At 48.1% G+C, this 118,015-nt stretch overlaps 1 protein-coding gene across 1 annotated transcript; it reads right to left on the bottom strand.

The window, feature by feature from the left end:
• Window positions 1-12,415: 12,415 nt before the first annotated feature.
• HEG1 (heart development protein with EGF like domains 1) lies at window positions 12,416-101,351 on the bottom strand (the record flags this gene model as incomplete). The annotated part of the gene is made up of 18 exons (XM_081085407.1): window positions 12,416-17,449; window positions 19,437-19,611; window positions 25,763-25,850; window positions 36,543-36,580; window positions 36,706-36,748; window positions 41,280-41,414; window positions 45,424-45,584; window positions 45,825-45,883; window positions 48,915-49,018; window positions 54,651-54,770; window positions 55,456-55,572; window positions 57,562-58,908; window positions 59,593-59,835; window positions 63,770-64,117; window positions 65,139-65,492; window positions 71,857-72,153; window positions 73,355-73,642; window positions 101,060-101,351. 18 exons carry the CDS (start codon window positions 101,349-101,351, stop codon window positions 17,300-17,302), a joined length of 4,359 nt encoding a protein of 1,452 aa, XP_080941533.1. The 3' UTR covers window positions 12,416-17,299.
• Window positions 101,352-118,015: the final 16,664 nt, after the last annotated feature.

Below are 118,015 nucleotides of genomic sequence, written 5' to 3'. Positions count from 1 at the left end.
TCATTATTTGTAATACCTAATATCCATAAACCAATGAATGGGTAAGCAAAATGGGGTATATCCATACAATGAAATATTATTCCACCATAAAAAGGAATGAAGTACTGATACATGGTACAACATGGATGAATCTTGAAAACATTATATTAAGTGAAATAAGCCAGTCACAAAAGACTACCAATTGTATGATTCCATTTATATTAAATCTCCAGAATAGGCAAATCTATAGAGACAGAAAGTGAATTGGTTGTTGCCTAGGGCTAATGAGAGGTGAGAGGATTAGGGGATGACAGCTAAGAAGTAAGGATTTCTTTCTGGGGTGATGGAAATCTTCTAAAATTGGTTGTGATTATATTAAATTTAAATGAGTAGACTGTATGGTATGTGAATTATATCTCAATAAAGCTACTACCCAAAAAAATAAAAGAACATTAAAAAAGTGAGCTGGTTCCAGCCAGTGTTGCTCAATGGTTGAGTGTCTTCCCATGAACCAGGAGGTCACGATTCTGATTCCTGGTCAGGACACATGCTGGGTTGTGGGCTCAATCCCCAGTGCGGGTGTGCAGGAGTCAGCTGATTGATGATTCTCTCTCATTATTGATGTTTCTATCTTTATCTCTCTCCCTCTCTCTTTCTCTCTCTGAAAATCAATAAAAACATTTCTTTTTTTAAAGTGAGCTGGGATGGATTAGGTAGATACAACACCAGCGCAATTTTAGCGAAGACCATCTTAAAGAAAATTTGTATCACCAGAGACCTCCCTCTGCCTACACATAACTTTTGCAATGACCATAACTCTGTGTAGTTGAGAAGAGCTCTAGAAATGTAGCTATTAATAACAACTTACACTTAAAAAGCACCTACCATGTGTCACCATTCCCCATGCTTTAAATTTATTAACTCAAAACCATGAAGTAGATTTACTATTATTATACCCATATTATAGCTTGGAACCTGAAGCACAGGTAGGACTGTGACTTAGATCAGGGTCAGCAAACCTTTCCTATGAAGAGTCAGATAATAAACATATTAGGCTCTGTGGGCTAAGAGGTGAAATTGAGGATACTATGCAGACATTTATAAAACAAGAGAAAAAACACACTTCCCAAAAATATTAAAATATAATAGTAATTGAGCACAATTTTTGGAAATACTGTTCTACTAATAGAAGAATAGAATTATTCTTGGTTGGGGGAAATATTTTGCTTAATTGAGGTTCAGAGTTAAGTTTCCTATTATCAGAATTGATGACAAATATTCCACTGTTAATGCTGATTAATAATAAAATTTTATGTATTTCATCTTTAAAAATGTCTTTCACACAGATATGTACTGCCAAATGCTGAGATCAATCCATGAGCATATAATTTTAAGGATATTTATTGCTTGGAAGGCAGTTATAGAATTCTATGAGATTCTTTTATTGGTAGTGCCTTTTAGCATGCCATTATATTGCAAATTAATCACTTCCAATTGAAAGTTAGGTAGCTGCTCCTCAATTGCTTCATAAAATGGACTTTGAAATATAAAGTTTGTTTTCATACTTGCATTAAAGCCCAAAAAGTACTGCAGGAACTATAGTTTAAGTTCAGATTATATGTCTGCTGCAAATTTGTGTGGGAAAGATCTTCTCATTTTAACCTTTTGACCACACAGGAAGTATAGAAAGCAGCTTGATGTGACTTGTGACTTACACAACATCAATAGTTAAAATGACTTCACCACAGTATAAAATTTGCATATAAACCATTCTTGTCTGATAAGAGTGGTTCTTCTCACTAATATTTTAATCTCAGCCCTGTACTCAAAAATTTGCAATAAAACTTTACTAATGCTAAGCCATCAAACTGCTTTATAGTAGGGTAAGTCAGGATATTAGCTTCTACATGTGACAAAAAACCACAGAACAGTGTTGGTTAAGTTCACTGACAGTGAATGAAGTTCACCATTGACACCACTGGTTACATAACACATGATATATTCAAATATTTTCAGCCAAATACTTACTCATAGGTAATACAAGGAATAGCCATCCATAAGCTTCAAATGCCTAGCATTTTCACAAGCTTTGCAAATGAATCACACTATCGTTTTTTTCTGCTCCACACATATTTCTACCACCTCCAGTTGTAACACATCTTAGCAGATTCTACTTCAGTTTATACTGAAATAATGTTTTCTCAACTTCTTTGAAAATCACTTTTTTAAAAACAACTTTATTGAGGTTTAATTCACCTATCATACAACACACTCATTTAGAGTGTGTGATTTCATTTAAAAATATCCTTTCTTACAGTTGTTTCACAGAGGCTATTCGGAGAGGCTAATTCTTCAGTCACTTCAAATTTGTCACTGACTCCTTGAATGAACCGCTGAGTAGTATGGGTAACATCTGTCAACTCCTCAAGAACCAAGGAAAATCACTCAAAATTATTTGCCTTGTTTATTAGTTGACTATTAGATACTGTCCCCAATGTTCTCAACTCTCTGAGCAACTGTTCTTGCTGCAACTGTCTTAAATAAGCTTCTCTCCTCCGGACACATTGCTTGGGCTGCTTCACTCAAACACAACTTAATTAACTCACTCTTAAATGGCTTTCCTTGCTTGGCTCACAAATGAGCCACTTGGAAACTTGCTCTGATTGCAGCCTCATTTTTGTTATTTAATTTTAGGAAGAAATTCTTCTGTGATGAGACATTCCATGTAAAATTTTTTACCCCCACCCCTTCTGATGGCTGCTTTCCTTTGAGTTGGAAATATTGTGATATGTCTTTAGTCTGGTAATATTAACATAATCTATTATTTCAGCCCACCTATAGTGTCATGGTCTAAAGAGTAATGCTTTGCCATCTAATTTGATAACAAAATAATCCATACTCCAAAACAATCCACACTGTGACTTAAAAATGACACGTGAAGTCCATTTTGCTCTTCTTGTTTTGACATGATGGTTATATGCTGGTAATTTAAAAAGTAAACAAAATGTCACAGCATGACTATATACATGGTGTTTGAAACACTGTTGAGCTTTAACTGCATCGCTGTGACACGTAATGTGTGGAGCAGCCGTCACGTATTAATCTCTGCTCTACTCTGCTATTGTAGCACACCATGCAGGCAAACGGGTGTGGCTGCGTTCCAATAAGACTTCATTTGAGGACACTGAAAGTTGGGTTCCACATCATTTTCACATCAAGCAGAATATGATTCTTATTTTGATATTTCTCGGTGATTTAAACGTGTGAAAATGACTCTTAGCTTGTGGTTTCTACAACAACAGACAGCTGGCTGACTTTGGTCCATGGGATGGAGTGAGCCAGCACCAGCTCTAGAGTGCGGTCAGCCCAGTGGGGACGGATCCTCACCAAGGTCAAAGCTCATCCCTGTCCATAGCATCCTGAAGACCGACAGTCTTAAACAAGTTCCTTTCCTCCGGACACATTGCTTGGGCTGCTTCAATCCAACACAACTTAATGAACTCATCTCTAAATGGCTTTGCTTGCTTGGCAAACAAATGAGCCACTTGGAAACTTGCTCCGATTGCAGCCTCATTTTCGTTATTTAATTTTAGGAAGCAATTCTGCTGTGTGGGTGTTCACTTTTAACCTCCTAGAGCAGTGATGGCAAACCTTCTGAGCTCGGCATGTCAGCATTTTGAAAAACCCTAACTTAACTCTGGTGCCGTGTCACATATAGAATTTTTTTGATATTTGCAACCATAGTAAAACAAAGACTTATATTTTTGATATTTATTTTATATATTTAAATGCCATTTAACAAAGAAAAACCAACCAAAAAAACGAGTTCGCATGTCACCTCTGACACGCGTGTCATGGGTTCACCATCACTGTCCTAGATTGAAGGACCACAAGACTTGACCCCCATGAAGATGTCACAAACCACATCTTCCAGAACTCTTTCCCAGGGCTGAGTTGAGTAACACTACCCATCCACTGTCTCCTTTAACTCCATTATGAGAAGTCAGTTCTATGGGCAAATTTTTATAGACTAAAACTTGGATCTTGGAGATGTTAAGTAACCAGGGGATATGTGGCAGCCCTGGGATTGAATTCCAGGTTTCAAAGGTCATGCTCTACTCACCATCCCACACTGTTTCTATTTCATCCAGACACTCGTCTATGCCTGCCCCACACCCTGCCCATGTTCTCCAACCAGGCTGCTTCCGGAATGACTTCTGTCTCCATTGTGGAGCTCGTCAGTAAACACGGCTGGGTGTGCTGGCCTTGCCCTCTTCCATACACCACTGTAGCTCACATGTTCTTACGGCTCATACTTTTGATGACATTGTGTCCTGGAAATCATAATAAGCTGGATGCCTAAACTTTGGGCTTTTACCCCAACCCTTCCATGAACCAGAATTCAACTCTGGGAAAATTTCCCTTCTCTGATCATCAGTTTCCTTATCTGTAGAATCAGAGTGGAGGTTGAGTGATGTCATCATTTCCTGAGCTTCTTCCTAGTTTTAACTTTCTATAAGTCGACTGACTCCTCACCATGTTTTATTACCCACATATCACCATGTCCTTTTATTAGTAAGAGTCATGCTGATAGGTTCAGAGAGGCATGGACTCTGAACCTTGCTTTAAGACACATGACAAGAATCTATTAATAGACATAACATCCCAGAAATGCCAACTGGTTCATACACAAGAACATTTAAGAATAATTAACTATCCCTGCCGGTGCGGCTCAGTGGTTGAGCATCAACCCATGAACCAGGAGTCACAGTTGGATTCCTGGTCAGGGCACATGCCCTGGTTGCAGACTCCATCTCCAGGAGGGGGTGTGCAGGAGGCAGCCGATTGATGATTCTCTCTCATCATGTGTCATCTATTTCTCTCTCTCCCTTTCACTTCTTCTCTCTGAAATCAATAAAAACATATTGTTTTTAAAAAGAAAAAGAATAATTAACTGAACAAAGAGACCAACTTGATCTTTAGCCAATGTACAAACTAAAGCGGATAAAGAATGGGGCATTATGGAGCGGGGAGCAGCTGGAATAACAGCCAATTCTACAAATATTGATTAGGCATCTACCATGAGAGTGCTAGCAAAAGGGAGTGGAGGTGAATACAAAACAAATAGATAAAAAAAATGTAAAACTGAGGAGTTCACAGTCTAGTGGGTGATAACCAAGGAGCTAATAGAAATGTAGGAATCAATAGGGGGCTTTTGACTTACCTGCCTCTGTAGAGAGGTAGACTGAGAGAGCTTGCTTTATTGTAATGCCCATCAATCAGGGGATAGAGCGCCTCAGGGGACAGAAGCCTCAGGCCTCAAAGTTCCATTATTCCTGAAGGTTAACCTATGCTTAGCTCTTCCGATACAAGTGTAGTGCTTGCTGCCGGGCAAGGGAGTGGGAAGGGTGTGCCTTTCTCATTTTTTGTTTTTGTTTTGCATTATTTCTTTAGCATAAATTCTAGGGAGTAAAATTACTAATTCAAGGGTTAAAGATTTTTAAAGCTTCTAGAAATTGTTGCCTAATTACCTTCTTAAAGATTTATATTAATTTATACCCCTACAGTTGTCCTCTCATCGATCAGCATGAAGTATGTTCATTTATAAAGTAGGCTTTTTTTCCTACCTTGGTAGGTAAAAAATGGATACCTCAGTGTTTAAATTATCGTTTATTGGACCACTAATGAGATTAAACATTCCCCATATATTTGTTAGGTTATTTGTAATTCCTATTCCTGATTTTTTGTCTATTGTTTTAAGGGAAGAGTTATTCATAATGTTCTAGTTAAGGTACATGAGATGTTTAGGTAAATGTTTGGATGAAAGATATTAACCTTTGTTGACTCTTCATTTTCACCTAACCCTCCCCTCTTCTAAGTCCAGACCCATAGGCTCATGGTCAAGTCCTCGAGGCCCAGAGGCTTGCAGTGAAGTCCATCAGAACCCTCTCGTGCTGGTGCCACCTTCCAAACAAAACCTCAATTTTGGGTCAATCCATTGACCCCTTCTCTGCTCTAATACCCACTGCTGAGCCCTGCTAGAGTAAAATGATTTAATGTGGGGATTGCTGCTACCACAACCCCACTGTTCTCAGCCTGTGTCCAATATACTCCGTGTCCTGACCAGCTTCCTCCCATGTTCCTAACCAGCCATTTCAGACATTCTCTCCTCCCCTCCTTACAACCCTTACCACCTGCTTTCTTCCTTTTGTATTCCCTCCCCCAAATATTATATAATCTATCTACACTAATAAAAGAGAAACATGTAAATTGCTGTCACTCTGCTACGCCCACCAGCCAATCAGAATGACTATGCAAATTAGCCAAACAAAGATGGCGGTTAATTTGCATACGTAGGCATGGAGTGAAGACTGAAGACTGAAGACTGAAGACTGAAGACTGAAGACTGAAGACTGCAGCGGAGAAGTCAAGCCTCGCTGCGGCCAGAGGGGAGAGGCCTAGTCTCAAGACTTGGCTTCTCTGCTGAAGCCAGACCAAAGGCCTGGCTCCCAGGTGCTGGAGGAAAACCGGTGCTCGCAGCCAGGGGAAGGAAGGCCTATTGCGCGAATCTTCATGCAATGGGCTTCTAGTATATATAAAAGGCTAAGTGACCGCTTGACTTTCTGACCAGCTGGTAGGTATGACGCATACTGACCACCAGGAGGCAGACGCTCAATGCAGGAGCTGATGAGCTGCGGTGAGTTGGTAGTGGAGATAATCGGGTGATGCACCCCAGAGCCAGAGAGGAGGGAATCCGATTCCGGGGTGCATCACCCAAGAACCACCCTCTCACAATCCAGGACCCCTTGGGGGATAATGTAGAGCCGGTTTCAACCTGACCCCCACAGGCCAGGCCGAGGGACCCCCACCTGCCAGAGAGACCCCACTCACTCCACAGACGCCCTCGGAGCCGTGGTGCCAGCCCAGGTGCGGCCGGCCGGGGAGGGACCTCGGAAGGTTGGCTCCAGGGCGTGTCTGGCCCCATCTTGCTCAGTCCCACCCTGCCTGCCACCTTCTAATTAATTTCCTTTCGATGTGCACGAATCCGTGCACTGGGGCACTAGTTGACATATAACATCATATTAGTTTTAGGTATACAACATAATGGTTTGATAGGTGTTTATATAGTGAAATAATTACTACAATAAGTTTAGTTAACATCCATCACCTCACATACATTTTTTTTTTTTTTTTTTTTTTGTGGTGAGAACTTTCAAGATTTACCCTTTTAGTGACTTTCATTATAATGCCTCTTTCATTATAATGTGCTTCTCAACTTGTTTCATCGTTTAGGAGGTTGTCAGGAATATAATTAAAATAGAAACACAACAGTACATGAAATCGTCTACAGAAACGTGGCTACAGAAATGGTTCCTTTAGTTTGAACTCTAAAATGTTTTCCCTTTAACAAACATACAGCTCTTATTACATGTCAAGTGCTGGTGTAAGTGTTGTATAGACATTGACTCATTCTCATGACAACTCTAAGAGGGAGATTCTGTATTATTACACATGAGAAATTAAAAAGAGAGAGAAAAAATTGCCCAGGGTCACACAGAGCTAGTAAGTGGGGATGTGAATTCAGAAAGCCTGCGTGAATGGCCAGGGTCATCTGTCCCGTTCCATTGCACCTTGTCAGCCTTGGCTGTCCCCCACCATGCTCGCAGGATGGCTGGGGAGAAGGTCGAAGAGGTGGGCAAGGACTTCTTTCCCCTCACACCTTTATCAAGTGCCCCTGGGAAGCTGCTTGCGGCTCGCCCAGAGCAGAAGAACGTGTGCCCCTTATCGCAGTGACTGTCTGCACCTGGGCACACTGCCCTAATACAAACCTTCTGTCCCAGCCTCACCTCTCTCCTCTCCTGTTAGCTTCGCTCAAATCTGTCCCCATATAGCCCTAACCTAAATCTAGTACTTCCATCCTCTTCAAGCGCTTTGACCCTCCCAGGAGGACTCTTATCCAAGAAGCGGGAAATAACCGGGTTGGAAGTACGAAAGAACTTTCTAGTAGCTGGAGTTATTGAGTTAAGCAGGAAGCTTCCTCAAAGCAAATGAGCTCCCTGTTGCTGGGACAGCTACTCAGATGAGAGGGAATTTAAGTGCTTCTTTAAAAAAAAAAAATATATATATATATATATATATATATATATATATATATATATATATTTTATTGATTTTTTACAGAGAGGGAGATAGTTAGAAACATCAATGAGAGAGAAACATCGATCAGCCGCCTCCTGCACACCCCCTACTGGGGATGTGCCCACAACCCAGGCACATGCCCTTGACCAGAATCGAACCCGGGACCCTTCAGTCCGCAGGCCGACGCTCTATCCACTGAGCCAAACCGGTTTCGGCTTAAGTGCTTCTTAAGGGTGGTTGGAATAAATGATGGCGAAGATCTCTTCCCAGGATTCCATATTTTATGTTTCCTGATGTTGTTTTAATTTGTACTTCATATTGTTTAAAGCAAAAGGTCTCCTCTCTAATGTCCTTTAACATGTCTCATCTCCACTTGTATCACTAGTAGTTCTACCTTTAGTGCTGATGCTTACCACAGAGAAAGATGGTGCTGGGACAGGTCGCTTCATTTGCACAGGGTCTTCTTCCTCTAGGGCAGTGGTTCTCAACCTGTGGGTCGCGACCACTTTGGTGGTCGAACGACCCTTTCACAGGGATCGCCTAAGACCATCCTGCATATCAGATATTTACATTACGAGTCATAACAGTAGCAACATTACAGTTATGAAGTAGCAACGAAAATAATTTTATGGTTGGGTCACAACATGAAGAACTGTATTTAAAGGGCCAGCAGGTTGAGAACCACTGCTCTAGAGAAAGCATGTCAAACTCGTGGCCCACAACGAATGTTTTTATGGGCCAGCCAATATAACGGTATATAAGAAACATTTTAATAAAAATTTCATAACTTAATTTTTACAATATCCTGGTATACATAATTATTATTATTATTATTATTATTATTATTTTTATTTTTTTTTATTTTTATTTTTTTATTGCTTAAAGTATTACAAAGGGTATTACATATGTGTCCATTTTATCCCCCCGCCCTAGACAGTCCCCTAGCCTCGCCTATCCCCCAGTGTCTTATGTCCATTGGTTATGCTTATATGCATGCATACAAGTCCTTTAGTTGATCTCTTACCCCCCTACCTCCTGACCCCCAACCCTCCCCGGCCTTCCCGCTGCAGTTTGACAATCTGTTTGAGGCAACTCTGCCTCTGTATCTATTATTGTTCAAAAGTTTATAATGGTTTCTATTATCCATGAATGAGTGAGATCATGTGGTATTTTTCCTTCATTGACTGGCTTATTTCACTTAGCATAATGCTCTCCAGTTCCATCCATGACGTTGCAAATGGTAAGAGTTCCTTCTTTTTTACAGCAGCATAGTATTCCATCGTGTAGATGTACCACAGTTTTCTAATCCATTCATCTACTGATGGGCACTTAGGCTGTTTCCAGATCTTAGCTATGGTGAATTGTGCTGCTATGAACATAGGGGTGCATATATCCTTTCTGATTGGTGTTTCTGGTTTCTTGGGATATATTCCTAGAAGTGGGATCACAGGGTCAAATGGGAGTTCCATTTTCAGTTTTTTAAGGAAACTCCATACAGTCTTCCATAGTGGCTGCACCAGTCTGCATTCCCACCAGCAGTGCAGGAGTGTTCCTTTTTCTCCACATCCTCTCCAGCACTTGTTCGTTTGTTGATTTGTTGATGATAGCCAGTCTGACAGGTGTGAGATGGTACCTCATTGTTGTTTTGATTTGCATCTCTCAGATGATTAGTGACTTTGAGCATGTTTTCATATGTCTCTTGGCTTTCTGAATGTTCTCTTTTGAAAGGTGTCTATTTAGGTCCTTTGCCCATTTTTTGATTGGATTATCTTCCTTTTGTTAAGTTGTATGAGTTCCCTATAAATTTTGGAGATTAGGCCCTTATCAAATATGACATTGGCAAATATGTTTTCCCACACAGTGGGTTTTCTCGTTGTTTTGTTGATGGTTTCTTTTGCTGTGCAGAAGCTTTTTATTTTGATGTAGTCCCATTTGTTCATTTTCTCTTTAGTTTCAAGTGCCCTAGGAGCTGTATCAGTGAAGAAATTGCTTCGGCATATGTCTGAGATTTTGTTGCCTTTGGATTCTTCTAGGATTTTTATGGTTTCCTATCGTACATTTAAGTCCTTTATCCATTTTGAGTTTATTTTTGTGTATGGTGTAAGTTGGTGGTCTAGTTTCATTTTCTTGCATATATCTGTCCAATTTTCCCAACACCATTTATTGAAGAGACTATCTTGGCTCCATTGTATGTTCTTGCCTCCTTTGTCAAATATTAATTGAGCATATTGGTTCGGGCCGTACATAATTATTATTAATAATGAACTACAATGTTTGCTAATGACTGATTACTATAATCATGTTGCATTCATTTCCCTTACGCACAGGTGCACCATTACTCTCCACTAATACTAGCAGTGAATATTTTAGCAGCTGATTGCCACGTCATTAGTCTTGGACTGACTTGTTTGGTGTGAGCAACAGGAAATATTTTGCTTTCGGAGAACAAGAAAAATAGGTTAATTTGCATTACGCTTATTAATTTGTGCAGTTATTCAGTGTCTGGTAAGTTAATGTTCAAGAAAAAATACTAATTTTTATTAAAATGTTCCATTATTTTATGTCAACGATTACTCATTTATTTCAGCCCTTTGTATTCAGCATGTCTCTATCTAAATAAACCTACGTTTCTATGAAAATTGAAGCTTTTGTTCTTTTGCGACCCACATAAACTTAAACCTTATTTATTTGGCCTGTGTTAGCCTTTGAATTTGACATGGTTTCTCTAGAGGCATCCTCTTCAAAATCCTGAATAGCCTACTTCCTCTTAGTCTAAGGGTCACTTTTTAAAAAATATATTTTTATCAATTTCAGAGAGGAAGGGAAAGGGAGAGGTAGAAACATCCATGATGAGAATCATTGATGGGCTGCTTCCTGCATGCCCCTTATTGGAGATCGAGCCCACAACCCAGGCATGTGCCCATAGGTCAACATTCAACCACTGAGCCACACCGGCCGGCCTAAGGGTCACTTTTGACATATCATTTTTCTTATCATGCTCAGGTCAGTACCCACTGCTGGCAATTCTGCCTTCCAACACCAAATGCCTGTGATTTCCAAGAAGTTGAATCACATCCAAGGTCTTCAGGACCAGTTCCTGGTGAATCAGCATTGACGTGAACATCCTCATCCTACTTTCGTCTGTTTTCTTGTGTGACAGGAGGGCCCCAGTGAAGAGAACCAATATGTGTTCTTAGTAGTTTGCAGTGTTTTCAAATGAATTCTCCCCTCTAATCCTCACAACAACTCTGGGAGGAAGTAATTGTTATCCCCACTTCACTGACTAGGATACTCAGAGAGCTGAGCAGACTCTTAGGCCTGACATCACAACCTGGGAAAACAGCCAGGTTGTTAGAAATTGTTAGAAAAGGGTCTTGTACCAGCTGTCAGAGCCCAGACCTTCTGACTGTGCAATCTTTTATGAGGTCCATAAAAAGCAACATAGATAACGTATTCCTGGCACCTGTGATGTTTATAGTATCTGGCGGAGCTGGGCAGGACAATAAAGGGGTCAGTACTGCGTTCCTGTGAAGATCTCCCTTGGGGATTACCATGTGGGCAGGAAAGCGGAGTGGGAGGGGCTGGTCAGGAGAGGAGTGCAGGTCATCCCCATTCGAGGATGTCTGATGGGCCGCAGTCTGAACCTAATCTGCCCAAAGGTCACCGCTATGCCCAGGCTGCCCTAACGGCCTCTCCTGGGGCCAGGTTTCTGTCGCAGAGCTGACGGAATCTGAGGGGCTCATCCATCCCCTGCCACGAAAGGCACCCGAGAAAGCAACTGATTAACATACATCTAGCCAGGCCGCCACATTCATAGGCCACCATAGTGTCAGGGCCATGGCCCCCCATCTTATCGTTCCCCAGAGTCTCCACCACAGAGCACAGATGTGCTTTCTTCCCCTTCTCCTCCAGGACATACAGAATTGGCCTGGAGTGGCAGTGGGAGAAGCTCAAGTGGAAGTTTTCAGGGTCTGAATTGGTTACTTACACTCTCAACCCATAGAAAGAAAAGTAAACAACAGCAGGTTATATACCTGAACCAGGCGTTTTATCATTAGGCCAATCTGTCCGTCCGTCCATCCATCCATCATCAGAAGTGTGTCTCCTCACGGAGAGGGGCATGGAGGATACAGAAATACCGAGTCCCTACATCTGCCATGTGAGAGTTCACGTGTAAGGTTCCCTGTGCAGGGGCTCACCACAAGAGCGCCATGGTTTACCTGATGCCCTCGGGAAAAACTATCTGCTGTGCTCTGCCTCGTTTGCTTGCTTTTACAAGAAAAACACACAATGAAAATGATATTTATTTTATTGCATCATTTTACTGACTAGAACGCCAGACTTATAGTGGGTATAAGTATAAAAATAACCGAATTCTTACAAATAATACTTTGCTGCTACAGTACTGAATAATTAGTGGAGGTTGCAGTTATAATACAATTTTAAATAACATCCTCATAATGGATTTAACACAATCCATTGGGGACTAAGGTGTCAAGGTTTGCAAAGAGAGATCCAGGATGTGACTCAAACAGTTCAGATTCCAGCTACATGCTTCATTTCACCACAAATCCAGCAACACAAACATTAAAAAAACCTCACAACAACCCAGGTTGAAAAACCTTTTTTGTAACCCAGGCAATAGAGGAAGATAAGTGGGTTAGTTTCACAGGTAAACTGCATCCATCCCTTCCCTGGGTGGTCCCATCCTTCCTACCCAATAATTCTGCATCTAATGCCTTAGATGTGCCCAAAAAACAACGATAAAACCAGATCTAATGCATCCTCTTCACAGATACCCAGGAGACAGAGCCAGTCTAAGATCTGTCTCTTTTCAGACCCATACTGTCCCTTTGGCTTCACAGGTTTTTCTGTGAGCAGTTTACACCAAAGAAACACTACTGAAAAGATATTTTAGCACAATGGATTAACTGCCATTTAATACTTTAATGCTCCTAGTATTTTAACCAGAGTTTCCTTCTCTGGGGATTGGAGGAAAGAACACACACTGTAAAAGCCAACTCTACAAAACCGAGTATCCTTTTTCAAACCCAAACACAAGAACCCCAGAGTGAAATAAAATGTCCCTTCTAACCCCCGCAAAAGTTTTCACATACACACACACACACCAAAAAAAAAAATCTCTGACAGTAGGGTAGTGTTAAATAAGATGCAAAAGACTGCAATTCTTCCTCTTTCCAAAGACTTGCTTTAGTTTTAAGATCAGTGTAAGAATCTCAGAACTATGGGTCAAACCCAAGTTGTGGGTGTGTTAGGCTAAACTAAGCCAGAAGCAAAGTTCATAGAGCTTCAGGGGACCTGGGCCCTTCACCAGTGGGCAAGATGGCTTAATAGAGGCCCCCAAAGGCCACATGCAAGACCCTACTGTGTCTGCCTGGGCACGTTCCCATCTGAATAAATACCCTTCAAAGACATTTTCTTGGGCAACCATCCAGCCTTGTAATGAAAAGAGGCTGCCTCCCTCTGGGCCAACTTTCACAGTCACCTCCTCAAGAACTCAATAATCCCATCGTCATTTCTGACCCCAATGCTGCCAGCCAGCTTTGATGAAGCTATCCACTCAGCAATTTTGCTCTAAAGGACTTAGCTGCTTCTGAAAATACACTTTTGTCAAAGCCGGAAGATTTGTCAGCATTTCAGACATTCAACTGAATATGTTCCCGACTCGGATAATATTTACAAAAGTGTGCCTCCAAAATGTGGGAGCCACAGCCTTAGCGAGGGAACAAGACAGAGTGGCCCTCAGGTGGACGGCTAAGTCTGGCTGTGTGTCCCAAACCCCGCTCATCGCTTTACACCTCCTACCCCCAAAGCCACGTACCTACATGCTCCGTGCTCAGCATGAACCAGCACTATTTTCTTAATGATGACTACACGTGTCCAAGAAATACATGTAATGACAAACCGGAAAGGACTTTTTCAAAAGGGGAGTCAACATAGGTTTTTTGTTTGTTTTTTTTGCACTTCCTGTCATTAGTTTAGCTATTGCTTAATAACATTAAGGTTCTTTTACAAAAAGATAACACACTTTAAACTCACTCTCCCATGCCCTATTACATTTAAAGTACACTGATGGTGAGGCAGGGAGGTACAGTGAGAAGAGCAAGCCCGGCAAAGGGTCTGAAGCACAGCTGCGCAAGGCAATTGTCCTCTCTGACGTTTCCCACACCCGAGAAGTGGGCGCTCTCGTGCCCACCTCCCAAGGGTGTCGTGAGTCAAACACCTTGCACGGAGCCTGCGTGGAGGAGACACCAGAGATGCCATGTGACCCTTAGACTTCTTCCCATGTTGTCTCTAGAGCCCGGGCTGGCTCACGGGGCGGAGAGGAAAAGACATGAGAAATAAGAGCCTTTGTTTAAGAGCTTACACAAAACCCACAGATGCCACCTGCCCAGGTATGTTACAGGACAGGTGGGTTCCATTCGGCCCCACTCTTCCCTATAGAAGTTTAAGAGTCTCCTGGGCAGTTAGGCATCCCTTTCCCCTTCCTCCCACTCCCCCAGCGTGGGCCCCACCCAGGGAGACAGGGCTGGGGCATTTCTATGAATTCCAGGTGTGGGGCTGACACTGCACACCTGGGCCATGGCTGAGAGTGTGTTGGCCAGGGGTGAGTCCCATCCTGTCCCTTCAGTTGAGGTGGCTGCTGCCCTAGCAGGTGCTGCTCTTGGCAGACAGACTCTTCTGGAGGTACCAGCCCCACCCAGGAGCGAAGCCAGCCTTTCCAGTCCTCACCCCGGTGGGCAGTCAGCACCGGCTGGCTAATGGTCATGCTGTCTTCAAGCCTTCTTAGAGCCTCAGGCCCTGGAGAGGCATTCCCCACCCCCACTCACTTCCTAGCAATCGCAGCGCCCTAGGTGAACCCAACCTTGTGGGGGACCTGCTTTTTTCACAGTAAAAGAAAAACACATTCTTAATCCACTTCATCTGCACAAAACCCATTCACAGGAAAGTGTTCTTGGAGCTCACAGGACATTCCTTTCTGGATTCTTCTCAAGCATGCGTTTGGGGTGGAACACTTCATTGTGTGGAGCTCATGGCTCCGGCCCAGATACAGGAGGTGACTTGTCAGCTGTGGTGGCAGCTAACGGTGGCAGGGGGCACGCCTGAGAATCGCCCCCACGTGGCTCTGGGCCCTGGGAGGAGCAAGAGCTGACTGAGAGCCGGGCGCCAGGCCACTCAGTCTGTTGGCTCAGGCGAGCAGAGTGCAGGAGCTCGGAGCGCTCCAGTTAGATGTGAGGCCACGGGCACAGGGCTGGTTCCACGGACAGATGCAAGGGCCAAGATTTCAAAAAGGCGACTTTCAGTTGGCACCTGCTGACTAAAACAGCATTCTCTCTGCATCTCTCTCATGAGATGAGTGCAATTTAACTACCTGGAGGCGGCACACCGGCTGGCGCTCCTGGCTCCTGCTGCTGCGGGGGGGGGGGGGGGGGGGGGGAGGGGGGGTGAGGACGCGTGGAGACCACGGGGCACAGGAGTTCGCACTTAAAACTGTTAGGCTGAGGACTGCAGAAGAGTGAGGGTTAGATACATCTGAAGGGGTTAGAGAACCTTAAAGAAACAGCCCCAGCACAGAACTGTGCCCACTATGGGTTCCACTGAGCTCTGGGCTTCCGGGTGGGACCAGTTCTTTACCTCTGTGCTCTCTACTTCATGCAAACCTAGGATGTGTCAAAGCAGAGTCATCACAGCCCCACAAGGAGCAGTCAGAGACAGCACTGGACGCGCCCCTCGCAGGCCCCACGCCACAGGCACGATAAAGGAGACGCGCGACGTTCCCTCCCCGAGGCCGACTCTCACCCCCGTCTTCCCAGAGTCTTTCGTTCTCCAATGCTGACCTGAATTAGGGCCGTGTTTCTGGAGGAAACTATATAGTAGTACAAAGAGTGCAAATCACTGGGTGAGCGAAAATAAGTTACTTCTTCGGTGAATAAATAGTTCTGAGCAGTTGGCTGAAAGTTTATACCGACTTTGTGGGTGAGATCGGGGAAACAGTTAAAAAGGTGCAGCATCGGAGGTGAGCAGACTTACATGTGGCTCCATCCCAGCTCGCTCTCCTTCCGCAGGAATCTGCCCGGCTTCCCACAGCACTGGGGTTTCAGGCGATGGACTGGCCCGTTCAGCCCATTGCTCTAACCACAGTCAGCTGTCGAGACTACACACGCTGCTTTTCCTTTAGTGGTGAAGTGCCAGCTCACACCCAACCCGCATTCAGCTTAGCATTTCCACTCCACATGGAGCAGCCTCGGGCTCAAGGATGAAGGTCAGACACCCAGGCACCATGCCATGTGCGCAGGGATGAAGAGCACCCCACCGCCTGCACCTCTCGCTCTTCCTCGGGCCTCCGCTCAGCCCCTGCCCGGCTGGGGCTCGCTGGGCCTCTCTGCAGGGCAGCTGTGTGCCTCTAACTAAAACCAAATGGAAGTCATTTTGCCCCGGCCCAGCTTGTTTGAAAAAGTGAGCTTTCACTGCAAAGGGAAGACGTAACCTTCACTCTAGGTGTCACCTTGACTGAAAAACCAAACTGGCGTGGTGGGCTGTGCCGCACACGTTTCCATTTCTCATTCTGGGGGTTGGCTTGGAGACTGCAGCACAAGAAGGCCTGGAAACATATTAAAATATTGTACAATAGCCTACAGCATCTCCAGACCTTAGTGGTATGTGCATCACCATCACCTGTTGTTTAGCACACGGTGCTGGGCAGGAAAACAACGAACGAGCCAGTATTTTGCTATAAATTAATCACCAAATCGAGGCCCATGGAAGCATCTGGGGAAACGAGGCCTTCTTTCTGGGAGTCTTGGAAAAAAACCCCAAAGGAGACCCCCTACCCAATTTACTAAAGTGCAAACTAAGGAGACCCCGGTGCTTGCTGTGGTGCCCAACGAGCTGCCCTAGCCGGCGTCATCCCTGCAGCCAGTGGCCGAGCCGCGGTCATGCCGAGACCTCCTGGTACTGGCCATGTGCACATTCACAGTAACAACAAGTGAGCGGCCTTCCACGGTGGCCACGCCCCGCACACCCGTCCCACTTCCTGCCTGCCACTCCAGTGCGGCTCCCAGTCCTGGGAGCAGCACCTGCAGGCCCCGTGCAGTCAGCCCTCTGAGCAACAGCCGACCCAGCCACTTGCTCGGAGCAATGGGCTCCTCTCTCTTCTCACTTAAAAGTAGTCTCTTCTCCTGCTCTCATCACTGATGAAAGACGGGTTGTACTGTCCCGGGAAAATGCAAGAATGCCGGGAGCCCGGCAATCCAGTGTAGGCCGGGTAGAGTCCATTTCGTTCAAGTTCAGGATTCCTTACGCTTGTGGGCTGGAGGCCAGAGAGAAAAGGAAAAAAGGGCCATTTATTATTCATGGTTTAAATTTAATAGTAAAAAAAAAAGAGAATGCTGCATTATAATAAACTTCAGATGGAGGCAGCTAATACTCAGCAAAGTCTAACCTAGAAGCCAGGGCCCTCCCCAGGCCGGTTTTTTATGGAAAAAACTTCGACCAAGGGCAGTCCAGTGATTTTAGACCAACATAGGAAAATACCTAGATTAACTGTTATCTTTACTATTATCCAGATTAATTATTATCTGATTATTCACTTGACCTTTTAAAAGAGTGTCTTTCTCTGTGGAGCACAGCAGCTGTAATCCTCTCTGGCATTTAGCTGGACTCACTGGGTGAAGGGTCGTCTGACCCCGCCCCCCCCCTCACCCCACTTGTCAGAGCTGGTGTTAGGACCCCTAGGCAGGAGGCCAACAGCGATTCTTAGGTGTCTCTGACCAGGTCCCAGCCTAGCAGGTTGCGACTGCCTGTCTGATGTGCAAAAGGGGCTCCTGGGAATGACAAGACTGCTCTGGGGAAGCCCTCACGGGGGACCCCTGGGGGAGAAGGCTTGCCTGGCAGAAATGAAACACAGGCACTGCACAGAACAAACGCAAGTCCTGGGGACGCCCGCGGCACACGCGAGACCGTGGTGAGCGACAGCACTCACACGGGGGACAGCTTCACGCCGTGGCCGTGGCCGTGGCCAGGTTCTGCTGCCACAGAGTGCTCAGCCTATCTTTGAAATGCAGGTGGTGTTCATTTAAGCTCTCGATCGTCTCTATTGAAGGCGATTCTTTAGCTGAGGCCATGGAGGCACAGTTGGGTCCTATGACTCTGCAGGCCTGTTCGTTGCTAGGTTGTCACACCACACTGGGGTGGAGGAGACCCTAGCAAGTCTGTGAGTGTGTGGTCACCGGTCGCTCCTGGGGAAGACACCTGCTTGGCTATGGCTTCAGTTATTAGAGCAAAAGAACTTTCCTGACAAACGGAAAACAAAGCAAACCCTTTACGAAGAAATACCAACAAAACCATTTGGGCCAGAGCTAAGTTTGTGTCTCCGTTAATCTTTCCTCTGGGTCTTCTCGTTCGTCCCCCAGGTTTCAGTTTTTCAAAGAGCCCATGGAAGCAATCGCTTTCTTACCATAAACAAACTTGCCCTTCCCATCCAAAGTCTGAGCCCCCATGGTTAGTCCCCTTAGCAGCCAGAGGGGCTGTGGTTTCTGTCACAGGATTGCCTGGTGTTATTAAGTCCCCATGGAGCCAGAGTGCATGTTTATTGCTACCGCTCCAACATGGTGTGAGAAGTCACCTGACATCTATTTATTTTTCGGCTTTATGTGTTTGCTGTATGGCTGACGCAGTGTGATGTGAAATGAACTGAGCAGCGCCTGGAAATATGACATGGATTCCTCGCTGTGGGACAGAAGCAGCCAGGGTTGCAGGGTGTGTCCCATCTGTCTGAGTGACACAGTCCAGGGCTGGGCAGAGCAAATTATTAAACACCTACTAAATATATCTTTTAAACCTCTGAGAAGTGCTGGTGGTGGATGAGGTTATATTGCTCTCTTTATACCTTTCTCTAACCCCTCAGTTTCGATTACCCAACGACATGAGGTAAGGTGGGGCAGACAAGAGATAAAAAGGAAAGGGCCAAAGGCTAAGTATCATTTCTCTATCTTCCAGTATCCAATCCTATAACTTAAAAGCAAGGTTCATAACAAGACGGCTCCTGCTACCATCCCATAAAGGCAATGGAAACAGCCTCTGTGGAAACAGCCTTCATATCTCACCGTCAGTTCCAATAACTAACATGCAAATAGGTCATAAGTGAACTGAACATTAAATTCTGTCCCTACGGGGCTTAGGCCATCATTCCCTGTAACCTGTAACTAGCTGTAGTGCTTTGACTACAGCCAAACAGAATCCCTTTAATTCTCAGAGGGAACCGGAGCCTGCGGGCCCCCTGGCCCCGGAATACACACCGAGTAATACACGTCTGTCATCTGGAGGAGGTTTTTGGTGCTTCCGTTCTCATGCATCTCAATAGCTTCTCGGCCCCATTCCTGCGAGCGAGGGTTCTTGGGGTACTCAGCGTATGGGGACATTTGGAAATCTCCACTTTTGAAGATGAGTTTGCTTATGTCATTTTTATTCTTTCTGTGGGGTAAAACAATATTTGAAAATTTAAATGAATACATTTTGTTAAAAAAAAAAAAGGCATTTGTGAAAGCACCATCTAGCATTTTACAAGGTAAATTAGACCTAAAGCTACCACTATATTTCTTTGTAGCTGCCTAACCAGGAATGTCATTACTGTTATTATCTTTAGTATTTGCCCAAACAAGTAAAAATGCAATTAGGTATAAGAAAATATGCAAAAACCCCTCCAAACTAAGAGGCCCAGGGGACCATGGCAGGCCTCTCAGAGAGCTGACTCAGACCCTCCTGGGGACAGACGGGCGCATTATGGGGCCAGTGGGAGCCAAGAGTCAGAGGAAAGGCCTTCGGCCGCTGGTTCCGGCCAGCGGGAGCACCACAGTGCACATGGAGCTTCTAGGTCTCATGCAGATTTATTAGAACAGGAGCTCTGGGGACAGGGCGCCTCTGGCTGGGCAGAGAGATGCGACTTGCTCCCCGGGCCACATCTCGCTACTAACAAAGCTGGGACTAGAACCAAGGCCGTCCAACGCCCTGGCTAGTGCTCTTCTACCACATGAAGCTACTTCACAAACCATAAAACCAGGATGTCTTGTTTGCAAAAAAACGCCACCTATTTATACACCTACACATCTCGTGTCAGTGGGTCAGGGAAACCCTGGGGCAAGTCCCCTACATGTGAGAGGTGGTCACTGGAAATTGTTGGAATATGTTAGTCACCTACGTACTAGACATGTTTACCCATATGTACGCTGGACTTTTCTTCCTTCTACCTCATTTCCCTATAAGCAAATGTTCGTGGGAAAGCACAAAGCAACTCGCGGTCATAAAAGCAAATGTCCAGTGTGTGGCTTAGGTGTTGTTCCTCCTGCAAATTCTGAAGAGGCCTGCCACTGCGCTGCCCGGAGGGTGGGGCACCTGGTCTCACACAGTGGCTTCCTTATTCACAGCTAGCCTTCCTTTCCAGCGACCAACAGTCACAAGGTCCTTCCCCATGGTTACGCTCCCTGGTACAGGGCATTTAGCACACAGGGGGCTGATGTCCCCTTGAGCACCCAGGGTTTCTCTCTCCAGCTCCTAGTCTCAGCCCCAGGATTTTATTTCGCTCATACTTTTGGATGAAAGGGCCCACATGCTAACTTGACAAGCTCAGGGGAGGCCTGCATGGCGGTCTTACAAACTCAGAGACCTAAAGTAACCACAAAGGATGGTCTGAAATTAAACTTTAACTAAAAGCAGTTATGGTGGGTGGTTACGTCCTAGGCCGGTATCTTCACTGACAAGGTCAACCTCTACCTTAACTGAGCCTGTCTGTCTTTTTGCATTTATGATAACATACCCTTGAAATGTCTGGGTAACTTGTAACTTCCCTTTTTCTGGAGCCCTTGGGGCACAACCCAATGTGCCTGGGCTCCAAGACAGATACCACATATTCCTTCATTATCATGTTCATTGTTCCTGCACCCACCTAAGTATGTGTCTATCATTTTACTTTTTATCCAATCCAAGGGGTTTCCCTGCTTTGCCTTCTCCTACCTCTCTAGTCTATCACCAGTGGGTTTCATGTAACCCACCTACGTCCCTTTCCTTTGATTGCAATGTATAAATACAGATATAACCCGCCATTCTCCAGAGCAGTGGTTCTCAACCTTCCTAATGCCGCGATCCTTTGATACAGTTCCTCATGTTGTGGTGACCCCCAACCATAAAATTATTTTCGTTGCTACTTCATAACTGTAATTTTGCTACTGTTATGAATTGTAATGTAAATATCTCATATGCAGGATGTATTTTCATTGTCACAAATTGAACAAAATTAAAGCATGTGACTAATCACAAAAACAATATGTAATTATATATGTGTTTTCCGATGGTCTTAGGCGACCCCTGTAAAAGGGTTGTTCAACCCCCAAAGGGGTCGCGACCCACAGGTTGAGAACCACTTCTCTAGAGCATTATCTCAATTCATCGAGGTTCTGCTTCCTGGCATATGTCGACAGTTTGGCTCAAATAAACTCACAAAAATTCTTTACAGGTTTCAACGGTTTTTTACGTTAACATACTTTATCTTTGATCATTGGGTGGCAACTTTGCAAGTGACCGGCAAAGGCTGTACCATGAAGTCTACATCCCGAATGGGCTGTTAGGGCAACCTGGTCCCTCAGCCTTACTGGAGACAAAGGATATCTTAAAACGTCCTGCATGTCAGTGGTCGAAAAGAAAACTTGCTATTTTGGTAGGTTTCCTCCGTCTGCTATGTCAGGAGAATGCCTGCCATTTATTATCATCTAAATCAAAGGTGATTATGTTTCCTTATCTGAATAGATAATCACAGAGAAGGGGAACCAACTCTGTCTTTTCTCTTCCCTTCCCAGTAGAAACCCACTCTCGCTGGCTCCCAGGAAGCCCAGCGCCCAGCACACACTGCTGGGTCTGCTCATCCCCAGGCCTGCTACAACTTCTCTGTGCTCAGGTATCTCAGGTACCCATTTCATCTTTGTTTGATTTTTAGTTTGTCCATTTAGAGTATACAATCAGTGGTTTTTAGTATATTCAGTGTTGTGTAACCATCATCACAATTTTAGAACGGTTTCATCACCCCAAAGAGAAACCTCATACTCCTTAGCCATTACTTCTCAATTCTACCCTCTGCCCACCCAGCCCTAGGCAATCACTCATATACTTTCTGTCTCTATTAGATTTGCCAACTTGGAACATTTCATACAAATGCAATAGTTGGTCTTTTAAGGCTGGCTTATTTCACTTAGCATAATATTTTCAAAGCTCATGCACATTACAGCATGTATCAGTATTTCATTCCTTTGTATGGTTGAACTAGAGGCCTAGTGCATGAATTTGTTCACATTGAAAGGAAATTAATTAGAAGAAATACTTTAATATCACTATTCACCCTTTCTCTATAATAGAAACGTCAACCAAATTCACGATCGACAATGACAGATGGAAACACACACGTGTGATTGGCACCAGCGAGAGCTTTATCTTATATAATTAAGTGGTAATATGCAAACTGACCCTCACTCCACCACACTGCCACAAGATGGCTGTGCCCACAGCAGAGTCAGGGTTCCCCTAACACAAGCCGTAACGAGCGATCAGCAGGGACCTGAGGCTGCGCTCCCTGTCTGGTGGGGCTTGACAGGGGACCTCAGGCCGCGCCCCCCACCCCAGCACTGGGCTGGGGGACCTGAGGCTGTGCCCTCCATCTGGTGGGGCTTGACAGGGGTGGGGCCAGCCGGGTCAGGGTCTCGTGCAATTTCGAGGTGCACATGGGTGGGCAGGAACTTGACTCTGGGTCCCGCAGCGTGCCCCAGACTCTGACAGGAGGAAGATTTTCATATACATTTTACTAATTTTCTCTCATCCCTGATACTTCTATTATAGAGAAAGGGCAAATAGCAATATTAAAATACTTCCTCTAATTAATCCCCTTTTAATGTGCACAAATTTCATGCACTGGGCCACTAGTATGTGTGTGTGTGTGTGTGTGTGTGTGTGTGTGTGTGTGTGTATATATATATATATATATATATATATATATATATATATATATTTGCTTAATTAGACCTGCTTTCTGATTTAGCTAAACTTTTTCCAGCCCAGCAAAGCACCCCAACGTCTCTTTCAGGAAACTGTCAGCAACACAGCAGTAAATATCAACATGAAGCAGATTATTATATATCATGCAGGGAGAACAAAGGGTGAAATATTTAATTACAGCAGTCTTTGACTATATTCTGCAGTGAGAAAACCTGAAGTCATTTTGAAAGTCCACCATTTCTTATTTCTTTACAGTTGGTTTCTAAACTTTCTAAGTTCACTTTCTAAACTTCCTAAATCTCCATTTTCTGGCTAATAAAAAGAAAATAGGATTCTACTGAGTCTCCTATCTACCTACTCCAGGACTTCTGTGAGGATCAAATGAGATGAGGCATGTGAAAATGTTTCACAGACATTTGGTTAAACTGTAAAATGTTTGCACCTGGCTATAAAGCAAGTCATGTTCCTGAGCTGAAGAAACTCCAAGGAGGCTAGTTGCTAGGGAGAGGAAGCCAGGTGTTGCTACGTTACGTCATTACCTGGCACCCACAGTCACTGTTTCTGGGCTGGGCTGTGGGCCACATTTTGCACCATGAGGTCTTGGCAGCATTGGTTACAATTTGGTGGGATGTTGCTCTGGGGTGGTGGCAGGGCCTGTGTCCCACTTTGGGGCAAGCCGAGTGTTGCTTTGTGAGTGCCAGGTCCGCAGTGCTGTTTCTCTGTAAATGGCCAGTGAGCACCACGGCAGCTTCTGTGTTGAGTGTCTGGCCCCTGCTGGTCAGTGGGCATCATAGTGACTGGTCTGACGGTCAGACACTTAGCATATTAGCCTATATATATATATGTATATATATATATATATATATATATATATATAGTATTTAATTGTATGGATATGTCACATTTTGCTTATCCATTCAGTTGATGGATACTGGGGTTATTTTCAGCTCTTGGCTATTATGAGTAATGCCACTATGAACATTCATGTACACGTTTCTGTGTGGACATAACTTTTCATTTCTCTCGGTATATAACTAAGAGGAGAAGTACTAGGTCAAATGGCAACACTGTGTTTAACTTTCTGAGGAATGGCCAGGCACTTCCAAAGTGGCTGCATCATTTTACATTTCTACAGCAGTGTATTTATTTGGGTTCTAGTTTTTCCACATCCTCATACCAACACTTGTACTTCCCTGGGTTTAAAAACTATTTTACTGATTGACTGACTTCAGAGAGAAGTGCTGGCTGAGGATGGCCTTGCATTGTTTTCCTTGTACCTTTCTCCAGCCCCTCAGTTTTGATCACATGAGGTAAAGGTGTTCCGCTTAGTTATGCATTCACTGGTTAGTGCTTGTATGTGCCCTGACTAGGGGTCGAGCTTGCAACCTTGACGTATCAAAATAATACTCTGACCAACTGAACTACCCAGCCTGGGCTTTTTTTAAAAGAAAAAATTACCCATCACAGTGGGTATAAGATGGTTTTGATTGCATTTCCCCGGTGGCTAATGATGCTGAACATCCTTTCATGTGCCTTCTGGACACTTGTATATCTTCTCTGGAGAAATGTCTTTTCAAGTTCTTTTCCATTTTAAAATAGGGCATTTTAAAATGGTCCATTATGATTTAATGTCTTTTTATTATTGAGTTGTAAGACATCTTTATATATTCTAGATGCAAGTCCCTTATTACACATATGATTTATTTGCAAATACTCTCTCCCATTCTGTGGTTTGTCCTTTCACTTCTTGATAGTGATCTTTTAAGCTGAAGGGGTTCAGAACAAGTCTCCCCAGAACATGCCACTGTGGCCTGCAGACAGATTTGAGCTGAAGACAGTCAAGGCCCAAAAGACCCAGGAAGAGCTTTTATACCCCCCTTTAACTGCCTAAAAGGATTTTGATGGAGGGCTTGGTCCAGAAAGAGAGCTATCACCAGAGATCACTCCAAAGAGTGTGGGCTGGGCGTGGGAAGCTGCTGGGGAGCTCAGCAGGGCCTGTTTGTTCCAAGTCCCCTCTGCGTCCCACTGTCTCTACATCCCATCGTCTCTGCATGGCATGGCGAACGTTGGTTTATCCATCTTCCTGTGAATCACCCTCCTCCCCTTTGAAGTCCCTTCTCTTAGCTCAGGATGGAATATAAGCCTCAATTGTCTGACTGCCTGTGGGTCTCATCTTTATATGTGCCACCACCCACCACCTATATACATAATTAAATGTGTTTTTATCCCATAAACTGTCTTATGTTAACTTGATTATCAGACCAAAGAACCTAAAAGGGTAGAGAAAAAATTTTGTTCCATACATTAGCAGAGAAGTTTTTAACTTTGACGCAGTCCAATCTATCTTTGTTGTTGCTTGTGCTTTTGGATATTCCTTTTCATTAAAGAAAATAAAGTCCCATTGGCCGTCTTTTCTTTCCTCCAATGGCACTACCTATCATGAATTTCCCTTTCTGCTTTTTTTTAGTGGTTCAGTCATATATTACGATTTAATGTTGTAAACCGCCCGGAACATTCCCGAAGAGTAAAAATTGGCCCTTGCATAGCACATGCAAAGAAACAGAATTAGAGTGTGAACTCCATCACTCACCGGCAGCAGGTGACAATCAGTGCAATGCCGAGGATCAGCAGAAGCCCGCCTCCTGCTGCTGCAATCACCACGGTGATAAGCTGATAGGCTAAACAGGTTTAAAAGAAAAAGATTGGTAAGAGGTGATGAATGAATAAACGGATACACAAGTATGATTCTCCTCCTCACCCCACCGTGACCTCACCTTTCACTTCCTGGGCCCCCAGCAAGGGCTCCTCAGGGTTAGCACTACATTTTCTAGGTCAGAGGGCGGCAGAATTTGCCACCCCAAAACATGCCTCTTTGGCATGTTTGTTATGTCTGAGAAATTGCAGACATAGGAGAAGCTCTGAAAACAGAGCATTACTAACCCGTTGGTAAGGGAGCGTTACATTAGAAAGCCCGCCTGCACCAGCAATAGAGCTATTCGCAGAGAGAACTTTTTCAGCGGAGAGATTGTCCTACTTGGCAGGGAAGCCATTGTTTGCCAAACATTTCCTCTCCTCACCTCCCATGACTTGCCTTCCCTACCCTGCAGCCCCAGGCCCCTGGTCCTACCCTTAGCTCAGGAGGGTATGTTAGCCTCAATCATTGGCTGCCTTTGGATTCTCATCTTGTGGGACTCCCCTGTGCACATATGTAATTAAATTTGTTCACCTGTTAATATGTTTTATTATGGTGATGTTTGGGGGTGTCAGCCAAGGACGTAGAAGGGTAGAGGAAAAGTTATTTCTCTACCCTACACTGTTTTCAGTCAAGTTCCTCTTTCTCAGCCACTCCTAGAATGGCTCCCCAAATGTACCTGCGGACCAGCCCTGAGGACATTTTCACCAATCCGTGGTAAAAAGAGAAAAATGAAGGAGATAGATGAATTTTTCAAAAACTAAATCTATCTGGTTTCAATCATTGTTCTGTCTTCTAAGACTTGGTCCTTCCTGTTTTACCCTCACTTACTATGTGTGCATTTTATTATGTGTAAATTATGCCTCCAGTAAAATTGGTTTCTAAAAACTAATGGAGAAAATAAGGAATCTTTTCTTGGCTACTTCCCACCCTTTGGTGTTGTTTCTGAGATTTTTTTTAAATGTATAGTGACAGTAAATATAAAAATTCTTAATTTGGTTTTAGGTTTTTAATTAATAAAATAAAAAGGAGGTGATCCTAGATTAGACTCTCCAGTTTTATAAGAAATATTACTGGCCGGTTAAGACCAGAGCTGGGAATCACTGCATATACATACCATGCTAGGCACTGAGTGGTTTCCTCAACACATACAAATGGAATTTAACTACCAAAAATTAGCAGTCACATGTGCAGGTACATATCATACATAATAATATTAATTTTTAATCCATAAATTTTATACCTGTGCATTTCTGGGAAAATCATAGTTTAGTGAAGCTTATTAAATAATGATTTTTTAAAAAAATTAATCCTCACCCAAGGATATTTTTTTCATTTCTTCTTTTTTTTAGATAGAGTGGAAGGAAGGGAGGGATGAGGGGGAGAGAGAGAGAGAGAAACACCAATGTGAGAGAGACACATTGATTAGTTGCCTCCTACACACGCTCTGACTGGTTGGGGACCAAACCTGCAACCCAGGTATGTGCCCTAAACCAGAAATTGAACCCACAACCCTTCAGTGCATGGGTGGCACTCTAACCACTGAACACACCAGCAGTGCCAGATAGATTTTTCCTATGCTGTGGAAATATAATTAAAATTTTGCTCTGAGGGTCTGCAGTTCAGGATGTAAAAGTGGCCAATAGCCAGGTTTTTTATATTAAAATAAGATGGAACCATGTTCTCCATGTCTCAGGCAACACCGAAGGAAAATGCATGGAGCTGAGAGTGAGCTGACTGTGAGACAAAAGCAAATGCAAGCGAGGCAACCATTTGCTTATCCTTTATTTGAATAAACAGCACAGAAACTTGGTTATCTTGAAGACCATGAGTACTAAGATATACAGAAAACAAAGCTAAACCTTTGAAGGAAGTCATTCTCGCCCTCACCTCCAAATACATGTATTCAAACTTCACTTTTAACAAAAGTGAAGACAAAAGACAAATCTTGATTTTCACCTCTTTCTCACCTCCACCACTACCACCCCCTAAGCTACAGTCAACTCTTGATTAGACAACTGAACTGCCTCCCAACATACCTTCCTGCACCCAGTCTTGCCCACTCATTTCAAAACACAAATCTGATCGTGCCATTTCCCAGCTTTAATAAACCTACAGTGAAACAAATGAGCAAACCAACCTACAGTGGCCCTCTCTGTTTCTAAAGACCAAAGTCTGGCTCCTACTCATCCCTCCACACCAAACTCAAAACCTCTCACTCCAGCAAAATAAGCAGGTGCTCCGTTTAGAAGTGGCCTCACAAGTGGCTGCAGTTGTGGCAGGTTCCCCTTGAAAACAGGCAGTTTTGTCTCAGAAGAGACAGACTCAGACACACTGTGCCCAGTGCTTCTCAAACCATCTGTGGTCTAGAACCTACTTTTCTTTGCTTGTGAATTTTTATATTATTTTTAAGTAAAGAAAATAAAGTCTCATTTTATCATTCCCTATAGGCACCAACTTTCATGAATTTCCTTTCTCCTTTTTTTTTTGTTTTTGTTTTTTTTAGTGGGCCTGCAGATTCTTATTTTTTATTTATTTTTTATTGATCTTAGAGAGAGGAAGGTGGAGAAGGAGAAACATAAATGTGTGAGAGAGAAACATCAATCGGTTGTACCCCCCTCCCCCCCACTCCCACCACCACCCATGCACCCAGATCAGGAATCCAACCCACAGCCTGCGTATGTGCCCTGACCAGGAATCAAACCTGGCCACCTTTTGGTTCATGGGCTGACGCTCACCCAACTAAGCCACACTGGTGAGGGCACTTTTTCTTTTTTATAAGGAGTCGACTGTGGAGTGACCTTGTAAAATACAATAATACTATTTTTTTAAAAGGATCCCATGGTTGGATGTCACAGCATGTGAAATTAACATCAATATTTCTAAGTTTAACATAAATGTTTCCTCTCAATTTTTGTGTTTCTTGTTGCAGCCTGATAACAGCTGGCAGATCACATTTTGAGGAGCACTGGTACACCCTCGTGCTCCTGAAACTTTCCTGTGGGTCTGAACCACCCAGAGGCTGTGCAAACTCAGATGGCTGGTCCCCACCTGAACACACTTGATTCAGCAGGTCTCGGCCTGGGCCAAGAAGAGAAGTTGTACCTCCAGCAAGCTCCGGGGGCACAGTGATGCCGCCGGCCTGCAGAACAGACCTTGGGCAGCATTGGCTTAGATTACACAGGAGAGCAATCTTAGACTGCACATGGGCGCTGAGAAAGAGCTGGGAGGGAATTCACCAAAACGCTCATGGAAGTTAGTGCTGCCTCAAGTACTTCACTTTCTTCTTTGGGGTTTTCTATATGTCCCAGATTTTTTTTTTTTTAAAAAAATATTTTTACTGATTTCAGAGAGGAGGGGAGAGGGAGGGAGAGGTAGAAACAATGAGGAGAGAGAATCATTGATCGGATGCTTCTTGCACATCCCCTACTGGGAATTGAGCCAGCAACCCAGGTATATGCCCTTGATTGGAATTGAACCCGGGACCCTTCAGTCTGTAAGCTGACGCTCTATCCACTGAGCCAAGCCAGCTAGGGCTGTCCCAGATTTTATTCATATGTGTACACACACTCACTCATAACCTCCTCTAAATGTAGAAATTGTGTGTGTATACATAATTTATCTTATACACATATATAATTTTTTGAAGAGTATGTTTGATGTTCTTTGGCAGCCATATCACTGGAAACTTGTAATAAGTTTATGGACAACATAACCCACAGGTCTTTTTTCTCATACCAGCTGTGAAGTCAGTTGATGAACTATGTGATTCTTTGGACTCAAGTACTGACTTTAGATTTATTATGAGGCCACGTGATGATGTACAGGTGCATGGGATTCAAATCAACATCAACTGTAATGTTCATCAGTTCCGCAGGCGCTCTGAAAGGTGACTTACTAACGTGAGAGAAGGCAGTGGTGTCGGCTTAAGTTTGTCTGTCTTATCCTTTCCACTTTGAGGAGATCTCCAGAATGATGGACTTGGAATTCTCAGTCTTACTTTCTTTCTTTTTTAATTGATATTTTTTAGGGAGAGAGGAAGGGAGAGGGATAGAGAGATAGGAACATCAATGAGAGAGAAACATCATTGATCGGCTGCCTCCTGCACAGCCCCTACTGGGGATCAAGCCCGAACCCTGGGCTTGTGCCCTGACCGGGAATCGAACTGGTGACCCCTTGGTTCTTGGGTTGACGCTCAACCACTGAGCCACGCTGGCCAGGCTTACTTTCTTCTTGACATCTGCTGACATTTCAGTCTTTCTCCAGCAGTGGCTCTATCTTTTCTTTATTCGTATAGTTTGATCCTCGGTTGATGTCCCTGTCATCACTGTTGGCTTTTTCATTAAGACAGCCATTCTGAGCCTTGGCCTTTTCTACAGTCTATTTTGTCCTTGTTCATATGCTCAATTGGGGGGATTCTACTGGACTGTCTGCTAAGCCAGCCCTCCTTTGGGAGCTGTTCACCCCCAGTGCAGGTTATGGTGGGGTGGTCAGGCTGGCATGATACCATCCCTTGGCCACAGCAGATTGGTCTGGGAGGAAACACATGGATCAATTAGTTCCTTCACAGGAATTTCAATTTGGGGAAAATAGAGAGCCTCCTCCTTCAAAATGGCTGAACGGGTAACACACACTCAGTGACGTTTGGCGAGCCTGTTTCCAGCACGTGGTCTGGGAAGGAGAGCGCGCCTGTGCACAGCGGAGAGCAGAGATGAAGGTGGGGTCCGGTGAAAGAAGGCCCCGGGCCGCCAGCAGCTGTGGTCCCCACATCCCCCTGAGGCTGGAATCCCATGACACACCCGGGAGCCTTCCAATAAGCTGTCTTTGTTGCTTAAGCTGGGTAGGCTTCTTTACTCCAGAAGAGAACCTTAGCCAACGGTGACACTGTGATTTATAATAAGAAATATATGCGCAGTCTTCATCCCAGTTCCAGGCAGCGCTCCTAAAACCCTTGGCAGAGGTTCTCAACCTGTGGGTCGCGACCCCTTTGGCGGTCAAACGACCCTTTCACAGGGGTCACCTAAGACCATCCTGCATATCAGATATTTACATTGTGATTCATAACAGGAGCAACATTACAGTTATGAAGTAGCAACGAAAATAATTTTATGGTTAGGTCACAACATGAGGAACTGTATTTAAAGGGCCAGAAGGCTGACAGCCACTGCTTAGAGTTTCCTAAGTGATGAGAGCCCATAAAGGTGTCTTCTGTGATGTTCACGAGGTGACTTTTGGAAAGTACCTAAGGATGGGGAGTGGTTGCCAGGGGAACCAACCTTGTGATTAGAGAGTTAGAACTTTCAGTCCTACCTCCTGACCTCCGGGGAGAGGAGAGGGCCTGGAGGTTGAGTTGATTGCCAATAACCAATGATTTAATCAATTGTGCCTTTGTAAGAAACCTCCAGAAAAACCCAAAAGGATGGGGTTTGGAGAGTTTGGGGAGAGTCACACACTCAGAGGGCATGGAAGCTGTGCACCCCTCCCCCCACCTTGCCCTGTGCACCCCTAACTCCCCGCTGGCGGAGTGGGACAGCTGCGCAGGAATCTCTGGGGGAGGGAACCTTTGCATGGAAAGGATGGGCTATGAAGGGGCAGGTTGTGAATATGAAAAGAGGATGATCGGAACATCTGCGCCAGACAAGGGTAATCTAGGAAATTATGTGAGTTCCAGAATCACAAACGGACAATAACCACAAAGTGGCAAAATGGCTTAGGCCAGTGGTTCTCACCTTGGCTGCACATTAGAATCACCTGGGAATCTTTTTAAAATCCTGATTTCTGGGCCTCATCCTCCGGAAATCCTGTTTCTTTGTTACTAATGTTGTGGCCTCACCCCATAACAAAGAAACAGAATTTCCGTAGGATGAGGCCCAGAAATCAGGATTTTAAAAAGATTCCCAGGTGATTCTAATGTGCAGCCGAGGTTGCGAACCACTGGCTTAGAGGATGGGACTATAAGACAAACTTAAAAAGGGTAATAAGCAAACGGCGAGTTTATGATGGTCAACCACAGAGTAGGATTACACAGAGTATGGAAAATGACATTATAATAGAGTTAGGTAAATGACAATATTGCACAGTTTACTCAAGTTACTAGCAGGTTGCAAACAGTACATTCGGTGAGATCCAATTCCATACATGACGCTGGGCAGATACAGAACACCAGTGCTTCTCAAACTTGAAAATGCACCTGAATCTGCACATTAACCGAATTCACTTAAAGTCCAGGTTCTGGTGCAGCAGGGCTGGAGTGAGGAGGTGGAATTCTGCATTTCCAACAGCTTCCGGGAGCTGCTGCGGGTCCTGCGGACCACACTCAGCAGCAAGGATGCAGACCAGTGACGTTTCACGGATGATGACACTGTTTAGTTTAGCTTTCTTCGTCCCTGAATTTATATTTATTTTCTAGTTAACTTGGGACAAATATTAAAATCAATGGACAGGTGTTGTTTCATGTTATGAAAAAATGTATTTTAAAAAGAGAAAAAGGGTGAGCTAAACCAGGATGCCATGGGAAACAGAAGACTGTGAGGAGGAGACAATATGAAACTCAAGCACAGGAGGGAGCGTGCACACCGAGGAAGAGGAGGGGCAGCAAGGGAAGGGCGAGGGGGGCATCCTGACAAGCCTGTAAGAGGATCTGGGTCCAGTGGACCCGGGGCACGAGGATTGCTGGAATCTGGGGTATAAATAGAGACGTTCCACATGGGAACATAACCAAAAGGAGGGCAGTGATGAGACAGGTGCAGACCTGAGCTGCCCAGGTGTAGGTGGCCCTGCCAGGTGCACACGGGAGTCCCGCTGGGCCCTCACCACCTCAGGAACCAAAGGACTTGAAAGAAGGGCCGGAGCTGCCCTCGCAGCTGAAGCACATTCTCTATGAGGAACAAGGCGTGCAATCCGGACACAATAGAGAGCTAATGGGGAAATCTGGACGGACAGGCCACAGGTTATGCCGGAACCCAGAACACAGTAGAGTTGGACGACTCCCAGGAATGTAGGAGTGAGGGAGTCTCAAGGCCATGGCTTGGCTGGACAAATCTGGGTGCCCATCTCATTGAGCTTGGGCAGAATGTGTGCCCCGGGAATGCATGGAGAACAAGCACTTGTTGTCTACAAAGAATCCAGCCCAACCACAGCCCCCAGAAGGCACTTACCACCTCTGAATGACCGCAGAAGTGGCCGCAGAGAGTGATCAGAGCCCTGTTGTTTGGCACAGAACACTGAGTGACCAGCCAGACTTCACAAGGCGCCATTGATGGGGATGAAGCTCAGGTGTTCCTGATTCCTTAACCAACGCCCAGGGCTGGTCTCTGACCTCAGGGAACGGAGCAGGTGGCAGATACTATTTGTTATCAGCCCCTCTTCGTTGCTTGGCAACACTAAAGCTAATTCAGATATCAAAATCATAAAGTGGTGTTTACACGCCATCACTGAGTTAACACAGGCGTCACCAACAAAACGTGGCCAGGAGCTAGGCTCCATCCAGATAGCAGTGTGCCCCCTGCTGGACATGAGAGCAATTGGGATAAACAGAAAAAAGTCCCAGATCAGAGAGAAATCCTGGCTACTTCCAAGACCACCCGCCCCTCCCCCCAACACACACACACACAAAATGAGGAGACACAGAAACTTACAGAACAGCCCACGGTTATAGGGTTTATCATCTCCAGGCACCCATAGTATTTAACAATCCCTGGGGCGGGGGGTGGGGGGGGGTGGGGGAGGATGGCACTAGCTGCCGCTTAGGACACCCCTTTCCCTCCACCACTAGAGGGCTTTCCCCATGTCCACTTCCCTCTCTGGGTCACTCTTCCCTTCACTGAGAGGTAGGGAGCATTCTCTGGTAAAAATCGATTTGGAAAGCTGTTTGACCAAAGCAGGTCCGAGTCACCTGCTCATTCTATGAGAGCCTGTCAGGGCCGAGAGGCCCCAGGGGGACGGGGCAGGTGGCCACTCTCCCCTCCTGCTCCCTGGCTCCCCCCAGAGCTGCTGCAGCTCCACACTCCTCGCCCTCTTGCTCATTCCCTCTTTGCCATCTGATGGGACGATATTCCAATACGTTGCTTGCAAATGTGATGCAACTCTGTTGTGATCTCCTCCCTTGCGTAAATTATTCTTTATGTTATCTACGCCTCTCTGTTTTTAATACTTCTAATGTCTTAGGACAGGGCCCGCAGGCTTGTGGTGTAGTCACTACTGTGAGCCCCACAACCATCTCTTCTAAAGACTATGCCCGTTAGTGCTAGGGTTGCAGCGTTCGGCGAAACAAGTCTCAGGTATCCTACATGTCTTACCTGATGGCTCAGCCTCCGTTTTCCACACTGAACATCCTAGGTCTTTGGTGTATTCTTGGGTGCAAACCACTCCTCTCTCTGATCAGTTTAAGGACGCTCTAAGTTCTAGCAAAGTACTGACTCTGACCAGGGGGCCAGGGAACCCCTGATTTACAGCGTGCTGGTCATGAGTCCCGGAGGCCTGGATGCGGGATTGGGTCTGAGTGGGGGCAGTTTTGTGAGACTGAGCCCTTCACCTGCGAGGTCTGAGTGGTGTCAGAACTGCTCGATGGGAGGAAAACCCACGTATCTGATGTTAGAAGTGTCGTGAGTAGAAATCCGTTCATAGTAACACGGAACACCATTTGGTGTGTGACGACTTGGTCCATCGTAGCGAATGTCGGCACTTAAGGTTGTTTCATGATGCCCTTAGGAACTGCTGAAGACCACGGGGTCATTTACTCCACCACACAGTGGCCGCAGGTTGCTACTTTTTAAAAGAAGATAATCATTAATTCTGTGGGCTCCTCCCTCTCTGTTCAGTATGGCGCTAAATATAGTTGCTTTGGAAGTACTTCTCGTCTTTCTCTTAGGCTGTCTACTGTACCTCTGCTAGTTGGCAGTCGGGGTAAATCGGATGACCATAGTCACCGGTAATCCTAGATGGATATTTAACCCCAAATCTCTAGAGTCTGGCCTTCAAGTGGCTCCACGCTGAGTACACCAAGAGAGTGTGTACTCAGGACTGAATTTGTTTTATTTTACTTAATGTATTATTCATGTTCAAAAAAAGGTACATAATGAAACTTACTAAAAGAAAGTTTACAGCCGAAACCGGTTTGGCTCAGTGGATAGAGCATCGGCCTGTGGACTGAAAGGTCTCAGGTTCGATTCCGGTCAAGGGCATGTACCTGGGTTGCGGGCACATCCCCAGTAGGAGATGTGCAGGAGGCGGCTGGTCGATGTTTCTCTCTCATCGATGTTTCTGACTCTCTATCTCTCTCCCTTCCTCTCTGTAAAAAATCAATAAAATATATTTAAAAAAAAAAAAAAAGAAAGAAAGTTTACGAGCAAAGAAAATATCATTGAGGACATAAAATGCAAGGGGCACCGTTGGGGAACAGATATGGGACTGTTACACATGTTAGATAAAACCGTGTCTACTTTTGGTCTAAGTAAACTTAGAATATGGACTGTTGGCATGTTTACCTATGGAATGAAGGACAAAGCGACCCTAAAATGAAGCACTGAGTGTTGTTATTCCTATTTCATCCTACACCCCAGAGTATCTTTCATAATTTTGAGGATGATTCAATTTGTCAGGTTTCCATATAAGAAAATGTCAGTGAAAGTGATTCTAAATTCATCACAACTGCTTTTTTTGTTTTCAAAGAACTAAATTAGGTGTGACACGCGCCACGCATGCACACAGCCAGCTGCCACCGTCCTACCCTCTGTGCTTCGGGGAGCGGGAACATCAACAAGCAGACGCCCTGAGCCCGTCTCTAGGCTGAGCCCCGGCCATGCCTGTCCTGGAGTCTCTACCCCGCTGTGTTCTTCCCCCTGCTGTCTGTCCTCCTCACTGCAGCCCGGCTTCATTTTCTTGTCCAAACTGCCTTCCTGCTCTAAGACCTGCTAGTTCCACAACAGAAATGGATCAGTCTATACTCTCCGGCTGGCCTTCCAAACCCCCAACAGCTTGGTCCCCTGTACTCTGCCAACCTCGTCCTCCAATCGCCACCTTCCTCTTTCTCTATCCCAGTGGTTCTCAACCTTGGCTGCACATTAGAATCACCTGGGAATCTTTTTAAAATCCTGGTTTCTGGGCCGCGTCCTCCGGAAATTCTGTTTCTTTGTTATGGGGTGGGGCCACAACATTAGTAACAAAGAAACAGAATTTCCGGAGGACGCGGCCCAGAAATCAGGATTTTAAAAAGATTCCCAGGTGATTCTAATGTGCAGCCAAGGTTGAGAACCACTGCTCTATCCTCAGCCACATCCACTTACACGCTGCCCAGCGAATACCATGGCCCAGGCTGCCCCGAGACCTTTACGTTGTTCCTCCTTCTTCCTCCATACCTACCAAAGTCTCCCAACACCTCCAAACCACCCCCTCCCACACGCAGAGATGCTATTCTCCTTGGGTGTGGCCCCTCCCTGCCTGCCTCACGTCTCACACTTAATTCGCTGTAGTCACACTCCCAGCCAGGCTACTGAGGGAGGTGTTTATCTCCCCACCAGCCCTCAGTCCCTGCAGAGCACGTTGCTTTCCACACACCTCCCAGCACAGGGGCTGAGGGAACAGCGGATCCGGACTGAGGAGTGGGGAAGGGACAGCCACCCTGCTCGCTGACAACCCCGCCAGGCCCGCCCAGGCGGAACGGGCCCCTTCGCATACTCACGGTTTCCACAGTTGAGACCACCAAGGCCAAATGGGCAACTGCAAGTCAACAAAGAACAAGAATGAGTCTCCAATCTCAAAAGAAATCATTGCAGCAATTCACTAAGTAATTTCTAAGTAAGGTTTGCAACGAACGCATCAGAGTAAGTGAACGGGGAGCCTACCTCATGCAGGTTTCGTTTTCAAGCCTGTACCCGTCTTCACACGCTGAAAGAGAAAAGGACAGTCCGTGAAGGTGGCCACTTCCGTTGGCCTAGACTGGCAGTTCATTAAACACCAACCAACCTAAAGTCCACAAGAATATTCTAGAACCAGAAGGCTACCAATGGCTTTAGGATTATCTGTTATCTGGGCTAAATAATGTTGTCAGCTCAACTCATAATTTTACCAAGAAAAAAAAATTAACCTCTTTGTGATTCTCAGTTTCCCATCTATAAATAATAAATAATAATAATAATAATAATATCTACCTTACAGTTTCTTGGAGGGGATTAAGTAAAATAAAGTTTAGCACAGTGCTTGACACATAGCAACCACTAAATAAACGTTTTACATTATTTTGCAACAAATGCCATGCTCTCTGGAAGTTCTCTGTGGCCCCCGGGCAGCATCACATATACAGACAAGTGCTTCACCTTCTCTAGGTCAGACCTTTAACCCGCTGCTGGCCCCACAGCCCCCACAAGGTGGTGGTGTCATCCTCTTGCCTGTGGTCCTAGGGGGCACCTGTTTTCGTAAAAGACGCTTATCTTATCATCTGTGCAGGGGCTATAGAGATGAGCCCTAACCGGCACGGGGCCCAAGAACATAACCTTGAGCCCTCTGGTGGTGCGGCTCAGGGCCCACTGCTTCCCTGAAGGGCTGTGTGTGGCCCAGCCATCCCCCTGAGTCAGCAGTTGCTGAATTTATTGGATCACAGAACACCTACAATACTCCAGTCAGCTAAGCGAACGCCCTGAGCTACAACACAGGTTTGGGTGAAAGCGGACAATAAAAAAATGGCCCCCTCGACACATCTGTTGCTGCAAGGAATGATAAACATTTGATTCATGAATAAGGTCTGGTATACACTGCATACAACAATCGTGGGTGAGCACAGGAACACGGTATAGAGCGGTGATCCCCGGACAGACAGCACACACGCTAACAGTGGGACGTGATACCCACAGCCTGCGTGGCTGGGAAAGGGAGGGGCCCGCCCTGCAGGCTGCGGCCAGAGATCTAGACTCCCCACACCCTCCCTTACGGATTAATGCACAATAATGTTAACTACATAGATGTGCTCAATAGTGTTCTTCCCTCTATTTTTTCATGTTAGATGTTAAAGGTCCCTAGCATCTACTTGTTGTCATAGACCACAGACATGACTGGAGTTTTGAGGGGCGGACTGGCAAACACTGAACCACCTCTAATTCTCTCACAGCGGATCCTGAGAGCTGTGGACCTGGACTGCACGGCGTTGACTCCATGGAATCGCTTTTCCTGATCCACATCCTCTTGCACTCAGAGCTCCCTGGTGTGAGCAGCAGCCAGCAGGCCTGACGGGAGTTACTGTGGGGTGTCATGGACCGCACTGCCACGATACCGCTCAGACACCTCCCGAGGAGGACGCCCAGCACTTCTCTAGCCTTCGGAGTCTGGAAAGGTGGGGTGCTCCTCAAGCTGTGCTGTATTTTACGGTCCGCTCCTGCTTTCAGAATCAGGCTTCTCTGCCGCAGTGTCCAGGATGCTCGGAATGCGGACGAGTGGCCTGCCTCTAGCCAACAGGCAGGACCGGATGGTCTGTCTTTCTGCACAGTCACTTTCCTTCCAGTCTCAGCAGAGCAGTCGTTTTATTTCTCCTTCAACCCGATTTACCTTTTAAGTGAAATCTCATTTTGCTACATGAATTTTCATTTCGGTGCTTCAGTTCCTTTTGGCAACAAGGTCTAGCATAATCACATCCCATGAAGGAAGGGGGACGGGGCCTCTCCCCTAACCCTGGGACACCTTCGAGCTCTCCACGCCCCGCCTCACGTGGGGCCTTCCCTAAGGAACAAGCCGAGCATGCTTGCCTCTGGGCCGTGGAAAGCAGCACGCGTGGCAATCCTCCTGCTACGGCTGGTCACGGACGGGAAGCTGCCCCTGGAGGCCACGGCTCTGCCCCCAGTGACATCCCCACCCAGCGCGGCACCAAGGCCCGCTGACGTCACACCAGTCAGTTCTATGTAAACACCTCTTCCTGGAAGTGTTTTCACATCAGATCTACCCCCCAACCCTCATCTGCGGGGTGGGAGCTTCCAGGTCATGACTGTCATCTGGGCACACGTAACGCCCATCTGTTGCCCGGCCTGCGTGCGGGCTGCTGGGCTGGGAAGTATCCAGACCCCAGACATGATGGTGTTTCTTTATTCGAATGGGCTCATTTGGTCATTCATCGAAGACTGAGGCGGCCGTGGGCACGGGCTGTTCCAGGCACTGCAGCGCACCTCATCGCCACCCCCCTAATCACTGACCCACGGCGCATGAAATGAACGTGGGGCTAACTAGCATATATGTCCAATTGGGCTTCCCCGCTGATATGGAACACAATAAGATTCAAGCCTCTGTCCTTTTAAGAAAAATAAGTGGTGGAGTCCTACACACTCTTGTTCTCTTGCAGGAAACTAACTCAAGCCCTGCCAGTCTTGCCCTGCCATTGCTGCCCTGTGATCCACTGTTCACTCGGCGGACATTGCTAAACCCCGCCACATGCTGAGCGTGTCCTGGACCCAGGCACCGCCCTCAAGGGACGTGCCGTCTGGGGAGAGAAAGAGACCTGCGAACAGGGAGCTGGAATTCATCACGAAGCCTGTATGGCGGAAGGAGGCTGCGATAGCTGTCCGAAGGTCACCTAGTTTAATCTTACAGACAGTTAAAGTCTGGTAAAGGCACTGTAAAGGCGTGTGAGACACTAAGTGTGTGTGTGTGTGTGTGTGTGTGTGTGTGTGGGCACTGCTGTGAGAGAATTAGAGATGGTTTAAACAGATGACAGAGAACAACGCAGCTGTGCTTCTGTACAAATATGAACTGCAGAGATTTAGAAAACACACCCGCACCTCTATCTCCCATTTATACAGGGGGCTGACCCCTGATTTGTGGTGTCCAAAGGGGACTCACTCTAAATACCTCTGTGCTGCAGCACCAGTGGCCAGAAGATGTCACTGCTGACCCATCAGAACCCAGCAGACAGGGCTGTGGCCAAGGAGATCCCTCATGTACTCATCAAAGGCCTGACGGCTACAGACGGAAATCTAACTGCAGAAACGAGGCTGCAGAGGCCCTCGCAGCACGCCCACAAGCTAACCACGGGTTCTTTAGGCTGCTTCTTGGGTCATCTCTGGATAAACCCAGATCGCCGGGGCCTGTGTCGTTGCATTTGAAAACCTCTGACAGCTATGCCATCACTAATGCTCGTCTGCAGGCGACACAAATAGGAAACTGCTGACTCGGAAGCAGAGGGGAAGTGGCCCGGGCCAGCCAGGGGCAGAAGTGGCCACCAGACGCTCCAGAGACGCGGCGTACGGGGCCGGCACACTAGATGCCTGCACCTCTGCCCACTCCCCTCTCCCTCCCGACAGCCACGCTGCCCCAGCGGAAGGATTTTAGCAGAGGTCACCTTCCCGCAAGGCTCAGTGTCGACGAAGGGCGAGGAACACTCGGCATTAACCCAGATAAGACGGAATTAGGAAGTGACATCTCTTTGTATGCGGGCGGCAGCCTGAGTGCGGAGGAACACGGTGAAGCTGCCCATCACGGAGCACCGGCCCCCTTCTCAGCGCCACCGCAGGGCCTGCGTGCGGAGCGGGGACGCCCATGAACCCCAGCCACCGGATCTGACGCTCAGGACGACCGCGCTGCCCTCAAATGTATTTTTATCCTCTCCTGACAGAATGAGTCCTCCAGCGGGCGGCCCTGACAGCTGGAAGTGGCCTGCCACTTTTCGCAAATATGCGATTTGACTCTGATTCCAGGACACCTCTCACCAGCCAGTGCTGGCTGCTGCAGTCCTTCCGAGTCAGGGTCCTCCGCACTCTGGGCCCGGGCTCCACCCTACACTCACTGAGCAGCCTCTGATCTCAAACTACACGAACTTAGGCCTCACCTAAAAGGTTTGCGGAATTAGCTTTCTGTCCTTAACTACTTTATGAAACCTTTAACAACTAAGGCTCATTGTTCAACAACAGCCACCTGGGTAAAATACAGGAGCAATGTGGATGGCTTCCACAGGACCACCGTAGGCACATGTTGCCCTCTTTAATTCTTAGACGATCAATGAAGCATCCCTACACCCACGTCACAGAAGAGGAAACAGGTCCAGCAAAGTGGAGGCCAAGGTGGGCTCTGACCCACTTGGGCCACAGCTGCTGCTAAAAGGTACAGCCTGACTCCACCCTTGTATCACCATTTTAAAAGATTAGCAGACAATAGAGCAAAGCTTTGGGATTAAAACAATCATTTTTCTAACTTCCTTAAAGTGGAAAGAAAAAAGAAAAGGCGTTGCCGGCCACAGGCATTCCACTCTCTTTACTTTCCCTTTGAATCCAGGGGCCAGGCCAGCGCAGGGTCAGAGATAATGCTCTATTCCAAGGAGGCAATGTATTCCAGCCGGCTGCGCGCCAAACAAGGGCTGGTTCCCCCAGCCTAGAGCAGGCCAGCGGGAGGAGCCCCGGCAGAGAAAGGCAAGGCGCACAGAGCCTGAGAAGAGAGGCGCAGGCACCTCGGCAGGAGTGGTCCATCTTGTTGAACTGGAAGTAGCCCGACTTGCACTGGCACAGCGCCACCCCGTCCAGGTCCGTGCAGACGGAGGTCTCCTTGTCACATTCCGGGGTCTTCCGCTTGCACAAGCTGCCCGCTGGAATGGAAAACAAGACAGTGAAACCACACAAAGCCTCCTCCACCTCAGACCTTAAGACGCAGGAATTTCCTATGTCCAGAGGCTCCGAGGACAGGTTCCCAAAAAGCCTGCCGGTGCACGCTCCTGGCCCAGGTCCCTTCTGCCTTCTGCCCCTCCTCCCCCGTGTCGGCCCCAGGCCTCTTTACTGAGCGTTCACACAGCATGCGGAGATGGAGAAGCCCAGAGGAAACGGAGCTGGCCCCAGCTCCGGGCCACTGCACGGATGGCCCTCGAAGGTGTGGGATCTTCTCGAGTAAGGACTGCGGGGGGAGATCACAGACACCCAGGAGCCGAGACCATGCTCCACGGAGAAGGCTGAGGGGCAGACCTGCCTCGAGCTGAAGGCGCCTCAGCCTGTGTCTGTGCAGCCTGGGAGGCTCACCTGACAACAGACGGTCCGAGGGGCAGTGGAAGATGACCTGGGCTCTGCGGGCCGTAGTTTCATCGTGTCCCCTGCCTGCTTCCCCACTACATCGACTATGTCTCCCGGTTTATTCATCTCTGGGTCTCCAGCACCTCAGAGACTGGCCCCCACACAGTGCCCGATACACATGCAGAAGGTGCCGGCGGACCTCCAGTCACCGCGTCACCATGAGAGACAGGCAGGCCGCGAAGGCATGCATCTTTCAGGCTTCCTATCTCCTTCGCTTGAAGGCCCTGTTTCTTCCAGGTGTACCCACCTGGCTGTGTCCAACCCTGGTGTGTGGGCCATGTTCATTTCATGGATGACAAAGCACCATTTTCATTATCAAAAAGCTCTCAGGTTGGGCATGTGGCTTCTCTGGGATTGTACACATTGGACCCTCTCTGGGATTGTACACATTGGACCCTCTGGGACTGTACACATTGGACCCTCTGGGATTGTACATATTGGACCCTCTGGGATTGTACACATTGGACCCTCTCTGGGATTGCACACATTGGGCCCTCTCTGGGATTGTACACAGCAGAAACAATGAGGGTACATTCTACCACTTAACATAAGTCCCTCCCAAAAACGACACATGTAATTGGGGTACACAGACAATAGAACAAAACTATGAAACCAACAGGAGAGTAAGCAGTTAACTTAGACCCGTGTACAGGGAAAAGCAAGCCTGTCATGTGCTGCTGCTGTTGGCAGACAAGAGCAAGTCCAGATGGGGGGAGAGCCACGGAAGGGCAATGTGTACATTGTGCTGTGAGGATGGTCTCCCCTCTCCCACCTTAAGGAAGACACCAACCTATTCAGAAACCAGTTCTTAACACAGCACGGCAAAACTGTCCCTGCCTAGGCCAGTCTGATGACAGGAGCTGATGTCCACACAGTGTGGGGGTGGGGGAGTCGGATGGCGGTCCCAGCATTAGCCTCCTTTTCTGAGTCCTGAGAGCTTGGGGCCTGGTGGATGGCCTGGTCACAGGGAGGTAAGTTTAGGACACAACTTCGGTTCTCAACACCAAGTTTCCTGTCTTTATCAGTGGAGGCTGACGTGCTAAATCAGAACCCTGTTTGTGTGTGTGATAGAATTTCCTTTGTTTATTGTGAAAAGCCTGTATTTAAGGGAGAAAAATAAAAAATGAAAAATCTCACCAAGCCAACACTGCAAAGCTGGCAGCAGAGAGGTCCTAAACCCCCGGCAATCACTCATCTCTACTTTCTGAAGGTGCTGCCAGCCCTCAAGCCTTAATCTGAAGGAATACCTCCAGGGCCAGGCAGCCTGGCCAGCTCCAGCCTTGTCCAGCGGCCAGCCTGAGTGCCTGGCCTGATTAGATATCCTCTGGAAGCCCGTCATGTTTTCCTTTCATCCTGCCCCTCAATCCAGTGTCCTGGCTAACTACTCGCCCGGCACGGAGGCAGATTCCTGGGAACGCAAGGGAAGCTGGCCCTGCCCATGCAATGGAGGAGCTGCTATCCTACAAATTCTCAAAGAACAGAATTTTTCTACCGTAAATCCATCAAACGGAACCACGCAGAATCCCATTTTCATTGGAAGCCTGGCGATGTGATTGTTCTACATCCCCAGTTCCCATGGTCCTTCCTGGGCATGACATCCGCCGGACAGACAATGGGAACTTATGTAGGTCTAAGGCTGAGACCCTGCCAGGGGGATTTCCAAGGATTCTAAACCTCTGGAGACACGAGAGCTGCAGGGTTCCGAAAGGAGAGGAAGTAGGTATTTTGTGAACTGAAGGGTCAAAGCCCGCCTTTCCCATGGCTGCGTCCATAGTCGGTGCTGCCCAGATGTTGGAAACACCCAGATGGCAGAGCCTGAGAGCTCCCTCCCGTCACGCCCGCCTCCCTAGCACTCAGAAAGGAGGGCGACAGACCACGCTGGGTGTGTTGGCAAAACCTGGAGAAGCCCTGGGATTAAGAACAGAGATGTGAGCCCGCATTGAGCCAAGATGCCTGGCTGTCTGTTTTCACAAGCTCTGGAAGGAGAGGCGAAGTATGGGGACCAGCACATGTGGGGATGTGGGAGTATGTGGGATATTTCTGTATCTTATTCTCAATTTTGCAGTGAACCTAACACTGCTCTAAAAAAATTAAAGTCCTAAAAAAATAAAAAAGAAGAATGGGACCCCAATAAGGAAACAGGTGCTTTCCCATGATCCACACACATCCACGCTGGAAGAATGGGAGTCAGAGAGGGGGCAGGACTGCTCTGAACAGGACCTTACGAAGCCAAGGATTTGTCCACTTGATTTGCAAGGCATGCAATGCATTTACTGGGGACAAAACATAACCTCACACCACGCTGACCACCGAGGATGCACTCGGTAAGTGCTGACGGAATTGAAAGGTCCCCTTCCTGCTCGCCACGGAGGCCAAATGGGGACCCTGAATCACAAAAACAAACAGAGCAAAACCAAGGAGCTCTCGACTCAGAGTTTAGAGCAGTCAGTCCACTGGGACATGAAGTTTTAAGCTAACTCCCCAGTGATGCTGAATGACAGCAACTGCCACCTACACCTTAGGTCCAGCATCGGGGCCCAGGTGGGAGGCCCACCCAGACGCCACCTCCTAGCCGTGCAGGGAATGAGCTTGGCCGAGCCGCTTTGATCACTCAGGAGACGGCAGCAGGGACAAGCCTCTTTGCGAGGCAGCCCTTTGATTCCAGCCGTTTTCCCATCCCAGAGGCAACACCTCCCTCTAAGACCCAAATGTGAACTTGTCTCTAATCCCTCATTTCATCTGCTTTCCCCTAGATGCACCGCAGCAGCTTTTGACAAAACAGATAAAGCCCGAACAAGAATGGGGAGATTATCCTGACTGACACTGGGCAGCTGGCGACCGTCGTCTGGTCTTGTGTCTGTGCACTGGTAGTCTGCAAACCAACACACATGGCAGGTCACACTGCCCGGGCTACTGTTACTTAATGGTATATCACCATGACGGTTTGGGGTATTGACAAGCAGGTACATTCTGTGTGAACGTCTGCCTCCCCAGAGAGAGTAGGAGTTTTTCAAGAGAAAGAAGAGTGGTTTTTGCTTCATTACATCAGCTCCCGTGTAGGAGTAGAAGGGGCAGCAGGCCAAGGACCAGGTGACTTCAAGACTGTGCATGTGTGCCCTAGCTGGTTTGGCTCAATGGATAGAGCGTTGGCCTTCGGACTGAAGGGTCCCAGGTTCGATTCCAGTCAAGGGCACATGCCTGGGTTGTGGGCTTGATCTCCAGTAGGGGGCATGCAGGAGACAACCAATCAATGATACTCTCTCATCATTGATGTTTCTATCTCTCTCTCCCTCTCCCTTCCTCTCTGATATCAATAAAAATAATTTTTTTTTTAAAAAAAGACTGTGCATGTGCACACCTGCATGTACAAAGCTCCACAGACATGAAGGTCCTCCACTTAACACGTGCTTCAAAGATAGCTTGGCTCTGTGACGAGCTCTCTTGAACTTGAGCCCCAATTGCCTTCCATTTCTATCCCAGATGTGTGCCTAACCATATGGGGCAGGGGGTCATCCCAGAGGGCCGTTCTCTCACCTCTAAAGATGCGCCTCTGAGATCCCAAGAGCTGGCAGACCTCAGCAGAAGACCTGCAGGAGTTGGCACACCTCTGCATCCCGTCGGCCAGGTCAAACAGCGTCACGTTGGAGGCCAGGGAGAAGGTGGTCTGCAGCGACAGGACCACGGCGCTGGACTCTCTACGGGCAAAGCGTGTAGGTTTTTAATTGCTCTAAAATGACACGTGGGCCCCACGGCTTTTGGAAAATGAGCCGTTATCTCCATTGTCCGGTGAGGGAATGGGGCGGCATGAAGGTCCAGTGACTTTGGCCCTGGGTCACCCTGTGGCTTGGTCAAAACAGGGCCCGGGTTTATTGCTGCCACCCATGGGCGAATATCCTCCCCTTTCTATAGACTGGTTCACAGGCGAATGCACTTACCCTGAAGCACGAACTGTGGATCGGGTATAACCAGGTAACATTGAAAAACACATATTCAGCTGAAAGGAAGAACAGGTTTGTCGTTAACCGTGAGCTAGACAAAAGCCTTAGGGCTGGAACCGATTTCCTATTCACGGTGTTAAACGGGCATTTTCCAGCCATCAAGTTATCAGCAGGGGGCTTTACAGAGGAGGGTGTCCTCTTTGTGTTCCCTTCTTAAACGCCTTCCTGCTCCTATTCTGTGGCCCCGTGAGTACAAAGGGAGAGAGGCAGATAGTGAATCAGTGGGGCAAGTCTTGGCAGGGACGGATGTTCTGAACAGCGCCCTTGGATGCAAAACATCTTCAAAGCGGCAGATCTCTTCTAAGACCCAGGGTTTCAAAAAACTCCAAGGCAACTGTTTATTTGGACTTCGCACAGTGAGCGAGCCTCACGAAAGGGCTGGTTCCTTTCCGCGGCCCCAGGTCTGGCAGGCCCCAAGCAGGCCCCTCCTGATGTACAGCGGGTTGACCCAACTCAAAGACAGGTCCCTCGGCAAACATGGGCAATTACATTACGTGGGTCAAGGACCCTTTTGTTGAGAGCAAATTAAGAGTTACTCTGCCTGTTTGCCTTGTGCCCTCAGAGAGAGCAGGAACCCCCTCAGGGTGTAAAGAAAGCACCAGGCCTGCTTCCCTGTCCCCCCCGCCCCCCGACCCCCACCCCATCCCCACTTTGGGGCCAGGGATTCCTTCTAGGCAGCAGAAGGTCTCAATACCTTGGGCAGTGCAGACGCACCTGGCCTTACGGCCCATGTGTCAGGTACATCTCGCTCTTCGGAAGAAGGATTCAAACAAGGATGTTACCAGACCTTTATGGCTTCGTATGACACGGCTTTGTATTTTGATAGGCAGTGATTCATTACTAGCATCAGTTCTTAAGCTTTCCCCCTCCCAGGTAAAGACAGAAGTGGCGCGTTTCAGAACAGAATGGCATCTTGGGAAGGGCCATTTGAGTGGCTTCTCCAGTCACTGCCTAAATCTCCACTATTTCCTGGGGTTGAGGGGGGGGGGGTGTGTCACTTCACTAATAAGTGATGGGCTGATACTGGGTCCAACTTAACAAGCCAGAGCAGCCTCGGAGCGCTGTGTAATGGAAGGTCTGCCCCGTGCACGGCGCTCTCAGCCCTGTGCTATGTTACAAGGAAAGACTGACCAAGAGGCAGGTGTGGTGGGGTGACAAGAATGCCAGGTATAGTGTGAGAAGACGTAAAAGTAGACAAAAACCTGCCATCTAGTAAAAAATTAAACCCTGCCCCAAGAGAGGTCTGCCTTAGGCTCCTGGGAGGCAACCTCTAAGCCTTTGGAATGGCCTGCCTTTGTTTACCCGGGGGCCTGGGCCACTCCAGATCGTCTAACAGCATGATTGATGGTGAGGGCTTTGAGTTATAGGGAAACCCCTGGACCTCCAGCGGGGCTGGGGCCCGAGGTCAGCCCTACGGGCAGTTGGCCATGTCTAGGTATTGGCTCTAAGTTAGTGCCTGTGCTGCTGAAGTGAGCACAACATATTGGCTCTAGACACCAAGATTCAGGTGCGCTTCCCTGGCTGGCACACTCCATGAATATTGCGCACATCACAGCCCAGAGGCGTTAACCCTGTTCATGGCCCCGTGGGGAGAGGACGGCCAAAGCACCGCATCGAACCCTCCGGGGCCCTGTCCCACGCCTCTCTTCCTTGGCTGGCTGTGACCTGGACCCGTTCACTGTAATGAACCATAACCGCGGTGTAACAGCTTCAGGCGCCATCTGTGAGTCCTAGTGAATTGTCAAATCTGAGGGTGGCCTGGGGATCCCTGAATTTGCAACTGGTGTCAGGCCTGAGGATGGTCTGGCGGCCTGTTCCCTAACCTGGCACCTGCTCAGTGTGAGCTCAGGCAGCATCGTCAGCTTCCAGGACCTCCGTTCTCCATCGGTCATGGTGTCAGAACCTCAGTGAGGCACCTGTCACACCCTGTCAGAGCAGAAGCGCAGGAGATCCGGAAACAGAACTGCCATCTAAAGTTTGCAAATAAATTCCACAGTCCTGTAAAGTCCTCGAGGTTTTGGCTAGTACTCTAACTCTCACCCATTCAGAACAAGTAAAACTGAAATCAGAAATAGACTGATCTCTAAAACTTATTTTAATGGCAAACTTTGGTTTTCTAGACACTAAATCTTAGACTCACATAGCAGCCGAGAGGCAAAATATACTGTTTCATTTCATCTCTTCTTTCTTCCTCTCCATTTTCCTTCCTTCCTTTCTTCCTTCCTCCCTCCCTCCCTCCCTCCCTTCCTTCCTTCTTGTTTCCCTGACAAAAAGTAAGCCGAGAGGGAAAGAAGAATAAAAGGCCCCTCGATAATCTATGTCAGTGGTTCTCAACCTTCCTAATGCTGCGACCCTTTAATACAGTTCCTCATGTTGTGGTGACCCCCAATTTCATTGTTACAAATTGAACATAATTAAAGCATAGTGATTAATCACAAAAACAGGATGTAATTATATATGTGTTTTCCGATGGTCTTAGGCGACCCCTGTGAAAGGGTCGTTCGACCCCCAAAGGGGTCGTGACCCACAGGTTGAGAACCGCTGCTCTATGCAATGAATACTCCCCCTGGGTAACCAGGACTGACTGTTCCGCTTTGGCACTCCCTTAAAGGAAAAGGGCGCTATCCTCTCCATGTTCCTAACCCCGAGAACGTCACACAGCAGGTCGGCCGCGGGAGGGCCAGCAGGATGCTCTGGGTCTTTCCTCTTCACCGACAGCTTTCACAGGTTCACGTCACCTACACGTCTGTGCCTGTCAGTGTGCACATGGAAAAGAACCGGCAACCCACCGACAAAGGCTGCTGGCGAGGACACGTTCGAAGACACCCTCCTCCTGGGGACCACTGCCTCCCCACACCGCCCTCTGGCTCGGAGAGGCCTTTATTCTACCCCGAAGTTTACCTTTCAAACGTAACAGACACAAACAGCCCAGGAGACACAGCCGACCCCCAGGAGGCTCCCAATCCCCAATGAAATCTATTCTAGAAATCAAAGGCCTAGAAGTAAGATGCCTTTCAGAAAACTTACCGTTTTGGTGACCTCACTTTCAACTTCATGTAGGTCCGAATGTTTCTCCACGGTGGAATTAGGAAACGTTTTCTTCAATTTAAACTCTGTCACAAAGGTTCTCACTGAAAATGAAACCATAACCCGTTAGGCTACACGAGAGGTTGACCTACACACGGCTGGGTGCCTGTAGATTTCGAGGTGGCTTTATCCCACCTCGAAGACCATCTCTGTGCAGTTCTTTCTCCTTGAGGGTGGAGACCACCTCCCCTCTCTGGGCGCCTCTCCATGACGGTGAGCACCTACTGAGCTGAGCTGATGGCTCAGACTGAGTAACTCTGTGGGCGAGAGACTCCAAGGAGCCCTTTGTGTGGAAGGGAGGGCTGCTGAGAGGAGCCTTCCTGACATCTCTCTAACGGCCTTCCCATAATAGATGCCCAGTAAAGCTGTGACAAAGAAGAAAGATGAGCTGGCCGAAACTACATAATCCCCGGAGGGAGACATGGGGCTAGACACAAAAAGTGCTCCTCAGGCCCCATAATGCTTTATTTACTGGAGGCTCAGTACATAAAATTTGTGCACAGGTAGTGTCCCTAGCAGCTGCCGGCTGTCAGCCAGGGCCTTCATTCATTCCACGCCACCCCCTGGTGGTCAGCACACGTCATAGCGAGCAATCGAACTCCCAGTCGGTCAAACACCCAAGGGGACACTTTGTATATTAGGTTTTATATAGAGAGAGATTTCAGAGAGGGAGAGAGAGATAGAAACATCAATGATGAGAGAGAATAATTGATCAGCTGCCGCCTGCATGCCCCACACTGGGGATTGAGACTGCAACCCGGGCATGTGCCCTAACTGGGAATCGAACTGTGACCTCCTGGTTCATAGGCCTACACTCAACCACTAAGCCACACTGGCCAGGCATAGCACTTTAGAGCAAGCATGGCATGTCAAACTTATGGCACACGAGCCACATGTAGCCCATAATGAATATTTTTGCAGCCCAGCCAATATAATGGTATGTAAGAAACCGGTATGTTTTAATAAAAATTTCGTAACTTAATTTTTACAGTATCCCGGTATACATAATTATTAATAATGAACTACAACATTCGCTAATGACTGATTACTATCATTGTGTTGCATTCATTTCCCTTACATGCCTTACTCACAGGTGCACCATTTCTCTCCACTAATACAGTGGGGCCTTGCCTTATGAGTGTCCCGACGAACGAGTTTTTTGAGATACCAGCTGTCTCTCGGCCGATTTTTTGCACTGAGTTGATAGAGTAATTTGAGTTAACGAGCTCCTTAACAAGCTCAGTCTCGGAACGAATTAAACTCATAAGTCAAGGCCCCACTGTACTAGCAGCAAATATTTTAGCAGCCGATTGCCACGTCATTAGTCTTGTACTGACTTGTTTGGTGTGAGCAACAAGAAATATTTCGCTTTCAGAGAATAAGAAAAATAGGTTTATCTGCATCATGCTTATTAATTTGTGCAGTTATTCAGTGTCTGGTAAGTTAATGTTTAAGAAAAAATATTAATTTTTATTAAAATGTTCTATTATTTTATGTTAACAATTACTCATTTATTTCAGCCCTTTGTATTCAGCATGTCTCTATTGAAATAAAACTACGTTTCTATGAAAATTGAAGCTTTTGTTCTTTTGCGGCCCACATAAACTTAAACCTTGTTTATTTGGCCCGTTAGCCCTTGAGTTTGACATGCTTGCTTCAGAGAGAGGAGAGCTCTTGCACCCTAGGTCTTTCACCAAATCAACACATCCTCACGTTCAAGGGCATGCTTAGGTTTCCTCTACTCCTTAGAGCGCCCCATCAACACCTATTCCTTCTGTTCAGAGGAAATGCCCACTTTATCACTGTAACTTCCCAAGGATGCGCAGCTCCCAAGGGCCAACATGAATATTGAACCTCATGTTTGCCCATCTTCCAAGTCTATCTACACCTCAGCCCCCCGAGGAATTGCCAGGTCATTAGTCTTGTACTGACTTGTTTGGTGTGCGCAACAGGAAATATTTGCTGTTCTGAGGACAACCACGGGGCTACAGAGAAAGGCTCCAAACCTCTGTAAGGGGGCCCCACTCCAGGGGGCCGCCAGACTCCACGATGACAACCATGTAATGGAACGACCCATGTTCAGGATAATGTTGGATTCATACATGAAAGCGAGCAGCCCCACTTTCAAGGCCCATGTCACTCATAATATAAAATTCCAGTTAACATCAATTTGTGCTGATTGGGCCTGAGGGGAATGGAACTTACAAATGGGCAGACAACCAAACATTAGTACAGACTGCTTTATATCTGGCTCTTATCTTCTTTTATATTAAATTCCTATCTTCCCCTCTGGACAGGAAAAAAATAATAACCCGAAACACAGAAACCCCTGAAGCTGCTTTTTCACAGGAAGCTTGCTTGCTGAATTAAGAAAAAGGCCCACAAATGAGCCAGGGAAAACATTTAACATCTTATACTTACTGTCTGAAGCCCTTAATCCTTATTTAACATCTTTTTGCTTGTTCTACAGTTCAGTGGAGCCAGCTGCTTAGGACTCTTTCTGAGCAGCAGGGAGCTCTTTGAAAACATTCTTGGCCAAATGAAAGCATTTCAGCATGCTCTAATTTGCATGTTCCTCTGATGTTTATGAACAATGAAGTTAAATGACTTGAAAAGGGAAAGATGATTGTTAACACAATCGACGCACTCTCCTCCCAATACTGGTGCCCCGGGACACTCCACACACAGGCTTCCAGAACCCTCATCTGCTCCTTCATCTGTACATCTCACAGGTCCAGGCTTATATCCAGACACTCAGTATAGAAATATACAGGTTGCAAATGCTAAGTACACAAATCTCTTCTAAATCATGACAGCAAACGTGACCTCCACTTTCAGTGTGAATGTGCACGTGAAGATGGCGTCACATGGCATCCTCCCAGCCCCTGCACTCTCCCTGGCACACAGACATCCTCATGCCTGCAGTTATATCACTTGGCTTTCAGGCAACTTTAAAAAAATATATTTTTATTGCTGTCAGAGAGGAAGAGAGACGGAGAGAGAGATAGAAACATCAATGATGAGAAAGAATCATTGATCAGCTACTTCCTGCACATCCTCTACTGAGGATCAAGCCCACAACCTGGGCATGTCCCCTGACCATGAATTGAACCGTTACCTCCAGGTTCATAGGTCAACATTCCACCACTGAGCCACACCAGCCGGGTTAAGGCAATTCTTTACTTCAAATTTAACTATTGATTTACACAGGTTATTGAAATGATTTTTTTTAACACCCATACTTATTCCTTTGTATTCAGAGTAGTTTATTATTTTCATTGCTTTCAATTCTAGACCAAGTGGCCCAAGAGGCTAAAGACTAATGTTAAATGATACCTCCTGTCTGGAGGACTCTACCATTTTCTTTTCTTTTCTTGGAGTGCTCCTGAACACTACCATTTTCAAAACTTGCTCAAATACATTATTTTATTTGATGTTCACAATAAGCCTGAGTGGGACGCAGACCAGGGGGCAACCTGGTTTTACAGATGAGGAAATTGAGGCTCAGGGGTCATGGGCTGCAGGTGGTGGCCCTGGGGCTGGCAGCCAGGCATCTGCATTCTCGGACAGGTGTACTTTACACACCGCTTCCGAACAAAATCATGTCCACCTTCTCCATTCTTAATCCAAAACTCCTGGCTTATAGGGTGTAGCTAAATGGAATAGGTTCCCCAAAAGCAAATAAACTATTAGAACAAGAGGAATTCTGGATTTCGACTGGTATCTAATATTCCTAGATTTTTCTTTCTTTAAATAATGCTTTGATTTAACCCCTGTATTTTAACCAATTTTCAAAATCCTACCATTAGTTCAGTAGGGTAGCAACTGTTGAAATAAATTTCTAGGCCCAAGATGGAGCTGCTCCTGCCAGGGACAGCTTTCATGCAGGCTCTGCTGGGCCAGAAACACCGTGTTTCCAGCCAGCCACTCCCCAACACCAAGCCAGCCCTGAGCTCTATACTTATTTCCTCGTTCCTTAATTTTTCTAAATAAGGTCAGATATGCAACCCCCGCCAATTACACCCTGTTTCCCCCTCGGTCGCACTTCTAACCTTCTGTAACACTCGCTCTTGCCCACAGTCCCTCAGGCGGAGTGCTCCGCGCCTGGGAGGCCCTGCGCTCCCCTCCATGGGTGGCTTCCCTTGAATAAAGAACCTCACACTCGTTACTAGTTGTTTTAGTTTTGTTGTTTGACACAACCTTCTAAAAAGTCTGATGATTCCCCTTAGCCTATAGGCCAGTGATGGTGAACCTATGACACGTGTGTCAGAGGTGACACGCGAACTCATTTTTTTGGTTGATTTTTCTTTGTTAAATGGCATTTAACTATATAAAATAAATATCAAAAATATGTCTTTGTTTTACTATAGTTGCAAATATCAAAAAAATTTCTATATGTGACACGGCACCAGAGTTAAGTTAGGATTTTTCAAAATGCTGACACGCCGAGCTCAAAAGGTTCGCCATCACTGCTATGGGCAATAGGAGTTCATGCAAATGATATTTTCAAAAGACAAAGAAATCCGTTCTGGCAAAAAAATTTTACTGAGCACTTTCTGTGTGTTAAGTATCACACTGGGTGATTTAAGATGATTCAAAGATGAGTCACTTTACCAGCCAGTTTCCTTACTGAGCTTAGATAATAACTCGATGTTCTTCGCTTTTAATTTCTTCCAGTTATGTACTGGGCTTGGGCATTCCAATACAGGGTTATACACTGTGTGCAAGAAAGCCCTTACAGCTAACACAGTATTTTGGGACAGGAGGAATAGTAGGCTGGAAACCTGGCTTCCAATCAAGCAATTGTACACCTGGCCACTTAGCACTTTGTCAGGCCTTGGTCTCCATGTGGGTTGTTTGTTTCTTAATCTTAAAGCAGTGAGTACAGCGAAAATCAACCAGCTTCATGAGTCTTATCAAATTAGGAAACAAAATGTGATAAATTGCATGGTACAAGTATGGCAACAGCTTTGTAAAAATATATCTGCCTGTGGATAATAACATGAAGATTGTTTTTAAAAATGAAAAGAATGTGTGAATTTGGTAGGATAGTCAGGGCTTTTTTCTCTCTCTAAAATGTATTTTTTAAACAACAGAGTTAGAATATTCTTTGATGTAGACATATTTTTTTTCTAACTGCAGGGTGAAATGGTGAAGCAAACAGTTTATGCACAAATGATGGCATACTTATGCAGTCATTAAGAAGTTTGTATAAAATCTATAATAATAAAAGCATAATATGCTAATTAGAGCCGACATCCTTCCGGACAATCTTCTGGACGAAGCCGAGGTTGCGAGGGAAGCCCGGGTCCCGGTGCCAGAGGGAAGCCGGTGTCAGCAGCCAGGGAAGGGAAGGCCTTCTCTTGCACGAATTTTGTGCATCTGGCCTCTAGTTTTTTAATAACATGGGAAAGTATTTAAGATGTAAAATTTGTACAAATATCACATGATTTCAACTATGTAAAGATATAATGCACACTAAAAAGGTTTCATAGAAGGTGCTATCTCTCTAAGTGGTGGGACACGAGGCAGCCTCCACTTCTTTCTCTCTTCCTTAAACTATAGCTCCGACGAATGTTGGTTTTCATTAGGGAGAAAAGCAACGTTACTTTTTATGTCACTTTGCAAAATATAGAGTGGTGTAGAAAGAATCCCAAGATAGACTAACTCTCTTACCCAAATTGCATATTCCTTTTTCCAGCTGGTACCCAATGGGGCATCTGCAGGTGAAGGATCCCTGAGTATTGTTGCACACGGCCAGGGGCGGGCAGGGGCTGGAGAGGCACTCATTCACATCTGCAGAGGACAGAACACAGGCCACACTGAATCCGTATCAGACAGCAAAACCATAACCCAGCACAGTAAGCGCGGACTAAGGGCCCAATGGCACCAGGTGTAGTGGGGCCCCAGAGACCAGTAGGACACTCCCCTCATTCCCAAGGGGCTACCAGCCTATTAAGGGTGGAGGCTGCCATGCAGACAGCTAACTGTAAACACAAGGCAGGATTTGCAAGTACAGAAAAATAGCAGATTTTAATGGAGGGGAGGATTAAGACTGTTTCTAGCTGAAATAGCATCAGCAATAAAAAAGAAAAAAAGACCGTTTCAAATGATATCTGGACTAAGACTAGAAGAACTTTAATAAGCAGCTGGAGATGGGTGGTGGTGAGGGGGGGGGGGGTTCTAGGCTGAGGCACCAGCACAGTGGAGGCCAGAAGAGCAAAGCAGAGGGGTGCTTGGGGAGCTGTGCAGGGCCCAGTGTGGCAGGAGTGTATGGAGCCCACAGAATGAGGCCAGATCGTGGAGACCTGCCAGCCTCGCTGTCCGACACTATTCTGCAGACGACAACGAGCGTGTTAACCTCAAGTCAGCAGGGCATCAATTTAAAAATCTTACTCCCCTGCATTTGGAGAAAAAACGAGCCTGCTGCCTCCCGATGTGCTACCGCACTGTAGACCCGGGAGATGGCTTTTCCTCTTACCCACACCGCAGTCCTCCCCTTGCCAGGAAGGTGAGCACACGCATCGATGGCCACGGCGGGCGGGGTCCACAACGCATTTCCCATCGTGGAGGCAAGGGTTAGGGGTGCAGCTGTTCACTAAAACACATTCCAGGAACAGAGCAGTTAACCGCACGGCAAATGTAAAGGCAGCCCTCGGTAAATATTTAATCCTCCTGGCTAATATTTGATCCTCACTTATTTCTGTTTACTTGCCCTGAAAGGCCACAGTAGGAACACAGAGTGGGTTCCCGAGAGGGGCGACTGAGACGCAGTGGGCCTGGGTTCCGGCGCCCGCTGGTGGGCAGACACGGCGCCGGACAACTGGACCCTGAGCGCAAGAACCGGTTCACATGCTGCTCACGGGTCACTCCGCTCAGGACGGACGATTACTCTGCCTCTGTGATACTTGGAAAATTCTACTGGAACTAATGCCCATTTAAAACACATATTAAGGGGAAAAGGATCCCTGATCAGCCATCCTCCTGCAGCAAGGTTTCCCTGTATCCGAAAACCTCACAATGCAATAACATGCGGGCCTCCACATGCTGTGCCCTCACTTAGAAAACCGACTGCAGGTGAGCATGACCGTGCCAGCTCAACGAGCCCTGTAGGGTTCATCTGGACCCAGGGATGCTCTGGCTTCAAGGTCACCTTGGACTCCCAGCTCCCAAGGGCAGTGGCCACAGCTCTGTGCGTCGGTCTGTGTAACCTGCATTGTCACACTCCCTAGTCAAGGTTTCTGACATATACATAGAAAAGCCAGATCCCACAAAATAACTGCATCGTCTCCAAGGAGAGAATCAGTGGTAGGATGAGAAAAAGAAGGTGGAAGTCAAGGTCTCTAACTCCAAAAGAGTGACCCCGAAAACCGATGGGCTCACCCTAAAGATGGTGCTCCTGCCTGCGCCTCGCTGCTGCTCTAATAGACCTGAAATCAGCCATCTCAGCTCAGCAGCGACCAGCAAGCACTGAGCCCCTGGGTCCTGCTGCCGAATGCACATCACCAGCCAGCAATGACGCTAACTCCCCCCCACAGCTGCCACTGCAATGGCCACAACCAGCGAAGGGAGACGGTGCGTAGCTGGCTGCTGGAAACAAAGCCCTGTGAACTCTGAAGCAGGGGAAGGATCCAGCTTTCGTTTCCCAGAGCCGCTGGGATCAGAGGGGGCACCGAGCCTCATGGTACCATGGGGCTGGCAGGCGGGGCATGACCCTCCAGCCACCAGACTGCTGATGGCTGACTGGGGGAACCCTGCCACTGACAGTCCCTGCTATAGTCACCACAGAGCACTTTCCTTAGGGCATCATCTCCATTTCACCCCATCAACACCGGCAGCTGGCCTTCCTGGGTCTGGATGAGCCACGTGTACAATTTTAAACAGGGCATCAAAAGACAGATCGTCTTACTTCTACCTTTCCTTACATGACAAAGAGTCATGTGTGTACCAGGAACTTCAAGATAACCTCAGGCACAATGCAGTCACTATGGGACAGATTAGTCCGTCACCATCTTATTGAACATGCCCACCTACCCCCCCCCCCCCCCCCCCCCGCCCAACACACACACATCTACCAGCCAGCAACATAATCTGAGGGACAGGGGCCAGATTATGGACCAAGGGAAGCCTCCCTGGTGACTGTGGAGCCACCTGCCTGGCTCAGAAGCGCGGGCTCTGACCGGGGAGCAGCCACCGACGCACTCCATGCCTCGGCCAGGCCACCTAAAGCTTCTTGACTGTGTTCCCTCTACCCTCCCGCCCAGCATCGCGGCCGCCCCGCTCCAGGAGAGTTAAGGGCGTGCTCAGAAAGCTCTTTCAGTTACGGGACATTACAAGCGGCTGCTACACCGTCTACTGATGTCGCCCAGCCAGTGGCATCCTCTCCTCCTTGTTCGGGAGGAATTACGTAACTCAGGGGTGAGAAGATTAGGTCCACGGTGACATTACTTTATGCTTTAGGTGCTTCTACAGGAAGCACTGGAGATCATCCAACGCTGTAACACTGTGCTGTTGCCAACAGCAGCCGCTGCCGCACACCCCACGCACCCCCGCCCGCACTCAGTGTGCCCGCGTGACTGTGTGCTACCTGAGGCTGGAGACGACCGCGCCGGGGGTGACTGCGTGCCCCTCTGAGCACGGGAGGTGGCTGCCGGGGGAGACGACACTTCGGCCGGAGAAGCGTCTGTGCTCCTGGGAGAGGGAGTCGTCCTGAGGAAAGGGGGAGCCGGGCTGTCCCCTTCGGAAACGCCCGGCTCTGTGGTCAGTACTGTTGCTGATGTGGGTGCACTGGTCAGGGAGCTCCATCGCGTGGTGTCACCGACAGGCGCTTGGCTCCTTTTAGTGGTAACGACGACTTCTGTGGAGATCCGTGGCGCTGGCATTTCCGGGCTGGTCGGCAAGAACCGTTTCCCAGCCGTGGTCTGCACTGCGGCGGGGCCGGCCATCGGAGTGGCTGTGCTTGAGGAGGGGCCGGGCGTGGGCACGGGGGGAGGGGGCGTCTTGGGAGTGGTGGCTGTCCACGCTGGCGGCGTCCGGGCCAAGCGGGTGCTTGTGGCTGGAAGGGTTGGCTCTGTGGAGGACTCTGTTAAAGCGGGGGCCACGGGGATCCCCGAAGCAGAGCTCACGGTTTCAGCTCCGGTGGCCTCTGTGGGCAGAGACTCCCAGCTCGGGGGCTTTGATTCGGTGGCCACGTGTTCGTGGTGTGGGCTGCTCTGATTCTTAGGATCTGCTGTTTGACTGCGGGAGAGCATTGGCACCGACGATGCCACTGTTGCCGTCCGAACTGGCGTCACGGGAGTGTCCCTGGCCCTGGGCAGGGCCAAGGTAAGAGATGAAGGCGAAAGGGTTGCCTGGGACACAGACACTGAGACAGGGGCAGGGACTGTCAGGGATCCGGGCAAAGGGGGTGGCGAGGAAGGCAGAGGTGTGGGCGCGTCGGGGGTGGACTCCCGTGGGTGAGCGGAGGCCCTGGTGGATGATAAGGTGGAGGAGAGGGGCTGGTGGGGCTGTGACCCTGAGGGTGGGGGCAGCGGGGGCCCCGACGAAGGGGACGAGTCACTGACGGATCCAGTTCGTGTGCCCAGGAGGTCCAAGGTGCCCGACGTGTTCACGGCCGGGGTGTAGAATGGGAGGTGGGCTGGACGCAGGCCCAGTGACTCCGTGGCAGGAGGAGCCCCTGCGTAGGAGGAGCCGTTACTTCTTTCCGTCTGAGCCTGAGAAGAGGGAGGATCGTCCGAACGTGAAGAGTTTGAGATCTTCCCAGAAGAGGTCGAGCTCTCCCTCGCGTCCGGGGCTGAGCTGTTGTCTGTGATGGACAGCAGCGCTCGCTCCCCTTTGGTGAAAGTGGAGGAGACGTAGGTGTGGTCTGTGTGGTGGCTGGGAGGCCTCCGTTCGGTGTCTGTGCCGCCCGCCGGATGGTAGATCATTCCAGTGACTGCAGAGGGAAAAACCAAAGTTAGGTCAACGGAACAAACAGGCAAACCCCTGGACACCCACTGAGGACAGACGGCCCGTGTCCGATCGGTGAGCGCCGGCGGGCGAATCACTTCCTTTGGAGACGCGGTCTCCGAGGCGAGCTCTCCGAGAGGCCGCGCAGAAGGCAGGCAGGCCTGCGTCTGAGGGCAGGCTCACCTCCGGTGAGGAACGCGGTGGCAGCAAAGGAAATGGTAAGAAAAGAGAAGTGGAGCCAGGGCCCAAAGAACAGGGAACAGGCCCAGATTCCTTCCACAGGCCTTTCTTGATAAAAGCAAATGGGTATCTTAAAAGCTCTTAAGACCCCAAATAGAACAATTGTTATGTCTAAATGGAAAAAGGAAAACCCTCCCAACTTTCCATTCTCTGAAGAATGAGAGATTTCTTTCCCAGGAGGCTGGCCTGAGCTGCAAAGTGGCTGTTCTCTTTTATCTAAGCATCCTGGCAGACACCACTGGCACATGCCTTAGGTAAGTTGGGGGGGGGGGGGAGGGCTGGGGAGCGGTTGGGCGGGGGAGAACCCAGAAAATTCTCGTCCTAAAGAGCTTGTAAGGTGCTTGGGGTGGATGCGAACTTAATCACTCTGGGGCCGTGAGCAAGCTGAGAGATGAGCTGAAGGAGTGCGGGGAGGGATCCAGCTCATCACCTCTGAGAGCCTTACCGGCCGCGGTCACGTTCCCATGTGGAGTGGCGCTCTCTGCTTCTCGGGGTGCCGTCCGGGAGCGCCCCTCATCCCCGGAAGTCCGGTTGGTGACAGATCGCAGTGTGCGCTCCCCGTTTCCAGTGAAGGTGGCTGAAGTGTGGGGGCTGTGAGCGCGGGCTCCAGGTGTTCCCTCGGACCCCTGCTGTGTGTCGGCACTGACTCCCAGCTCAGGACTATCTTCAGTGGCTACAAGAAGATTAAAAAGGGGAAGACAAACACCACAGGATTTCACTCATATGTGGAATCGAATAAACAAATGAACTAACTGCAAAATAGAGACAGACACAGATAGAAAGTGGGCTGGCAGCTGTGGGGGAAACGAAGGGATGTTGAGCAAAACAGAAGAACTCATGGACCGGACAGCACTGTGGGGATTGCCGACTGCCGGGAGGAAGGGGGGTGGGAGGAAGTGAAGAAGGGCATAGGGGAGATAAATGGCGATAGACAGAGCCTTTCACTTGGGGTGGGGAACACTCAATACAGTGAGTGTACAGATGATGTGTTGTAAAATTGTGCACCTGAAACCTGTATACTTTTGTTAACCAGTGTCACCCCAATAAATTCAATAAAAAGGGAATTTTTTTTTTTTTTAAAAAAAAGAAGATTGAAAAGAGGATGACGGGTCAGTGCAGGGGGCGGGGGCCAATGCAGGGGAGACAACAAGGGCATGGACTTGAGTCTCAGGAATAAGCCTCGTTTCCTGGGCTACGTTAACCCGAATGCTCCCTGGGTTTCCTCGGGGTTTTTATCTGAGGAAGCCGGGCGTGGGGTGCTCCTGCAGACGCCTGTCAGTGACGGACACGCGGGAGGCGCCGCGGGTCAGCATGTGCAGGGGACCTGGACTCATGGGAAGGTTTGGTACTTAAGTGACCAGGATCAATATTGTGTATTGCTGGGCGATACATAATAAACAAAGTTTGTGTCAGGAACATGGGTGGTGGCTGCGGGGGAGGTGAACAGTGGGCAAAAGACTAACAATCCTACTGGGGCTTTACACCTTCTGATGAGACCGAGCAGGGAGCCCACATGACCCCGAAGGCTCTCACCTCCTGGTAGGACCAGCGAGGCGTGACCTGACACATCCATGAGAAATGGTATGTGATCAGAGGTTAACGGTAGGCTTGGTGTGCGTGTGTGTGTGTGTGTGTGTGTGTGTGTGTGTGTGTGTGTTCTGGATGCATTTGTTTTATTTTCTTGGTGGGGATGGAATAGGGACAGGTGATGCGTGAATAAATATCCCTTTCTTCCTTTTTTGGGCATGGAAGCGAGGATCAGTTTTTCTTGGCCTAACTACTCCATAATCTGGCTCTATGAGAGAAAACAGGCTCTTCTCCTGGTTCTTATTTTTGTTCCCAGACCAGACTAGCTCCTGCTGCCCCATGGACACACCCCAAAGGAAAACGAAGGTAAAGCTGAGGGTTAGGTAGGTTCACCTCGCGAGAGGTCGCCTTCACTGAGAGACAGGAGTGAGTGGGGGACAAAGGTGCACAGGGCCTGGAGCAGCACCCAGGAGCCAGGAACCAGGGGAGGAAGTTGCTTGACTCGGACTGAAGGGCTTAGGGGACCCATGGAAGACCCGCCGGGGAGGCTGGAGAGCTGAGCGGATTGGAGCACAAGTTCCCGAGGTAAAGCAGACAGGGCCTGGGGTGGGGAGACGGAAAAGACCTGTTAGACAAACATCAGGCAAACAGCCCCATCAGGCTGACGGACACCCCCGTGGAGTCATGACCTGGAACAGGGGCTCCATCTGAACCCAGAAAGGAAGCTGGAGAGCTCCGAAAGGCTGGCTGGCAGAGTCAGCTCGGGCGATCAGAGGAAACTAGATAAGGCACCGTGTCAACCGCAGGGGAGCGGTTTCAGGAATGAGGCTATTCCGTGTCCAGCACTTTATAACCAACCCCAAGACCTGCCCAACTGTCTACGAGGACCAGCTGAGCAAGCGCTGCAGAGCAAAGGGTCCTGAAGGGAAGGGGAAGGGAAGGCTGCAGGTTTGAAGAGGGACAAGTTCCTGGTTTGAAAGGGGACAAGTCTGAGCCCCACAGTAGTGAGGGTGGAAAATGATCCCTTGGTTCAGGAGACAGAGAATGCATTTTCCATGCACCGAAATAAAAGGGCACACGGGGATCCTCCACCCATATGTGTTTTCTCACATCACATCACATGAGCAGTTACCACATGCTAATTTTCCTCATCAATTAGGATGGGGCAAATGGAGACGTTATTTATTATTGGTGGTGAGGAGGTAAGACTTTAAACCTATTATACATTTAAATGATAAGTTAATGCATTTTTGCTTTAGTCAGCATACAATTCACATGGATAAGGCTGCTAATAGTTTTTAAAAATTACCCAAAAACATTATTAGGAAGGAAAATGAAAAGAAAAGTTTTCTCACATTGATAAGTTGGACTTCATCAAAATTAAGAACTGTTGTGCTGCAAATAATGCCATAGGAAGTGAAATGATGACCCAAAGAACGGGAGAAAATGCCTGCAAATCATCCTATATAATGAAAGGCTAATATGCAAATTGACCGAATGGCCAAACAACCAGTCGCTATGACACGCACTGACTACCAGGGAGCAGACAATCAATGCAGGAGCTGCTCCCTGGTGGTCAGTGTGCTCCCACAGGGGGAGCGCTGCTCAGCCAGAAGCCGGGCTCACAGGCTGGCAAATGCTGCAGTGGTGGCAGAAGCCTCTCCCGTGTCAGCTGCAGCGCTAAGGATGTCTGACTGCCGGCTTAGGGGGGCCTAAGCCTTCAGTCAGACATCCCCCGAGGGCTCCCAGACTGCAAGAGGGCACAGGCCAGGCTGAGGGAGCCCCCCCCACCCTGAGTGCACGAATTTCATGCACTAGGCCTCTAGTATATCTGATAAGGGACTGGCAGCCAGAATACACAAAGGACTCCTATACCTCAAAAAAGGACGAATAACCCCATTTAAAAATAGCCAAACGATCTGAGTGCACATTTCCAAAGAAGATATACAAATGGCCAATGAGCACATGAAAGGATGCTCAGCTGGAAAATGCAAGTCAAACCCACAATGAGATACCACAGCACACCCATCAGGATGGCGATAGTCAAAAAAAGATGGGCTATAACAAGTGCTGGTAAAGATGCTGAGAAACTGAACCCTTGCACACTGCTGGCGGGAAGATAAAGTGGGGCAGCCACTTTGGAAAAGAGATGGACAGTTCTTCTAAAGGTTAAATAGAGTTACTATTTACCCCACAATCCAAGAGAACTGAAAACACAAGACCACACAAAAAATTAGCACTAGGATGTTCGCAACAGTATTATTCATAATAGCCCAAGGATTTTTTAAAAACCTACACATCGATCAACTGATAAAAAGATAAACAAAACGTGGTACCTCCATACAGAGGACCATCATTTAGCCATAAAAAGGAATGGAGAACTGACACAGGCTACAACACAGACGGACCTTGAAAACATTATGCTGAGTGAAGAACACAAAAGGCTACATAGCATATGATTCCATGATTCCATTTGTCGAAAATGTCTAGAATAGGAAAATCCATGGAGACAGAAAACAAATATGTGGTTGCCAGAGGCTAAAAGGAGGGGAGAATGGGGAGTGACCTCTGGCACCGGGTTCCTTTCTGAGGTGATGGAAAGTCTTCTGGAAGTAGATAGTAGTGATGGTTCCATGACTTTGTGCATATACTAAAAACTACTGAACTGTACGCTTTAAATGGGAGAATTGTGTAGAATGTGAATTATATCTCCCTAAATCGATTACAAAAGAGAGTTTCCCTTGATGAGTGCCTGGATAGGGGGTGAACTGTGGGACTGAGGCAGGTATGAGGGTGTGAGGTGGGCTATAGGGAGTGGAAGGATGTGGCCAGGGAGGTCCCTGGGCTCCCTGTGGGAGGGGCGGGTGGCAATAGCAACTCTGTGGCGATGTACCAGGAAAAACTGGGGGCCATGCAGGTGTATGTGTATTCACCAGCTGGAGGAGGGGCCTGGGACCACTGACACTAGAGGAGACTGTGGCGCTGTTTCCCTGGCGCCTGGCCCTGTGGTGCTGCAGAAGACCTCAGGCCTGGCAAGCCCTGTCCCCTCCACGGGGCCCAGTGTGCGCAGGGGAACTCACTCGAGCGTTCACCGCGCGGTGCTGAGGACTCCAGGCTTTCTGAGGAGGAGGAAGATGAAGGCTCGGTGGCCAGCTCGGCGCCGCTCCCTCCCCCCCGCACGGTGTCACTTCCTCTCGGCTGTGGGGCAGAGGCTGAGAACTGGGTCAGGACGGAAGAGTTCACAACTCCAGGGTAGGAAGTAGAGCTTCCTGTCACATCTTCAAATGTCTTGCTGTTGGTCAAGATCCAGTGTGCGGTGCTCTCTCCAGCTCCACCCCACGGGACTGACCCAGCCACAGACTCGGTCCGAGACACGGGGCCCCCATTCTTCTTATCAGAGCCGCTGGCCTGCTGGGGTCCTCCAGGGACTGCAAGGTGTGGGGGGAAATGCCGTTACATGGATGTGAAAGAGACCCTCCACTACTGAGATGTGAGTCCCCTCTAAGGAACGTTCCCTTGAGGAGGATCTTGCATAGAATTTATTATATGTGTAACCTGACATGCATTTTCATTTTCTAAATAATTAATTCAAAGCTCTTCCATGTCCGTAAGATAGCAACACTGAAAATAAACGTGATGAAGAGGGGAGCTCTTAACCTGCATGTGCAAAGCGGCAGAAGGGCCTATATATAGGCTTGAGTATTATATTCTCTTTCCCCAAAGGGGGTCAAGGGAGAGAGGGCATTATGCCCAATAAATACAACACACCTCAACACAGGGCTCGGGCAGAACCCTTTTCCTAAAACAGTGCTATTATTCATACAGACTTTTCCAATTTTGCTGTAGGAATTTGGGGAATATATTTATATCTGCACCGTGTGTCCTGACAATCCATAAAGTAAGGCAAACTAGTTTTAGAGAGGCCACCTCTCCTTTGGAGACAATGCTGCAGTGACAAGACCCACTCAGCAGTGAAGGGTCCGAGGCTGAGGTTGCAGCTCTGCCTAAACCCCTGGCCCTTGGTTTCGCCATCTACAGAAATGCAGGAGGAATGCCTGCTGGACACACTTCACACTGTTTCATAAGGTGCAAATCACAGTGTGATGGCATGATAAACTAGAGTAAATATGATATACTATGTGCCATAGAAGGCCTGGAAGCCATCCCATAAGAAAATCCAACAATGTATTTTTTTTTAATCCTCACCCAAGGATATCTTTCCATCAATTTCACAGAGAGAAGAAAGGGGTGGGGGCAGGAGGAGGGGAGGAGAGAGAGAGAGAGAGAGAGAGAGAGAGAGAGAGAGAGAAACATTGATTGGTTGCCTGCCGTACACTTCCCTAGATATGTGCCCTGACCGGAAATTGAACTCAAAACCTTTTGATGATGGGGTGATGCGCCAACAATTTCTAAATGTCTATAATAGATCAAGCAAAATTGAATACTTACCTGGGGAATCATTTTGCCAAAATCCCACTGCGACCTCAGAAGATGTAAGGCCAAATCCATTTTCTGTGGATGACTCACTGAATTTCCCATCCCCTAGACTCCTGGTTACTCCAGTGTTTCTCCTCAATTCTGCCTCAGATGGTGAAGAATGAACTGAAGCTGACGTTGTGGCAACTTCAGCATCCTCAGAGAAACCTTCTGTCTCGTTCAGCTGTCCCACACTGACAGCTACAGACTGGGTCACCCTTGGGACACCACTGGGGAACGTTGTGGCAACCTGCACACTCTTTGCCCAGCTGACCGAGGGGCTTTGAGGAGCAGTGGAGTTGTTTAGCTCTTCCATACTTCCAGAAGCTAAAATGGAAAAAGAAAAAAAAAAACAAATTTAAAAAAAAACACGTTTCAAGACTCCTGGGGGGTTGGGGGGGGGGGGGCTGTATCTAGATACAAATCATGTCTATTACATTTTGGTAAATAGATCTAGATCATGTGGACCTGACAGAGATAAACACATTTTTTGTTGTTGTTAATCCTCACTGGAGGATATTTTCCCCCCATTGATTTTAAAGAGAGTGGAAGGCAGGGGGCGGGGGGAGAGAAGAGAGAGAGAGAGGGGAGAGAGAGAGAGAGAGAGAGAGAGAGAGAGAGAGAGAGAGAGAGAGAGACATCAATTGGTTGCCTCCCTCATGAGCTCCAACCGGGGCGAGGAACCCGCAACCCAGGTATGTGCCCTTGATCGAAATCGAACCTGGGAACCTTGGTGAATGGGCCGGTGCTCTAACCACTGAGCCTTGGCCAGGGCTGCCTTGGCTCCTACAGAGGAAGAAACTAGTACTCTTGAATTCAGCTTATAGCTTACATAGGACAAGCCATTGTGGTAAAGTACAGGCTTTTGCTTGCTTTATTTTAGCAGCCGTAACCTTATGTTCAAATGCTATTACGGAAGAAAACCCATACATACAAAACGAATGCAATGAGCCGTTCCCCGGCACCCAGCTCCAGGTCTCCACTGAGGAGGCCTCGGCTCTGCCCAGCAGGAGCACCGCCCAGAACAGCAATTCGCAGCCTGCCACCACCAAGGGTTCGCTATTATTTCCCACCGCCGGGCAACCAGGAATCTTATGGTTTGAAAGACCAGGGACTGAAATGCATTTATTAAGTAAGAGAGTTTCTAACCAGCAGGAGACCGTCCTTGTTACCCCACTGATTTAGTTCCAGCCCAAAGCAAACAGGCTCCATTCTTGTGCTTCACCTCGTCAGGCACTGGAAGCAGCTCCCAAGTTTACATTCTACAAGGTTCCCTAGGAGATTGAGGACTCCAGGCTGGGAACACTTTTTCTGATGAGCCGATGGCAGGGACTGGGTTAATCATCAGGAACCTCTACGAACTGTATTATACACCGTTGTTCAAAACGCACGGTCTGCCCGGGTCGCTTGCTCACAAAGATCGTTCCGCAGGGCACCCTGGGCACAGGCCCCAGAGGGCACGCCAAAACCCTCCCTCCAAACAGGAATCGCCTGCAGGAAAGCTTGGGAAGTGGGACGAAACATGCAGGCGAGATCCAAAGGCCAAAAAAAAAAAAAGAGTGTCATTTTTCTTTCTCAGCCAAAAATAATGAAAAGGACTCTATACCTTATAATGCAAGGGTTCAAGCTGTTAAGTATGACCCAGGAAAGAAAAAAGAAAGTTCTCATTATAAATGTTTCCATGAAGGCCAGTCCTATGTGCAGTTCTGACCAAAAAGCGCAAATAAATATTAAGTATAATTAGAAAGAGCGTAGGAAACACAAAGCTTCCTCGTACTCGCGTACAAACCATAGCACCAGCTATGCCCACAGCACAGCCCACGGCCGGCAGCTCCAGTCACCGGACCTTTGTGAAGGCAAAATGAAGACGCAGGCGACCCATACAACCAGTCATTAAAACAAGGGAAAAGAAAGAGCCAGGCACAGAAACAGAGTCCCAGCTTACCCAAACCCACCTCTGCTCAAAACAAAACCTCCTTAGGATAACACAAGGAAAGCATGCTGTAGATCAGGGGTCCTCAAACGTTTTAAACAGGGGGCCAGTTCACTGTCCCTCAGACCATTGGAGGGCCGGACTATAATTTAAAAAAAAAAACTATGAACAAATTCCTATGCACACTGCACATCTTATTTTGAAGTAAAAAAACAAAACGGGAACAAATACAATATTTGTATTTGCATGTGGCCCGCAGGCCGTAGTTTGAGGACCCCTGCTGTATACAGATACACCCCAAATCCTCACTCAACCGCTGAGCTCCTTGGGCCTCACTGCATTAGTTATCGTCTAAATCCACCAAGTTACAGCCTCTTCGGGTTGCCGGGTGCTCTTCCAAAGCACTGTGTTCCCAGTAAACTTTATTATTTCATCGATTCAATGTGCGGCGGTGGTTGTACTGGGCTCAGCCTGGCTACCTGTCCAGCGAAGCCATGGACAGAAACACAATGACAACAGGCCCCGATGCTGACAGTCACAAAAGGAAAGGGGCTGTGTTTTCCCTGACCCCGAGGGCGCTGTGGAACATTTGCTTCGTCAACTCACTGTCATCACTATTAAAAGCTGCCCCTGCTGACCAATTGCGACATGCCAGTGCTTTATATGCACCTTCATAGACTGTGCAAGGAAGTACTTCGTACGCGTAATCTCACGGAACCCTCTCGGGAGGTGAAGAGAAGGACTCCTCGGCTGGTCAAGTGTGTGGGTCAGTCTCCTATCCCAGCACAAACACGGGAGCCTCGGGCATGCACCAGAATGCTCAACCTTGGCTTGACTATTACCCAGGACCTGCCAAAAATCTAGCTGAAGCAGCTCATATTTGAGAAAGACATGCTAACTCGCCCTGACTTACGCTCTCTTTCTTTACAAAGTGAAATCACCACAAAGCAATTTACCTGGACCACATTAGCTCAGCGCCCACAGAAATACTTTCATGAGTCGAGATCCATTATTACACCCTCAGCTCCAACTGAGAATCTATAGAAAATACCACCTTCTAAAGAACATGAGCGCTATTTCCACAAACCTGCAACTGATGGCATTTTCTATTATGATTCTCAGCATTGCGTATATAAATATTCCTCTTAGAATTTACTGCCCCCAAAACACTTATGCCCATGGATGGAATTGTATGCTTACCTTATCAGACAACAATCTCATGCCCCACCCAGTTTCCCTTTGTGCCCTGGTTTCCAGGAAGCTTGGCACTAAATTTAGTGCTCCATTGTAGCTGCTCTCACACAATTCAACACACACATATCTCTTTCCACCTTCAAAAGAGAAACTGTTTTCCCCTGTCAGTTGCTTTACTTAGTTTTTTCCCTTTATGGTTAAACTAGAGGCCCGGTGCATGAAATTCGTGCACTCAGGGGGTACCTCAGCCCAGCCTGTGCCCTCTCACAGTCCGGGAGCCCTTGGGGGATGTCTGACTGCCGCAGAGATAGAGAGGCTCCTGCCACCACTGCTGTGCTCGCCAGCTGTGAGCCCGGCTTCTGGCTCAGCGGCGCTCCCCCTGTGGGAGCGCACTGACCACTAAGGGGCAGCTCCTGCATTAAGCATCTGCCCACTGGTGGTCAGTGTGCATCATAGTGACCAGTTGTTCCCATCCCCCAAGGGGTCCTGGATTGTGAGAGGGCACAGGTCAGGCCAAGGGACCCCACCAGTGCACAATCAGGGCTGGGGAGGGATGCAGGAGGTTGGCCAGCCAGGGAAGGACTGCAGGAGGGCTCCAGGGTGTGTCTGGCCCGTCTTGCTCAGTCCCGACCTGCCGGACCCCAGAATCAAGCTAAGCTACTGGTTAGAGCATCTGCCCCCTGATGGTTAGTGCACATCATAGTGACTGGTTGACCAGTAGGCTGCCCCCTGGTGGTCAGTGCATGTCATAGCGAGCAGTTGAGCGGCCTTAGCATATCATTAGCATATTATGCTTTGATAGGTTGAACAGCTGACCGGACAACCAGACACTTAGCATATTAGGCTTTTATTATATAGGATAATACATGGTCATTATGGAAAGTACAGGAAGATATAAAGCAGCAAAAAAAAGTAAAGCAGCAAGAAAAATAATTTCAAATGGCTTCCCATCTCTTGTTCTAAATCTGGTTTAGCTCTCTGGGCCTACACCTGCTTGCATGCATCCGTTTGTTGGCATATGATTTCTTGTGGGAAGCAAATAACTCCTGGCTCCCCGAGCCTCAGAAGAGGATGTGTCACGTGCCTGCTTCTGTGCGGCAGAGTGAGGGGTGAAAGGAGGCACCGAGTGAAAAGGCTGGTGTGTTCGGAGTAACAGATGCTGACTCTAGAAAGACTCTTCAGGATCATCTGTTCTCATCCCTTCATGTTTCAAATAAGGAGCCCCATTCTCCCTGGGCTGGGCTCCTGGCTGCCACCCTATTGACCCCCGTGAGGAGCACCACTCATCTGACCCGTGTAAGCGCCAGGGCCTCACTGAGCCACATTTATTAGTGTATGGAGTGGCCACCCCCTCCCCACCCCCACCCACCCCCGCCACACTTCCTCTTCTCTTCTGTTCTACAGATCGGCCAGCTGGGCCGGCAACGCCAGTCTGCTCCTGACAAGTCCCGCCAGCCCTCTCAGCACTCCTGCCCGCGTGCCTGGAGCTTCCGGATCCTGTGGCCAGAAAGAGATAGTAAAACCTCAGGATGTAGATGCAATGGGAGGGAGGAGGCACACCAGAGCTCTAGTTAGCAGGTGAGTGAAGCAGAGCTTTGTTCCCCAGTTGGCTTTAGGTCCCTGTGCCTGTCCCCTCTGCATCCCCACAGGGAGGAAAGGAGGCTGGTGGCTGGATCTGGACTTCCTGGGTGCCTGGCTATCCCCTCATTTAATAGCAGCAACTCCCTCTTCAGCACCTAAGAAGGAGGTGGGACTCCACCCAGCATAGAACATCCAGTTCATGGAGAAGGAAGAGAAATGCTCAGTGAAAGACTCAAGAACTGGAAAGACAGGGTACTACTCTTTAAAATTAGTAGTATGAGGTTCTCAAAGGAATCTGAAGACCAAGTATTATTATTATTTTTTAATGTGGAAAAATACAGGGGACTACAGAGTCAAGTGCAGTAAAGTTAGAAACATCAGCTGATTTTCAAATATACCACAGTCGTGGGCTGCATTTAACTTATAAATATTAAATGACCCTGATCAGAACCGAAGTGTGGCTTCTTCAAAAATGCTTCCTGTCCACCAGTTAGTGAAGCTGGTTGTAAACCACCGAACCACAGGACTCTGAAGCTGGAAAGGACCGCAGCTTTCATCTGATCTGACCAACGTTTGAGAACGATCTTTAAAAAGCAATCTCCGAAAGACACGAATCGTAAATCACACACATCCCGGGGAGCAGGAAACGGGGTTCAGAGTACACGGGAGAGGAACTGGTGGCTTTAAATAGGCATTGCAGAAAGGACCGCTGGACTCGGCTTTTACTTTGATGACATAAACCCAAACCCCTAGTCTTGCAAAGTACTTCTAAAAACCTCTGACCCCTAAACATTCTGAAGCGGCAAGTTCTAAAGCAGCCTAACTTCTATTTCCCAAGGATGTCTGCAACCCTCTCTGTCCTGCTCCCTGGGCACAGGGATGAAAGCACCTGCGCCGTGCACCGAGTCGGCGCAAAACCTCCGGGAAGAGCAAAGGTGGGCCGTTCCCAACATTCTCGTTGGCCTGGGACTGGGTGATATTTGGGCATATACTGCTCCCCGTGACTTATCACCCATACCTGTTCCGGGGCAGTGGGGCATCTAAGAGAAGTAATAGGCACCGCCAATGTGCTCAAGAGGATTATGAGCCATCGGGGCAGACAGGCATGAGATAACCTAGCGTGACACAGGATCAGGGGCTGAAGAAAGGCTTCGTGGAGACAGAAACATCTGAGCGAGACTTAACTGATGAGTAGGAACTGAAACAGCAGAGAGGCGAGGACTCCACTCCTGCAGCCTTGCAAACACCTGCATTGTAGGATGTTAAAAAAATGATGCTTAGCCTGGCCAGTATGGCTCAATGATTGAGTGTTGACACATGAACCAGGAGGTCACGGTTCCATTCCTGGTCAGGGCACATGCCCAGAATGCGGACTCGATCCCCAGTAGGGGGTGTGCAGGAGGCAGCCGATCAATGATTCCCTCTCATCATTGATGTTTCTGTCTCTCTTTCCCTTCCTCTCTCTGAAATCAATAAAAAACATATTTTTTTTAAAATGATGCCTAGAAAAATGCGTATCTGTTATCTTTGCCACTGACAGAAACTTTTGCAACAGTGAAGAACAACAAATCTAACTCCTAATCAAATGATACCATGCTCACCACTTCATTCCCTCCGGCATGTGGCCTTGTGTGCAAGAATTCACACCAGCAACACTTAGACTTTGCTATGTATGTATGTATGTATGTGTATGAATTCGGGGGGAAAGGGAAAAGCGGGGGCTGGTGGACAGAAAGGCCTAGAGCAGCCGCCAGACCAGCTATTTCCCTCCTTAGTTAAAGAAAACGTATTTTAAAGATGAACTTCAATACTGAGAGAAATTGTGTGGGTTGCGCTTTTACCCCAAATACTTTGCATTTGTGCTTAATGTCTGTCCCCCTTGGCCCCTGTGACATGCAAGTCTGGCTATACACGTCTATTTACTTCTATTCTGTTACTTCTATTCTGACTGACTTCCAAGCGGCAGGCTGGACGGGGGCTCACCTGTGGAGTGACCTGAGGGCGGGAAGGACGCTGAGGTCCTGGAGAACAGCAGCCAGGATGGCTCTGGCTCCGGGGAATTTCCCTTCCTGGGGAGTGAGGCCTCTTCTCCCGTCTCCAACGCAGAACGAGAGGACTGGCTCAACACTGAAGTGGCCACAGGGGTCTGCACGGTCACTCCTTTGGGGAGCCCCTTCTCCCTCGCCGGGAAACCCCAGGAGGTTCTGTTCTCTGGGTGAGAAGGGGCACCTCTTCCTTCTGACCCTGGGCTGCTGGCTGGCAGGGGAAGCCTTCCCAAGGCTGAAAGCAAACAGCAACAAAGAATGTCCCACCAGCAGACCTCCCAGTCAGAACCTGGCCCCCCTGACTCCAGGTTCCCTTCAACCCACCTCCCTCCCCAGACCGCTTATACCTGCCTGCCAGCTGACTCCTCCCCAGACTCACTTTAATCCTGTCACTGCTGGATCAGAAACCTTCAGGAACTCTGGCCACAATAGCAAATCTTAACTGCAGCCTTTTCAAGTCCTCCACACTTGTCCCTAACTCCACCCACACAACCTCCTACCCGCTGCTCCTCTCCTCTGTGACTCACGCCTCCCCCCAGGGAGGCTGCTGGCCTTGCAGCCCCACAAAGAGCCCCCGCTTCTCTCCTCTGTAGCGTCCCTCAGGTGGTCCAGGCGCCCACCCCTCAGCTGCTCTGGCATCTCGCTCAGATACACAGACTGGGGCTCAGATCCCAGCTCGGACTGTTAGCTGTTGGACCTACAGTGGGGCCTTGACTTACGAGTGTCCCAACTAACGAGTTTTTTGAGATACCAGCTGCCTCTCGGCCGATTTTTTGCATTGAGTTGAAAGAGTAATTTGAGTTAATGAGCTCCTTAATGAGCTCGGTCTCGGAACGAATTAAGCTCGTAAGTCAAGGCCCCACTGTACACCCTTTGGATGGACTGACTTCTCTGAGCTTCAGTTTCCAAATTCCTACGCGGAGGATAATGTAAGGACTGAGACCAGACACGCTGTGTGTCGCAAAGACTTAATCAGCGCTCATTTTCTGGCTTCCCTTCCTCAATCAAATCTTGTTCATCCAGCCCCGGCCCCTGCTTGAAATCCTTTGCTAAAAACAGCAAACCGCCAGCTGTGCAGACTGGAGCAGGAACATCCATTTGAGCCACGTTGACACACACACACACACCATCACCATCACCACCACCACCACACGTGGCGCCTCTCATACTCGCAGCGTGTGGCGGGGTCACTGAACGCTGTTTGCATTCAAACCGGCCCTGAATGTAGGCTCTATGGGACTGGTCAGGCCTTAGCAAATCGGCACCCTGGTCTGGTTGATACTTCTAACGCGGTTCACTCAGCCCAAGTCACAGGGCCGATCCCCACCCAGGACCCCGCGATGGTGCCCTGGCTCAGGGAGGGAGAGAGGAGACCGGCAGAAATGGTTTTCTAGGGCTCGACCTACACGAAGCCGGCGGCATCAGCACAGACTCACCTGAGGTGCTGCTCGGGGAAGTCGGAGCCGTGGCTCGCTCGGGCCCAGCAGGGGCCGTGGGGACCTCTGTTCTCCTCCGGAAGGGGTTTGTTCCTCCAGCAGCTGCTGTCTCAGTGTGCAGAGTGAAGTTTTCTGGAGCATCTGAAGGAGCGTGGCTCTGGTCGGGGGTCTGAACCTTCACCCCCTCCTCGGAGGCCAACGTGGAAAAGCCCACTGGATTCTGATCAAAGGTGACGTTTGCTGCGTGGGGCTCGGTGCTGCCTTCTGGCCAGTGGTTCCTTACAGCAGCTGAAACAAACAGAAAAGGGATCGGTGAGAACGCGCTGGCTTCTGGAAAGAGAAAGGAGCCTTCAGAAACCACGAGCAGCTTTGTCCGGAAAAAGTGGATTCAAGGATAATATTTTCACTTCTCTCCCCGCCTCCATCCCCCACAGTAATTATTCTTACAATCAATCCAGTGGGAGAAATTAGGAAGCATGAATAGTGTATCGGACTAAATTTTACAGCACGTGGAATGAATGATGGAAACTGAGAGAGACCCACGTGGGGCTCAGGGAAGCGGACCGGAACCTCTGGCAGCTGGGCAGGCTCAGGGAGGGGCAGGGGACGCAGGTCAGGTGTGAGCAGAGGGAAGGCAGGTCTTCATCAGCACAAGGCTGTGAACTGGGCCTTCTCCGTGGGAGTGGGGAAAAGCTGGCAGCCCTTAATCCCACACCTACTCTTGTAGGCAGGAGGTGGGACATGCATCGTTCTGGGAAAACATGTGAGGATTTGGCCATTTTACCAAAACCTTAGTAATGTACATGGGTTTGATGCAGTAGCTTCACAGGAATGGAGGAAGAAAGAAAGAAAGGAGAGGGAGAGGGAGAAGGAGAGGGAGAGGGAGAGGGAGAGGAAGAACCTAAAATTCCTATAGCAGATCAATTAAGCCAGCTGCAGTATATCCATATGAAAGGATACATGAGGTCATTAAAAACTACGTTATAAAATATATTCTACAGATACCAGTGAGTTAAAACAACAGGCTTCAAAATAGAATTTAGAGTATGACCTCATTTTGTTAAAATTAATAATAAAGGGAATCGTGTGTGTGTGCGCCAATCACTAATGTACACGCTTCACATGCACCCGTTCATGTAATCCTTGCACTTATGGGAGGTAGGCGCTCTTTTCCCCCCCACTTTGCCGAAGTCACCAGGAAGCCAGCTTGAAGCCCAAGCCCTCATTCTCGGCTGTGCTCAGCTGGAAGGGAAAGTGCCGAAGAGGAGTGTCGGAGCCAATCCTGTTCTCACTTCCAGTTCAGAGGGGCTGAGGAAATGCTGCCTATGAGGATGGACTATTACTTGACGTCTATAAACTAGGAATGTCTATTAGAAAACACGTTAAGTGGTCATTTACTTCCACATCACCCAAGATGATCACAAAGAGGACATTGGTTAGAAATGCTGTGAGGATGAAGTTAAAGTTGAGGGTAAAATTGGGCACCGAGGAAATCGTCTTGTAGTGTCAAGGTCATGCATCAAGGCAGAGAGGTCAGAGTCAGGGCAGGTGGGTGGACACCCAAGTCCAACCCGAGAAGGCATATCACAGATGTCACTTTAAATTTTCTAGTGGCCACATTTAAAAAGTGAAAAGAGACTGGTGGAATTAATTCGAATAAATATTTTATTTAACCTGACATCCAAAATAGTACCATCGCAATATCTAATTGATGTAAAAAGTATTGATGCCCTGGCCGGCTTGGCTCAGTGGATAGAGCGTCAGCCTGTGGACTGAAGGGTCCCGGGTTCGATTCCAGCCAAGGGCACATGCCTGGGTTGCAGGATCAATCCTCAGTAGGGGGCGTGCAGGCGGCAGCCGATCAATGATTCTTTCTCACCATTGATGTTTCTATCTCTCTCTCCTTCTCCCTTCCTCTATGAAATCAATAAAGAAATATATTTTAAAAAATTATTGAGATATCTGCATTTTTTGTATTAAAGCTTTAAAATCCAGTGAGTATTTTATGAGCCATGCTTTAAGAGCTCAATAGCCACAATAGCTACCACAGTGGACAGTGCAATTCTAGATCGATCGTTCTCAACATTTCCCCACTCTGGACTACACCTACCAGGAGCAGTGGGGTTGGAAGGGTGGTGATTATGAAAACTTCCATAAGAGATTCTGACAAACTTTCCTAAGGGAATCATTTCCTCCCCAATCCCTTGAGATTACTGTGTTCATGCTTCCTATTCTGTTTCCTGTAAGTGAAAATTAACAGAAGCTTCCTGAAAGGCGGGGGAGAGGGAGGGGGGAGTTGTTTGGGCATCTGTACTCCTCTGGGGCCCAGCCCCCCACAGGCAAGGCACAAACTCGCTCAGAAATGGGATGTGGAGGGATGTTTCCAGAGGCAGCTGCAAAGTCCCTAAATTGAATTTGAGACTCGGATTGTGAAGAGCAGTGACCCATATGACATGTTCCCTTCGTTCTTCCTGTCTGAGCTGCTGAGGCAAGCTGGCCTCCCAAGAGGAGGTGAAAGGGTTTGAGGATGCTTTCTCCATCCTCTTGGTACAATGAGAGACATTATCCTCAAAAGCCAAAAAAAAAAGGTGATTACAGGAAGATAGAAGGGACTCAAAACCCATGCCCCAAAGCTGGCAAGCCATGAGCAAAGATAAGGAAATGAATTTAGCTCCATTATTCCCTGAGATGAATATGAGGCTTATGTAGCTGGGCCTCCAAGGAGGCAGCAATGCCCGCTTCTTTAGGGATAAGGAGTGGAAGTCCCAGACCCCAGTCAAGTCAAGGAATCCCACTGCAGTCTCCAAAAGGAAAAGAATAGCCCCAGGAAACAGGACATGGCTGGCACGGAACCACACTCTCTCCCTGGAAGAAGAAAAAACATGCACACTATAAACAAAACTAAAAGATAGACAGATGACAGTCCTGAGGTATCCCAAATAACCTTGCCACTAAATACAAAATGCTGAATAAAATATTTAAAAAAATATATATATATATCCAAATGTATTGTTGTGTTGACAAGAAGTAAAGAATTTAATTTTCTGAGGCCAAAAATGAAGCAAGAACTGAAATTCAGGAGGGGGGGGGGGCGGTAAGCTAACTCTGAAGCTGGCAGCTTCCCTGAGGCACCTGCTCAACATTCGTGACCTTGAAATTCTGTTCTGAGAGCTACGAGGATGCAAGAGACAAAGACAAAACTCTCAGGGAGGGAGTCTGAGAGGACACTGCGGTGTGAAGCTGGAGCCAGAGCTACACCCTGGGTGTCAGGCAAGCAGAAACCAACCTGTCCGCCAGGAGGAAGACAGCAAGGTCCTTCCATCTTGATCTTAGGTAAAAGGAAAATAGATCTCAGCCGAGAATGTGTAACCATAGAGCTGACCCTCATGTGCAAATGCAGCACAAACTCAAAATATCTATGTCGGGTACAACTCAAGCCAAATGTGCTTAAAAGTGGTCTTGAACACACACACACACACACACACACACTAGGGGGAAATAGTGGTTCTGATATACAGTGCCTTCAGGTACCTGGCAGAAACAAATGTGAATGTTCTCTAAATGAATATGGCCACAATCCAATTTCATCATTTACTGAAAAATTCTAAGGAATAAGAGATCACAGTAAAAAAAAAAAATCACAAAATATACAAGGGAAAAGGTATCCATGGACACAAGTCAGCAAACTGGACAAGCAAAGACTTTAAATACTGGAATTATCAGACAAAAAATATAAGTATATAAAACTACATGAAAATAACTAAGAAATTGAAAATGAGAGAAAAACATGATAAATAATGTCTTCTTTAAAAGCCTAAGTGGAAATTCTAGAAATGAAATAATATAATAATTAAAATTAGGAAATGCAACAGTGGATTAAATATGGGTGAAAAGAGAATTAAGAATTACAAGACAAACAGCAAGAGAATGCCCAGATGAACATAAAAAGACAGTCAATATGAAAACCAGGTGCAGATACAAAAAGAAGATAAATTGAGAAAGTCCCACATATATCTAACTGGGGTTCTAGGAGAAGAGAAATCAAGCAGAAATGGCAATATTCCACAGGGTAATGGCTGAGAATTTTACAGAACTAATAAAAAGTATGAATCCTCACAGTAAGGAAGCCCAACAAACCTTGGAGACCTAAATAAAAAAAGAAATATAAACCCCTGTCATAGTGAAACTGCAGAAAATCACAGAAAAAAAAATAGGTCTTAAAAACTCCCACATTAAAAAAATGACAAGCCATCTATAGAAGATGACAGTCTAACTGCTGACTTTCCAACAGCAGCCATGGAAGCCAAAAGACATTGGATAAATAGTTTCAATGTGCTGAGAGAGGAAAAACAGAATTGAATACTCGGCAAAACTATCTTTGAAAAACATCTTGAAGACTGTGTTTCAAAATAGAAACATTTCAGTCAAATTTGAGTTTATCAACCACAGCCACTAAAAGGAAATTATGGAGAATTTATTTTAAGCAGAAGAAAAATAACCCTGGATGAAAGCTTTGAGATGCAAGAAGAAATAACGCGCAAAGAAAATGGTAAATATGTTCATAAATATAAAGAAATAATGGATTTATAAAACAATTTCTCACTTGTGGGATTAACAAAATAAGACAGAGCAAATCCTGGATAACAACAGTACATAAATTGGGAGGGTGCAATCAGAATCACATTGTAGGAGAAAGGTAACTTTAAATCGTGTCAGCAAGGCATTTTGAAGTTCTTCAAATTGAACCGTAAGGAAGAGAAATAGAATAGAATATGTCACTTCTGAATGGTATAGCTTGAAATGATATAAAATTTCCATTGAGATAAATCTATGACTATTGCCTAAAACCAAAACAAAACAAAAAAAAATCAATAAATAGCAACAGAAGCATGTTATTTACAGATCTGGATGTAATTACTAAGAGAATCAGTTAAAAGGGTTGAAAATGGTGGATTCTAGGGAGCAGAAAATAATGATAGGAGCAGTGGGCAGGGTTTCTATAACAGCTTCATAAGTACATACTTGATTTGTATACTATGTATAAGTTGGATAAAAGTAAAATTTTATAAAAGTTGAGTAACAAACCGGGGTAAATGTCTGCAGTACATGCTAAAAGTTTAGCATTCGTAATCCATGAAGAACTCTTTCACATCCCCAAGTGTACATCTCGTAGACAAAGAACATGAATGCATGATTCACAAAAGAAAATAAGTGGAGAAAAATATATGAAAGTATTGTTGAAAAGAAATAAAATAATACAAACTAGAAAAGACATTTTTAAATGTTTATATATTTTCTTTTCCTATCAAATTGGCAATGGTTTTAAAAAATTATACCTTATATCATAGGTATAGAGAAATTGGACAAGTAGGTACTTGAAATACTGGGGGGACCACTTAGAAAGCATATGATTACCTAACCACTATGCCGTGCACCTGAGAACGGACACTTGTGTATGATGTCGGTAACAATGTCATGTGAGCACATTCTTTCTTGGAAGAAATTTTGTAACCCATCGCAAAAGCTTTAAACATGGGCCTATATTTTGACCCAGGGATTCCGTTTCTGGAAATTAATTCCAACGAAATCATTAAAGAAGTACACAAGTTTCAGGCATAAGAAAATTTATGACAGCATTGTTTACAAAAATGAAAATTGGAAATAACCTTCTATGTCTGCAATAGGGAGTTGGTTAACTTCATTAGGAGAAAATAAAATTTTAAAGAACGGACCAAAATATATTATTAATAGTTTTAATATGTATTATGCCCACCCTCTATTATTAAGTAAAAACGTAAATTACAAAATAGAGTAAGTCATATGATCCTGTGTTATTAAAAACAGATTGTTTAAAGCCTGGCAGGAGTGGCCCGGTGGTGTGGAGTGCCGTCCTGTGCACCTAAAAGTTGCTGGTTCTATTCTTGGTCAGGGTTGTGGGTTTGACCCTGGAAGGCAACCGACCGCTGTTTCTCTCTTGCACTGATATTTTTCTCTCGCTTGCTCCATCCCTCCCTCTATTTAGGCATGTCCTTGGGTGAGGATTAAAAACAAACACCACATCTTTTTAAAAAATGCACCTCCTAAGAAAAAGAACAAAAAAAGTTGGTATCTTGGTATCTCCAGGTCCAGAAGCCACCTTGTAATGGGCTTATCTTTGGTCCCCAGACCTGCCCCCTAAGGGAGGTGAAGCCTGTAGGCTTAAATATAAAGCTGGTTCATGCAACCTGCTAATTAATATGTGGGTTTGGGCTCTAGTGCCATTTCTGAAATGTAAGCATGTGAGTGGCTTGTGACTGTTCACCTGAAGGACGGATGGTTTTACTTATGTCTGGATCAGTCAGCCTCTGGATGCTTAACTTCTCTCAGCACCAGCGGTGGCCTGAGCTGGAGGCCTGATCCAGGAGAGGCACCAGGGACCACCGCCCCAGAGCACAGACAAGACGTCACCCTGGTGAGTGCTGCCCTTCCGGGTCCTGCTGACCTCAGAGACCTGCTGGTTTGAGACGCCACCTCCACCCTCTTCCCCGGGTCACGGGGGCCACAGCTGCCTAAACTGGTGAGACACACTTACCTGTTTGTCCTTTATCTGGGGACCTTTCTCTTTCTCCCCCCAGGAACACAGGAGGCAACGTGAAAAAGTCGCTTGCTTTACCTGTACCTTGTGAATCTGTGTTCCCTATGCAAACACCCTCTCATCTAACAGGAAAAAAGCCTGCCTCCGGCTCCCTGCCTGCATCTAGATCTAGACCTTCATTTCTTAGTAAGACAGGCAGTTGGTAACACAGACTGTGGTGAAAGTCAGGCTGTCTGGATGAGAGTTCTGGCTCTCCCTCTTACAGGCCCATGACCTTAGACAAGATACATGATTTCTCTGGGCCTTGGCTTCTTCATCTGTAAAATGGGGACAGTAAAAGTACTACCTCCCCAGTGATCCCACTGCTAGGAATGTATCCCAAGAAACCAGAAACACCAATCAGAAAGGATATACGCATCCCTATGTTCATAGCGGCACAATTCACCATAGCTAAGATGTGGAAACAGCCTAAGTGCCCATCAGTAGATGAATGGATTAGAAAAGTGTGGTACATTGACACGATGGAATACTTTGCTGCTGTAAAAAAGAAGGAATTCTTACCATTTGCAACAGCATGGATGGAACTGAAGAGCATTAAGCTAAGTGAAATAAGCCAGTCAATAAAAGAAAAATAGCACATGATCTCACTCATTTATGGATAATTAAGACCATTATAAACTGATGAACAAAAATAGATACAGAGGCAGAGCAACATCAAACAGACTATCAAACTACAGCGGGAAGGCCGGGGAGGGTTCGGGGGGGGGGGGGAAAGGGGTAAGAGATCAACCGAAGGACGTGTATGCATGCATATAAGCATAACCAATGGACACAAGACACTGGGGGGTAGGGGAGGCCAGGGGATTGTCAAGGGGGGAAAAAAGGAGACATATGTAATACTGTTTGTAATACTTTAAGCAATAAAACAAAATTTAAAAAAAAAAAAAGAGTACTACCTCCCTGGGCTGTAACAGTACACTCGAGAGTTCTGAGCAGTATCCGGTACATAGTGGGTGCTATACACATCACAGCTGCTCAGTGGACTGAGGTCTATCAACTTTTAACAAACATGTGGGGACGGCTTTGGCAGGCACTGCTACCCAGTCATGGCTCAGTCTCCCAGTCCTTCTCCAGGCAGCAGACCAGAGCTGGTCCCAGGGGTGGAGGCCCACGCCCTCCTGAAAGTGAGGCGCGCATTCTGATGAAAGGACGGAGGCTGGCTGAGCAGCTGCTGGGTGCTGCCTGGCTCCAGCTCTGCTCCATGGCACCCTCCTGGCAGGTGCAGGGAGACCTTGGGGCACAGGGTGAGCACCTCTGGCATGACTGGCCCCTGATGTCACTGGCCCAGAGTTCCAAAGAGCAGTATCCTGCTGCCCCACTGAACTCAGGATGTCCCTCCACTTCGTCGATCGCCCTTGAACTATGCCCCCGACAAGGGATTAACAAAGCAGCTGGGGCAGGCAGCACCCAACCCACCCTCTGCCACTCAAGGTCTCAGTTGACTGTGAACATCCAGGTGCTTTACATCATTCCATGCTGTATGTCGGGGAGAACGATGGGTCAGATGCTACAATATTTATTCACGTCATAGGGCAGATCCTTTCAGAAGCCCTGAGTTGCTTCGGGCTAGTGTAGCTGAATCTGGTTTGTGGCTCCTTATTCAGCATAGGTCTGAACCCCGAGTGGGAGAGTAATTCAGAGGAAAGTGGACAGGACTGAACAGGGACCCTCACAGCAGGGAGAGGTCTCGGGGAGAAGAGCAATGCCCGGGAGAAGTGGGAAGGAGAAGGGATGCTCAGGCTGCAGAGCCTGGGCCAGATGGGGGGTGAAAAGAAGAGCTGTGCCCACCAGACACTTAGGGGAGATGCTGGGATGGAGGGGCACCCGAGGCTCCGCAGAAGCTGGCACTCCTCACCGCTGACACCCTCTGCCCTGATGGTCAGAGACAACTGCTTAAATCCCCCCACATCCTGTGTTAACCGAACCACACCCACCAGCCTCATATTGAAGGCTAGATGTCCAATTTCCCAGGTAGCTTCTGAGCTGGAAATACCATCCTTTCCTCTCTACTCAGCCCCCTGGGTCAGGCTATCACTTTCCCTTGAACCATGATTGGAGATTAAGTTAACAAGGCAGTTTTATTGCTTGGCCTGCTCCGCCCCTGTCACCACCCCCTCCCCCATCCCCAACCCCAGTTGACAATTTCCACTTCTGTAGAGTCCTAATGTTCCGAAACATCTGTTTGTGAACCAGCATCACCAGGGACACTAGCACAGCCTGGGAGTAGGATTTCCTAATTAGCAGCTGCTACAGAGTCAACTCCTCGTCACCCACCCACCCCATGAATGGGGGTTTTTCAACTTGCATTGTTTCTGAGCAGCGGAGTGGGCGTGGCCGGGAGTGCGCTGTGTCATCCAAAGAGGCAATTTCCTCCCGAGGGCTGGCCGGGCGCCCCCACACTGCTTCAGCGGGCCATGTGTCAAGTGCTGCCAGCCACAGTCTCGGGTTCCTGGGGCACAGAGTGGAAGCACCGGCCCACTCTGCTCATTTCCCTCGCGAGATTCAGATTTCACTAAGTGCTAAGTGTTTTCACATGTGTTATCTCAGTTAATGCCCATGTCAGCCGGTCAAGTGGGAATCCTGGGGAAACTGAGGAGCAGGCTGATTAGGTGATTATTCAAGGCCACACGCTCAACCGCAGAGAGACTCACTCTGAACCCAGGTGCCATTCTATCCCACCCCGATGATCAGGGCCAAAAATGTCCCAGTGGCCTTCAACTTCAGCCTTAAACCCAACGGCATGGCGTGCATGTGGCCTTGTGTCTCCCTGAGAGGAAGGGGATGGTGAGCATCCCAGGGGCTTTGGAGTCAGACAGACTTGGTAGACAACAGCTGCACGGTATTAGCTGGAAGACTGCACACGAGGACTTTTAAATCAGCTTCCATGTCAGGGAGGAATCTCATGGGCAATGAAAAGAAGGGTCATAAGAGTAGAGGCAGAATGGAGAACAGGTTTGAGGGAATGTGAAGTTTGGGGTGAGGTTGGAACTCCCAAGGGGGAAGGTCCGACAGGCAGTTAATATTGGGGACAATGGATTAGAAGGAAGGACAAGGAGATGGCATATGAAGGGTCAAGGACTGGATTAAAGGGAAACTTGAATCTGGAGGGAGAAGAGCCTATGAAAGAGACACAGATGATGAGGGGAGGGTAGGACAGAATTAAAAGCAGGGGCCAGGAAGGTGGCAGGTGCTGGGACGCAGCAGGGAGAGGCCATGGACACCAGGACTGCAAAAAGAGGGTCCACGGAAGCTTTATGGAGAATAAAATGATGCTCCTATTCTCAGAGACCAAATGAAGAAATCCCACATATTTACAACCTGCAAAGCACTTGTCCTGGGATAATTTTGGGGCCATAAATGAACTTGCTAGGTCCTGACATTCGAAGTGGCAGGCAGGAGAGAAATTTTTACCGTTTCACAGAAGGTAAGACCGAGGCTCAGGACGAAGGTCACCTTCCCAGGGTAACCCAGAAAGTAAGTGGCAGGGTAGGGACCAGCGCCAGCTCTTTAATTTCCTAATTAACCACCCATATGAAAACCAAGTCAGGCAGCTCTTCCCTAATTAATGTGTGGCGTGCAGATTGCTTCACTAGCTAGCATCCACAGTGCTAGGCATCATTCGTTCTGGCCCGAGTTGGACATTAGCTGGGTTGTCTTGGATGCCCCCATCCCTCTCCAAAGATGACCTCCATCCTTAGGGACCATAGCAACCAACTAGTCTGACCCTCAGATGACAGGACTGGGCTCTAGAAGGGTCAGTAACTGCTCAAAATCCACAATATAGCCAGTGAGTGGCTACATGAATACAAAAAGTTTACTTTCATATTTCTTAGGATGGTTATTATGAAAAAAAATCAAGAAAATAGCAAGTGTTGGCAAGAAGGTGGAGAAATTGGAAACTTCTTGCATTGCTGGTGGAATGTAAAATGGTGCAGCCATTGTGGAAAACAATTCGGTGGATCCTCAAAATTTAAACATAGAATTACCATCAGATCCCCTGCTAAGTCTATACACATAGAATTGAAAGCAGGGCCCTGGTCCATGTGGTTTAGTTGGTTGGAACATTGTCCCGTAAACCAAAAGGTGATGGGTTCCATTCCAAGACAGGGTATATATCCAGGTTGTGGGTTCAATTCTCAGCTGGGGCATGTATGGGAGCCAACCAATTGATGTTTCTCTCTCTCTGTCTCTCTTCCTTCCTCTCTCTCTCTAAATAAAAATAAAAAAGAACTGAAAGCAGATACGTGTACACCCATGTTTATTGAAGCAATATTCACAATAGCCAAAAGGTAGAAGCAACCCAAGTGCCCATCAGTGGATAGATGGATAAACAAAATGTATTTATATACAATGGAATATTATTTAGCCTTAAAAAGGAAAGAAAATCTGACACATGCTACAATATGGGGAAACTGGAAAACATTATGACAAGTGAAATGAGCCAGACACAATAGGACAAATAATGTATGATTCTTCTTGTATGAAGTACCTAGAATAGGCAAAGTCATATAGACAGAAAGTAGAATAGAGATTAGCAAGGGCTGGGGGGAGGGAAGAATAGGGAGTCATTACTTAATACGTTTCTATTAGGGGTGATGAAAAGTTCTAGAAATGGATGGTGGTGACGTTGGCATAACACCACGAATGTGCTTAATGCCAATGATTTGTACCCTTAAAAATGGCTAACACGGTAAATGTTATGTTATGTATATTTTGTTACATATACATTTACTGAGTATCAACCACACACAAGACAAGGCCGAGTCTGCCTCAAGGAGATTAGCTTCCGAGAGAGCTGACCCAGGTGAATGACGCCCTCACTGGCAGCTGGGGTGTGAGGAGTGGGGGCAGCCCTGGGCGTTCGGAGGCGCAGGGCTGAGACCAGAATCCCATCCTCCCTTCCGGGCTCCCGCCCTCTCCTCCATCCAGATCACAGTATTCACCCCAGGAATCCTCTAAACGAGGGGGATTTCGGGGCCGGATGGCCAGCGGTGGGATATTCTGGGGCACACAGGAACCCGGGGGCGTGGGGGCAGGTGGCTGCGCCCTCACCAGAAAGGCAGCCTCCTACTCGGCTGGCCGGCCGGCCAGGCTGTGTTTTGAAAGGCTGCTGCGGATGTCATGAATCTGGGCGGAGGGGGGTTAGGAGCCAAATGAGTTTGTGTGAACAAAAGACTCAGCCCTTGATCTGAACTGTCCAGGGCTCACGGGGAGTTTCGTTTCCTTCCTTGTCCTTGCCCTGAAAGGAGAGGCCCTAAGAAAAAAAAGCCATGCACACTGAGAAGTGTTTGGACTTGAGACCCGATGAGCTGAGTTTTTAACAGAGACTCCTCTGGAACAGCCTCTAGTCATGGAGAGTATAAAGTTTACCAGGCGAGCGGGCCTCCCCTCCCCGTGACACAGCGGCTCTGGGGAGAAGGACAGGCCTGCGGGACTGACCTGCAGCCGGGGATCTGCTGACCCGGGTCTGGGGTCGAGCTTCCAGAGAAGGAACGGCCCCTGAGGTGGCCTGGGGGCGATACGAAAGGCTGCCTACCCAGGCTGAGTGAAAGACAAGACCTTGCAGTGACCTCAAGCTCTTCACTTTAGAAAGAAATTCTACAGATTTAAAAAAAAGAAAAACACAAAACAACTTGAGACAAAGCCCTAGGGTCCAAGGTCGGAAGCTTCTCACTCAATTAACTAAGTCAACAAAAAGGCCTTCTGCCCGGGGTGCCTACCTGGTTTCTAGGGGGTGTCTGCCTGGTGCCTCCCTTGTCTTTGCCCCTTTCAGCCTTAGAATACGAAACACCCAGCGGAGGGGCTGGAGAGGAGACCCTAGCCACCCCCTGTGGCGCCCGGAGGTGAAGGTGGGGCAGCCAGGACGGGGACCAGGCCGCCCTGTCACCCTAACATTTGATCACACCCAGAGAGGAAGCCTGGTGGCAGGGCTCCACCTAAGGAGGCCTGCCAGGTTAGCGAAACAATAAAAAAGCAAGGAAAAAACATCCTGGTTCCGAGGAGGAAGGGGAGAGGGGGCAGGAAGAGGGGCCAGCTACCGGGGCGGCGGGGCCGGTTTAATGAGATGTGGCCCGGGCTTTCAACACTCCCTGGATGCTGGCGACTGACTTTTATAAGTTCTGCAGTTAATTTAATCTGCAGACCTGTGTGAAGTGGCCCAGGACACTGAGGAAATCATAGAAACATCATTTGTCTGGGAAGTTTACCGTCAGAAAATGCACACAGTGGAATGGTGCAGCCGCACAAAGGGCCTGAGGCCTGAACTTGGGGGGATGGGGGGGGGCGGGAATGGTCACTGTTATCACTGAAGGGTGAGTGCTCACCTCGGCCCCCCAGGACCCTCCAGGCTTGGATAAGTAAGAGCTATGTAAAGAGATAAATTAGCAGCTTACTAACGGACTTTTTTTTCTTTTTTTAAATATATTTTATTGATTTTTTACAGAGAGGAAAGGAGAGGGATAGAGAATTAAAAACATCGATGAGAGAGAAACATCAATCAGCTGCCTCCTTCACACTCCCCACTGGGGATGTGCCCGCAACCAAGGTACATGCCCTTGACCGGAATCGAACCTGGGACCCTTGAGTCTGCAGGCCGACACTCTATCCACTGAGCCAAACCGGTCAGGGCTGGACTTTTAAAATTAAGACTGGGAAACCTGACACTCGATTCCAATATAACCAATATATTAAAAATCAGTTGTAGGCCATAGCCAGTTAAGAAAAACAGATAAAACAGAGAGAGGAAAAAGGAAGGGGGTGCAAAGAGAAATAAAAGGGAGAAACTCACAGAGGGCGGGAGAAATAAAGCTAGGTGGGATGAAAACAGCAGACCCTCCCCGGCCCAGGAGGGGAACTGGTGTGATTTTGTGTGGCATTTGCGACCTGCAGACACTTTGCTGAGCACCTCACAGCACCGTCCCTGTTAATCCTCACAGCAGCACCGAGAGGTGGGTGCCTCCATCATCCCGCTTTCCCGAGCTGCAGTGAGAGGAAGTTCATTGCCAAAGTTACACAGCACATAAAATAGGGCCCCACCCAGGTCTGTCTGACTCCAAAGAAGCCCAATTTTTAAAAATACAGCAACAGAGAAAGAGTGAAGGATAAGAAAGGCAAGAGCAAAACAAAGACCGAGAGCTGCAAAAACAGCCACGACTTCAGACAACTTCCACAGGTGGGCCCCCATGAGTCTCCCTCAGGACAGGGGGACCGACGCTTCAGGCTCCCCACGCACATGGAGCATTACAACCTCGACAGCCTGCACAGCTCATGGTCCAAATGGAATTAAGAGCTGACAGGGCCCTAACTGAGTTGGCTTAGTGGATAGAGCATCGGCCTGCGGACTGAAGGGTCCCAGGTTCGATTCCAGTCAAGGGCATGTACCTGGTTGCAGGCACATCCCCAGTAGGGGGTGTGCAGGAGGCAGCTGATCATTGTTTCTCTCTCATCGATGTTTCTAACTATCTCTCTCCCTTCCTCTCTGTAAAATATCAATAAAATATTTAAAAAAAAAAAAAAAGAGCTGACAGGAATCAGAAGGGTGAAGGAAGAGAGGAGGGGAGGGTCCACGGTGATCACACATGAGTAAGAAAAGGCGAGGCAAAGATGGCTGAGGCCTTGAATGTGTGACAGAGAGACTGGGGAGTTAATAATAACCAACGGGAGGATGGGTTATGGCGGAGGAAAGGGTGACATGTCTGCATTGAAAACCGCCACCTGCTGTGTGGATGGATGTCTGGCAGGCAGCTGAAGGCAGGGAACTGGACTTCTGAAGAGAAAACAGACAGTTCCGAGAAGCACCCCCTCAAGGAAGATCGGTGAAGCCATGCTTAGTTTCCCTCCACGCCTCATTCCTTTATTCCTGCCGTCCTATCCACCTGTAATTCCCTGCTAACCTTCCCCTCGGCCTTCTGGCAAAATCTGACTCATTTCTCACAACCGGTTCAGACGCCATCACTTCCAGGAAGTCCTCCCAGAGAGCTGTCTCCCTCGCTATCACTTTATCTTGTTATACAATTATAACGTATTCGATCGCATTTCCACGTCCCTTACGAAAGACTGTGGCTCCTGGGAGGTGCTCAATAAACGTTCACTGAACTGAGCTGGAGGTGGAAGGCCAAGGGCAGAACTGTGAGCATCCCCAGTGGGTGGAGGGAGAAAGCCTGGGCCAGAGTTCAGCATGGCAACCAGAGGAGCTGAGAAGACAGTGGTGAAGGACTGAAAAGGGCCGCTGAGGTTGCCTCGCGTGTTCTCCTTCTCCCCACCGCCTCTCCAACCTGCTCTCCCTCCTGCATCTGCTTTCTTCACGAAGCCCCACCTCTCTTAGCAAGGTCATGACGCCATGTGTTCTGGGAAGCGTTAACGACGCACACACACACACCGCGCATGTTTACTACGCTTGTCCCTGTGGATTAATTCCTTCTACCCCCACAAAATCCTGTGAAGTGGACAGAACTGGGATGATCATCTCCATTGTACAGTTATGGACACAGGCGCAGAGGTGACACGCCTGGCCCAACGTCAGTTCCTTGTATTGTGACTCAAATTGCTTGCAATGTCCACACCTAAAATTGCTTTTGCAGTCATAATTCTATTTGTTCTGCCTCAAAAGCCTTGTTAAGGAGCGAAATAGGTACTATTGTAATCCCCATTTTTTTAAAAATATGTATTTTATTGCATTTTTACAGAGAGGAAGGGAGAGGGATAGAAAGTTAGAAACATTGATGCGAGAGAAACATGGATCAGCTGCCTCCTGCACACTCCCTACTGGGGATGTGCCTGCAACCAAGGTACATGGCCGTGACCGGAATCGAACCTGGGACCCTTCAGTCCGCAGGCCGATGCTCTATCCACTGAGCCAAACCAGTTAGGGCTGTAATCCCCGTTTTTAACAGGCGGAAATTAAGACCCAGAGGCGTTAGGTAGCTGCCCAGTGCCACGGAGCTAGCAAGTGAAGGGGTTAAGACCAAAAGTCCTCTGACCCCAACAGAGCTCTTGAGCCACCGCTGGCATCTCCCTTCCCTAGCTCTTCCAGCGGCTAATGGTTCCTAACAAACCCCAAGAATTCACCTCTCCAATGGATATGAGCTTCTTCAAAGTGGTCCCATTAAGACACACCTATTCCAACAATGCTGATGGCTCAAGTTGGATTCTCAAATTCTCCAATATCCAATAGAGCCTGCAGAATACTCTGCAGTTTCCTGAATTTCCATCCCTTGACAATGGATTTGGATTGTTTTGGAAACAATCAAAAATTCAAAGCTCAATCTAGTGGCTGATGCAGGAGATGGAGGTGGTGACACCATGTGGAAGCCAGAAGGAGGTTTCATTGCAAAGAAACACTAGTGAGTCCCTGTGGCCCACGTACGGGCTCCCCCAACTCCTTCGCATGCTTTGAGGCGTGTGTGTCAACAACCTCCAAAGGCTCTGAGCAGAAGGGGAAGACTCACTGGCCACACAGGTCCCAGTATGATTGATCTTTAAAGTGTTATTATTTTGCAGCAAACCCTCACATCCTGTTTTTATGCTTCATGTGTGTTAGTCTGATCTCCTCAGATGATTACAAGTGAGGGCTGTGGCATTTACTTTTTCTTTCTTCAAATCTTGCTCTTTTCCTCTCTGCACCTGAAGCTAAGGATGAAGAGAAAGTTCTAGGAAGACCAAGGGGTGAGGCTGGCAGGGGTTCAGGGTGAGGAAAGAGCAGGTAACACAGGTCCTTGGACGGGAGACTTGAGCCCTTTGCATTCAGAGCTTGTCCCCTGTCCAGGAAGCCCAGGAATGTATGGGTGCGGTCATCAACGCGATGGTCTGGATAAGCAGGCACTGGTTTTAGTAGCATCATCGTTGCCAGTGCTTGCAAAACACTCCTGCCCAGGCCCGGAGCAATCTGCTGGGCAGGGGTTACATGACACTTACATTCCCTGAGGGAGGCCTCTTAACAACCCATTTGACAGATGAGAAACGGGTGGCACAGAGAGGCTGAATAACCCCCCAAGGCCCCACAGCTGGCAAGTGGCACTGCTGGGGTTTGAACTGAGCAATCTGGCTCCCAAGCCAGGATCTCCCAGGTCTGTGACTGCAAAGCCAGCAAGGCTCTTTCCGCACCCTGGAAAAAGGTGACCCTAGAAAAAGTCTCACCACATAGCCTCCCCCCAGAGCCTACAGGAGTGAAACTCGCCCCCAAGTTGAAGCTGTTTCCGTCTCCTCCGGCCACTCAGGGAAGGAACAAGGAGTGGTTTTCAATACTGGCCTAAGATTCGATAATCACCCGTCATGACTTCGTGCAAAGAATATCATCCCCCCAGACTACAATCAGCATCTCTCCCTGCACTCTTGCTACTCCTTCCTCCAATGTGACTGCTTCCGTTTGATGGCCCAGGACGGTGCAGGGCCAACGGGTGAGCTTGACCTTGGCCTCTGGTCTCTTCTTATCATGTCTTCCTCCTTGGTCTTCATTTCCCAACTTGGCAAAGACCCTGAGCAGACACTTGTCAAACTTGTAAGATCCATCTCCTTGCCTCCAGCCACCCAACTCCATTCCAGCGCAGGGAGGTGGGAGTCGCTGTTATTCGAGGTCTCCAGTGAGGTCAGAGCCTCCCCTCCAGCCCCCAGCAACCCCACCTGACCTGTGAGCTTTCCTCAAATATTCTTACATGACAGGAAAGCCAGAAGAGTTCCATGGAGCACAACTACCCCAGAAACAAAATACTAAGGAAAAAACCAAAGTGCCCACATTTAACAGCCTCTGTAGACTTGGCAGGTGTCTTGCCAGCTCCTTTGACAGGAGTTCCAGACCACGTGGTGGTGCGGGCGTGACTGCAGTACCACGAGGCAGCTGAGGCCGCAGGTTGGACAGATGCTCCTTGGCTGAGGCCCGTGCTAGGCACCAGGGAACAAAGATGGACAGAACCTGCTGCTTCCTCTCAAGGAGCTGTAGGTCTAGCAGGCTCACATGCAGGTGTACACGCAGGTGCACACACAGACCCTCTATGAGGCCCCTTTCCTCGACCCTCTGCAGGCTCCCGCAGCTCCCGGACCCTGAGCTCAGAAGCCAGGTGCTGGTCTCCTCACGCCAGCATTGAGGAAGTCGGGAGGTTCGCAGGACAAAGGTGGGCCCTCTCAGGAACGGAGCTTTCAGCTTGGGATGGACCAACCCCTCATTTCATAATAAGTAGAGGCCCAGAACTGGATGTGATTTGCTCAAAGTCATACTGATGAAGAGATGAGTCAAAACTTGAACTTCTGGACCAGCGTTCACCTCTAGCCACTCCGGGTTGCTGGAGTACCCTGTCTACCCCCACTTGCAGCTCTGACGTCAGGCTGGTGGTTGTGAAACAGCTTCACCGGTTTCCAGCACCTTTCCAGGACTACCTGTGTCTGCGAGTTGGCTGGAAGCATCTGAATTTATCAAATAACCTCCCAATCTAAGGTGACCTCGCATTCTGCACCATGCCTTGAACAAAGACACCAAAAGTTTCTGAGCACCAAGTGAGATTCACTGATGCTGGCTGGAAATTAACTAGGGAAGATGAGGCCCAAGAGTGGGGCTCTGGAATGATATGGAAGCCTTCTCTTTCCTCTTGATTTTGGAAATGGGCTTTTCCATCATTTAACGAATAAAGATGGACCTTTTAAGGTCCCTTCTGGCCCTGAGTCTAGAATTCTCAAAATGTTCTTATAGACCCAAAACAAAAATCTAATTTTGCCCAGTACTCCACGATTTAAAGCATCAATCACTGCCAATGAAATGGCTCTAATTCAGAAAGATACCGTCCCTGTGGCATTCTCTTGTCCCATCCCAAATTTTGCACTCCAGTTCCTTCTGAAACACTGTTTGCCTCCTGTCTCAACACTTTGCCAAACACTTTGCTAGGCTGCCTCCCTGCCCAGATGCAGTCGCCTCGACACCCCCACAGCAAAGCTTGCCAGATTCTCCAGAGGAACCCACTTCCACCAGCAGTGTCCCCCCAGCTTCCTGCTCACCACACGTCCTGCCAAGTCACCCACTGAAGCATCCTCTCTCCAACTTGCCTCGGACCAGCCCAAGGAGTTTCGGGAAATAGGGTTAGGAGAGCAATGCTGGGATTGCCCCCCACCCCCCACCCCCCGCCCACAGCACTATCAGAAGATATCTGAGTGAAAAAGAAGGATAGGAGAAAGTGCTCTGTTTTAATTAAAATGTCCAGTGAAAGTATTATTTGGTACAATTCTAAGGGACCATTTGGTAGTGCTGTCAGCATCTTAAATTTTCCACATCCAGGAACTGACACTAAGCCAATAATCAGGTACAAATACAAAAATTGATGCACAAAGATGTTTATCACAGCATTATTTATACTAGTGAAAAACTGGAAACAGTCTGTATATCCAATAAAGAAATAGCTAAAAAACAAAAAAAAATTTATGATGTAATGCAACAGTAGTTATACTAGATATTCATATGGATATACATATAGATATATAAAATTTTATATTCCATATAAATGAGAAAGAATAAGAATTGCTAATGTTTTAATACACTTCTAGTAGTTGAAATATAGGAGATATTTTATTTGTTTTTCTCTTTAACTTCCAAATTGTATGACAAACACATAGAATGTTTATAATGAAGAAAAACATTAATGTTATAATTTTTAAAAAGCAAAGATGACCACACAGTCCTGCTGGTGTGACTCACTGGTTGAGCATCAACCTATGAACCAGGAGGTCAGGGTTCCATTCCCGGTCAGGGCACATGCCCGGGTTGTGGGCTCAATCCCCAGTAGGGGGCAGGCAGGAGGCAGCTGATCAATGATTCTCTCTCATCACTCATGATTCTCTCTCTCCCCCTCTCCCTTCCTCTCCAAAATCAATAAAAATATTTTTTGTTTTTTTAAAAAAGATGACCACACAGCTTGGAAATACCAAAATGCAAGCACTTTAACCTGAGCCTAAGTAAAAAATGTCACCTCAAGACCTCACTGTTGACTGATGGTAAGCCAGGTCTCTCTGGGCTGAGGGTCCCTGGCCTGGCAGGGGGAACAGATGTCAGGGAGCAGGGCCCCTGCCTGAAGGGGGAAGCCTCCTCATCCTCTGACAGCTCCTGGGCCAAGGAGAGAGGCAGGAACACAAGAAAAAGGCAAACACTTTAAATACTTACATCCAAACCCTGGACTCCAGAGACCCTCCACCGCCACAGCACCCCAGTCAGGTACCATGGACGCCACCCCACCCACAGCAAGAACACAGGCCTCTCTGCTCTGCCCCAGTGGCAGCCCCTGCCCTCTCCCTCACCCAGAGAAGACTGTCCAGCCCACTGTCCACTGCTTTTGGGGGGTAAAGCATGAGGAAGGTATTGACTAGCCCACCCCGTGTTTTGATGACCCAGGAACTTGAGGATGGCTCAGTCAGGAAGATTATTGCAAGCATGCATTCCTCTCTCCACCTCCAACTTGGACATCTGGACCCATTTTCTCTTTGAGCAATCATTTATTCAACCACCACCATGAGTGCTTAGCATGGCTCAGGCCCCAAACTACCCCTGGTTTCCCACCTTCACTTCCTCTGGTCCTCCCACAGTCCACTCTCCACATCACTCCTCTGCTGAAACCCCTGCATGGAGCCCAGAAGACAATCGGACCTCCTTCCTGGGGTTCTCAGGGCAACTACATGACCTGGCCGCTGTGGCCTTCCCTCTCCAGTCCCAGACACCCAAGCTTGTTCCAGCCTTAGGGCGTTTGCACTGGCTAGGAGCTGGTTCCACTGCAGGCAGGGGACACCATGTGGCTAGTCTTCAGGACAGGAAAAAGTCTGACGTATAAAGAGTTGTCTGATGTGGTTAGAAGAGGGGTGTAGAGCAAGATGAGGCCAGAGGGTTGGCGGGGTCGGATCCTGCAGACCTTGCATTCCAGCAGGGAGTCTGGATTTTATTCTAAGTACAATGCAAAGTCCTTGGAGGGTTTTTAGCCCGAGAGTGAGGTGACCTGAATTACATTTTAAGAAGATCACTTGGGCTTCCGGGAGCATGGATTAGAGGGAGAGCAGCAGTGCACACAGGGAAAAGAGAAAAGAGCAGCACAGACAAGGAATAATCTAGAAACAGAATCTACTGGAGTGGAAGGAAGAAAGGAAGGAATGAAGGAAGGAAGGAAGGGAGGGAGGGAGGAAGGGAAGAAAGAAGGAAGGAGTAGAGGGTGAGGAAAAGAGAACAGGGTAGCTTCTAGGCTTCTTGTTTAAGTAAGTAGATGATGTTGCCAATTTCTGACGTGGGAAGAGTGGGGAATTGACAACAGGTTTAGGGGTGGGCATCAAGGGTGCTGATTGCCCCTGACTTGCCTCTCTCATGTCACTGTTAAACTGTGTCCAGGGAGGGCAACATCTGCCGTCTCCCACAGGCTGAGCAGGCTTCTTCCTGAAGTCTTAAAGGCTCCCCCATAAACCTCTGGGAATCAAATCCAATGGCCTTTCCTCAGGCCTCATACTCCCCCATCTCCCTTTTCCTGATAACTTGGATAGTGCCCAAATGAGACGACAAGTCCACACGGATACACGTTAAACTACATGTACCTTCACAGACCATCACATTCTAGGCATAAGCCGGGCCCTATATTCAAACCATCTGCCAATCCCCACCCAGATCCAAACTGCTCAGCCAGCCCTCGCTGCGCCTTCGGGCCAGGCTGGCTCCTGTGCTGGCGCCACTTCCTCCCCCACCAGCCACACTGATGTTCTCCACCCAGTCAGAGGCTTCCTCTTCTCCTGTGGCTTCAACCCCACCAGGCTGACTCTGGCCCGACTTCACCCCAGTTCAGCTCCACATTCTCAACTGCCCACAGATACTTCCACTGAGACGTGCTACAGCCTTGGCGGTGAGAGCCCCGGCAACTCGGGTGGACTCTGATGGCACACCAGTGCCTCGCCACTGTCCCAGCATCCCCACAGCCAGGCGGTCACCAGAGCCTCCTGCCTCACCCTTTTAAACAGCCCGCACATCGCTCCTTTTCAAGGTCTGCTACCCCCATTCTAGCCCATGCACTGTTTCTGGTCCTTTCCTCCCAACGTATTGATATGATGCCTGCCAATGACAATTGACATTTCTGCAGAACTACTGCCTGCAGTAAGGGCAGGTCTGTACATGGTTCATCCATGCGGCCCCAGTACCAAGCACAAAAGAATAAGGAACAAGCAAATGATACTACCCCTTCCTCAAGAGACATCTCAATGCAACATGACAAAACAAATGCCTTGATCAGGCCTCTAAAGCCCTCCACCACCTGCCCGGAGCCTCCTTTCCCGTCTTGTCTTCAATGAGTCCAGTTATTCCGGAGCGTAACTAGTCTCCCCAAGTCCTCTCCCTGCCCCAACCGCACCTCCCTGGCTGTTGACCACCTCCATGTTAAAGGTCCTGAGCTTTTTCATGTTTGCAATTTTGCTGGTGCCAATACCCTCCTCACCTCTGTCTACCCATACCCCAACCAAGTCCATCTTTGCTCGAAGTCTCCCTGGACTGCCACCCCCAGCAGCCTCTCACCTCTGCTCGCTGCAGCCCATCTGCCCACACCACTCCTAGGTCAGTGTGATCTTCCTGTGACTTTCGATGATGAGTCAGTAATGCATCATTGCACTTTTTACAAGTTCGATGTCTGTGTCCCCCAAACACTGCCTGTCCCCTGGGAGTATCGTAGACTTGCACTGCAACCTCCCTATCACCTGGCACAGCCTCCTTGTACAGAGAAACTTAAATATTTTATGATTTATAAATCAGTCAAACATGACACAGACTGAGACATCTGCCACACTCCAGCAAAAGACGAGGAAGAAAGACAGGCTAGAAACATCTTTGTTTCTTTCTATGTAAGATGAATGGTGAGGGGAGAAGAGGGCATAGACGTCAAAAAGAAAACAATTTTACAGGATCTGAGTAGAGGCACCATTTAACCTCTTCTCCTACTGACTAGGTAGGTACAGCAACTGTCTCATAACTTAGCCTTGTTCCCAGGAGAGCCCATTAAGAATGCCACCAATTCATTTTAGCTTGGTTGATAATTAATATAGCTATCTCTGGCAGCAATAACCTATGGATACACACACACACACACACACACACACACACACACACACACTGAGTGGCCAGATTATTATGACCACCCATCAGTACTTCATTGGGCCACCTTTTGCCTTCAATACTGTGGCGATTCTTCTTGGCATTGACCCCATGAGATGTTGAAAGGTGATGTGAAGAATCTGACACCATGCCTGATGAATAGCGCTGTCCAGTTCTGTGAGATTTGATGGTTGTGGAACCAGCTGCCTGATGGCTCTTTTAACTTCGTCCCACAAATGCTCAATTGGATTGAGATCTGGTGATTGTGGGGGCCACCTAAGCAAGGTAAAGTCTCCCTCATGTTCTTGAAACCACTCCTGCACAATACGAGCACTGTGGCATTGCGCATTGTCTTGTTGGAAGAAGTCATCTCCATTGGGATACACCATCAACATGATAGGATGAACTTGATCAGCAACGATACTTAGGTATGTTGTGCTATTCAGACGTTTATAATTATCTGGCCCTCTAGCAACTTCAGCGCGAAATTATAGCTAATTTGCCTACAAACATCAGGTGGTCATAATAATCTGGCCACTCAGTGTATATATAATGAGAGAGAGAGAGAGAGAGAGAGAGAGAGAGAGATATGGTCCTGTCCTGAGCAATTTCCTCCCCAAATTTTTTTATCTTTACTCTGCAGGTAGTCCTCATTACCACTGCTGTCTCCTCATCCCATCCCTCACCCAATCTTAGTCCCTACTCTCTAAAAAGGGGCACAAGCAAGGGAATGGAAAAAGAGAGGAAGAAGAATGATGCACGGGAGAGGATCTCAGCAATTAGAACAACTTACCAATGGGAAAGCTGAGGCTGCATGCTATTGCGAAAAACGCAAATCCATTTGGTCAAACTGATTTAAATTCTGCCTCCTCCATTTACTGTGTGAGTTAACCTCACCAGGACTCAGTCTAACTGGGATGAGGACCGGCAAGCTCCCACCACAGGTACGTGCTCAAGGTGTGAAGTCCAAAGAGGGACCAATCTCCTTGCCTGTCACTTCCCTAGGCTTCTTCAAAGGGAGAGGCATTTCTTATAGCCGAAACCAACGTGTATACAAATGAGGGGAGCCACTAGAAGGCAATAAGTGGCTCATGAAAACTCGACTGCCATCTGTTCTCTGCTTTCTTTCTTCTGGAGCGACTCTGAGACTAGTCAACTCCAAGCACCGTGTTTTCTGCCAGCTGGGCAGAGCTGCTGGAAGGTGCGGGGGGTCGCCGGGAGGGCAGAGGCAGCTTCCCAGCTCTCCAGGACGAGGACTGCAGTCACTGCCCGGCTGGGCATCAAACACCTTTCACTCTCCTGCCCACACGATTCAGCTCTTGGGCAGAAAATAGCAGTTCAGCAATTGCACCCAAGCCGAGGGAAGCAATAAAAGGGTTTTTGCCAGGTTAAAAGGATATGGCTTTTAAACACACACAGGCATGGAGAGTCCCTTTCCCCACACCCGTCCTTCTATTTGCGACACCCTCCATCAAAGTAAGCAGGCTTCTCAGGAATCCCCACCTCCCCCACCTCCCCTGGCTTTGGCCAGGACAGGGGTGGCCCAACTCCTAGAGGAAAGCCCGGCTGCCTTCCGCTCCCTTCCCTGCAGGGCTGCCTCTTGCCCAGCCCCGGTTTTCACTGCCCTGTGTACTGGCTTCCCCAGCAGCTAAAGCCTAATGACAGAATTGGCCCACAAAGTTACAGCAATTCAGGCGACAGCTATGTAACAGCCCAGAAGGGACTGGGCTCATAGTGCTTCCTTTACCCCAGGGAGCTGCATTTTTCTAAGATTATTATTCCTTGGGCTGGCTGCTCAGCTCCTCAGCGTCATTTCCCTTTTGGGTGGGAAAGTTCTTTCCTCCTGCATTGATTTTCATTATGACTTAAGCCTCCCCACTCCCCTCATCTGCAGATCTCACAATTAAAGCATGGCCTATAAATTGCAAAAATCAAGGCACAGCTTAAAACTGTGGCGTAGAAGCTCTGGGTTGTTTAAAACACACACACATACACACACACACACACACACACACACACACACACACACACACTTAAAAGCAAACCCCCAGGACTTGTCATCCTCTCTATCATCTCCAATGGCTGAATTACCAGCAACAACTTCAGCTAAACAGCCAGCAGGTGATAGGTGAGCACAAAAGCTTAACGATGGCTGTGGGGTGGGGTGGGGGGCTGCTCTCCTGGGCCTTGCAGCCAACAACCCACAGACAGAATGCAAGTGCGGTTACGTAACAGTGAGAACCTCAGACTCTGTCAAGAGGAGGCAAAGGACTAGAAATGGCCCCAGGGAAGACGAGGATAACTCCACCGCCCAAGCCAGAGGGCCAGACACTGACCAGGAGCATTCCTGCAGCAGAAGGGGCTGCAAGCAGCTTCCCCAACAATCATATGAAACACATTCTTTGTAAGACTTGGGCTCATTACCAGCAGGAGGGAGCACCTCCCCAAACACAAAAACGCCGGTGCACAGCCTGGACGGCCATCTGCCGGCTGCTGAGATGCTGCTGAGACGGCAGACATACCCATGGGACACGATGTGGACCAGAGGGCCTCTGGAGGCCCTTCAGCGTGGAGACTGCTGCCTTGGGAGCTAACTGAACAGACCTTGTGATACATGATGGCCAATCAAAAAGGGCCCAAAGAACATCCTTGGGGGTCATTAGGAAACTCAGACTCACTGAAATCAGGCAATGCAGTTCTCTTGTTCTTTCTTTTCCCGATTAAGTGACATTGTTTGAGCCACCACCAGAAAACAAGCACAGGTCATGCCTGAATCCTCATTCATGCTAGTAGCTTCTTGCGGTTTTCAATAGGTAATCAATTTCCTCTCTTTAATCTCAGGTTTCTAACATTCCACTTGAGATCCAGCCTTAGATCAGCCTTGGGCGGTCTTCATGGGGCACCAGGACAGACCCTCCTAGCTAAGAGACGTTTTGGACTACTCCGCCTCCTGCCTGCCTGCCTGCCTGCTCTCTGGGACTCGCACGTGCGTTCCGCCAGATCTCAAGCACCTGAAGTCTCCATCACTCTCATCTCCCAAAATGAATCAAACTGGGAAGGTCGTGAAGCCAAGACTAGCAGAGTCCTCTGCCGAACCTGTGAGGACAGGTGGGTCACTTAAAGCAGAGAGGGAATCCTTGGCTAGAAAAAAAGCTCAGTCCCAATTCTTACCTGCTGAGTCCCCTAAACCAGTTTTCCTCCACTGCCCTGCTCCCTGTAACACCTACCTCTCCGTGACTAACTCCTAGCTTTCTGAGATGTGTAGGGACTCCCAGCCATAAGAAAAGGATGGAGATGCGTGGCCAGCTCCATCCAGCCAAAGCCTCCCCCCACCCCACCTTCCTGCAAGGCATCATCCCTCCCACCCACCCCCTAAGAAGATGGGGGCGAAGCTAAGAAAGCCTGATTACCGGCCAGAGAAACCAGTCTTCCATGCCTGGCGTCTCCTCTGACATGGCCTCAGTCCCCTGCACTCCACTTATAAAATACTACAGTGTTCCTTAGTTACTTTCCTAGTGCAAGAAAGCCAGGATATGTTCTCCTTTATGTTCTTAATCCCTTCCTGTGGAACTTAAAACAATGTGTGTTGTAAGTCATTTAAAATCGGAGTCCCTGTGGGTGTGTCTCCAGCTGGTCTACTGAAGCGTCTCTATCCTCTCCCTTCCCTTACTGTTCCTCAGTTTCTCAATCTTGTGCCAGTGACTTAGAAATTCAAAGACAAGGTATTTTGCAATGATAGGAGTGCTCCTGAATGTGGAGTTGAGTATTTACTGGAGGATCAGACTTCTTTTTTTCTTTTTTTCTTTTCCACCCTTATTTAATTAGAGGAAGCATACCTAGGTTCAACAAAGCAAGCTAATTCCTATACCACAAAGTTGGTGTGATGTGAGAAACTTAAATGAAGTGCCAACCAGGGACATAAAATCTTCTCAACCTTCACCTAAACTCCAAAGCAGCATCTGGTGTTAGAAGTAACCTTGCTTCGCCAGGGCAGCCCTGAGAGAGCCCGTGCCTTGTCACTCACAGGAAGGCACTGGCTGACACCACCACATTGCTGACTTGGTTCAAAGCACTTTCCATTATTTTTACTTTCATTTTGTCACATCATCACTAGGAGGCTAGGAGGAACAGGGATCATTACCTCCATATCACAGATGGAGAAACGGATCTAAAGAGGTGACATTCCCAAGGTCACAGTGGTATTATGGCTGGAGTTTCACTGCGTCTTTAGCATCTCTCCCAGACCTAAAGAAGGAACTGGATAAAAAGGACCGGAGGGGAGTGGGGAAGGGAGTGGGCAGGTCGGTCGGGTCGGACAGGGGCTGTGTATGTAGATGAAGGGGAGGAAAAGGCCCAGGGACAGTCCCCTGTCAGCGTTTGTCTTACAGGGGTTCGACCTTGCAACCCCCCAACCCGCCCCGCCCCCAATCCTTCAGCTTTTAGAGTGAACCAGTAGAGTGTTTTGTTTCCAGTTATACCCTTTGTCCTTTACAATATCCCAAGGACTAGAATTCTTTAAAAATTAGTTATTTATATCTGAAAGTCAGGCTCTGTGCCTGAAGAGGCCACTTCTTTATCTAGAGGGAAAGACTTGAGTTGGGGACTGGACAGGCCGGATGTCATCCCTCGGAGAGGTGGCAGAGGCGCTTGGGAAGGTTTGGGGATTTTCCCTTTTTTTAAATGGGAGGGTGTCTGTGGGGTGGGGGGCCCGGGGTACAACAAGGGAGATAAGTTTTCTTCCAAGGGGTGGAGGGAAAACAGGATGGTCACACCCCCCAGCCCAGCCGCCAGCGAAATCGTCTAGGAAATCCACTCCACCCGCGGGAGCCTCCCGCCCAGCCCGCCCGCCCGCGGGCTCCCACGTCCGCACAGGTCAGCGGGGCCCCCACCCGGGCGGGCAGCGCGCAGGGGCCTAGGGCGGGGGATGCGGAGCGGGGCGCGCCCACGGCCCCAGCCCAGGCTCGCAGGGCGCGGGCGCCCGGCTCTCACTCACCCGCGCTCCCGCCTCCGGGGCCAGCGGCGTCCGGCGCAGGGGCCGACCGGCGGGGTCTGGGGGGCGCGGGCCCGCGGCGCGCCCGGGGCGGGGTGGGTGGCGGCGCCTGCAGCTCGTGCTCGGGGCTGGGCTCCGGCGGCCGCGCCAGCCCCGCGCCTGCGAGAGGCGCCCCGCGGGCCGGGGAGGACGGCTGGCCCCGCGTCCTGGGGGCGGCGGGCGGCAGCAGCGGCAGCAGCAGCAGCAGCAGCAGCGGGAGCGGCGGCGGCCACCGCGAGGCGCGCGGCGAGGCCATGGTGGCGGCGGCCGCCCGCGCTCACATGCCCGGCGCGCGGGGCGGGCGCGGGGCGAGGGGAGCGGCGGGTGCCTGGCGGGCCGGGAAGTCGGCGAAGTGAGGCTGCGAGCGCAGTCTCCGCCTCAAAAGTTGTGGGGAGCCGCGGGGGGGCCCGGGGGCCGGGCGGGCGGGCGCGGCGGAGGCGGCCCCGGCGCCGCTACATGCTAATTAGCCCGGGCGGGTCGCGGGGCGGGCGGCTCCGCCGCGGGTTGACATCACCCGCCGAGCGGCCGGGCTGGGGGCGGGGAGAGGGCAGGAAGGGGGCGGGGGCGGGGGCGGCGGGCTGGGACCACGCGGTGACAGCCACACACACACACACACACACACACACACACACACACACACACACGCTAGCGTTGCTTTGCCAGTCTTCCGAATCAGGAACCAGAATTTCCCAACTCCCTAAATGCACACAGCGAAATTTGCACGAACTGGATTTCCCCAAGTGCTTCGACGTGGTAGAGAAGTGGGATCCGTGCCCCTGGTCCCCAGCCCGGCTGTCGCCGCCCCATACTACTGTGAGTGTCCCCCCCTCCGGCCCCGGGGCTGGTGCTGGGTGCGCGGCTGCCAAGCCTAACGCCTCCCCCTGAGGCCAGTGCGGGAGTCATCCTCACCGCGCCCTCTCTGGCCTGGACTCCATCCCCATTCGACCACTGCCTTTGGCTCACACCAGAGTTCTGCAGAAATGTCCCCACCAGGACACCCGAGCGGGCGGCGGGGAAAAGAAAACTGTGAATTCAGGCACTGCGAGGACAAACTCAATCAGGAAAAGGACTACAGATCGCAAATTCAACAAAAAGACACATAGAAATCGCTGCATTTTAAATGGCAACCTTCAGGGGAGAGATTCAAAGATTTGGCGTAAATGGATTTTCTGATAAATAAAGTCCATATCCCCTCCCTCTCCAGTAAATAAATGACAAAATGTCTAATGTTAGGGCTGCAAGCCTCTTCATTTCTAGGTAAAGAAAGAGGGGCTCAAAATGGAAAAGAACTTGCTCAAGGTTCTGAGGCTAGACCCAAAGATTAAGGGATCAAACTATGCATGGTCACATGGCATCGTTAATTCTGGTCCCATTGTTCAGAATTTGCAATCATTCAGACAATGTCTCCACTGAAACAAAAACTGGAGCTCCTTGGGGATCTCAACAATTCCATCGGGGGCGCCTGTTTGAGCACCAGATGCTCAGGAAACTCTGAGCTTGGACTTCCCTTCCAGGCCTGTCTCTCCACCATCTCTCTGCCTCCTCTGCTGACATCCAGAGCTCCCTAATCCACCTCCCGGGGAACGCGCAGATCAGGGTGTCCCAGGCAGCTGCCGATGGACCTAAGCCCACTTTCTGGGGATTCAGTCCAAGTGAGTCATTGGGCAGAAAACATAAGGATGCGCTGTATAAACAAGCTCACCTTAAACAGGGAAGTGAGGAGGGACAATTAGGTTTTATTTTGTTTTGTTTTTGAAGAACCACAAAAAACAAACAAAAAGACCCCACAACTTTCCAGGTCTTTCCAAGAAAGTGCCATACAATGATCTCCCTGTAAGTAACTTGGTTTGCTCTCATGGCCCCAGCTCAACTTCTCGGGATCCCATTCTCATGCTAACAGCAGGACTGCCCAGCTGCTCAGACAGGGCCAGACAAGCCCCAACAGGCCAAGACACTGTGCTTAGAGGTTTGGTCACTGAGGCTCCCTTCCTTCCTCAGAGGACATTTCACATAGCGCGAGTTATCACCCCAGGCAACCAGTAACGGTCAAGGGTTAACGGTACTTGCGGGCTTCTCGTGTGGATTCAGAGATCCCATTGGAGACTCTGCCTTCATTATCAAGGCCCAAGGAGCAACTGTGCACCTGCCACATGTGCCTTCGCTGTAGGCACTGCGGATTCATCCCTCTCTGATCGTCTCTCTACCTTCTAAGAGCTATGATCAAGTTCAGGTCAGCTGAGTAGGGTTTTTTTGTTTTATAAAATATATTTTTATTGATTTCACAGAGGAAGAGAGATGGAGAGGGAGATAGAAACATCAATGATGAGAGAGAATCATTGACCGGCTGCCTCCTGCACGCCCCACACTTGGGATCAAGCCCGCAACCTGGGAATGGAACCATGACCTCCTGGTTCATAGGTGGACACTCAACCACTGAGCCATGCCGGCCGGGCCAGCTGAGTCGGGTTTAGAGCAGAAGAAGACAAAGGAGAACCTGGAAAGATGGATCACAGTGAAGATGAACTTCTGCATTTTTTCATCTCCTCCTAGGACAGAACAAGAGGAAACAGCAAGAGCAAGTCGGAGGTGGATAGAACGTTGGAAAGAGTTCTGGTTCTCCCTGACTTGCAACCAACTTGGTCTTAGAGCCCATGCTTCTTGTCCTAATTTTGCCACTGTTTTAACTGTGATCTGGGCCTCATTTTCCTCATCTGTAAAACAAAGATTGATCTCCTAGATCAGGGAGGGGGAACGTCCGGCCCAAGGGCCATAGAAGGCCCGTGAAATCATTTGGTCTGGCCCTGCCAAGGCATTAAGGGTGAGTTAATTAAATGTTTGACCACATAGAGCAGGCTAATTTTTAAGTTGATAATTTTAAGGCCCATGAAATGATGTTATAAATATCCAAATAGTCCTTGGCAGAAAAAGGTTCCCAACCCCTGTCCTAGATGATTGCAAAGGAGTGTTCCAGCTCTCTTGTTTTAGGGTTCAATAAGGACCTGACACAGTAGCAGGAATATATGAAACAGGGGATTAAGGCTCAAGGATATTTGTAGTGTTTACTTCCCAGAGATATAAAAATCCAGACAAGAATTTTGATGGGCATTTCAGAGGTTTGGAAGAGGCCCTATCTGGAACCAGGGGGATAAATCAGAGGATATTTCAGATCCATTCCAGCTCTGGGAGTTCATTAATGTAGCATGAAACAGGTGGGATGCAACCTCAGACCACATTTCTGGACTGAGTTAGGAGTCAGGCATTCCTAACCTCTCTGGGGGCGGGGGCGGGGGCGGGGAGGGGGGGATATATTCCAAAGTGTTTGACAATGAAATCAGCCATGAGTCCAGTGTCTCCACCACCCAATGCTGTATGTAGTCAGAGCTTTACCTGTTTCTACTGACGTTAATTAGATTAGGTTTAGGTGAGGCTGCAGTGACAACTAGGCCCCCCAAATGCAGCCGCTTTACACGACAGATGTTTTATTCTTCTTGTTCCCTTAACAGCCTTAGGCACTGCTGTTCAGGTCAGTGGGGTGACTCTTTGCACAGTCTTTCAGGGATCCACACCATGGCAGCTCTGCCATTCTTTAATGTATGGAAGGCTTCCAAAGTTGCCCTTGGAATTGACACCTCAGTTAGCCAGAGGTGAAAAGAACATGGAGATGTGAGCATGGGAGGTTTTGATGGGCTAGGCCTGAAAGTGGCCTGCTTTACTTCCTCTTACATCCCACTGGGGAGAACATGGTCACATGGCTCGCCAGACTGCAAAGGCATCTGGGAAATACAGACTAGCCATATAGGCAAAGAAGGGCAGAAGGGGTTTAAGTAGACATCTAGCAATCTCTATCCTCCCACTCCACATCAGCAGGGAAGGGAAAGGAAAGGAAGGGTAAAGGAAATTCATCAGTTTCCTCCTTCATAAAACAAAGGTGTTGAGTCAGATGATCTCTGAGGGCCCATTTGCTTTAACGTTCTGCGGTTCCAAGGGGTGATGACATGTGCTTCTGCACCAACGAAAACAAGCCTGAGGCTTTTACTGCAGCACCTCCTTGGCCTGAGCAGGCCCCTGCCAATTGGTCTGGCTGGTGGACCCCGTAGAGAGGGCCTTGGGTTCTCGCCAAGTTCTGTTCCTGAGCTGTTCCCAATCCTTGGCCAAGTCTAGTGATCTCTATTGACCTCAGTCTCCCCAGCTGTACAGTGGGAAGACGAATCTTTACCGTTTGCTGCCTCAGGGGTTGGTCTGAGGACATGATGAGATCACTGTCCAGAAGGCACCAGGAGCTCTTCTGACCGAAACACTCTACACAGTGCTATTATTGTAACCAGAGCCTTTAATAGCACTGCATTCTGGACAGGTTCGAAGTGCACCCAGTTCCCGAGGACAGTGCTCGGCAGAACCTGTGGCAGTGGCAGCCTCGCCATGGCTGGGATGCAGTGCTGAGAGATCAGTCACAGACACCTGGACTGAGCTTCATCGGGGGGCGGTGAGCTGGGCCCAGGCATCATCGTGTCCTCTGGCCTGCTCCTCTGCTATGTGCTCATCACCCTGTTACACCCCGGATCTGTTTACTCATCCTCTCATCTGCTTGTCCCTTCCCACCCCCAATCTATGAGCTGCTTTCTGGGAAGTTCAATGCCATACTCATCTTTGTAACCCAGGACCCAACATAGTAGCTACTTTCTTTCATTCAGTAATTCAACTAATATTTATTAAGTGTCTACTCTGTGCCTGGCACTGTGCTGGCGTTGGGTGAGTCTCAGACCACACAGATCTTAAAGGTTTGGAGGAAACAGTCAGTAATCAAAAAAACATAAATGCAAACTTGTCACTGTGGAAAGTGCTCTAAAGCACGGCCCTTGGGAGTGGGTATTAGGTTTTGCTATAAACATGAGACTGAGCCATGATCTGAAAGCTATGTAGGCCATTGATAGGTTGGCTGTGAATCAGGCAAAGAAGAATGGGAAGAGTATGTGCAAAGGCCCGGAGGCAGGAGGAATTGAGATAAATGTAAAGGACCGAAAGGAAGCTAATGTGGCTGGAGTGAGAAAGAGCATGGAGGAATCATCTAGGAAAGAGAGTGAGGCCAGAGACTTTGATAGCAACCAGATCAGGCAGACCCTAATGGTCCATTTTAAAGATTTTTGCTTTATCTTAAAAATTTAGGTCCCTAGCTGGTTTTGCTCAGTGGTTAGAGTATCCACACCTGCGGACTGAAGGGCCACGGATTCTATTGTAGGCTCAGTCCCCTGCTCTGGTCAGGGTTCATGCAGGAGGCAACCAATCATTGTGTCTCTTTCACATTGATGTCTCTCTCCCCCCCCCCCCTCCCTTCCACTCTCTAAAAATCAATGGAAAAAGTATATCCTCACATGAGGATTAACAACAACAAAAAATTTAGGGAAGTCATTTTAATGTTTTAAGTTAGGGAGATGTAAGGTAAGATGGTAGTCAGAGGAAAGAAAGTGGTGAGGAGTGACATGATTTGCAATTGTAAATCATCATTCTGGCTATGACATGGGGAATGATTTAGAAAGAAATAAGAGCTCTTGCCTGAATCCAAGTGAATCCAAGTGAAAAATAACAATTCTTGGACAAGGGTGATAGAAATGAGTTCAGAGAAGCATATGAGTTTGAGGTTGTAGGATGTAAAATTCAAAAGATGTGGAGGAGGAGGAGGAGGAGGAGGAGGAAGAGAAGGCAAAGACTTCCTGAGATCTGGCTTTCGTGATTGGATGGCTGGATGGTGGTACCAGGAACAAGGACAGGGAGCAATGGATGAGAACTAGATGTTGGAGGTCAAGACTTGGGTCTGGGATAACTCTGAGATGGGGTAACTTGGAGCTGAGAGGAGAGGTTCTAGTTTGAGGTCTAGATCTGCACAGAAGGAAGTCAGATCACCTAGGGAAGAGAGTACAGTGAACAGAGCCTAAAAGTGAACCCTGAAGACACACATGAGATGGCTGAGAGAAGAGACTGAGTCACAAAGGAGACGGGGAAGGAGCCATGGGGAACAAGGGAGGAAATCCAGGACATAGTCATGTCACGGGGACAAAGGGGAGGAGGCCAAAAGATCATGTAAGGTAAAGATGGAAAATATCCACTGGTTTTAGCAACATGGAAGTCGTCTTACCCAAACAGGAAAGCTTTCAGTGGAGTGATTGGAGCAGAAGCGACAATGGAGCAAGTTGGGAGAGTGGGAAGTGAAACCAGGCTGGTGGAGAGAGTTTGGCTGTGAGGGGGAGAGTGATTTAGGACAGTAACTGCAGGGGAATGTAGAGTCGGAAACTTTCTTGTTTTTAGTGGGAGAATTTGAACAAGAAAGGGTATACTTGGGAGAGAGAAAATCAAAATTCTAAGAGAGAGAAAAGATGGTTAAGATATCATCTGATTCAACTGTTTTATGAAGGAGGAAGCTGGTAAGGATAAGGTTCCTGAGAAGCAGAAGGGGATGGAATCCATAGTACAGGGAGAGGGACTGGCATTGGGAGGAGGGAAGAGGAGATGGTGGCACAGTGAAGGGGTTTGAATTCCTATCTGAGGATTTCAAGAAGACCTCAATTTTCTTTTTTTTTTCTTTTTCCCCCCTCAATTTTCTTTGTAATGTAGGAGACAAGGATATTTGCTAAGAGTAGAAGGACTCAAGGGGTGGGGCCTGAGGAGTTTTAAATTTTGAGGAACACTATATATTCGTTTTCCAGGACTGCTGTAACAGAGCACCACAAACTTGGTGACTTAAAACAACAGAAGTTTATCTTTTCACGGATCCGGAGGCTGGAAGACCAAAATCAAGGTGTCAGCAGGGCCATCCCCCCTCCCCCTGAAGGCCATAGGAAAGAATTCTTCCTTGCCTCCTAGTTTCTGGTGGTTGCTGGCCATCCCCGGTGTTCCTTGGCTTGTGGATGCATCACTCTAGTCTGTGGCTATGTCTTCACATGGCCTTCCTGTCAGGACACCAGTCACTGGATTCAGGGTGCAACCTAATTCAGTATGATCTCATTTTAACTTGATTACATCTGCAAAGATCTTTTCAAATAAAGTCACATGCACAGGTACCGGGAGCTAGGACTTGAGCTTATCTTTTGAGGGACCCAATTTTGTCCACTACAATGAAGAAGTTGAGAAATAGTTGCAGAGAGCGGGAGAAATGTGCTAGAATGCCAGCCCGGTCCAGGGCTCACAGAGATCAGTGGAGTGCGTCCAGCAGCACCAGCTGTTCCCAACTTGCTCCTCTCTGCGGACCAGCATCCAGCATCCTTGGTCTGAGCTGGGGCACCTCAGCCCTCATCCACTTCAGGGTAGATTCCCTCCCTCCGGGAACAAAGACTTCTGACCTCTCTTGACCCCTCCTCCCTTCCCATATCAGTCTCTGCAAACCACTCAGTCCTTTTCTCCGCCCAGTGAAACATCAAGAACCTCTGAAGACAGAAGCTGCTGAGCTGGCCCTGACAGCGCCAGGATTATCACAGAAGAGAGAGAATTTGGGGCATCCATGCAACGCTTGCTACACCTGCACTGTCTTGCTCAGAGCTCCAGGAAGCGGAGTGCCTTGGAATTTTGACAAAAGAACCGAAGGAATAAACCCATCTCCTTATTTTTGACCTCCCGGGATAAGCCTTATGGTCCTCTTTCTAGAATATCAAGAATGGTTTCCTTTTGTTGGGGCTGAGCTGGGCTGCTTGCTGGACCCCAAGCCAAGGCCCCCTTGCTGCTTCTCCCCCAGCTGGTGCAGGGCTCCAAGGCATGTGCACTGGAGGGCCAAGGTGAGAATGTAAACACTGCAATCCGCTGCTAAAGGCTGGGGCTGCCTCCAGGGAGGAAGGCTTGCTCATGGCTTGGCCAGGCTCCCAAGCATCACGTCCAGCGATCTTGAGTTCCAACTTAGACAGCCTGGGGTGGGTCCTCGAATGACCTTCCGTTTCTTGTCTGCCCATCTGAGAGGACCATTTCATTCCAAACAACATTCCTCTGATAAAATCGGTTACGCACTGTAAACGTCAACGAGCCAGGAACATTCTCCGGCGCAACAGGATTCTGATAAAGTGGCCTATTTTGCAAAAAACCTTCCAGTGTGAAAAATCCTCCCTGGCGGGCAGGGAAGTTGTTGGCAGGCCAGGGCCTTGGGCAAAGTGGTCAGGGCCCCAGGGCAGGAGAGAAAACCCAGAGGTGAAGGTCCCCCTGTGGGCAGAGGGGCTGGGTTTTCAGGTGGCATTTCCTTCCATCAGCCAGTCAACACATATTTGATGAGTTCTTTCCAAGTGCCAGGCCCCGATCCAACGGCACTGGGAGGGCAACGTCTTCATGTGACTGCAAAGCTCCCCTGCCTGTCAACAAGCAGTGATCGCTTGCTCCCCACCCACAATACAGGTGAGCAGGCAGGTACACAGCCACACTCCCCGCCAATCCAGTCCTCTTGCCACTCCTCTCTGCCTCTCTGGGAGGCTGGGGTTTTGCTCTTCCTCTGCACCCCAGTGAGCCTCCCATCCTTTGGCCCTTCGTTATGTCGCCTTCTGTTTTCCTGTGTCTCCTTGTGGGGCTGTGTCTGGGTATCTCAGTCTCTGCTCTCTTCTTGTCTCCCTTTGCATCCCTGAGCGCCCCCTGGCACAACCCTCTCTCTGTCCCCACCAGGCTCTCTTTTCCTCTCTTTTTATGACTTTCTTCCAAGAAATTCATCCCCATTTTTCTCCCCTTCTCTTTTCTGCTTCTCTCTCTCTCTCCCTCTCTCTTTCTCCCTCTCTCTCTCTCTCAAAAACAACAACATATTTTTATTGATTTCAGAGAGAGAGGAAGGGAGAGGGAGATAGAGATAGAAACACCAATAATGAGAGAGAATCATTGGTTGGCTGCCTCCTACAAGCCCCACACTGGGGATCCAGCCCACAATCCAGGCATGTGCCCTGACCAGGAATCCAACCATGACCTCCTGGTTCATAGGTCGACACTCAACCACTGAGCCATGCCGGCCGTGCTCTGCTTCTTCTCTTTAACAAACTGCCACACAGAACTAAATACATGTTTTAAATATTTATGAAACAAACTTTTACATTCTCGGGGCTTTATTCTTTAAATTGTTTGAGGACTATGTGGACTTCTCTGTGTTGCCTGAGTTTCTTACAAGAGCATAAGCAACTATGGAAAGCTTTTTTATTGAAATACGGCATACATAGAGAAAGGGCACCCGCAGAGGGACACAAACGTGCCACACACAGAGCTCACTAGTGCCAACTCACAGCACCAGTGTGGTCAGCACTCATGGAAAGGTGCCCATGCTCCCCTCCTGTCATTCTCCCCACGCAAGTCACCACTATCCTGATCTCTTCCAGGATACATTAGTGTTTTATTATTATTATTATTATTATTATTATTATTATTATTTATTTAATCCTCACTCAAGGAGTGAGGATATTTTTTCCATTGATTTTTAGAGAAGGGAGAGGGGAGGAGGAAAGAGAGAGAAACATGAATGTGAGAGAGACACATCGATTGGTTGCCTCCCACTGGCGCCCCAACTGGGGCCAAGGATTGAACCTACAATCAAAGTACATGCCCTTGACTGGGAATCAAACCCGAGACCCTTTAGTGCAAGGGCTGACGCTCTAACCACTAAGAAAAACTGGCCAGGGCTAGATTAGTATTTTTGGATAAAATACAAAATACCTGGTTTTGTATTTTACTAGTATATCAACGGAATGCTGTAACATGTACTCTTTTGTGTCTAGCTTCTACGGCTCAGCATTGTGGTAGTGAGATTCACCCAGATGTTGCCTGTAGTAACAGACGCTTCATTCTCCAAATCCCTGGTACCCAGGGTGGGGCTAGCCCATGATTTGTTTGCCCTTCTATTGTCAATGGCCATTCAACAGCTATTACAAATCGTGCTGCCATTACCATGCATGTATGTTTCTTTTGAAGGCATGTATTACTTTTATCATCAGGAGACAAAACTGTTTCCATCGGGAAACATGGACAGGGATGACCAGGTGGGATGCTTTGGAAAAGGGCTCTGGAGTAGGAAGCAGAGCACATGTGTCCTCATTCTGGCTTCTCTCTTCTCTGGTTCCACAACTTTGAGCCAATCAATTAACCTCAGTGAGGCTCTGTTTATTCATCTGCAAAATATGTAATGTCTGCTATTGGTAGGTGGATAAGATGATGGATCTGAGGGAAAATGCGTCATGCAAAAATCAAGGACATCATTTTATTAAAGAAGAAATTAACAGTTACATTATGAGGCTCTTGATTTATCTGTTTTTAAATTTTGAAAACAATCATTGAATCTGTGACTTTCATTAGACTAAAGATCTCACAAATCCTTGACCCATTGTAGGCAATAAATGATAAATAAATAATAAATAAAAGATAATACAGTGGAACCTTGGTTCTCGAACTTAATTTGTTCCGGAAGGCTGTTCAAAAACCGAAGTTTTTTTCCCCCATTTTTCTAATGTAAATTGAATTAATCCGTTCCAGACTCCCAAATGATTCCATTTTAACCTGTCTTATATACAGTACATGTCTAATGTACTGTTTAATCTATAAATAAACACTTTAAAGACAAAAAGGACATAAAATGTAAATGAAAGTTTAACAAAAAGGAAATGAAATGTATAGTAAAAAAAGGAAAATTTAATAATAAGCAGCAACAACAACAAAAAGAAAATATTCACAGCATGATTTTCTGAGATGTTAACAGTGGTAAACTGACTCATACTCACACATTCTCTCCTTTGTTTGTCGCCTAAGAGACACGTGACTGATCATGCAGGTATTGGCATGAAAGGGCTGTCGGATTGAGAAGCAAAACGTTTGAGATGGGAGACGTTGGAGAACTGAGGTTCGACAGTAAATGTATCAAAATGTCCTGTTTCCAAAGGTCTTAGTTTTACATGGACAAGTGGGCACATGTAGCCAAGACATCTTTTGCCCCTTCCAAGTGACCATGGTTTATAACATTTGGGAGATCCTGGTCTAGATAAGCAACAACACACACACACACACACACACACACACACACACACACACACACCCTCTCTGAGCTGTAGGGACCCAAGAGACGGGCCCAGCTTTTCTCCCCCACCCCCATGGGAGAGGAGCATGCCCACAGAGGACACACAGAGGCCAGGACTGGATTTGTCTTCAGATACCAGCCCGGTGTTCCGTCCACTACCCTGCATTGTAAGGAGAGAACCAGACAAGAGTGTGGGACAGAAAACAGGGCTACATGTCTGCTGAGCAGCAGAGCAAACCTACGGCTCTGTGCTCTCTGCCAACACGGGGGCAATGGTTAGCGTAGGGAAGCTGGTGCTGTTCCCACACTGGGGTGGACACAGGCTAGGCACCAGCTGCCAGCTCCCACCCAATTCCTCCTCCCTGCCCCACCAAACAAACCCTGTGCTCTGAGGCTGGGGCCCTCAGCTTCCATGACACTGGCAGCCCTGTGCTTGCCCTCATCTGAGTGGGGGAGAAGCATGGCCTGAATGAGAGAACAATTCAGGAAGGAGGCAAGAGGGGCTCTGAGCAGGAACTCATGAAGAGACGGAGAAATGAATGGGAGCCTTGAAAACTAGGCATAGACGAGGATCCGCATCCCTGGCTGGACATTAGAATTGCCCAGTGAGTTTTTACGAAAGGCCAGTGCCTGGATCCCACCCACCTAATGAGAATCTCTGGCCACGGGGCCTGGGCATCAGTATTCTTTAAAAGCTCTCCAGGTGATTCTAATGTGCAGCCAGGGTTGAACCCACAGCCTTAAACTTAGTGCCGTAGGATATAGAGACAGGGTAAGCTCTCAGGACAGAGACACATGAGCAAAGTGGTTGCTCAAAGAGCATTTACTGAGCACCTACTCTGTACCAGCAGGCACTGTGCTGGGCTTTTGGTACACAGGGATGAGAAAGATAGAGAGTCCCTGCCCTTGACTAGCCAGCAGATTAGGCGAAAAGACAGATCCACAATAAGAATAAGATAAAGTATCTGATGTAAGTATGAACCACGTGCTCTGAGAACATTAAGGATTTTCTGGAGAAAGCTTTCTTAGAGACGTGACATTAGAATGTATTCCTGGAGGAGTTTACCAAGCGAAGAAACAGAGGAGAACATTTTACTAGTAAGTGGGAAAAGGTAATAGACAGGTGCTGAGTCCTACAGAGGCCCGCTGTGTTCAGTATAACAGGGGCATGGGGAGGGGATGCTGGGAAGAAGGCCACAGGCAGACACCAAGGGCCCAGTTCTGTCTGAGCTCTGTATTTGAAGATGAGCTGGAGAGAGCAGATTAGCAGAGTCAGAGGGAGGCAGGGAGGCCAGTCAGGAGCCACCGCAGGGATCCAGACGTGAAGTGATGAAGGCCCAGACTGAGGAATGGATGGTGGGAATGAGGAAGAGAGCAACCCAAGAGTCATGTCCAAAAAAGGCAACCGGTTGAATCTGGTGACAGAACAGATGTAAGTATAGCAAAGTTGTGTGTGTGTGTGTGTGTGAGAGAGAGAGAGAGAGAGAGAGAAGGGGGAGGTGGGGAGAGGTGCAAAGATGGCCTCCCAGTATGATTTCAGACAGTAGGAGACCAGGAGAATATGGCATTAGCAAAGATGGGGATACTGGGTAGATTATGTGAATTTCATGTAACTGCAAGACATCCACATGGAGATGTATCCAAAAGGCTGCTGAAGGGCAGAAATTGGATTGTGGAGGGTGAGGAGGGAAAGTACACGGAGAGAAAGTGGGATATCCAGGTTTAAACTATTTATACCAGGCATTTGGCATAGAAAGAAAGAAAAATGGATGGCACCTGGCAGACCAGGCACAGGTGTGTATTTACCAGGACTGGCCTATGTGTGTGGCGGGGGCGGGGGGCTGGGGGGGTGAGGGGAGGGTACAAGGGAAGGAGGAGGAAACAGAGGTAGCTGAGGAGGTAGGCCCATGAGGTGTAAAAGTGTGGCCTCTAGCAAAGGAGGAGTGTTTACCCTTTGGAAGGAGAGGTGTTTCCTAGTGGAGATACAGATGTCCGAGAAAACCTTCCCAAGGCCTGGACCCAGACCAAACCCCCGGAAGCAGAGTCCAGGAAACTTTCCCAGAAAGGGCCGGAGAGTGGATGTTTCAGGCTTTGTGGGCCATGTGGTCTCTGTCTCAACTACTCAACTCTGCTGTTGCTGTGCAGGAGCAGCCAGTGAGTGAGTGGGCGTGGCTGTGTCCCAATCAAACTCTATTTTCAAAACCAGGCAGTGATTAAAACGGTCAATTTTATTTTGTGTGGATTTTACTTCAATTAAAATAAAATAAAATAAAACAAAACAAAAGACAGACCCTGGGCTTGATTTGGCCCAGGGGGTATAGCTTGCCCATACCTGCTATAGAGGTGAAGAAGGAGTAGATGGGAACCTACAGAGAGAAGACAAGGTCTATGCTGGCCTCCATGGGGACTGTGAGGAGTGATCAGGAGAGATCTGAGTTCAAATCCAGCTCTGCCACTTACTAGCTATGTGACCTTGAGTGAGTTACTTATCTTTCCTGAGCCTTTGTCTCCTCATCTGTAATATGGAGGACACAACAGGACCTTCTTCATTGAGTTGTTGTGAGGATCAAAGGAGACGATGCATATGAGTGTCTAGCATAATGCCTGGCTCAATACAGATTTTCTTACTGAATTTTTAAGGACTGATCATGAATTGCAGGGTCACAGCTGCAGTGGGTGCCATGACCATGGGGCCCAGGCAGTGCCGTGATCGACAGTGTAGAGCTCTCCACCCTTCTCTGACTCGTATCAGACTGGAATATGAGGCAGACACAAATGTATAAGTGCCAAGTCACTGAGATTTAGGGGCTGTTTGTTGCAGCAGCAAGTCCACCCTGACCAATACAAATACGTAGAGTCACACAGAGGTGCTCATCTGACAAGCAGCTCAATTAAAAACTGACTGCCACTGGACCATCTCCCCCTGAGACTTTCAGTTTGGGGTTCGTATTTGAAAGCAGTGCTGTTTTCTCCATCCTCAACCTCTTACCACATATGGCATATGTCACATCGCACCGAGGAGCACTCATCCATCCCACTAGCTGGCTGCTGGGGCACAACTGCTAATCCTTTGAAATGCCACTCACCCTGAGGGCTTCCCAGAGTGAATCTGACGTAGACCATGTGGCCCATAGTGTAAGCCAGGCTCCCCATTTGCTGAGTCCAGCCTTGTTGTTGCGGGTTTTTTTGTGGCTTTTTTTTTTTTTATAGAGTGCCTTCTCTGACGAACACAGTCAGGAGAGGACACACACACGCACACACACACATACACACACATACACACTCTCATAGGTGTGTTTTTAAGAAACAATAAAATAGGCTAAAAACCAAGGCTCTCGACTATTTTTGAGACTCCCATTTAGAGAACTGCTTCTGCCTCTTTTAGAAGAAGGCTTGTGGCCATCCTCACCTCAGTGACTGGTCAACTGCTCTCTGTCCTCCATTCACCCCAGCCACTCAGTCTTAAGCACAGGGAAAGTGCACCCGCCTTGATGCTGGGAAATGGGCTGCGTGCCCAGGAGCCCAGCTAGCGGGGGGGCCCCCTGATGCGGGTGGGTCTTTCTTGCCATCTGCTTTGCCTTTTCCTTAATGTGACCTCCCCTCCCCTGCCTCAAGAGTCAGGGGCCCACCCCTGTGCTTGCTGCCTCAAACCAATACACTGGCATCCATTTCTGCCTGCCAGGAGCCCAGGTACATCTCCCTGATGCCAGGGTGCTGCATGGTGTGCGGTGAGCACAGACCCCTGTATTCCCTTGTCTGCTGAGAAGTGCAAACAGTATGGAATAACCCCAGCTGTGCAGGCACCACCTCGGACCCTCTCTTGGGCATCTATGTGGACATCGAGGGTATAAGCCATGGCAAGAAGTGGGTAATTTGCTCTAGAGTAAGCCTTGGTTCAAAAGAACCAGAGAGCGGGTAGGCTTTTTGATGTCTAAGAAAAATTCCTAAGGCTCTGGGAAGGGAAGGGAGAAGCCTGAGAGAAGTGATATAGGAAAGTGGCCAAATGAGGGTAATAACCAAGGGTGCGAGGGGAGGAGGCAGAGTTGAAATGGTGACCAGGTCTAACCCTTGTTGGTTCTCCTCCCTGTGGCTGGGCCTGTGCAGATCTCCTGCTGTTGGCCAGTGAAGGTGTCCCACGATGTCTGTGGCCGATGAGACGGTGTGGCTGGTTGAAGCTGCAGGACTCCACTCTGCTCTGAAAGTTCAGGCTAGCAGGTGCCAAGAATCACTGCAGTTTCTCCTTCCTTCTTTCCTTTCCTTCCTTCCTTCCTTCCTTCCTTCCTTCCTTCCTTCCTTCCTTCCTTCCTTCCCTCTTTCCTTCTCTTTCTTTCTTTCTTTCTTTCTTTCTTTCTTTCTTTCTTTCTTTCTTTCTTTCTTTCCTTTCTTTCTTTTCTTTCTTTCTTTCTTTCTTTCTTTCTTTCTTTCTTTCTTCTTTCTTTTCTTCCTTCCTTTCTTCCTTTCTTCCTTTCTTTCTTTCTTTCTTTCTTTCTTTCTTTCTTTCTTTCTTTCTTTTTCTTCTTTCTCTGTCCCCACAGTAAGTGACATGGAATCCGCAGGGGTGGGAGAAGAACATTTTTATGGCATGTCTTCCACCTTCATTTCCTCTCCAAAATGTGTCCAATTTTAGTATTCACAACTCCACTTGGAGGCAGGCAGAATTCTAATTCCCATTTTACAAAGAAGGAAATCAAGGCTCTGTGAGGTTAAGAAGCCTGCCCCAGGACACAGAACTGGTAAGATCCAGGATTCAGAGATTTTCATCCCCAAAACCCATGAGTTTGCAACTATATACCAACTCCTTCTCAAGTGAGCCCACTTAAAAGTTACAGAAATCCAAAACACCAATCAGAAAGAATATATGCACCCCTATGTTCATAGCAGCACAATTTACAATAGCTAAGATCTGGAAACAGCCTAAGTGCCCGTCAGTACATGAGTGGATAAAAAAGTTGTGGTACATTTATACCATGGAATACTATGCATCTGTAAAAAAAAAAAAAAAGAATCTCTTACCATTTGAGACAGCATGGAGGGACCTGGAGGACCTGGAGAACATTATGCTAAGAGAAATAAGCCAATCAGAGAAGGATAAGTATCACATGACCTCACTCATATGTGGAATCTAATGAACAAAATAAACCGATGAACAAAGTAGATCCAGAGACAGAAAAGCATGGGATAGACTGACAAATCTCAGAGGTGGGGGTGGAGGGGTGGGAGCGGAAAGATTAACTGGGGAATTTAAATGCATATATGCATAGCCCAAGGACACAGACAATAGAGTGATGAAGGCCTGGGAGGGGCGGGTGTGGGGTAGAGGCAGTCAATGGAGGGAGGAAAGGGGACATCTGTAATACTTTCAAAAATAAAAATAAAAAATTTTTAAATAAATAAATATAAACCACACACAAAAAAATAAAGGAATTTTAGCCAGCCAGTGTAGCTCAGTGGTTGAGCACCAACCTATGAACCAGGAGGTCACAGTTTGATTCCATCAGGGCACATGCCCAGGTTTCGGCCTCAATCCCCAGAAGGAGGCATGCAGGAGACAGCTGATGGACAATTCTCTCTCATCACTGATGTTTCTCTCTCTCTTTCTCTCTCTTTCTCTCTCTCTCTCTCTCTCTCTCTCTCTCTCTCTCTCTCTCTCCCTCCTTCCCTCCCTACCTTGCTATAATCAATAAAAATATATTTTTTAAAAAAGGAAAGTCCAGGACTCTCAAACTTACTAAATAAAACTTACTAAATAAAAAAATCTATGGGTGAGGTGCAGAAAGCTGCATTTTCAACAAGCCTGCCAGGTGATTCTGAGCACATGGACTATGGAGAGCCTCTCCCACAGAAGAGAGAGGTTAAACTGACCCAGCAGTACGTCCCTCCAGGCTCGGCAGAGAAACCACTGACTCTGGGCCAGG

Source organism: Myotis nattereri (genome assembly GCF_964212035.1).
Source record: "Myotis nattereri genome assembly, chromosome: 3".
NCBI lineage: Eukaryota > Metazoa > Chordata > Mammalia > Chiroptera > Vespertilionidae > Myotis > Myotis nattereri.
Note: the sequence above shows the minus strand (reverse complement) of the source record. Positions and strands in the feature narration are given on the sequence as shown.